This window comes from Cydia fagiglandana, chromosome 8 (genome assembly GCF_963556715.1).
Source record: "Cydia fagiglandana chromosome 8, ilCydFagi1.1, whole genome shotgun sequence".
Lineage (NCBI taxonomy): Eukaryota > Metazoa > Arthropoda > Insecta > Lepidoptera > Tortricidae > Cydia > Cydia fagiglandana.
In genome coordinates, this window is record NC_085939.1 from 7,624,848 (window position 1) to 7,769,026 (window position 144,179).

Genomic DNA, 144,179 nt, shown 5'->3' on the forward strand with positions numbered 1-144,179 from the left:
TTGTAAAATGAGCTTTGTATGCCAATCGATGATTATTTAAAGAGGTGAAAATCCCTGCCATTACGGCCACCCTAAACTTAAAACCGTACAAGTAATGAACAGTGAGCGATTTATGAATAAAAATGTCTGGCCTGCTGAAAATGATAGTTCCTACACTGACTCAATTTTGCCCATGACTTCGAGTAGATTTTAGTATTGGTTATTGTAATTTTTCATGTACATTGTGGTGCAAAAAATAACAATTGGTAATTAAATAATTGATAATACATCTATTACCTATTACCTAAAAATGAATTAATTAGGTTTCGATTTGCTAAAATATCTTTAAAAAATGCAAACATGTCTTTGAAAAATGGGGAAACATACATAAAAAATCTAACATACTTAAAACATACACTTTAAAAAAAGTACCTGCTCCATTTTGAAATCGGAAAATAATATTAAAGTAGGAATTTAAATCTTACTGATATCAATTAAAGTACTAGACACCTATTTAATAATGTATACAAATTTTTTTTCACCACACCAGCTCGGAAAGGCTTACTTTGCACTTCAAAAACTGATAGCAAAGTTGCATTTTATTCACATGTGAGACAAAGTAATCAAATGCAAATTTTGAGTTAGTTTCTTATGTTTGATGGTAGAATTGACTTTGATGAAATGATGATTTTGGATGACAAATATTTAATAACATTGATTTGGATTTGATTTGGTTTGATTTCGTTTGATATTTTACATTTAAAATTTGCTTCGGGTTGGTGTGGTGAAAAATTTTGTGTTTCACTCGGGGGCAAATTTTGTTTAACCCTCGTGCTTTGAAACCCTCGCAACGCTCAAGACTCCATTTTTCGAACCACTCGCTACGCTCGTGGTTCAATTTTGGAATCTTTCGCTTGCTCGGGTATCAATATTAGCACGAGTGGTTAAACAACAACTTTGCCCCCTTGTAAAACAAATAACTATTTTTGGCAATCAAAGCATTTATTTTTAGGCTACTAAAAAAATAAATTAGTATCTCTATTTGACATTTAATTTTCTAATAATGGTAACAAAATGTATGTTAAGGTAACATCAATGGGTCTAGCGACAGTCATTGCTTCTGTACCTAATTACTAGTTAGTTGACGAAAGCTTTGTTTTTTAAACTTCTATATTCGTTACTGGCTTACACCATACACAAGGATATTGAGAGACGGTTGGGGCGCGTCAGGGACCGTCTCATTTGCCACAGACAGGGAAGAGGCGGGACGCGCCGTCACCGCTCCAACTTCTACCTATTTACGATAATTGACGGGCCATACTTATTACCTGCTCTAAACAAACGAAATAAAAAGTATGCGAGTAAATACGACCAAAATACTCAAAGCAAAAAAAAAACTTTAATCTCTGTATACTTACTACTTGGGATCTATATAAGCTTGCCTCTGGATATACAATTTAAAGAACAACGGAGCCCCTAGGTATACTATATGTATACTAAATAAAAGCTAGTTTAGCTAGTCTAGTTTGTGATATACAATAACAAAACAAAATGAATGTATGTATGTATGTGACAAAATAAATGCCATTACCAGGATTTGAACCTGGGATCTCCTGCTTTGTAGGTAGACGTCGCGACTAGGCTTGAAGGTCGTCAAGATATCAGGATCAGCTATTCATCGGTGAAAGTCCAGGTTAGCAGAGTTGTAAAATCAATTTAAGGTGTGAAACGTTTATAGCTTGTGTCTGTCAGTCAATGACAGTCAAATTTTCTATCTACTCTTTCAAAGCGATCATTCTGGCCAAGTGCCTCGAATCTTTTGCCATTGTCACAGATGTGCGCTATTACCTACTTACTTTTCAATTCAAGCGAGAAAAAAATAAACTACTAGGCAAAGTATTCCCAAAACTCTAATGAGGCTTTTGCCATATGGTTGCGACTTTTCAAATCGTTTGCAACCAGCACCTTATAGTCCATCCGTCTGCACGTATGGACGTCCATACATAGCGCAGTCACAGATTGCGTATATTATTTATGGCCAGCACACGACCCTAGCAATTTCGATGCGGAACTTTCCCTTCCTTTTATTCCAATTTCGCAATGTTAGAAAAAATATGACGATATTATTGGACGAGTCAAGTCAAGCGGAAAGGGTGTTTTTATTTCGGTTCGCGACCGAAAAGTTTGATATACGTAATTTGATGTGAAACGACGCTTGAATTAATAATTAGTTAAAGGCTTTAAAAGTTAAGGCTAGGTTGAACAAAATATGACTTTGATTCAAATAGGTAATTTAGATTTTTTTTTTAGACACATACCACGAACTACATTGCACAGTAGGTATATTCAAATTCTATAGTGTCTATAATATAAGTAATAGGTGCTGGCACGTATATCTAAAATAAAATATGACTATTGTGTGTCATAACTATTTTAGGTACCGTAGACTGGAGATGGGCTCATTTGATATTTACCAGTTGCTTTTCGGTGTAGGAAAACATCGTGAGGAAACCGGACTAATCCCAATAAGGCCTAGTTTCCCCTCTGGGTTGGAAGGTCAGATGGCAGTCCCTTTCGTAAAAACTAGTGCCTACGTCAATTCTTGGGATTAGTTGTCAAGCGAACCCTAGACTCCCATGAGCCGTGGCAAAATGCCGGGATAACGCGAGGAAGAAGAAGAGACTGGAGATGAGCAGCTGTATGTCCCGTAGGGTTATTTTGAATTAAGAGTAGGTAAGTCTTTCACATTACCTACCTAAAGGCTAAATACATTTAATTTTGTCTTACTAATTTACGCCCTAGTAATAAAATTGCCGGTCCGTTTTCAAATTTAACACAATATAACGCTACGAATGAATGTAAGTAGCCGACAGGTTGGGAAAAACCGTATGTAGCGAACAGTGTCTACGATCAGAGAACCCGCGTAGCGGGTCGCTAGTTGTGAATGTGTTTAGTATCCATTTTTATAGTCCATATTTAATGTGCCATATGTAATCTTTATAGATTCACAACATAATTTCCAAATGAATAAATAACATATTTACCGAAAAATTTACAAACTATTTAATACATGATAAAATAACGTGCATGAGTTTATGTTATGTTAGACTATAAAGTAGGTATATAAAGGATACCGATGTAAAATTACTGTGTTTATATTAAGATTAAAGGATGACTCACGTTAGACCGGGCCGTGTCCGGGCCGGAGCTTCCGGCGCTTACTTTTCTATGACATGTCAGGCGATCACTTGATGCTTTCCATGGAAAACGATGCGCCGTAAACTCCGGCCCGAACACGGCCCGGTCTATCGTGAGTCGTCCTTAATATCGTCATTGAATAGTTTACCTGTGTTGTAAACGGTTCCGAGTGCTTATGTTTGGTTGTTGTAGAAGTTGTCTTTAAAACAAAGCCTACCTATTGGTACTTAACCCGTAAACAATACTCATATTACCTAATTGGAATCAGATTCGAATCCATAAAATGTAAAATTGGAATTGACCTGTTTATAAACGCAGAGCGGAAATTTTGCATAGCCGGCGTTTCAGCGGACTTTTACATATTTATGAGTTATGTTCCAGCGAGCCGAGCGATCGCGGGAAGAAAGTTAAACATTAATGAACGTTTAAATATTCCGTACATGTAAATAAAGAAATGAATTTTTAGGGTACCGCGGGTAACCACGGTTTTGGGTTAATTTAAGGTAAATTACTGCCTATAAGGCTTAAGATTAACTGATTGTTATGTTATGAACGAGGATGTAATTTAAATGATGGTAATTTTCATTTTATACTACATAGCTAGTAGGAAAATTAAGTATAAAATATATTTAAGGGACTCAAAGTCTACCTTACCTGACAGAATATTTAATACTAGTGAATGCGACTCTTGTAACGTTATTAAAGCCTATATGAGAGAGTAAGCAGCTTATGCACTTTGCAGCTTTGATGCGACAGTACCTGTGGGAGCTACTGCTTGCTCGAATAATTACAATTTTACCTGTGGCTTAAAATACATTTACATATATTATAGTTACTAACATCTTCACTTAACGTTTCTAAAATTGAGAATAGGTAAGTACCCAAACATTTTCTGTGGGCTTTTTTTCGACACTCGCCAGTTTGCCGGAATCCCACATTTTCTAAAATATACGTAAACGATAACTTGACTTTCATCTAGATTCTAGTGGCTAAATGCGTAATATAAGCGTGCATGGCATATAGTATACTATTATAAATACTTTATAGTATTAAGGGCTATATCGTACTAAGTATATAGTATAAATCGATCTAGCTATAGTCCGACCGCTTAAATGAGTCCTCGCCTGCGCGGTGCCCGTACCGCGCAGGCGAGACTTATTTAAGCGGTCGGTCTATAGGTCTAATCTCTGGGAAAACGAGCATTTTTGAGTTCTTAAATGTTTTCCGAGCAAAGCTCGGTCTCCCAGATATTATGATCTCTCTTCTTCGTCGTAACCTCATGACTGAGGGTCGTGACCGCCATAAGTTGCGTTTTCTTGGATTGCTCTCCAACCTGGCCGATCTTCTGCCTTCCGCATAGAGCCCTGGAACTTGACGCGTGTGACTGCCTCAATGGCATCAAACCAGCGTGTAGGTATTCTGCCTCTGCCTCTTCTGCCCTCAACCTGGCCTGGTGGCCTGGCTAGATATTATGATACTTAGACCTAAATGATCTGTCATTTTAGCTGCAGATTTTTTTTAAACATAGGTACTTGAATTAGGTATTAGACGGAACCAGCGTGCTTCGTCCAAAGCACGACTACATTTTTTGCATCATAACAGAAAACCACGCAAAGCTACAAAACTAAACCATCCATTGTAATCCTTAATGTAATGGCTCAAAGTTCATTATTGCTTGCTTTAAGCAGATCATTTCTGTGATTGCTTTGTATAGACGCGCGCATTGGAATGCAAATCGAATCAAGTCGAGAAGCGAGCTCGAAGCCTTGTTTTTTCAAAGCGAATTCTTTAACGGCTTTCTCTGAATATATGTCTCTAGGATCTAGGATAAACGTAGTTAATACATATGCATTTTATTGATAGTTTATTGTGCAAATAGAGCTTATTAATCATAATTAACTTCTCGTTTCTTCAGTCGGTGAGTGGCAAACAACTACTTACTTACTTACTTGGTTGACGCGGTGACCCAAAATGAGTCTTGGCTTCCAACACAAGAGCACACCACTTTGATCGGTCCAGAGCGGTATTCCGCCAGCTTTCGCCGACGCCGAGCTCACGGAGATCTGCCCAACGGTATTTAGGACGAACAAACAAAATGAATAAAAATCTCCAAGCCCTCAAAACCGACGAAAAAAGTGGTAGTCGTACTATCTTTTGCCCTAGACTTCGGTTTTGTAGATGTTATCCGTGATGCATAATACATCCCGATAACTCAAACTCTCTCATGCAAATTCCATCGAAATCAGTCAGAGATATTTATAATATCATAGGTAGGGACTAGCAGGAATTTGAAGGAGTTAGAAAAAAACCTAATAAATTGAATCAGCACTTAAAAATGGGTAAGAATTTTATCATTTCCCAATTTTGACCATTAGTTGAGCCCATTTTCCTAAAGTCTATTTAGGTACTGTCTCATCTCTTATTTTCGTACAGCACTCTCAATTATAATTCAACGTTATCTCTAACGAATGGTTACCGGGACCCATGCATCACGAAATAATCTCTAATCCCAAAAACCTGAAAGATTTACAGTTAGCCACCATACCTCAATGTTAGTAATGATTCATAGAGCGATTAACTCAGTGGTAGGTGGGCAGTGGGGCTAACAGGAAATACATTCGCCGGAAGTGGTCGACCATAACTCAAAGAGAGAGAACTTCCGGTGCTCATCTGATAGTGCTTTAGTGTTTGAACTTGAACATCTTTTGTCGGAACATGTGTTGTAAATTGACCGGTAAATTTTATAACCGGATGAGTGACAACGAAGACTGGGTTTTTAGGTTATGGTAAATAAAATAATGAAAAGGACGCCCACTCCAGTCTTTCGGCTCGATTCGGAAAATGAAATAGATCTCTACTAGACGTCAACAAGTTACGATATCGATAATTTAAAGATATTTGTAAGATAGATATGTCAAATTTGACGTTTCCGCGATTCTGGAGGTCCTCTTGAACGATTTCGCCAAGTTATGACTTAGATATCCAAGTCATATCTAGTTGATATCTAATGTAAATCTAGTTGATCTCTATATCGTTTCTAGATCTTGTGATTACCTCGTTTCCCGAATACGCGTGTTTATTTATTTATATTATTTAGGATCACCAACAGATTATATCTTTTAAATACATGCTCTAAAATTTACATCAGTATACTAACAATCAATGATTTTACATGTTACATTTTTATGTATTGTAAAGTTACCTTGTCTGCGGAGCTGAAGGTCCCAGGTTCCAATCTCGGTAAGGGCATTCATTTGTATGTTTATCATATTATATTAATTGTTCCTGAGTTAGGCATAAGAATTTTTGGATATTTCTATGTAATTATCTATGTAAGCAGGTATATCATCGCGTAGTAGATAGGTAGTATACAAGCTTGCCTTAGTTTGGAGCTAGATCGATTTGTGTAACATTGTCCCCACTCCCCAAGTATTTATTTATTGATTTAGCCAAAATGTCACCATTTACAAAGACATATTGTTACTTATAATTAATTTTGTATCAATTTCATTCGGATTTCTCTAATCAAGTGGCTAATACACAGCATACTCTGATCCATAAAGCTGCGTTTACATTGACTAATTGATAGTGGATTTAATAGATACGCATTTTGATGGCAAATTAAAGTAAAATTTAGTTTGACACTTTCACCATTCCATAAATTGTTGACGAGTTTTGCACAAATAGAGTAGGTTTCCTTAATGAAGACTTATGATAAAGGGGTCCACTGATTAACAGTCCGCCGGACGGTAATGGCCTGTCATTTGCTTGGAACTGTCAAAATTTTGTTCTGATAGGCCGATACCGTCCGGCGGACTGTTAATCAGTGGGCCTCTTAAGTCACCCCCTCATCGTTTGTTTTGATTTATTCTCCCTAACAAATGCGATTCAAGTTTCTTCAATACAAGTGAGAACATGCTGCAGGTTGAATCTGAGTTTTAATCGGGTTAAAGAGGTCAAATTTTATTGGCGGGACTGTTTTAATTTAAAAACCTAGTAATATTCCCAATAAGTTATTACAAATAAAAGTTCTTACTTTATTTATTTATTAAGAAAACCTTACAGCACATAATAATACAATAAGGTAAAAGTCATAGTTACACGCCAAAACAGTTTCCACTTATATACTGGGTCAAGCAAATCTTGTCAGTAGCAAACGGCGGCAAATTTGAAAAATCGCGGGTTAGCAACACTGTGTTCGAATAATTTGAAAATCGCGTGTCATCTGTGTTTTATCTGTGGAATGTGGATCGCGAATGACAGCCATCATCTTGTTTGTTTACAAATGGTTTACAATGTTTACATTCTGAATCGATTCTATTTCAAGAGATATTTCTGCTGTGTCACCATTAAATACCAATATATTAAATAAGACTGTGCTTAATTAAAGCTAAGGTGTCTACAATGCCTACAGTGCCAAATGAGAAATCTAATAAAATATGAAAATTCAGTATGACATCTACCTGCTGAAGCAATGATTTTATTCATACATTCTTCTTTAACGGCATAGTCCACTTACAATTTTATTTTGAGATCTTCAAATTAGTTAATCATTTTTATCAACATCACACACCGCTTTTAAATTGTCCGTCCATACGTATTAATAACAATTTCAAACATTTTCAATAGAGAATCCGCGAGTGACAATTTGAATTGACGTACGTGACAACGGAAAAAAAAGTTTTGGTTCGATGTACATTGTACATTGCTGCTTTTCTTAGCGCAATACTACTCTTTGAGTGTTGCCCTACTTTAGTTTGCTTTACATTGCTACTGACAAGATTTGCTTGACGCACTATAGTTCGTTTTTTTAGCATTAGAAAAGAACTTCAAAGAAGGTAAGCGATCTTGACATGTCTTTTAATTGAAAAACGCTTTTTTATAATCAATAACTATTACTTATGAAAGCAGAAGAATATAAATAATCGTATTAGATTCACAATTGTTACATATTTGCCGTAACTTATTTTTAAAATGTGTCGTTCAATTAAAAGACAAATCAAGATTGTTTATCTTGTTTCTAATGCTAAAAAAACGAACTATAAGTATAGCTAATATAGAATTCTTTTGCTCCGAAGAAAAAAAAAGGTTATCGTGGAGTATTGGTTCTAAACGATCATTTATCAAAAACGGGTTGTAAAATCCAATTTCTATAAAAACACAGCCTTAGAACCGTCCCCGTTACCTCGGAACAAGGGCTCGACAAGCCATAATTTATGTGCCAGGGCACCACAGCACATCTGGCGCCCTTCACAGGAAGGCGCTGAAACTTCCATCTATAGTACAATGTTTCGCTCGTAACATAATATAGGTAAAACAAGAACGATAATGGCGATATAAATAAAAATTGGTAAGCGCCTGCTCAAAAGTTTATAGCACAATGTCGTTCGTAAGCATCAGGCATTTGAGTGCAGGCAAATATAAAAATATATTGATTGAGAAAGATGCGTAAAATTGAAGACAACTTCGAGATGGGGCTACTCAGCTTCATACATTTTGCGGTAACTCAAATTGTCAAAAGTTGACTTTTGACATTCAGTGACCGCAAAACATATGGCACAGTACCTACAGCGCCATCTGTTATGAATGTCAAACTAAGGGACATGTTTTTTTCTTCTATTAACTCTCTATTAACTTCTTTATATTCCGTAATTTTTTCTGTCATTTCTGTTTCCATCGTTCTAATCAATTCACTGTCAGTGGTAATGTAATTTCTAGTATCATTACATTGACATAACTTCATTACTTCAATACTGAAGGAAAATATTAAAAAAAACTTAATTATTTGCCGTCATTCCTTCATGACTATCCCTACACTATCACTAAAAATATCATTCCTTCAATGTCATTATTCATGATAGTGTCGGGCGCATATTACAATCAATTATTTTTGGTGTAGGTAACTATTATCATATTAGGCAATAAATTTAGCAAGCAAATTATGTAGTTATGCATCATTGATTGTAAGAGTCTTTCTTAAACTATTTATTTTCCATTTCTACTTAAAAATTATCTAAATTTTAACAAGTATACTGTAAAATAAAGGCAATAAAAATGTTGGTGTCGACTATGTATCTGTATGTATCTGTGTATGTTGGTGTCTATTATATTTACCCCGAAATATGAAGCTGTTCTGTTTTAGTGCTTTCATGCAGAATATGTATTTCTAATTAGACTAAATGTACCCGGTTGGTAAATTTATTGTTTTTAGATACTCGCCAAACAAAAGCACTCCTATATTTCAATTTACCAACCAGATTTCGCGAAAAATTGGATTGTAGGTAACTCGTTAGTTATTATTCATGTTTCGCTACCTCGTGTATCGTCGACGTCAAAGATATGTTTACATTTTTCGCCTTATTACAAAGGAGTAAGGTGCAAAAGTGTAAACATATCTTTGACGCCGACTGTACCGTATCTCAGAGTTTGGTAATGGAAAAACTTTTTTAAGTGCCGAAATCTCGAGGACTCTCATAAATAACTGTTACTGCAAGCTGTTACGCACGGACGGTGCGTTTCTTTCTCTGATTAGCAACAGAACGAGGGTCAATGCGCACGTAGATAATTATTAAAGACGTTTCTTATTCAAACGGTTTTTGAAACAATGAAACGTAAAAGGAATTTCGAGTAGCGGATGTGTACTGTTTTAATTGTTAAAAGAATTTCTTGGATTCTTTACCTACCAGCTTCTACTTTGCAAAAATTACAAATTTTCCTTGTATGTAACTATCTTGACTTCAATAACCACCACTTTGCGTTATTCCTACAAGATAATATTTACAGATCCTATATTGTGTCCTGCGCCTTCGAGGTTCTTCTTCAAACTATTTAGCGTAATAAAACATAAAAGGGTCTTACACATTTATGATATTGTACATAAATTTTATTTTTTTGCCGTCATTTGAATTAGACAATCTAGACACCCTATTTTTCAATATTTCTACTTAGTAATCAAATTGATCGACTTTATAGCCTCCTAACAACGCCTTGTTGTGGCAAGTTTGGGCATCTAATGCCAAACTACATTAAGCATGATATCTTGAAACAACACGACAAGTTAAATTATGTGCGAGCAAAGGTTGGCTCATGGCCGCGGGTCGGAGCAACATGTAAGGCAGCTCCTGAAGGCAAGTTTCCGAACTTGGTCCCGCTACAATAAAGGACGTGGATACATCGCTTGTGGAAGAGACGTTGGGTTTTTTTGTGCTCAATTTTCTGTGCTTAAGGCACTCCGTACGACAATTATTATCTTCGATAAATTTTGAATCAAGAAGGTGATAGTAAAATATTACAAATGGGCGATGTTTTTTTTTTCATTTTATATAGTGTGACGTTCTTTGCCACTTTTGTGTTATTTCTAGTCAGGATCGCGAGCCCTTTTCATCCTTATAGGAGAAAAAGTGTCCTAAAATTTCCATACATTTTTCAAACATTCTTTTTTGAAATAACTCGAGGACATTTTTATCCCATTCGGATCAAAAGAGTAGAAATAACACAAAAGTGGCAAGAAAGGTCACAATATTATATAAAAATGGTAAAAATTAAAAGAAACGCTATTTATTTGATGGAATAATCACATAAATACAAACCTGTTTCATCCTGACAAATCCAAAATCAATAAGAATTGCATCAAAACTCATTTGTTCGCCAAAGACGCCGAGATCGAGAGTTCTAAATAGGTAGGTTCTAATTAGGTACTAACGCTCCTGGTCAAAGAAGAAAAATACCTTACTTTTTAGCCGCACTTTTATATGCGGTGTTATAAGAACAACATCTTAATTTTAAACTGTTTGCCAAATTCAATCAACGCATTCTCAAAAAGTTACACGTTCGTATTATTATTCTCCTATAACATATTTTAATTATTATTATTACATATTTTCAACACAACCATACAAATCAAAAGAATATCCGATTATAAAGCCTGACAATGTCTAATCTAGTAAAATATATATCAAGTCTGGCTCTAAAATAGGAATAACATCGTCTTGAAATTGTTGCTTGCAGTTTGCGGTTCAATTTGGTACTTAATTTGATAGTTTATCTTCAATTGCGCAGTTTACGAGCTAGGGTCAAATGAACGGCCAGACTAGCAGGCTTAATGCGTTACTGACGGCCGTTAACATAGTTGAATTAATTTACGGATGTAATGTATAAGTGGCATCTACGATTAATTAACGATTTTGAAGTTCCTTCCTAACTTACGTGGCTGTATGCTGAATAGATTTTTGATTTAAAATCGTGTAAAAATAAAAATAATAGAGGGCCTACCTTCATACTCTAATAAACCACATAACTTTTTTGAAAACCAATTCCTTGACATGTTCACAATAATTGTCATGGAAAGTTTTTTTTTCATATTTCGGTCAGGAGGTCACTATTTTGGACTTTCAGAGGCTTTGAAGTGATTGCTTCCAAAGTACTTATTAACTGTATAAATCACAAAAAAATAATTCGTCCCTGTTCATTGAGACAGTTATTCAAATAGCCCTGATTTTTAATATAGCATAGTATAGAGTAAAGCGCTTTTGAAAACAGCTTAGCTGTAACCGTAGCGAACATTGTAGAGTTGCGAAGGCTGTCTCACGGGAGTCGTAGCTGCTACGGCCCGTAGCTCGTAGCAGGCGGATAACGGTAACGAACGGTAGAGCTACAAGATTGTAGAGGAGGGATTTAAGTATAAGTAGGCGTTTTCAGAAATGATAATTAGTTCGATTTCTAAATGACTGCGTCGCGCTCGCATAATGGGGTAAACTGCCGTTTTCGAACTTCAAGATATTCACAAGAGACGACACGTACTAGATCCCTTCTAGATACGTTATGGTTTACATATCAACTGGTTCTCTTTTGCAGCGCAATTCGGGCAATCACTTTTACGTTAGATAGAGTAAGATATCTATTATATGTGAATTGGATCTCTAAGTCATATCCTGTGGAAATCGTTCAAGAGTATCTCCAGAATCGCGCAAATGTCAAATTTGACAGGTTAGATCTTAATCATATCGTTATCGTATCTTGGTAATGCCTAAAAGATATCTAATAGATGTCTATTTCAAAATCCGAATCGGGCCCAAAGAGTAGTAGTAGTAGTTTAGTAGAGTAGCAGTTTGGGTCGACCAACTGGACTAATAAAACCGTTGGGCAGATAGAGTGGAGGCAGATCTCCGTGAACTCAGTGCCGGCGAAAGCTGGCGGGATACCGCTTTGGACCGATCAAAGTGGCGTGCTCTTGTATTGGAGGCCAAGACTCATTTTGGGTCATCGCGCCAACCAAGTATTGGGTCATCGCGCCAACCAAGTAAATATATTTACCATCTAAATAAAGTACCTACTTTTATTTCGAACTAAATATAGCTTAAGTTGAGTTAGTAATAAGGCTTGCCACAAGCTACGTCACTACCAATTACTTGTTAGTTTTACCAAAGACATATGTAACTTCGTATAAGATGAATAAAGTCTAAGGAAAAAACGTGCCTTGGAAATCAAGAAAATGTTATTCCCGGACAGATGGCGCACACACCTTTAGCCTATGCTCGGCTAGATGGCGTGACGACACCGTTTCATATTTAACAATTTTAACTCATAGATATCAGTGAATGAACATGGATAAAAATGATATAAAAGTAATAAAATCATTTATCCATATCATATATATATACATTCTTTTGATAATTTTATACGTTTTCATTTTGAGTTTTAGTCGTGTGTCGATAGATGGCAGTAAATGTACTGTGACTACAAAATTTACAATGACAGGACCCCTCTTACTATCTATTCTTTTTGGTTTTACCAAAGGCTTTACCAAATATGTCTAAATGTTGCAAAGGCTGTATGCACAACCTAATCAGTATCGTTCATCGCCCCACGCAACCGGTAGTTGAATTTCTTGAACCGTGAAATTTTATCAAGAGAATTAATCTGGAACTTCCCCTCCGACTGCCTACTTTTTTAAATGAAATTGATTTCTCTTTTACGAATGGCCATGAACTTGCTTACATAGAATGATAAAATGTATATTTATTAAATCTTTTACTTACAGGCGTAGTGCATAATTGTTTTCCATCGTATTTTCTCGGAAACTTTCTTATAAATTTGTCATGCTACTTCAGTCAACCTCAGTACTTTTTGTACCGTGACTGACTGAAATAGCAAGAAACTTTCGCAGATTTGCATATTTACTGCCAGCGATCTCGACGAGGGTTCTCAGTTTGATGGCGTTTTTCGCTATAAACGGGAAAAATCGTGTTATCAGCTACGCTCGTAGCCTGTAGCTCGCCCTGGCAGTGAGTATTATGTTAATTAAAGTTAACAAATTACAAACTATCGATAATTACACAATCTGATTTACACAATTTGATTTATTGTCTTATGTGATCAGCGTTATGCATGGTAGTTTTATTACCATTCATGTAATGACAAACTGTAAAATGATATGTTTTAATGAATTACCTGCCAGGTTTTATTTTTAAATTTATGTTTTACTTGTGATGAGGACTTTGTGACCCTATTTTTTTATAATTTGGAGATACGCTAAAATCACTATAATATAAACTTCTTAACTGGAACAATCAAGTTACTTAAAAACTAATAAAAATAATTTGTTATGTAATACTAGGTAAATAAGTTGGGTTTCCATTATTACATTTTAAGTATAGAATCTGAGTTCAAATGAACTATTTAAACACTTCCTTTCGAACTAATTGCTTAAAACTCCCAGCAATTTTCATAGAAACATGCAAAAGGCGTTAGTGCATTTCCTCCTCCTCCCCACTTTTAGTTTATAAACTTTTCGTTAAAAAAAATGTAGAATGTAATGGCAGTTAAATAGCAGATAATGCCTTATATCATTAAGTCCTCCTATTGTACTGTAAGGTATTCATTTGTTTAATAAAGTTTAAATTAATAAATACAATAGATAATTACCAGCTGTATTAAAAAAAATGTTAAAACTGGATAATAGATAGCTTTCATATAATTTAGTACGGGTACGGAACCCTTCGTGCGCGAGTCCGACCCGCACTTGGCCGGTTATATATTTTGCTGTATTATTTATTAAAGCGCGAGCGGGACAATACATGATTTTGTGTAACTTCTATTTGGCTTCCCGACTATGAATTGCCATCAATGAAAATGAGGTTTAGAGGTAACCAGTATTACTTGACCTTGAGATTCGTGACAATTATTCGTTATCGGAGAGCGCCCCTCTTTTGATCTTCAAGGGATAGACTTGCCCATGCTCGGACAGCTATGGGAATAATACCCTGGGAGAGATCGGGCAACAACGTTTATCATCGTCATATTCATCAAGTACCGTAAGCGGATGAGGTGTTCAAAATTACCTTAACACGCTCTTATTCTCTTAAGAATAAAGTCGCGTCAAGATTTTGAACACCTGGCCCGCTTAGCAACTTCTGCTGCTGACTGTACTCTCCTGCTATCGGAGACAACTTATTAAAATTCACATTTAGTAAGCTACCTGACTGATAAGAGAAAATTTGAGTTGCTGTTGCCCGTGACTTCGATCGCGTGGATTTTTGTGTTGGTTGTTGTAATTTTACATTAAATTAATTATGTATTTAGCAGAAATAATCTGCAAAAGATACCACAATGCTTAAAGGAAATGAAAGAAAAGTGGGAAAATTCACTGCCTCGGGCAAAACTCGAAAGGAACGAGACTAGCCCATCGCTCACTCAAAACAATATTCGTACCCGATATAACTTTTCAACCACTTAAGGCCACTTGCAGCATTCACTAAACCGGGGTTAACCGGTTAAACCTGGACTTACCATGGTTACTAGTACAATTTGATACTGGGTTAACGGTTTAACCGATTAACCCCTGGTTAATGAAATGGTGCAAGTGGCCCTTGAAGATGAATTTTCAAAAACGCTGAAATCATTTTTTCTAATGCTGTGCTTAACTAAGAAGTTTGGAAGGGAAACAGGGGTCAATAGTGACGTGGAATTTACTACATGAATACTAGAATAATAAGATTAAGAATTGCGGTATCTAGTTAACATATAATATATTTTAAAACTAGCTGTTGTTACCTAACTTAGTCTATTACTTCAGCGACTGTAACAAACATCAATACACATTTTTATCCAAAGTATTCTAAACTATTTCCGAAGAAATAATTTTTTTCAAGACAAACGATCTCAGCTCTCAAGATGCACTTGTCGATCGATCCGTATCATTTCATAAAACATTCAAGTGACATTACTCATTCATGGCTTGGGCCGAGAAAATCCCGATCACAAAACATCCCTCGCTCACCGCTACCGGTTATTTTGGTGAGTCAGAAAATTTTATGAAGGTTCATTAGAAAAGCAGTTCATTATATACGTAATTATAATTTGATTTAGGTACTGCCCGATTCGAACTTTAAGATACGTCAATTAATAGATCTAGAAACGATATGGATTAGATGTGTCAGTGTCAAAACTGACGTTTTTGTTTGAAGAAACGTCACATTTGACTCTGACATATCTAATCCATCGTTTCTAGATCTATTAACTGACGTATCTTAAAGTTCGAATCGGGCCGTTAGTTTCGACATTTTTCACAGTAAACTCGCCAGTGTTTTTTTTTATCTGTTGATCTACTTATGTATGACAATGAAGTCAATTCTATCTGGAGCTGGCTAGATGTATCAATGGAAAACCAATAACTGACTTTTAGTTTCTAGTGCCGTTTTGTGGCTAACAAATCGGTTCAAGAAAAACGTGTTAGGTAACGATTTAAGGATGACTCACGTTAGATCGGGCCGTGTCCGAGCCGGAGCGACCGGCGCAACGTTTTCTATGGAAAGCACCACGTGATCGCCTGTCATATCATAGAAAAGTAAGCGCCGCCGGTCGCTCCGGCCCGGACACGGACCGGTCTCACGTGAGTCTTCCTTTATATTTATTATCTACTTATATAACAAGAAAATATTTTCTGTAAAATCGGTTCCTTTTTTCACAGGTACAAAGTAGGGTTAGAAAAATATATCGTAATTATAATAACATACTTATTAGATTTTAGTTTCAAAACACTACATAAAATTGTTTTAACATAAGTAAATATTAATACGCTTATTACTTTTCTTGTTATTCAATCACAACTGAATTTCATGATCAAGAATTTAATCTAAACGGCTCCAACTCTTCATTTCCGAGTCAGCAAACAACAGACGTTCCAAGAATCTGATGTTATTCCAATTCTTCAATAAATAAAATCCGTGTTAAAGCAACGCGATACAAAAATTCGAAATCGCGACAAGACGTCTCGAATTTTCATTACCAAGACGGCCCAAATCGAAAAACGTAACAAAAGGGAGGATTACCAACGCTAGAGCGGCCGCCTTATTTCAAAGATATCGAGAAATATTTTAAGGGCAGAATGTTCAATTACTTTGGCATCTGCAAGCTAATAGCCCAATGCTTTGGAATGCTGACTGCCAAACGAGATCGGCGTTCGTCTTACAGATTTAAGAATGCATAATGGATGTTTCGCGATGTTTTGCTTGATACATCCCTCCTGCTTGAATACTTTTAAGTTCATAAAAGATATTCGAATAATTTTATAATGAAGATTCGTTGTAGGATTTTGAATCCTGAGAAATATGAATTATATTAAAAATGTGAACCGGGTACGCGTAAGCAAGTAGCGCGTATTCACTTACATTTTATTTCTACGTAATTATATTTCTACGTATTATATTAAATTTCTACGCAAAGTAACGAATATTCCTAAGTTATTATTATTAGTACTTTAATTAATTAGTGCCAATTTGCGCAGAAATGGTCTTTTGTAAGTATTTATTAGCGCGTCCAAAAGGAAACTCCATTAGCAGAATGAGCGTCGGCGATGAATAGAGGTCATTCAGCAGAGATGTCGACTGTCACAAAAAACTGTAGGCAAAGGGAGGCATGCGGCAAAGAATAATATTTCCCGATGGCTCATATTGAATTTGGCTGACGCATTGTTATTACTAAATCTGAGATAAAGTACTATTTGGGTTTTTATTTTTAATAGTCAAAATTAGGAATCTGACTGTCTGTCTACCGCGAAAACCAAAACCGAAATTTGACTGACTGACTTTGTGGTGAACCCAGTGGGTGAACCAAATGCTTTTGTTTTTTTTTGTTATCGTAATTACCTATTGTTTCGTCCGATTTCTGCAAAAATGAACAATATATTAGATAGGTACTTCTCTTGTAGAAAACTTCTTAGGCGAATCCAAACTCAAAACAAATGGAATAATATATATCAAATTAAATAATAAATGTAATTTAAGTATCAATCAACGATAAAGTTCGTGTGCCTAAGCTTACTCTGCATCAATTTGGCAACGAGTGGCTCTGTAATACTTTGTCGATCAAAAGTCGTGGGAGAGTTAGCTTAAACGGAATTAATATAGCATCTTGTGCACCAAGTAGGTACATAATAAGGGTTCTTCAAATCCAAGGGCCGAAGTAACAAAATGTATGTTGAGTAAAATATGGTTGTTCCAAAATATAAATTTATATCACAGGCTGGAGCATTGGATTTGTTGTATCAATAAATAGTTATTTATTATGAAAATATAGGTATCAAACTATAACCGATTACTAATATCGCACATTGTCTCTTATTTTTTTATTTTATTGAATTCGAACTGAAAAGTAGAGTACTCCGGTGAAAGGCACCATTTCGTCCCTTGATTAACAATCTACTATTACCTTGGTACGTAATGAATACAGCCATATTTCTATGCGTGACGCTTCTGGTTGTATGACTAATCTATGAGATAAGGTAGGAGGCAAGAATGAAGGTGGAGTTTCGTTTTGCTTATTTACACACATGCACTTTACAAAAGAGTGCTCTAGCAAATTACCAACAGCGCACCAATTTATTAAATAGATTGTATTTGTACAAAATTCAAAAACTGGGCAAGTGCGAGTCGGACTCGCGCACGAAGGGTTCCGTACCATAATGCAAAAAAAAAACAAAAAAAAAGCCAAAAAAAAAAACGGTCACCCATCCAAGTACTGACCACTCCCGACGTTGCTTAACTTTGGTCAAAAATCACGTTTGTTGTATGGGAGCCCCATTTAAATCTTTGTTTTATTCTGTTTTTAGTATTTGTTGTTATAGCGGCAACAGAAATACATCATGTGTGAAAATTTCAACTGTCTAGCTATCACGGTTCGTGAGATACAGCCTGGTGACAGACGGACGGACGGACGGACGGACGGACGGACGGACGGACGGACGGACGGACGGACGGACGGACAGCGAAGTCTTAGTAATAGGGCCCCATATTACCCTTTGGGTACGGAACCCTAAAAAGTAGAATAACCTACTGATAACAAACAGTTAATATTAGTACTTAACACTGTGCTTCTTTCATTTCTGTGTGACTTGAGTCTTTGACGACCAGTCTGGCCTAGTGGGTAGTGACCCTGCCTATGGATGGTCCTGGGTTCGAATCCCGGTAAGGGCATTTATTTATGTGATATACAAAGTTATTTTTGAATAACTAAAAAATAAGTTACTTTTTAATTATACTTCAAGAATATTATAAAGATTCGAACCGCAACGTGTGACTCGTACAATAGCGGAAATCCATATACTATGTACTAACACGTAGCTACAGGTACTAACACGTAGCTACAGCGTTTTTGTACGAATGCCGATGCCGATTGTCAGCGCAGGGAAGGGATCTAACGAAGCGACTAATGCCAGACTAGCGCTATATAGGTTCCTCGTAGGTACACCACTACGAGTAGGTAGTTTATGTGATGCGGTTAGTAGTAGTTGCACCGCGGTTTTCTAACCTATGGGACACAATCTTGTTCAAGTATTTAATTATTACTCACTTTACATTATACTTAGGTACAAGTCAATTTTTAAAGAAGAGCTGGCGGCTACCTCGCACAACGTATCAGCATTGCGATACAGCGAGGAAATGCCGCCAGCATCCGTGGTACAATGCCTCAGGGGCTATTTTAGATTTAAGCTAGTTATTAATTACGTCTAAATAATTCTTTTTTTTTAAACCAGTCCGTAAATTCCGTAACAAGCTGTGCAACTGTGGAATACTTAGAAGACCTTTCTTTACATAATAGGGTTTGATACTTCCAAAGAAATCGACCGACGCATAGAAGTTAGTAATGTTAGTTAATCGAAAGTGAAAAAACTTGTTAAATGTGTAGATATATAATACCATAAAGTGAAAATGCGTTTTCCCTAGTTAAATATTTTTGGAAACCTCGGTGAAAACTAGTCTTTAAGCAAAGTGCCTTGGTGAAAACTACATAGTTTTGACTAATTAAACTGACTAGCTAAACATTGTACTCGTCCATAATAGAGTCGGTTCTGGCGCTTGCCGGCCGCCGGGGCAGGCTCGCGTATAATCCTAGATTTAAGTCCCAGAAACTCGTCTGAATACGAGTAGGTACATATATGTTGTAATAACTAAAAAAATTCTATGTAAAAATATTTAACAGAATTGAGGTCTAACGTCCATGTAATAATGGTAGCAAACCTATCCATTGGTTTAAAAGGGTGCTGATAATAAATCAATTTGACATATTTCTGTTATTCGAACGACATTTTGTTGCGAAGGCGGATGGATAGGATATTGGCCATATTGTGGATATGACCAAATTAAACATTATTTTATTATACGAGTACCTAACGCTAAAATTTGAGTTAGGTGACTGGGTTTTTGAAGATATTTCATTCACATTCCACATAAAAACATACATCGTTAAAAATTTAATAATTTACGGAACGGTTGCAACGCGAGTCCGTCTCGCACTTGACCGGTTCTTTAGCATATAAATTTGAATAAATGTTAATTATCTACATAAAGGTACGTTTTTGTTAAAATACTAGTATAATGATGTGTCTATTACAAATTTTGTATTCTAAACAAGTGAAGCTAGCTTTAAATAAATATAAATTTTAAAAGGTATTTCGCAAACTGCAAACAGGGCTCCAAACTGAAAAATCTCAGTCACAACTCTCGATAACTATCGAGTTGGTATCCCCCCCTAAGCCAGCAGGAAGAGCACAGTACCTAGAGCCGGATACGGATATGCGATAACGAATGCAATTTTCCAAGTCCTTGAACAGAGCTTAGGCGGCCGATCGCCCACTGCACCTGACAAATCCTTCAGCGTAAATATTTCCTAACATGAAACATCTGCAAACTGGGAAGTGTTAAGCTAGCTTTACAATAGTTATAGCAGGTCACAAGCTGCTATTACTTAGGATAGGTTTACAAGTTCTGATTTAACTTGCCGTGATCTAACAGCACATTGTTAGTTATGCGTGGGTCACTCTCTGATAAGTTTATATTTGTGTAAGTATGTGTATGTAGGTCAAATCTTGGTAGCTAAATTAGAACTATGATGACGTGGTTGATCTGATGATGGAAACAAAAGGAACTGTAGAAAGGTGATTAAAGTATAAAAAAACCGTATTAAATTTTGATTTGTAAGCATACACTCAATGAGTAATAAATACGTAGTTGGCTGTTGCAGTAAAGGTACAGTCGGCAATGAAGCAAATGTAAAATATTCCTAAAATTATAACTGAGGTTGGTTCCACATTAAAGTTGTTCAGCCATGCCATGCCCCATGTGCCATAACCAATACATTCGAATTTTAGATTATGTCTAAGAGTTGAAAAACACCGTGTATTATTTATATTCTTGTACATTATTTGGTATAATTGTAGAGCAGCGTGGGTGGACAGACGCATTCGACAATATAATGAATACTCAAGGGATTGCTATTTAGGGTGGATAATCCCTTTCATATAAAAACGAACAATAGCCGCACTTTTATGTAAATTAAATGAAGGGATCACATGTTCTGACGTTATCCTAGATAAGTAGCTAAGATCGATGCTTCCATTTGTAATATTGTAGTTTGAGCCACTGATAATACTGCAAAACCTACCATCTGTTGCGGTTTAAGACTAATAAATTGATTGTAATAAATTATGCCCCAGACTAGATGAACCGACGATCTGGTTAAAGTCGCGGGAAACCGTTGGTTGAGGGCAGCGAATGACTGTTCGCTGTGGAGATCCTTGGGGGAGGCCTTTGACCAGCAGTGGAAGTCTTTCGGCTGAGATCATGATGATGATGAATAAATTATACCATATAAGTATTAGAATGGACATGCAGAATGGTTCGTTCAGTTACGTCTATACTTTTTCTCTGAAAATATACCTATACTTATACAGGGTGTCCCAGAAATCGACGTCAAGCCGTAAACGGTTGATAGACCAAGTCATAACAGTTATCATAAAAATACAAAAAAAAAATCTAACTTATGTTTTTTAAAAATTATGGTCACTTTAAAAATTCACTAATAAATCCACACCCTGTAATGGTTCTTTAACTCTTGTTACTACAAATTCCATAATTTTATTCTAATTTTTTTATTATTGTGTAATCTTGAATAATTACAGGGTGTGGATTTTTTTGTGAATTTTTAAAGTGACCGTACATAATTTTTAAAGAACATGAGTTGGATTTTTTTTTATATTTTTATGATAACTGTTATGACTTGGTCTATCATCCGTTTACGGCTTGACGTCGAATTCTGGGACACCCTAGAATTATTTGCTGTAATTTTCTCTATGACACACCAGTCATTCCGGTATGACTCAGGTGCGTATTTCTTTCTAACGTTGTTCATCCGATAATGATCTCAGGTGAAGTAAACTCAACATGACATTTTTCTAGTGAGCACACGTTACCGTAGTATATTTAAGCGTTAAGCCCGAAAATCGATGCGGACGTCGCTGTACCCTCTCCAGAAACTTTCTAACGACATAACCGCGTGCAATTGATATGCCCCAAGAGTAGGCCCATTGTAAAGAAAGGAAAATCCCGAGCCGAAAATCTTGGGAGAGTTAGGAGACTCGAGGCAGCATCAGTATTCGAGTCGCGCCGTATCCCGGTGTCGTTGGCCCCGCCCCCCGCGGTAAACTCCTTCAGTAATTCGACTTTGTTCTATAACTCAGTTTTAGTTGTTTGTCGCTTGAGATTTATCAGTTTAGTGAAAATGAACTAAACGTTGAAGCGTGAAGCGGATAGTTGCGTAAACTGATTCTGCAGCGGAATTGAATATACGATAAAGTATTTTCGACTTACAAGTTAGGGAACACAATGATATTAATTTAATATACCTATATTTTAATTTTTTTTTATCACATTAAATACTATTATAAATTTTAAACTGGAATAGATGTCGTATTCTAAAGAAAATATGACAAAGACACCTAGTTGTGGAGGCTGGACTAAAACTAGGCTAGGTCTAGGACTTTTTAAAATTTTAGGGTTAAAGTATACTTATCAAAAATCTTAATAAGTTCCAAGTTGTATTCTGTAATTATTTCTAGAGTACAAAAGTTGCTTAATAGTGATTATAATAGAAAATTTAAACTCAATGGGTGTTATTAACCATATTGACTCATTTAGCAAATCGATCAAAAGGTTCGAGTGACGTGAACACACATTTCGTGGTGGTTCCATTAAACCACGGGATTGTCGTGGCCGATCCTATTGAACTCTGAATAGCGTACTACCGTACGTCGCGTTGGCATCATCAAATTGCATTGAATGGACGTTAGAGCACTCATCGAGCGTGCCCGACGTTCTGAGGGTAAAAATTTGAATGGAATATACGTACAGGGAGAATTGAAAAGCAACGGTGACGCCCACTACGCTGCATGCTTCCGACCACTCCGGCTGCGGTCACAATAGATCGGCACGGACTCAATTTGATATTGAAATTGGACCTGGAACTAACGTTGATTCTTTATTTCTACCGTGGTTTAAAACAAAAAAACAATTTTACTCCATTTTTCCCAGTATAATTTTTAAAACCCAGTCCGAAACCTATTCGTAAAGTTTTGATTAACATTCGAGTTGCGCTCGCTTTTGTTTGAGATACGTCCAAGAGGATGCTAATCTCTTGCGTCGACTTTGACTTTTGACACTTTCTAAATTGCTCTAAAGGCTTATTTATTTAGTCAAATTCGTGAAGCGTTCATGTCAAGTCTGCGATGAAGCGGAGTGTTCAATGGATTCACAGTCACGGAGGGTTTGTCCCCCGAATCATGACCCTCGTGTAAATCATTAATGATGCCATCCCTCATGCGACGGCGTAATGTAGGTTACTGTGCAAACAGATCTCGGGGTGGTTGGCCTCTGGGACTGTCGCGTGGTAAGACGCCGCTCAAAGGGCATGATATTGCCTCATCATAATTTTATTAAACTCATAAAGAAAAACACGAAATGAGTTAGTAATTAATGCAACTAACAGTTAAGTCTATGTTAGAGGTTACTAGAGTCAAACTCAAAGCATAAGCAACTTTAATTTAAACAAGTTACAATAAAAAGTGATTCTCACATTTTTCACAAAATTCTAGCCCTAGCGGAAATAGTACACGCCTTCTACTTAAATTAAAAATTATACATACTAATATAGGCAGGTACAATATAAGTAGGTATTTATATTTTAGTCGAGGTAAACAGGACTTGCTCATGGTAATACGGATATTATCAAAATTTCAAAAGATCCCCATATGAGAATACCTTTTCAGAAAGATTTATCTTTTAATTATGCCTAAGTCCTCTTACATTATACGCAGATCCCTAAATACGATATCTTAAGCCGCGGCCAAATTTATTGCTTACGACTATAAAAGCGGACTTAATTGGGTATAAAATATTAAAGATAATGTTGACAATAGCTAATCCCGCACCCTTTCTTGTGCGACAATAAATTAAATGCACTTGTGCATTTAGAAGACGGACGCATGTTGCTACTGCCCTAATGCAATAGATGTTAGCACAAATCACTTACCCTAGTCATATATTTGCAGTTTTTTTTTCGAAACAACCTACATTCAAAATGCGACCTTGTTAAGTCTTATTATGGTTGTATGTAGTCTGGCGTGTTTTGGAACTATTCAACAATCAAAATTGGGCTGTATAATTTTAGATATAAGGTTGAAATGTGGGATAAATGTTACCGACGTTGATAACGCGATGACCTACATCTCTGGAGAGAAACTAAGCAGCGTTGGGTGCATTTATAGGGAGTAATATTTATTGGGTGCACTATGCACATGACATTTTTATGTTTTCGGCGTTGTGCAGATAGTGAGATACGACCAGTGATTTTGCTTCATTAATCGCAGTACATTTTAGTTTCGAGTAACGAATGTATCTCGGATAATGGCTGACATTCTTAAATTTATTTGACAAAACCATCTAGGTACCTTCGTATTTATTTTATATTTTTGTAACCATCCACAAAAAGCAGATGTAGGTATAACACCCCTGGTATTTAATGCTTTATATATCAACAATGATGTGCGTGTTTGTCCGTTCTTCATGGTGCAGCACGCTGGCCGGCGTTCCACAGGTCCACTTATTGTATCTCATTAAGCCGAAATTTGGGTGAAATTTTCTAAAATCATCTTGACAAGTTAGATGACTGACTAAACTAATGAAGAGTGACGGTGGTGACTTATAGAATCTTGTGTCGAAAATAAATCTATATAAAACAACATTATATCTGTTTTGCAGACTTCAATACTGATAAAACGCAGCAGGGAAAATTTATCTATCAAGTTTTAAGCTGTTTCCCATAATGTTAAAATACTGTATCAACGGGACGACAAGAAATTATTGTTTAATTCTTGTCCCCTCCTCAAGTCGGGAAACGCAGCTGGCCTGCCATTGTCTGCCAAATTGCTGTTTGGATTTCACTACACTGTTATTTGCACATGCAAATCAGCATTTTGTTTTCATCTAGTCGGAACGAACTGGAAAAGAGACTAAGTTACGATAAAACGTTGACATTTGCATAAACTATTAAGAATTTACATTGGTGCTTGTTTAATTTGGACTTGAGTGGTTTATCACGTCAGAACATTTACACACTTTGGATTAATTGCTAGGTTGGATGTAGATCTGATTTTTTTTTCAGAGCCGTTTCCTTACACAAGTTTGAAAAGAGGGGTAATCGGGGATGCTTTATATATTATGATTATATCTAATGATATCATAGAATTAATTTTATTTAAATGAGTCAAAACTAAGAACAACAAAAATGTAAGTGCGAATGTTTAATTTATCTATCATTAGTACTAGTTAGTAATTATTTAATTTCACAATGAGATTACCTGGAACGTTCCTTAATAATGTCTACGATTTTAGTTATCCAATGAATCCAATCTTAAGTTAAATAACAACATTCAGTAGATACCTACCATATCATTGATATCCGTTTCATTTTGATAGTATACTCTAGATGAGCATTCGGTCTGCAGTCGGTGCCCTATATTCTCAGTACAAATTCAGCCTTAAAGTGCACTTTTAGATACTCGTGGATGCGAAGTGAATTGCTATGCAGTATGCCCTCCATGACAACTATTTTAAAATTCTAGTAGAATCCGTTTTATGGTTCATGTAGTTTTTACATTTTCCAGAATAAATCCCAACTAGATGATGTTTTGCTCTTGGTGCAGTCACATAATAAAGGTATATGAGGTTTATATTTCACTAACATTTCGAAGGGTTTGCAATATGTATAGCAATTTAAATGAAAATCATTTAAAAACTTAAAAATATAAAAAGTCAATTAAAAACTGAAGACATTTAAAAATTTAAAAAGTAAATTTTAATTTTTTTTTTTGGTTTTAGCTTTTAGAGTTTTTTAGAGGTTTTAGCTTTTAGAGTTTAGCTATTAGAGCGAATTGATTGTTAGAGCGAAAAGCTTTTATTAATTTTGTATAAAATCAATAAAAGTTGCGTCCCCTAATGCAATGATGGATCGAGCCGTACTTATCTGCCGGCGACATCGCTGACCAAACACCCATTTCCACCAGTTCTTTTGTTGACGCTACACGCGTAAGCTGTACTGAGTAGTGACAGCCATAAGTTAAAACGAACTTAGTAAACGGGAAACATGTATGCAGATACTACTTTTCGACATTAAACTTGGTTTGGAGCAAAATGAAAAGAGTTTTCATCGATCATAGTTGCTGATTAAGCGTTAAGAACATTAGCTGTTGTGTAAATAGATTATGTTTTTGTTGCGGAATAGTCGTCGATAAACGGTGGTTGAAACTTTATATTTCTTATTTAAATAGTTGAAATGATGGACTGTAGGTGGTTTAAAATTGTGCATACCTATACAGGATGACATTTAAGTCGTGAACCGTAATAAGTATATTTATCTAACTCCATAAACAACGAGCAATTTAATGCCCCTACTCTTACTAAAATCAGACAAGATTTTTTTTGTTTATTTTTTGTTTTTATTTTACTAGGTGAAAAGTTGTATGTCCCACACGCTACCAAAGTTTGCCAAACGCCTAATGTTACCAGTTGTTACTGCATCAATAGTTTTTTTGTAAACTACGGAATTATGTATCTCGTTTCTGGAATTACCCCAGTGGTTGTATTACCTTACACTTTGGGTGTTTATTTCTTCTTTTAGTCACGGAATTTTGTTCATCGCTATACACCGTGTTTTTATTGAATTCCGTTAACTTCGGGTTATGGTTAAGTACGTTTAAGAAAAGTAAATGGCATAGTTAAATAAAAAAAAAAATTTTTTGCTTTAAAAAAAATTAAGTTTAAAAAGTAATTAAATGTAGCATGTAGCGTTGTTGTAAGACGGGAATTACTCAACCAAACAATTGAAATCTGTGACATATCAATGTCATTTCGAACATCGATCGACCGAAATTGTACTTAAGTTTAGTAGCTGTATGAACTCATTCTAAACACTAATCAATATGTAAACCGGCCCTAAGACAAGTATACACGCTTGTAGAGGCCTTATAGGAAAAAAATAAAATTATGATTATCTCCGAAATGGAGTTAGTTAGAATATTGGTGTCTTTGAGAAAGTTACTTGATTTAAGCTCAGGAATGCACCCTTGAAATTAACGGAAAACAAAAAAAAACACGGTGTATAATTTACGTAACAATTACCATGACTAAAATACATCATCGAACTTTCGTATATGAATTATTTCCCTATGCATTTCCGTGTCAAGGTGCTATAGGGCCCTTGTGACGAATGCCTCCCCAACAGCTGTAGGCACGTTGGAAAGACGAAGTGTCCTGTATTTATTGGCGTCTCGCACGCAGTGTCAGCTGTGATGAAGTGCGAGCTGGTGTCGCGTGTTCTACTACCAAATTTGGGGGCCTTGGACATACAATGACAAATGTCAGTAAGCTCCGTGGGCGCTTATGACCTTATTTTGGAAACTGAGCCCTCGTTAAAATCTGATTTTGTACACAATGTGCAAAAGCGGTGTGACATAATAGGGATTAAAAAAAGAAACATTTTTGTCCTGGCGGTGAGTGAGTTGATCCCGCGTTCACAACTTCGCAAAATGTCTTTCTAGAAAAATAAAAAATACCATGAATATGTCTTCCCAGACAGTTTAGAAAAAAACTTTGAAAATGTTTTGTTAACATTGGTCGTTTATAACAGAACTTAAACAAAGGCGCGCAAAATGTTTGCTAACCATTGACATAAGTGTCAGTTTACTCCGAAAACATTAGTGCTGAATGCTTCGACTTAAACCTGTTCCACATTTTCTTATTTTTACGAGCACCTACTTGACGTTACTATCACAAATGGGTAAAACTTTTTACAAGTGCATAGTGCTGTGACTGTAAGAGGTTTTAAATTGTACACGCTATTGTCTTACACTGTCATGGTAGATAAAATTAATCAAAACGCCAGTCGAAATAATAATGAATATTAAAATTAAGTATCTATACTTAATTTAATAGGCCTATTAAAACTTATACACTTCATCCATCATAGAGCATCATTGCAAACTTTTGCGTGCTAACATTGCATAGGTATGATCATCTAAATGATATATTTTATAGTCATATACGGACTACTATGAGCGAAATGCACGTTGCACGCGCGTGTAAATGTTATCGTGTGGATCATTTTGATGTCAAATGTACGTTCGAATTGGCCTCCATATTAGTGGTGCGCGTTCCCAATCTAACCTTATTAATATGTTCTTTGCCTCGTCCCGTAACTGATTTAATCGTATGTAGCAGAGTAAATCTGCTTCCAAGTCGAAACAAGTTAAATTTTACCTCTAAGTGAATTTGTCAGCTGTCCTCATATTTCAGAGCCGTCGGAAACTTTAATGCCATCAAGTTTGTGAGTAATAGGGGCTTGTTGTCGACACCGCGGGTTTAATCTGTCGCCTGCAACAAAATCTAGCCATTTACTGTTGTGCCATAACTTTGTATTTCAACTTGGAAATTGAGGCAATTTGTTAAAAAGCTGATGGGATAGCATTGCAGCTATTAAACACGCATTCTTTGGACGTTTCAAGAAGATTTCTAGAATTGGCGATTTTTCTTCATTTTAAATGTCAACTAGGACATATAAAGTCATTTTATTCAGGTATGAAAAACATACTATCGTCAATTCACAGTTCGTGATCCCCACGCAGGCTTATTCATCATCATCATCATTAACTTAAGAGTTATTTTCTTGTCGGTGGAGTATCTTCCAGCTTTCCCTATCCTGCGCCAGCTCTTTGACTTTTTGGTCCGACTGTTCTGCAAGAGGGTCACGACAAAGAAGAATTATGCCATAGAGCATACGAGAGCTTATTTAAGTGGACATAAAAACAAACCAGCTACAGGCTTCGTCATCTACTAACAAATGATCTAGGTATTCCGCAAGAGTCTTTGTCAATCTTAACCACTAAATTAAAATAGGTTAAGGTACTCCGGACCGTAGCCGGCCCAAACGTCCCAATGATACTGGCAACATTGCCCCGTTGCATTGCCAAGTAGATCTGTTGGACCATACATATGCAAAAGTTTACAAACTGTTTCAGTTTGGATGATTGTCGCTCTATAACACAAGGTAAACAGATGATGTCGGAATCAAATATATTTGGATGACGTTTTGTTTCAAAAATAGTGTGTAATCTCGAATATCTATAGAATATTTTTGATTACGGAATTCATCCCTTGAAAGAGGGGGAGAAGGAGCTTCAAATTTTATATAAGCGACTTGTAGACGGACAAAACCGCGGGCAGAGGCCAATAACATATAAATGCACGTCATTCCATTAAGAGTTATTACGTCCCTTATAGAAAGTCCATTAGAAAACCGCAGGCCGGACAATTAAAGCCCTTACTTACACACGAGTGCATCACGCCTCACGCCTGCAGCTCGCGATAACGACCAACGTGATTCAACTTAATTCACTCAATTCAGGTCATTGTCAACTGTAACGTCCTTATAAATCGGCGACGATTGCCCAAATTTAATTAAGACAACCCTTCTAGCAAAATGGGTTCTAAACTCAGCACATGGGGCCAGAGTTTTGTAATTTTATTAATGACGTAATAACAGTTCTGTCAGACGCATGTGCACATGAGCGATAGTGGAGCCGTTACTTCGGACGGGTTAATATAAGGGGGTCGGATTGGGGATTATCTATGGGATACATGGTTGGTACGATTGTCATAATGGTCGCGGTCTTTGCAAGACGTGCGCTCCAATGGTTTGCGACGTCGTCTAGTTTATTATATTAAAGGACAATAGTGATGAATGTAAACATTTTCAGATTTTTACGTTACCGGGCTAAAAACGATTTATTATTCAGTAATTTAAGTGTGAAACACATTTAGCTAAGCTGTATTTGAACACTACAACTTAGCTCTCGTAAGAAGTCATCGTCGACCTTGGGATTTCATGCAAATATATTCACTTATACCTCTACCGCGCTCCATTCCTCATCACCTGGGGATAAAAATCCTATATTAATCCTGCTATATGTGTTAAATATAGTACCTACTTATACTAAATTCATCCCAAATAATATACCTTTCAACCATTTCTGCGTGATTGTATTGGGAACGTGCGAAGTCGGTGGCGCTGATCGTCACAAACACAGGTAATCTTATGGAACGTCCGACATTAGTACTAGTGGCAGCCGCTTGAACTAATTTTAGTCCATAAGATTTGACGTAGAAATTCCGACCAAATGAGGGCAGCACCAGTCGTGCACATAGCGAATACATACAAACATCGAAACATGATATAAGTAGTACTTATTACATTAACGTAGGATCTATCATCACGCAGAAAAAGTTATAAACATATTTCAATATATTATGCCAGAGGCGACAAGAGTGTTACGACTGTTCTGCAAGAGGGTCACGACAAAGAAGAGTTATGCCATAGAGCATAATTCAATAAATTACGGAGTGATTCTAAAACCATAATATGACAAATCAGGAATTATTCATAGAAATTGGAATGACCATCCTATGAAAGGATTAAACTATTAAAAGTAACGTAAGATATCCGATAGAAGTCGAGACGGAGGGTGCGATATTAAAAGGTTCAGAAGTGTTAGTCCTGAAAAGCCTCTGAACCTCGCCCACTTAAGCACAGTATTAAGGGCACTCGCCGTATAATATCGCTGCCTTTTACCTCTACGACGGATGTGAAGCACGTTATAACACGTCTTGCTAATTTTCTAGTTTTACCGTTGGATGAGAAGGGGATGTAAGGATTTTAAAGATAAGTGGTCTGGTAGTTACCTGCTTAGATAAGGGTATATAATATGACTATCGCACTTACTAATAACATAATGTACCTATAATATATTACTATATAAATAATTAGCACTGCGTTGCTAATAGTAATAGGTAATGTAATGAATTAATTGGTACGTCCGGTATCTAGAAACTAAAAGAACTGCCATCGCAATCCAGCGCGGGAACGCTGCCTGCGTGTTGGGCACCCTCCCGAAGGCACAAAATTTTGATAGCTATTTTTAATTTTTAGTTTTCGTTATTTTAATTGTAGTTAGTTTTAGTTTTATATTCCTGTTTATGTCTTTTAGTAATTTAAGTAAATTTTTAATATTTTGTCAGTGCTAATTGAATAAAGATAATTTCAAAAGAACTTCTGTAAATAAATAACTTTACAGTAAATTCAGTGATACCTAAAATCATCAGTAGATAAATTGATTAAATTGATGTCGTCCGATTTTAAAAATCTGACGTAAACCCGCTCACGTTTCGGCAAAACAATCATTAATTAAACGTCAAATGATCCATATTAACCGAAAGCCACTCATGCCGCATCAGCGGGGCTTAGCAAAGCTTTTATCGAAATTGACTCGAAAAACACCACACCTTTGCTGTCGAAATCATATTTGAAGCAATTATCGGGAACAAAACTCCCCGATGGCGACGCAACTTAATTTACCAATTAAGTTCTAATTGAATTATATCCGTCAAGCCGGAGTGGACAGCGGCCCTTTCAAAATATTGCCCTGAATTTTTGCACAGGAATTTTGTCATGAATTTTTGTAGAAGAGGCCTTTATTTGTTTATTTGGATTTTTCGTAAAATAGGTTTCGACACTGTTTGTTACTAAAATAACATTGCTTTGCTATTCCGCCGAATATAATAATTACGTTACTCAATTAGTTACCTAATCCTTTATTCATGCTATCAATCTCCCACCATAAAAAGAAAAGAAAGGCTTCCTCGGCCGAAAGCCTAAAACGCCGCAAATATGTCACACTAGTCACGTAGACGTCAGTCAGCTAAAGGTATCAAGAGATACTTTTAATCCAATTTTACTATTTATTGTAGGTAGTATTGTATTGTTGTACGTGCAGGTTTTTGAAACATGAAGACTAGCGCCTATTTCGCGTAGTAAATATTTACTATATCTGCAAGGTATAATGTCATTCAGTATCACTGCTTATTATAATTAAAAACACTCTAAAGTTACGTATAAATAGAGTCGGACCAAGAAAAGTCCGCAGCAGATTGGATAGCCCACGCAGTGTAGGTGTTATTTATACGTCATAATTTCATAGAAGTTTGAAGTTTAAAATAACATGTGCACTGCGTGGGCTATCAAATCCGCTGCAGACTTTTCTTGGTTTGACGTTTTTTACCGTTCAAAATGCTAGGAAAGCCATAATAATAGATGTGCTTACGATACATAACTAATTTAATAACTAATCTAACTAACTATCCAACCTAACTAATTTATTCTTAATAATCTTCACAATAGTGCTACTTGCCCGTTTTGGTATTCAACATTTTCGGAACCATGAAGGTAAAAAGAATGATACAACACAACCCAAAAATAATACTTACCCGAAATTACATAATTTGATTTAAAAAAGTGTCATTTTGTAACAGGGTGTAACTCTGAGCGGCGAGTTAATACAATTGGTCCTATCCAAATACGGGTTTGTTTTATTTGTCCCTCTCCAGGGAGCGAAAAAAATGTAATAAGCCGTAACTTCTGCGTGGCGCATAATTCCGAGAGGTCGATCAGTTAACTTTTAAAGCTCATTAAAGTAGATGGTTCATTCAGTCGGTGTAAATTTTCAGGCGGAAAATTAAAACGACACCCGGGGCGGCTCGCGTCCTTCATGCGCCTCACATTTAATACCGGTGACACAAATAACAGCAGGTTTATCTTATTAAGCTTAGAATAAATTTAAAAGTGAGAAAATTACTGTCTTGGATGAGACTTGAACTCACGACCTCTCATGCGTCACGGGTCTTGGTGGCTCAGATGGCAAAGCGCTGGAGTATCGATCCAGATGCCGTGAGTCCAAGTCTCAACCAAGATAGTAATTTTTCCACTTTTAAATTTATTCTAATCTTAATACTCGTAGAATCGTTCGCAGACGTTTCTGTTTCATCATCATCATCATCATATCAACCAGAGGACGTCCACTGCTGGACATAGGCCTCCCCCAAAAACGTTTCTACTTGATAAAAATTAAAATTAAGTTTATCTTATCTTCGTACTATAGGATGTTATACTGCAGTTTAAGATGATAGTGGTCGTCCACTACATCCATACAAACGTAGTCCTCACTTTCCTCACTGGATATTAACTTTAATATAGAAAAAAAATGTTCGCAATTGATGATGCGCTAATGTATGTATAATATATGTACGTATGTATAAAGTCAGTTGGGGCAAGTGCATCTAAACTAAAGGGCAAAACTACGCCTTTTCTGAAACACACATGCAATAAGTACATGCCTATTCTAATTTTAATTACAGGTTAAGAATTAGATCTGGATTAAATGTGGATATGGTCTCATTCTAAACCTATTATTAAAATCAGAATACACCTGACAGACGCAACTAAAGGATACGCCTAAACGAAGCAAAAAATAATTGGAACATAGAGTGGCAAGATTGCCTATAAGCTACTAATCATGGCTTGTTAAGCAAAAATAGACTATATTTCAGTTTATGGAAATAAAAAATTAAATTAGATACCATTGCATGAGGAAAATAGCGCTCTACCACATGAGTTCACTAATGGCCTGACCTACTGCAGTTTTTGCGTATGCACTCTACACCGTCCATTGAAAATATGCAGAACTAGGACGTAAGAGAAAAACTTCCCCTGCTTTTATACGTTAACTTGGTTTGAAAAAGAGTTTATCGGTTTCACGGATATGAGCTTCAAGCTTTTTTTATGCACTTTTTGGTTCAGCCAGTGCGCTGCTCGAGGCATATTTGCAAATTTCAGAAATTGTGCATGCATATTTAACTTTGCAATAAAAGTATTCTACGATAGTTGATGTGATGTAAAAAGTAGCCCCTGCGAGTTAAATGTAACTCTTATTTCAGATTTAATCTAATTTTGCACTAGTTTTGCTCCTAGTAAAAATATTAAAAATAGCGAAGTCACCTAACAACAAAGGTTTTGTTGCTCTGTAAATTATATATTTAAGTAGCTATACTTTTTTTTGTGGCGAGGTATTATAGGTACTAAGACCATAAACTAGTTCTTTGTTGTCGGCTTCTAGGCTATTTCTAGGTAAATATTTAATCAATCAATGTCAAGTGTCAATAGTCATTGAGTTAAAACTCAATCATAATAGGTATTTATTAAAAAAAGTTTATATAAAGCCATAGATTTTAAATACAGGTAAAGCCTGACAACAGTTTATTTAACCCTGAGATAGTGTCGCTGCAAACAGCTTACGTATGGCAATAATGTGCGTACGTCATGTATACTTGGGGTAGTGGGCATTGGCTTCATGTTGATACTCGTATAATGTCAGAAACATTGCTTACAGAGAATTCGGTTCTTTCAATTTGCCTATTCGTCAAAATCTGATTCTAAATATTCAATATTCATATATGCTTCGTGTTCTGACTCTGACGAAGTCTGATTTTGTGTCGCTTTCAGGACCACTAACCTCGATTATAAAACGTTCAGTCTCCAATTCGATTATAAGACCTTTATTCCTATAATTGTCTTCAATTTTTTAAACATGGTCACAGCAATTGCTCCAATTTTCTTAAGTTACTTCCTATACGATACGATAACCAGTTCAATACATCCACACTATAAAACGTCAATACCGGTCATATCAACAACCAACTTTAAAACATTGTTTATTGGAATGCTATGTAATCCTTCGTCTTTTTGAAGTTGTAAGTATTTGATTGCATTCACTACAATTTTTTTCGCATCTTTGGAATATTTTTTTGCCATTTTTGTAATAAAACCGTTTATATTTGAATATAGTCGTAGATACATATTTTCTATTTGTTTACATCGGTGACATTCGATGACATCCAACGTTCGTTGTCAAAGAGTACTTGTTGCCAGTAAAAGAAATTAGTACCATTGAAAATCCGCAAAATGGCGAGGGTCAAATAAACTGTTGTCAGGCTTTACCTATAAATTAAAACACAAAGTAGGTATACGAGCAATACAGCTCACTATCGCACTCAATAGGCTTCGAAATTAAATTCAAACGGCAAATGAGTGAGCATCGGCTTTGTTTACCCCACCCAATTTTCGAGGATGCAATTCATAAAGCGAATCTCGACTCGACAGACGACGTAAGTACGTTATTGGCGGGTATTTAGCTGGTCTGCGGTCCGGACTGCCGACAGATGATAACGTGTATTGGGCTGGTTTGAATTGAAATTCTACATAACACAGCAACATCGTGTTCAATATAGAATGGCGGCTTTTTAATGCTGCCACTTACAAGTATTACAGCATATGAAGTACTTACCTATGTTTTGTATGTAATTTCTAATTAGATACATTATATTTATTATATTGTATTCTGGCACGGGCAGGTTCTCGCAACGTCTGGCGCCTATTTTGCGTGACGGGGGTGGAGGGTAGGCTAATCCAACCAGCCCATCTCTTCAATCCTATAAAACCTGTGATGTTGAGTAGGATCTCGGGGAGATCTCTCAGATGCATACCTACGGTTTTTTAAGTATGCGGATGGAGGATAGTACTAGCTTTCCTTGCAGTGATGGCAGCCGCCGCATTGATGATGGCCGTGCATTATTATTTGATAATATGGAGTGAATTTAGCTCATAATTCTCTCAACTACATACAAACATTCAGCCCAGCAATACCCTGTATAAATTAATCACATTTTGGTGTTAATTATTAGAATCTATATTAAAAAGGACCCAACAACATACAACCGACCGAATTGATAAGTAACTCCTCCTTTTGAGATTTGGAAGTGTGTTAAAAATGGTGACAAATGAATATTATCTTTGTAAAAGGCATCAACTTTTTGTTTAGGGGCTGTCCATAAATTACGTCATCGATTTTTGACGATTTTTTACCCCCCCCCCCCCTATAATCATCCAAAAATCATGCTTCAAATGACCCCATTTCCTCCTACTTCATGCTACCGTCATCCGATGTCCAGACCCCCCCCCCCTAATTTGAAATGACGTAATTTATGAATAGCCCCTTAGGTAGTAGGTAGTTATCCATTTCAATCAATGCTTGACTGGCGAAATAATCATGTGATCAAACTTCGCAGACCAATTAGAAAATATCTTCATTTTCTTGGATGCTTATTTGACGTAATTCTGTCAGGTGAGTCAATAACTGAATAAACGAACATTGAAAGAGCAATCTTTTGAAAAGTTTGAAAAGCAAGTAAATGGGATTATTTTTGGAGTGGTTCTACCTGTTTGAATTTATTAACACGATATACCGATAGGGGAAACTATAAGATTCTTGTTCACCCTTTGGTAAAAAAACTCATTTCTTACTAGTTTTCATGAAAGTCATATCGACCAATATAATACATCATTAAGATTTTAATGCAGGTGTGCAACTAGCTGTAAACAGTAACCTAAGGAGCATGGTAAATTAAAGCCCAAGTATTATTAGTTCAAATTATTTTATTAAAATAGGTATACAAAGACTATTACAAAAATTAAAATTCATCTCAAGATAACGTGTTCGCACATCTATTTCTTAGTGATCTTTAAGCGTAAAAATAACTTACAGTTTTATTCCAGCTGACTTAAATGGTTTGAATCATGTACTAGACACCTTGCTATAAATTACAATGATAATAGTTCCTATACCTCAAACCTATTAAAATTAGGTCATGTTTGTTAAATAGATGTATGAGTTGTGAGGTATAAATATGTCTATTAGATGTCATGAAATTATAAGGCTACGTAAGATGCACAATATATGACTACATAAGATGCTTTGATTATTCATTGACAAGGAGCTTTCTACTCTATAAACAACTATTTTTAACAGTCAGGGGTCGTGAATAGATAGTAGGCGATAAAAGTAGTACTCGTATGTTAGCACAGCACATTTAGAACAGACCGGCAATGACAACCGTGAACAATTACAAATTGTAATTTACAATGTTCAATTACCTACTGTTTAATCAGAACAGCACAAGTTTTTGTGTAGGTTTTGAAGTGTGAAAATATCCAGACGTTACTCTGTGGAAAACAGTATATCTCTACAATGTGTATGGAAAACTATGGTGGAGTTGTTAATTTTAACGGCTACAAACGTATTTCTTTTTTAATAATTTTTAAAATGCCCTTTTTAAGTTTTATTACGGCCGCACTTGGTAAATTAATATTTATTTTTCATGAATTTTGAAGTATTTGTTTAAATATTTTGAATTCCTTTAACGTCGTAGTTCTTAAGTTACCGAATTACACTTTTTTACACCTATGTGACCGGTACTCGGACAATATTTCTTAATTTACCAAGTGCAGGCTTGGAGGATATAACCAATGGAGACGCCATGTCAAAAATTTTCGGTACAAAATAGTCTGCCGTTTTTTGCGGGGGAGGGGCACATCAAATGTATAGGTACGTCATGTCAGATAAACGTCAGTCCATACATATGGTTGACATGAGGTTGACCATTGGCCGCCTATTTTCGACAGAGGGGAACGCCTGTTAATGGCGGCTCCATTGTTAATTACTCCGAGAGTGCAGGCCGCATTCTAGTGCAAAAAAATCTAATAGAGATATAATTTAAAAATAATTAAGAAAAAAATAGTTATAATCGCACCAAACAAAGTCTGCAGTGAATTTGATAGCCCACGCAGTGTAAGTGTTAGGTATACGTCATAACTTCATAGAAATTTGACGTTTAAAATGGCACTTGCACTGCGTGGGCTATCAAAATCGCTGCAAACATTTTACGGTCTGACTATACAGGTATGGAGGGTGACAGATTATGTCAATAAAATTCGTACTAGGTATAGTACGATAAATTTTATCGACATACGTACTTAAAAGGTTCCATCGTAGCTGTCCAAACACATTATAAGTTTTTTATTTTATTAATGTATTACTTATGTATATGCTCTAAACTATGTTTCTCTATCCCAAATACTAAAATGACAGGTCGATAAGTCAACTAAAAATTATATCACATAGGTATCGAAATAAAATATCTCATTGATATATTTCATTCGCAAAAGACAGCTACTAAAGTGCTCTATAATAAATAGACCCAATAAAGAAATAAACTCAAATTTGGACATAGGTTAAAGATAGAATACTACCCAAGATTACAATTTAAGATACATGCAAGACACGAATTTTTTATCTAAATATTTAGTATTTGGGATACAGAGATAAAGCTTATAATTCTGTGCCTATTTAAAACGTCACTCCCAATTAACACACTTTTTACGAAAAAAAAATTACATTGACATTTATGAGAATGGAAATAGCCCTGTAACGATTTCACGCAATTCATAAAATAGGAACTAGAAATATAAATTGTATACTCGTACGTGTCAAAATTATACTTTGTTAGATTATGCTCTAGGTTTAGGTAATCGTCTGGTTTAGCTAAAAAAGCAAGGTATCGTAGTTTTAATACGTACAGTCGCCATCAGATATATCGGAGCGGCCAAGGTGTTCACATTATCTGAACGCGCACTCTAATATCTTGACAATAGAGGCGTGTTCAGATATTTGTGAACACCTTGGCTGCTCCGATATATCTGATGGCAACTGTACTAAATAACCAATGGGCTACTATATAACACATAACTAGACATTATGATTATACGTTATTTTCTTTTTCGTAATTTCGTTCTAAACAAGTAAGTAAAAAGTGAAATACCATGAAACATAGCCTAAAATGTTTCTTAAAAAAAAACGAACATATAAAATCTAATACATTTTTAAATAATTCAAAACCGTTCGTTATTGAAGCATGGTCATTCACATAAAAATAATTTTACTTAGTGCTTATTAGATCCCTTCTTATTATGCCCTTTCTTACACGTATTCCATTGGTTATTTAATTTGTTGTATTAAATAATATTTAAGTAGGTACACTTATGAATGGAGCAATAGTAACAGAGAAGAACATACAGGTATCGAGTCATAATACTTGTATCTAGGCGATATTTTTATTTATACATTTTTATTTACAAATTGAATACGTAAGGACGTTTTCACAAGTGGAAAAGTGAATTGTGCATTTGAATGAAAAAATTTAATACAGATGTAGTGCATAAGGTTTTTTTTCATAGTATTTTCGCGGAAACGTTCGTATTTGTCATGCAAGTTCAGTCAATTGTCAGTACTTTTTGTACCGAGACCGACTGAAACAGCAAGACACGTTCGTAAGTTTCCGCGAAAATTCTTCTTCTTCTTCGTCGTTATCCTCACAGCTGAGGGTCGTGACCACCATAAGTAGCTCTGTCTATAAGAAGCCTCAAGGCTGCTCTGTTCTGAGCCTGCAGAAGTGCGGACTGTGTGCCACTATTAATTGCCTCCAGGAGTGGATCCGTCCAGCGAGTTGGAGCTCTGCCTCTACTTCTTGTTCCCTCGACACGGCCAATCATTATGATTTTCTCGAGGTTGTGTGATTCTCGTCTCGCCACGTGTCCAAAGAAAGAAAGAGCTCTCCTCAAGCAGGTTACAGAGAGAGGAGTGAGGACTTTTAGTTGGCTTCGGAATTTATCCGCGAAAATACGATGGAAAATAATTATGCACTACATCTCTACCCTATAAACTTAGACCTATTTATTTTATATCAGGGCCATCTCGTTATTGTGAACACGTCCTTATTTAAGTATAACATGTTTAACAATTAGTTCAACTAAGTAATACAAATGATATGCAGATATACTACTTGTGCTAAGAACAGTTTGCAATAAAAGTAAATACCATCGCTCGGGGTCATTTTTGAGTCGGGGACTATGATAATAAATTACTTAGATAAAAATATTATATGGAATATTATATTTCAGGAGAATCACAGCTCCTGAAAAGAGTCTTTCGCAGAGTAGATAATTATGTTTACCTTTGTTGCATACTGTACTTTTACAAAATGTTTATACATATGTAATAATCATGAATATCACATAATTTACGTAGATTATCATCTTTACTTTTGTTAAAAGCTTCATTTGAATTTTATTTCACAACTCCAATGTTTCTTTAAGGTAATTTTATATTACAAAACTTTTTATGGCACAAGTTTTATAACTAATAGAGGTATTAAAATTAACTTGTTAAACTTACTGCACATTTTAAATCAAATTAATGTGTCATTTTAAATAGGCTACAACAAAATAAAACGTAGAGTTTCTAGATGTTTAGATTTTTATGGAAAGAAAATCTACATGTGTATTATATTAGCGGACTCATCATTAACAGTATATTTCCTACAATATATCAACGTTACTTCAAGTTATTGCCAAGCGATATTTTTGTATTCTGATTCTAAATAATGCTTAAACTAATGATATCGTGGGTACAAATTCGTTTATTGATATTCAAACAGACATATCAATTGAATAATATCAATTCCGATAACACAATCACTATAAAAGTTCAATAGATCGAATGCAGAATTTTCCTTCGTATTTTCACGGAAACGTACGATCGCGTCTTGCTATTTCAGTCAGTCTCGGTACAAAAATGACTGATGTTGACTGAAGTTACATGACAAATACGAACGTTTCCGAGAAAATACGAAGGAAAATAATTAAGTATGCTACATCTGTAAAATTTTATTCTCCCAGTCATCTTAGCCTAAAAGTGGGGTCCACTTCGTAATGAGAGATAATAAGCTACAAATTCGTATAGGTGTCACGTTCATTATGACGTATTCAAAGTTGCCATAAATCCATTGAATATCTCGTGTGCGCGTAGTACGCATGGCTGACCGCCGCGCGTTCTGCGCCCTCTATCTTGAGAACGCTTGAGCGCATGAAAAAATGGTCGGAAGATAAGTTGTCGTAATATTTTATGATCTACAATTCTAGCCTAGATAGCAACTTTTAACGCCGTAATGAAAGTGTATACGAGTTTTCAGCTTCTTATTTCTCATTCCGAGGTGGAACCCTTAATTTGACTGGCGGCGCGATTCGAACTTTAAGATATCGCGCCGTTAGACATTCACTAGATATGAAATAGTAAAGATATGTGACGTTCCACCGCAAAAGGTACCTTATGGCAGCTGGCGCTTACGCTTATTATTAACGCCGCTCCAATACTCAGTCGGGGTAATGGTACCTTTCGCCGTGGAACGTCATATATCTTTACTATATCTTATCTAGTGCATCTCTAATTCATTTCCCGAATCGCGCCGTGGGTTAAATATAATGCCATCAGTTGAAAACCAAAAACTTTTAGTAGTTAGTATTCATAGTGTCACTGTTCTTAGAACCCTCGTATCTTGGTACGAAATTAGTACCTACTGAGATTTGAGTCTGGTTTAAGTAGTTGTTAGTGAAATGGGTTGGTTCTCAACTGATGATGTGTAGGCTTAACGTGTTATCATCGAAGTATATTAGATCTCTCGTGCTAACTAAATACACATAGTATAATATTATATACATTATTTACAATTGTATTTATTATTTACAAACGACTAGGCGTAGTTTATAATTTATAAAATAACTACTTTAAATTAATATAAACTCTCGAAAATACGCAGCTATGGATTCTGCGTTGTAAAATTAGGCAGTCGAAATATTTAGTAGGCCAATCTCGATAGTATACGTTCATAAGTTCTTAACACTATTCGCCTTAAAACATTCATGACAAATTACCAAACACTTAGGTACAAAACATTTCAAAATGCTTTTTAAACAGTCTGTACACCATTAGGAAGAATGCGATCTCTCTTAGTGGAATCACTACACTTAATTTAAAGTCGGTCTACACGTCCGTTTGGCACAAGTCGCCGAAAACCGGCAGGGCGTGATACTACCGGGTCACGGAGTCCGCCCGCGGGTGCGGAGGCAGAGGAGGGTGCGCTGGCGCAAGCGAGTTCTGCGATATGCCGTTCGTCGAGGCTTGGCCGTGACGGAACGATGTCAGACGAGCCAGCGTCCTGGTACTCTCGTTGTCAAAATTAGGTCTCTCGTACTGATGCTGAGGTCTTTGTCTCTGAGACTGCATTGCTTGCAGCTCATCATAACCACCGTCTTCGGGATATGACTCGTCATCTGACTCATCCCCTCCAAATGCTCTGTAAGTAGTTTCAGTTTCTGAATTTTTCCTAGAGCTGACGTAGGTACGACCGATGAGTGACTGTGTAACTTCAGACTTTTGGTTTTTATCTCCCTTTCTATCATCTAAGCTCTGGTTGTAACGTAGTTGGGCTTTCTGCGTTTTATCCATTGATGGTAAATCGTAGAACTTCAATACGTTTGGATGACCTTGGAAGTATTTTTCGCTGTACACATTTCTATTATAATAACCTCCATTGCTGGCTGGATAAAGTTCTTCATCTGGCGCATATCGGTTATCGAAGTTTTCTATATTTTTGCCACCTGGCGGAAACCAGCCCTGCAGAAAAATAAAACAATTATGATAATGGTAAAATCCATTAGACTACATTATTAAATGAATATACAGGAAAGTAATAAACTTATAGTAGCGCTGAACTTTGCACCAATATCAGTTTGTTACCTACCATTACTTGATAGTGTCAAGAGTACTTTTTATCTTTTAGAATATCTTACCAATGAACTGACACACTGTCTCGTATTTGCAACAAGCGTGACTGACGCGTACGCCGCTGGGGAGGTGGCCGTCTTGCTAGTGTTCCATTCATTGCCCATGATTTTAGATGACGTCACTTCTGCGTATTCAGGTAACTGCTGCGCAACTTTATCATATTCAGAATTCATCTTTTGCTTGTTCTGATTAATTTGAGTACCCGTCATACATAATCCAGGCTGATTCTCCATCCAAAGCAATGACTCTGTTTTTGTTACAGTGTTCTTATTATAGCAACTGGTGAGCGGGTGAGACAAGGAAACTGCGGCTTTTATATTCATTTGTGTAACTAAGCTCGTTCCGTTTGAATCTAAAATGAGACAAACAAAATTAGCCTTCATTTATATTCAACTAACCATATAACTTAATTACATTTTCCGCCGTAAATCGAAAGTAAATCATCTCCTTCATTTGAGGCTCCAAAAAACATAAGCCCAACACAATACCAACAAAGCGAGGTAAATTGGCTTAGAGGTAACTGGGTGAGTCAACAAACGAATCGCCTCGAGAAAACAAAATAGAAAACATTTACATTTACTGGGTCTTTATTTCTCGGATTTGTATCATTCCTTTGTACCCGGAACGTGAATGCAAAGTGAAAGAGATCCAGTGAGCTCGCGAGAGGGCTCGTACCACCTTTCAACTCGAAAGTAATCTAGCCCCTCCCTTCGCATGGCAAAGCCTCCATCAAACAAACGCGCGGCTCGCGCCACCCTACGACACCCAAGGAATGTTTTTAATTTTGAAATTCTGATGCTGATTCCACAGAAAAAATGTAAGCGTTTTGAGTTAAGCTGAATAACTGTTTATTTTCCAGTTACCTTGTTGCCAGTCGGATATTATTGGACTGCGCATCACTTGGGATAATTCAAAAGAGAATAATGCGAAGTAATCTTTACATTCATTAATGTAATGAGAATCGTATATAACTCTGATACGCACCGTATATATTTGGAAGAGCGGACGACTTTTTGGCGAAAATGTTGTGCTTTCTGATGTAAATAATTCCGCCAATCACAATTACTTTGAACAGAACGATCGCTCCAATCAAAACGTAAAACCATGTTTCCATTACGAAGTCGCCCGCTACGATAGACACTTCTCCATTAACGGGATACCTGGAATAAAAATGTCACGTCAAAGAACAATCAAGTTAAAACAAATACATTTGGAGACATTACGAGCGCTTTCCTGATTATTTACCTTGATAAAGGATCCAATCCAATAGAACGGGAGTCGATATTCAAGTACACCTTTTGACTAAATGGGCCCATCCCCACAACGGTTTCAGCGGCAATTTGAACCGAATAACTGACTCCGGAAGTTAAGTTCGTCATTATGAGGCTCGTAGCTTGATGTACTGTCGTGTTTATGGCTACCATCGATTTGTTGGCGGGCAAGTCCAACCAATTCACCAAAACATTGTAACCAGCAATTAGCCCATTTTGTAAATGAGGTTCTGGGGGTGACCATTTCAAATGAACTGTCGTTGTATTGAAGATAAACATTTCAATATTTACTGGAGGACCCTCTGGCACTGTAAAAAAAGTAATTTTATTGATAACGCACAATAATCTAGATGCTTGATAATGAACTATATACATATGCTTCAATGCTTACCATCATCCAGCGTTTGAGCAATCCTAGAATTGGAAGGTTTTCCTTCGAATTTCTTATAAAACGGAATAAGGAAAAACTCATATTTTGTATATTTCCTTAAAAAGGTTATTTCATACCCAGATACGTCGTTTGAATGTAAGATAGTCTTCATTTGATATTCTGTTGTTGCATTATCAAGAGGTCTGTAGTATATAAATAATCCCTCTAAATAATAGAAATTTAAAATTTCCCACATTAACTTAATAGTTTTCGAGTCAATGGGCGTTGCTTCGATTAGTTCTACGATGTTATCAGTCATGATGTTATTTCTAAATCCGGTATTATTGGAGAACACTCCGTTTTCCCATAGGGCATTGCCACTTTCGCCCACTATTACAGGATCGGAGACCGGGCTCGGTCCGGATAAGCCGTGCGAGTTTTCCGCTCTCACTATAAACATGTAGGTAACGCCAGAAACCAAAGACCTAGCTACATACTGCGTTTGTTGTATTTTCTTTGCCAACACTACCCAACCCCGAGAATTCCTAGGTGTGCTATTTCCGGAAAGAGTTTCTCTCGAAAACACTTCCACTTGGTATCCGAGTATGGATGACGACCCAATTTTGTTATTTTGATTCCAAGATATTGTGACAGTATTTTCCGTTATGTTGTGTATCTGCGGTTTTGTGGGTGGGCCGGGTAGTGACGATACGTCTGCCGCCCGAAAGAAATGTATATTCGGGTTTATTGGACTATCTACTAGCAAAACGCCGCTCCATACATATTTTCCGTGATGCGAGGAGGCGACGCAAGTGTACGTGCCGCTGTCGCTTTTATCTAAATCTCTTAATATTAAAGTCCCGTCATTAGACACATTCCTTCTTTGGTTTTGTATTAGCGCTTCCCCTCCGAAATACCAGGCTATGATTGGTTCAGGTGTGCCGACGGCTGTGCAGGGGAAAACTGCCATCGATTTTATAGGTAACGTTTGGTTAGAGGGCCCGTTTGTTATGATTGGAGGTGGGCGGTCATCGTCTGACGTAACTGTTAATTTTCCTCTGACAAACGAACTGCCGGCAAAATTCACCGCCGAGCAAACTACTGTGATACCGCTGTTGTTTTTGGTTGTTTCATTTACAGTCAATGTAGTGACGCCGTCAATAACCGGCGTGGCATGGTATTTGCCCTTCGACGTGCCGGGTAGTATTATTGTCCTGTTTCCCTCTAAACTCCAGAACATTGTCGGTTCAGGGCGTCCTGAGGCCGTACAAGTAAATGTAGCGGCTGCACTATTTTCTACTGTTACGGAGTTTGGCTTAAGCGATATTGTAGGTGGATCTAAAAAAGGAAAAGAAATAATTAAAAACTCCAACATGTACCTAATTTAATAAAAACGATAAACAGATACTGTACAGAATCTACGTAGGTAATAAATAATAATAGCTTTTATACAAGGAGTTGAAACTCAAACTTTTGCTCATAATAAATTATCACTCACCGTATACAGTCAAGTACCCTGTGGCACTTACGGCGCCGACTGAGTTCTCGGCCTCGCAACTGTACTCTCCTTCGTCTTCTAAAATAACGTTATCGAGCCTAAGGCTCCTGTCGTCTAGAACTTTGACGCGGCCGAGTGGCATGTTGCCTCCTCCGGCCGTCCTCCGCCACAGCACATCCGGGAGGGGGTCGCCGCCCACTCGGCATTGGAACGTCACGCTGCCGCCGGTCTGCGCCACCACGTCCTCGGGGCCCGTTATTAAGTACGGCTTAACTGTACAGTGAGAAATGTCTCTTGAATAACATGACAAAAGAGCTTAAATCACGACTTCTAATTACTGGCTGGATTTGAGGTACAAATATGGCTTTCACAGAGAGAGATTCGAGGATTACTCACTGTGGATTCGTAGCGTAGCAACAGTCGATTCCCTTGTCCCCGCTGGATTCCGAGCTATACACTGATATCTGCCGGCATCAGTTTGCCGCGCGTCTTGTATAACTAGACTACCACCATCGACTAAATGCATTCTGGAATATAATACTCATGTTATATAAAAAGGAAGATTTATTCTGAAAAATATTTAAATCGATTTTATTACTTAAGACCGATTGCAATGAAACAAAGTCATTCAAATGTAGGGCGGAATAATTCAATGGGAAATTAACATTTAATAAGGGGTCCAGTGAGCCGGAACTATTCAGATTTTTACTTGATTGCTTGTTGAGCTCTTCAAATATCCCCTCTTTTATAACTTTGATGTACCCTCCCTACGGCTGTTAATTATTTTTATGCTCCGCCATACGTAACGACATGCGCCCTCAAGATGTAACCCAACGCCATGGCTTATAAAAATTCATAGACACCAAAGTGGAATAAATTGGCAATAAAACTTTTAAAGAAGATTCAATTTTAGTTTCACTTCTACCCATATGTTGAGTTTAGTGTGCAAATAAAAAGCAAACATTAATGGGTGAACTAGCCATCGTTACTAAGTATAGATAAAACTTTATATAAAATAACGAGGGCTATTACGCCATTTAACAAAACTATGCTTTTTAGTTTATGTTTTGGCTTCAATGCATTTTCAACAAAGAAACTAAACGTGGCGGCAAACCATTAAATGAATCTCATGCCTTTATTACTTAGGCTCTTAGAATAAAAGTGTAGGTAATTAAATTTATATGACACCGAGTATCTCATATCAAACGAGAATATATGCTCATTCACAAGACTATCACGTTGCTGCCAACCCACTCATACTGAGAGCTCTTAGTGACTACCCCTAAAATTCCCTCCTAATTTTGTTTTATCGAGCTAATACTGAACCCATTCTAGGAAAACATTATTTGCAGTTATCGTAAACTTTTTTTTGCTTTTAGGTTGAACTCTTAGTCCAGCTAGTTTATTATTCTGTTCATTAGTAAGTAGAGTTTTACTGAATTTACATTAAACTCAACTCGGTGCGCGAAGTAAAAAGTTCTCTTTCTTGTGGCGTGAAGTTAAAGAAAGCATTAATTACCTGGAATCGCCATCAAAATGCAGGGCCTGGCCGTTTTTCTTCCAGTAAATAGTCGGTTCGGGCGATCCTCGTGGCGGCGAACATTCCAATATTACAGTTTCACCTTGCGCAGTTTGTGTTGACACTGGCTCTAGTCTAAAGTCCTCACGTAGCACTGGAACACATGATGCAATTAATGAATTAAATCGACTCGAAAAAAACACGGATACACATCTAGATCACTAAACATATAAATTTACCTGCTACATGTAACGTTGCATTTCTACTCCTAGCTGTTCCGTATGAATTCGTTGCTTCACACCAATAAACCCCTGCATCTGAGTGAGCTCTACCGTGCGTCGCTCTTAAGAAGAACAGACCACCTGCAGGCAGCAGACTACGGTGGGTGTCGGAGACTACCAGCACGCCTCCTTTGTACCATTTTATGTTAGGCGGAGGTGAGCCTCCAGCACGGCAGTTGAGAGTGGCCGGCTGGTGACGAGCCACCGTGACGTCCAAAGGCTGTTCGATGACGTATGGTGCTTCTCCGCTGCTCCCATAGTCGTCACTTAGCCCACAATTTACTGGACCTGTTGACAAAACAATCCCTATTGAATTTTCTCCATTATGCAATACTTCCGTGTAAACACTCATAGTTCAAGTACTTCGCTCAGTTAGCGTGCCAGGATCCAACGGCTAATGAAAGGCGACGCTAGGTCTCGCGCGGACCCACCCACTGCAATTTCCTACACACAAGCTTTATTTTAAATTTACCTAACAAAAGACCTTTATACGCAACGGTTTATTTTAATAATAGGTTGAGTATGTCATTTGCAGCTACTCTAAAGCAGGACACAATAATAATGAGCTATAAAAACATGCCAGCCAAAACCATGGCCTTCCCCTAAGGATGCTGGGTTTCGAACCCTCCACTATTTTACTGTGTTTACAACGAAACGCGCAGATGTTAGTTTTTGACACTCGAATTGATGTATGTCTATTGTTGTACTTCGGCATTATTGAGTGAACGTAAAAATCGATCAGCAAAAAAAAATTCGATACGGTGTCCGATTTTGGCAGAATGAACCTCTGGGAGCGGGCGGTGACTCGATTCCAGAGACAAGGCTGTTTTCTGAACAAAATCAATGGGGATTACTCTTTTGTACGAAGTAATTGTGTTTATTTATTCACGTGTCCCAACATTATGGATGCGGTACGATACAAGGGCTAATCTATAATTGAATCTCTAATGCTGAATTCGATTTGCTATCCTTCAATTTTTGAACAAAAATCCCGTATTTTATTGGCTATTGGGGTTGTGTTGTCCCCTGCTATTGTCTATATAAGCCGTTACGCAATTATTATTGTTAGTAAAGAAAACGTACGTATGTTTAGGTACCTACGTACGAATACATTAAGTATATAAATATTATAGGACATTCTTACACAGATTGACTAAGTCCCACAGTAAGCTCAAGAAGGCTTGTGTTGTGGGTACTCAGAAAACGATATATATAATATACAAATACTTAAATACATATAAAACACCCATGACTCAGGAACAAATATCTGTATCATCATACAAATAAATGCCCTTACTGGGATTCGAACCCAGGACCATCGGCTACGCAGGCAGGGTTACTACCCACTAGGCCAGACCGGTCGTCAAGGTCGTCAATATGTTACATAACTTACGTGTGTAAGGTACCTGCGCCAAAGTACCAGTTCTTAAGCTTGCCTGCTTTGAATATACCTATCCTACTTTTGTAAATGTGAATGGGGTAAAATTTTGCGGTAATGTTCGCTATTATCATTGACAAAACTGAAAGTTTATAATATGTATATTAAACATAGCTATGTTATGAAAAAAAAATAAGGATGGGCCTTCTTTGGCACAGGTATACCTACATCATATAATTTACGCAGATTGTGCTTAACTAAACCGACTGTTCCCTTATAAGCATGCAATAAGTTTATTTTGGTACGAGTACATCATTACTTTACATTCATAAGACAGAGAAATTAATATGAATTTTAAACAGAATTATGATGAAAAATTACGTTTTACTTATATTCTTATGACATCAACTCGTTAACGCACTAAATGAAATCCACGCTTAAAGTCGGACATAGGCATAAGTTCCTATTAGTTTTACAAGAACGGATTGTTTGCATCTAACCTCGTACCTAATGAAGGCAGTAATGCCTGAAGCAGTGAAAGACCTGCGTGGAGTCGCGGGAAGTCACGTTCCGGCAACTGCAGTTTTCATACAAATATTCGAACCGCCACAGGCTGCCATTTATGCGGTCCGCTGAAAACGTGCTGCAGCTGCTCATCTCGAATGACCCCGTTTTTTATGTCCCTGAATTCTAGGCCACCTATTTTCAATACGGGATATTACTTTTATATGGTACGTGAACATGTACCTAATGAAAAGTTGAATTCTAGTATTGATCTGATGTCTCAAAGAAACTTTTTTGCAATTAGACATCTAACCCAGACATCTGAAATACGATAACAGATGAAATCTGTGAAAACGGCCCGTGCCTACAAGTTTACAACATATAAAAGTTAACTTAAGAAATCTTATAGCTGTTGATACTTTGGAGCCTTAAACCTTCAGTTTACTGGTTTTAAACAACAATTTCTTTAAAAACAGCTTCAAAATACTTGATCCACACTATTGAAAAAAGAAGCGCCAACATTAAACGCAAAATATGAATTAATATAAAATATTTAAAATGGAATGAATGAATCAAATCACAAAATGACCATCGCGTATGGCAGTCTGTAATAAATTAACTGTCAAACTCATAAAGTTCCCCGACAGGACAAAGTCTATAAATAGATAAGTATCAGACGAATAAAAATATGATTTCGCAGATTGCGAAGAGCATAAAATATTGTTTATGTCGATCTCAATATGTTGGTTTATCGCGCATAAAACTATGAAGCTTTATGGCTTAGTTGTATATAAGCCATTTATACGAGATATTCTTTTGGGCTGGATCTGAATCTGTCTCGGGTGTTACAAGTTTGGTAATTCTAAAAAATAAAGCAGGTATCAGGTACTTTAAAAATGACTAAGTTCGTGTTCGTTCATGGAAACTGGAAAGTTTCGTTCATAATTTTTACTATAGGTACTAACAAAACAGCTTCTATGCACCCCAAATGTCCTCCTTTATAAAACATATGGCAGAAACCATATCTCAACGTTGGACCCGTTCTCTAAGCACCATACGGGGCTGGCTGAGATGCAGGATCAGTATCGCCGTCATACGCGCCACCAGCATGTGTATCCGAGGCCACCGGTTTAAGTCCACCGCCAGGTGGCCTGGGTTCGACGACGGTGCCGCCCTTCCACACATCGACTGAAACCCCTTTTCTACCCTACCTACATATGTCTTAACCTAACCCTTTGCCTATGTATTACTTATGATTCTCGTAATAAATGCTTTTGAGATTTAGGTACTAACAAAGCCACACATACGAAACCGTAAACAAAAAAGGCTCTTTCTTTTTACCACTTGATATTACATAAGTATATTGAGAACGCAAATTTTATGAAAATTTACTAACAATGGTTTAACCGATTATATTCAAAATACTTTTCATTAAAAGCATTTATTAAGTTTTCTATTAGTATTACAGTATTACCCAGTGTAAAGTAATAATAAAACCGCCTACAAATATAGCTAAATAACAGCCGTAGATTAATGAACCAAATCCAAGTGTGAGTTGACAACATTGCCGTCGCTCGCGGGCATAAATTTTCGATTCGCACGCGAGTAGTTACGCTCTATTGTTCAAAATCTTTATAAAAAAACGACTGAGAGGGTGCTGCGTCCCCTTGCTAATTTATACTACTAGCACATGTTGACACGCGTCGCCAAGAAAAAATAAATAAAAAATAGGTTATAGACATGGGTTTCGCATTTAAAGTCGTCGGCCACGCGCTCGCTCTAATGCTGTAATGTAAGTCCGTTTGAACTCTGTCGTCGTATATTTTTTGTTGGTCTGAAATTGATAGCCCTCAGATGTCCGTGAACCGTAAACCTTTAGACGAACATTTGATTGCTCTTAGTTCGAACTAGTATATGGGTTTATAGTGTTGATAAGTCGCGAGTTCTTTGGTGTGGTAAAAGAGTCAGTTAAAAATTCCGTTTGATTTTACTCAAAATCTATTGCGACACGGCAGTTTAATCTCTGTCAACACCGTTAAAATGTAGTAACGATGCACATTATGTAAATTTCTTTGATCTATAAACCATTTATTCGTATGACCTGTTTCAGAATTAGAGTTATCGCGTTGGCGTGTTTATTAAATTAATAAAATACAGGCAAACTAATTTCTCGCTTCTGAGAAAGGCTCTAACACACCATGCCTAGAGTCAGACCAAGAAAAGTCTGCAGCGGATTTGGTAGCCCACATAGTGCAAGTGTTATTTTAAACGTCAAACTTCTCTTAAATTATGACGTACAAATAATTCTTGCACTGCGCGGGCTATCAAATCCGCTGCAGACTTATCTCAGTCCGACTCTATGTATATTCCAAAATAAAAATAAGCTCCACCGCATTTACGATAAGATCATTACGTTCAAGTTTTATGTCGCCCTAAGTAACTTGATAACCTTTTCAATCGCAAATATCTAATTCTAATCACATTGATTGACTCCCTTGGGGGGCAATCATGATTTTTCAAATTACGAGGCAAGCACGTGTTAAATTTTGGGACCCTTTTGCAACGCGACGCCGATGACGTTATTACGCGAATGCCAGCCAGTTGCGACATACTTGTTTAATTGGGCGAAGCCCTCATTTTAAAAAGAAAAATGTTTATTTGCCTACTAAAGAATACCGCCAAATATTTCACCGCTAGAAACTACAAACAACGTGAACATCGCAAACGGGACACACCTAGGAACAAACCGGCAATGAAATGTCACGGCTAATGAAATACCACTTATATTTTACGGTGCAAAAAACGAGAAGACTCCGTCGCACATGTGCCAAGAGATACTGTTCTCGACGGATGGCGGGATTAGCTCTAATGTAAAATTCGTGAGCTACAATGTTTGTCTTGTAACGGCTCCGCCTAATGTAGTAGGGACAAATTGTTGACGTAGTGTCACCTTTCATAGGGCTAGCCCGGTCTACCTGCGAATGGAAGCAGACATTAAAATGAATAATTCGGTTGCTGGAATATCACCTTTAAAATATTGGTATAAAATTCAAATTGAATTAAAGGCTCCCGGCTTTCTTGAGATAGTTAGGAGTAACTACGTAACAAAATTTCTGGTAGAATTTAAGGAAGTGTGCCAATGACAGTTGCGGTGTATCCGAATTTGTATTTGTTGTTGCAACCTTATTGATCTAAAACAGTTGAAATAGCGTACACATGTAAAAATAATCTGTTTTAATTAATTAGGCTAATTAGTAGATACATGACTGTATATTCCGGGCGTTTCTAAAACTCTATTTGGACAATGGGGACCATAAAGCAAGTTAGAACTCAGTACCTATTTTATATTAAAAAACATACTAAATATGTGTTGAGGAATTTTATGTAGGTATTGTGTTGCTGGTACATGAAGTGGATACAGCAACGTACGAGGCCGGTTTTAGAAAACATTCCTATTAATCAGACGTATCGGCAAACAGGAAGACGGTCCGCTGAATAAATAAAAGGTATAGTTAACAAGCTGAATGCTATCTGATCGTTGCTGCTTTGTGATCGTCAACACAAAAAAGGTTTTTGGCGATCGGCACATGCGATAAGTTTACTTTAGCGCAGCTTCTGACATCTATGTTTAGGATCAACAAGGGATTGCGATTGAAGTCTAATCGCTTTACGCTATGATATGCAGTACCTTGGTTAAAGAAACTGACAATGGCATTCTAACTTTTAAAATTTGCTCTTGTTTTCATACTGATTCGAATGACATTGCTAACATGAGATCATCCGTACTTTAATAAGTTAACAACATGGTAAGCACGAATACCTAGTCTAAATTCGTACTGGCCTTATTTTAAAAGTGGAACTACTTTTTTTACTTCTAAAATATCCATGCTTATGAACATCATAACGGACTTTTATTAAGCGTCACACATGCGTAAATATCCATAAGTGTCACAGTTTAGTTTATCTGCTACGTTTTGAGATATAAACCATTTTTCAATTCCCGATACAATGACGTACACTATGGATTGCCGTTGTAAGCCCGGAGCGCGACTGTTTATTTTTATTATTCGTTTTTTCACCGCATTTTACGCAGCATCCATCACGCATTAGTCACAAAAGATAGGCGTCGTTTAACATTAGCTTAACTTCTTTACGGTTTGATAGCCGCCCGGGGCGCTGGCTGTTTTTCATGCCGCCCATTGATACACAGACTAAAATAATTCAATCACGGCGACATCATTTACTGGGGGATGGAGTGTATCCAGACATGAGTTTTTAGTGGACTTTTTGGTGTTGATTGTGAAATGTGTTCTATGGGCAGATGCGGGACCGTTTATGCATGTGTGTTTTGTTATCCTAATGAGGTTTGTCACTTAGTTACGCTTTCAATTCTATCTGTCCCCGGAGGGCCGTTATTTGGCGTTTAATTTGTGAAACAATTTTACTTATACATATATGGTCGGTTTTTTATCTAGTACTTTTAGACACCAAGTAAAAGTGACTGGTACCTATGTAAATAATTATAAATACCTATATAAAAGCACGACAAGAATACACCTACTTATTGAAATTGTGTTAAATTGTGCTTACAGTCACCGAGTAATATAACATGTCATCTGTACTTTATTGAAACTATAAGGATTCCCTTTTTCTATATTCGCTATGGAACCCTTACTTCATCATCATCTCAGCCTATATACGTCCCACTGCTGGGCACAGGCCTCCTCTCGAGCGCGAGAGGGCTTGGGCTATAGTCCCCACGCTAGCCCAATGCGGATTGGGGACTTCACATACACCTTTGAATTTCTTCGCAGATGTATGCAGGTTTCCTCACGATGTTTTCCTTCACCGAAAAGCGACCCTTACTTATACTTTGTCTACAAATAAAATTACAAAATCATACTGCACTTTATTTAACCGCTGTATTTAAATCCTCACTAAACGATTCCATTCCATTAAACAATATGGCCACTTTGACGGAGTTATTCCTGGCTTAGCCGGTGGTACAAATCTAAGATGGTACGGCGAGGCACTAAATATCAAATACATAGGTGTAGGGGAATGCGCCCCCAGAGGGTGCTCGCTATTAGCGCTGGTTGAACCCTGTCTCCGCTGCATATTTGTTAGTCTTCGAAACTTTATTTGTAAATAACGGTGATTGTATTTGGTTATTGGGTACAAATTAGCTATTTTTGTTTTAAAATTTATAATATAAGCTAAATATGAATTAACGAATAGGTAAGTAGCTTGACGAATGAACACACCTTTCATACCTTTACGTCAAAAAATAAACAACATGCCGGATTTTACCGTATTTCACTTGAAAAAAAAATTCGCACGTGTGATGAAAAACATTGTGTGTAACATTGTACATGTGTTAAAATTGTTAACTCGAGTCATAAAAAATATATTGACCCTAGTCGACATTTTTGCCTATATTCCAATTTGCTTATGTATTATCTATAGATAAACTGTCTAACCTGTGTAAAAACAAAAGACGACCAGCAGGGACGTCAGAACAGCCCGGGTGTTCATATTGCTGTCTAGTGCCACGTCTTCAGACAGACGTGAGGTGCTCCTGGAGGGCTCGCTTCATTCTCTTCTACTTCGCTCATCTGGAAAAAAAGAACATTTTTTATTCCTAAGATAAGTACAATACACATACGGCAAAAATGAAGGTCATGTCAAAACATTTCGCATGTTCTACCTTACTCTATGAGGTATTACTAGATTTGTCAAAGTTTTGTGCGAGTGACATAAAATATAAATTAATTATTTCAAAAACAAAATAACTGATTTAAATATCAAAATGTCAGTGATCAATTTATGTTAAAACTTTTCAGTAGGTGTCAAAAGCAAGAATTAAAAAAATAATAAATTACAGAAACCCGCGCTAGAATCAGAAATATACCGGAAAAACAGTCATTATGCGGCTTGAAAATATAAAAGTCACATCCTAAGTATATAAAAGTAGAGGAAAGGAACACAACATATGCAAAGGAATTTAAATCGTTCCTTTATGAAAAAGAATAATATTCAGTTACAAAACTAACCCAAGTAAAACGAAATCCTGATATTGCAGGGAAAAGACCAGTAGCATAATCACATTTCTTGCGAGAAGACAAATTCATCAAATTTATTGGTTTATGGCCCTCTAATTTAACGTAGTTTCCGGTTTACATTGAATTTCATAAGGCCCTCCCTTTATCCAATAATACATTGCGAAACTCGCAGACCCATCTTGGGGCCGGAGAGTTTCCAAATTAACCTCTACCATTTGAATACGAAAGGGCGAGGAGGATGATGTTATTGGAGACTTGTATTAGCTAAAACCTAAAATTAAGAATACAAAATTACAACACAAAAGCAAAAGCCTTTATTGAGCGTAATGTGGGACTAGACCGATTTACATAAACTTGTCCCGTTAATTATATATTTATTTAAATAAAAATATCAAAATTAAAATGTCATAAATAGAACAACTTTTTATAACTCTCAATCCGCGAAATAAACTTTAACATATAAGTGCCTAATTATAAATGATAAAAACAACTTCATACTATGTTTCAAAGCCGGGAGTATAAAAAAATATTTTTGGGATTTCTTTCATTAGATCAACCTAACACACAACACTCGTCTTATGACCGATGCTAAGATCTTGGATAAGAACAATTTAGCAAAATATGTAAAGTTAACCGTTATTAATCAGACATGCCTTTTTGTTTCGTTTTTAGTAAGAAATAATCAGAATAGCATAAAACCAAAACTACGAACGCATCTGAAAATACTTATAACTAGGTACTTATATATGTACGATGATTGTAGCATACCTAACTGCATACATATATATTATGTATATCTATATAAACTCATTAGTATTAGGGATTGCGCAGCATGCCTACTCATCTGTTTCCGAATGCCGGACCTTCCTAATCAAATTATATAAACAAATAGAACAGCAGTCGACTCTTCCCGAATTCGGAACGTTAATGTAAACAACTTCACCGTATTTATTTGCGTTATTAAAGAGACCGTAAACATCTGTCACATTGAGATTTGAAACTCTTAAACTTGTCTCAGAGGAACTCTCGGAAATGCATATAAGTTTATGCTCAGGAATTCTCGACTTTATTCCATTGGCAAAGGGCAAACGTGAACTTAACCATTTTAAATTTACGCAAATCCTTTTTGAACTTGTTATGTTATGAAATGGAATTGCCCCACAAGTTCGCATTTGTTATTATTTCCAACAAATCGTATAATTTTATATCCAAACACGTGTTAATTATACAGATTTAGTACGCGAGGAATGTGTTAATGGAAATTAATTGAGCCTATAGTTTAATATTTTATTAAAATGTCTCATAAAAAAATGACAGTAACATCCTGTGCGTAGTGTCTGATTTTAAAAGGAAGCTCAAATGAAGATTGACAGCTCTTCACTTTATCCAATAACAATTGATATACCTAATTGAAAACAAATACTCGAGTTAAATGAAAGGCGCACGGGAGTTTTATTTTCGGGTTTAACATTTTCAATCTTACTACCATTGAGTTACGGCTTTTATAAATTAATGATTCATACTGGTTTTAATTACAGTTTGTATAGATGAATCAAATAAGATCTTGAACTTAATCAAATATCTACAATGGACCTATAAAAAGTACGTTATCATTTAATCATTTGATAACCTAAGGAGTTACTATTGACGGTTTTAAAACTAGATCAGATACAAATATTAAAAGATTTAAGATCCTGATTTATTATCCTCATTTATGATTTTTCCAGATGCCAAGCTTTATCACATTCTAAGGAATCACAGTAATAAAATTGCGTAAAAGAAGCACTCTGACATAAGATTATATTTTGGCTTCATAAAAAAGAAGCGGGTTACAAACAAAAACCAATAAACAAGCGAAAAAATGATAGCGGATGTGTGTGTTTTGTTGTAAAATGCAGTGTCGCAAAGGGAAATCGTTAAAAGATTATGGTTCATACGTAAATTGCGACAAAATATGATATAAATTTTCATACGACGGATGAGGTATTGTTTTAGTTTTGTCCCATATTTAATACTTACATCTATCTTTTTTTAGATATCTGCTGTAGGTGATATCCTCCTTAAAGACAAGCAATCGTCTGTGTGCGAAAACGTTTGTTTTCTTCTTTTATATTTTTGAACACACACATACATATAATCACGCCTTTTTCCCGGAGGGGTAGGCAGAGACCACGGATTTCCATTTGTCACGATCCTGACATACCTCTTTCGCTTCCTTTAATTTCATAGCATTCCTCATATACGCTCGCCGGTTTAGGGTGCTCTTGACCTGGCCTTTCTTCAGGATTTCCCCGATCTGATCAGAGAAAGTCCACCGAGGTCTACCCCTTCCAACTCCCACTTCTACTTCTTTTATATTTTTGAATGTGTTTCATAATTCGTTTGTAGTTATACTTCAGTAACATCTACCAAATTAGTTTAACTAGTCAATATGACCCCGGTTCATTAAACATCGCGTCACAACTCGCAACTGAACTTTATATCCATTCGTTTTAACATGTAATTAGTGTTGCGGTATTCTGCTGCGGTACCCGATACACAAACAAAACAACACACTCGTAATGAGACTTGCAATCTCAGTTTAATTTCCACTAATAGCTCGTTTCTATTTTAAGTAATGCTAATGAATGTTTGAACTTTAATTCAGATAACTATAAAGGGTAAATTAATAATAAGTGAAAACTCATTTAATAATGGATAGACACTTACACGTAATAACTTTCATTTAGCAATCAAAAGTGTGGCTACCACCAGTTTGGCACTGACGTTAAATGCTATCGAGAATGTAACTGAATACCATAGTACAAGAATAATTATTAGTTAAGTAAATAAATATAATACATATACCTACACATAAACATACATAAATACATAATGATAAGTAATAAATATATTAGAACTTAAGATTAGGGAATAAATATGTCCCCCTCATCCTAGTTACTAAAATCTTAAATATTAAAGATTATAACTAGGTTAAGAACGTGTGATGTTATTTTTTTGTGAAATAAACAGATTTAATTTTAATTTTAATTTTAAAAAACTTAGAAGTATATACAGTACCAAAGTATTAAGTACGTTTTCTACCTAAAACCGCTATGAGTAAATGTAACAACATCGACTTCACTTCCCACTTATTGACTTCGTTGAAAGCTGATAATTGGACACTTAAGAGTTAAAGTAATATTTGTTTACCAAGTGCTAGACGTTCGCATAACTAACCTATCCAACTTGAGATGCAGTGTTTCTCACGCGCATGTGTTTCATACAAACGGTTAACCAAAACAAACGCGGTTAAGTTTATAATTTATAGCCACTTGCACGATGACAGGGCGCCAGTTACACCGAAATTATTGTTAAGGATAAACAATGGTCGTACCTACACACTTATGTACCGTATCGAGTGCCCATAGTTATAAAGCCAACTTGTTTAAAAAGGGATCCGTAATTGAGCCAAAGGCAGGCAAAAGTGGACCGAAGTTTTTCACTCGACTCGGCCTTTATGCAACTAGTTAGGAACACGGAATGTTAATAAAATCTTTACAGCGCAATGCATACAATATTTTTAGGAAACCCCTTTCTATTTATTTACAAAAGTATTTGACGGTGTATTCATTGACCAGCCAGCAATTTAGCAACGCTCGAACATAATAATGATGACTGTTGACTTTTTAGTTTCGAGGCGCGGCTAGAGATAAGTTTAGCAAACGCACTAAGCGTTAAGCTCCAAAATGTTTATTTTTCACATATTGCTACGTCAACATTCTTTATTATCGTTTGAAGATTGTGTACAGAACTGGTTAATATTATTTCTAGGCATGTTTAGTCTGTGACCTGTTTACTGCGAAGGAATTTAGGTAGAACGTTTTTATAATAGTAACTGCTAATATGTACTTGGAATTTACGTGGAAAGCTAAACTTGTGATATGATGTAATGTTTACTGTCACCGGTTCCCTATGAGTTTTGTATAGTGGACTTGAATTATAAACTTATTCACAAGAAAGCCTACGCGGTCCGTTAAACACACACGGTAGCTTTTACAAGCGTGGGTGTTATTATAAAAATAAATGAAAACATGTTTTCTGAATAATGTTTGTTTTGACGGGGGGCTACCATATTTACGGCTCAGTCGAACCAAATGCTAAGTTAGACCCACACAAAGCGCGATTGATCGTTCGGATCTCGTAAAATATGAACGGCGCTCCACTTTCGAAATTGATTAATTGTGAGCCGCGACGTCAAAGATACGAGTGTTTCGGTAATCTAATTTAAGAATCCACTCAAACGCTTATTTGTCGACAGTTTGTTTAGTTTTTAATTGCCGCTTTCATTAATCTTCGACGTTGATTTACGTACAAGCCGATAGACTAATGGATAACTAATTGAAATAGTCGTAATATTTTTTGTTTGAGTGTATATAGTCATTTGAAAATAAAATCGTGTGAATCGTCTTCGACAATAAGGGATTACTTTTTGCCGACCGCGCAGTTGCGTCGGTGCGTGTATTGCCAAAATTGCGCAAGTTTTTAGGAAAGTTTCGGACAAAGCATTACCGTCACTTCGCCGACAATGGTATATTTTTGTTCGTGCGGTCTCGACTGACAGTTCGCGTGATGTATTGGGACCGAGCAGGGGATTATTTTTACCCATTTCACAAAGTTTGCATGCATCTATTGTGCCCGGCGGAAGTGGCTCAAAGCGGCCAGCAGATTATTTTTCATTGTGGATTTTGGAAGTTTATGAATGATGTTTAGAGAATTTGGTAATTTAATATTGAGACATTGAACTTAGAATATTGTTCAATGAGAGCTTAGCAAAGTTGAATCGATAAGAATAAATAGTAGGAAAACAAAAACTAGAATCTTTTTTTAATAATTTAATAACCGTGCGAGGCAATAAAAACTTCAGAAAAAAAGGAAGTATTCATTTAATATTGTTCTATAAACAAAGCCATAACAGATGTCACCCATGATCGACACAGCAGTTCAGACATGAATAATCCCAGATTATCGACGTGCAGAAAAATGTATTGTAACATAAAACATAAAAAACACAGATAAGCCCACAAAGGGCGGCGTCCCATTTGACACCCCCGATTTATTCAACAATAAAGATGTTCGCTTGAATTGCACTGTGGTACTAAACGTAAACAGATAAAGGTGCTAGAGCGTCTTCTACGTTAGCACCTTTGTTATATTGTTGCATAGTATTTTACTTATGTGAAATTAAACAACGAATTCTTTTTTTAGGGACAACTAATTGGCCCGTATATAATACCTTAAAACTAGCATACATATTATTACAAGTATATAAAATATATATCAAAACAAAAAAAAATACAATTAGGGCTGTGAATATTTTGCAACCCCACAGTGTCTTGGAGCCGGCCGTGGAACCAGAATTCGGTCTATTTATGTAATTTACAAAATTCGTAACACTGCAAATATATATAATGCTTAGTAGGAAAGTCTACTTTCTAAAATGTATTAGCCCTAGATCATTCCATTCCAATCTAACTACATACCTCGATAATATACAAATTTAGATGGGTTGATAAGTTGTTTATAAAACAATCAGAGCTCAAATTAGTGGTTATGCAAACAGTTCGTTATTATTTACCTATTTCAAAACGTCTTCGTGGAGTTTGAAAGTTTGTAACGCATACATGATTTATATGTGCATACGTTAATATTGTTCCAAAGGCTTGCGACGCCTATGCCTGTTTGAAGTTTGAACGCAAGTTTATAAACAAGTAAAAGGAATGCACAGTAAACATACCAAAGTGGCTGTCGGGAGCAGTTGGATTTTTTTATCGATAGTAGAACAGTTTTCTTAACCTATTTAAATACATAATGTCTGTAAGATTGGTATAACACGAAGGTCTCCAAACTTTTTTAGCTGAGGGCCATATTGCGCCTCAGAAACTTCACGCGGGCCACTGGAGCCATATATAGGATGTTTCTTATTAACAATGATCCTACAATTTCCAGTATTTTGGTGCAGCAGAGTGGTCTTAAAGGAATTGGTAGAGATAATTTCAACTGAAATGGTAAATTAAGGTTAATATGTATTAACGTAATTAACGCTAATTAATCATTAGGGTTGAAATTATTTATACCGATTCCGTTAACACCACTCCGCTGCACCAAAAATGCTGGAAAATGTACGATCATTACTTATTAAATACTTGACAAACGGACGGTGTATATAAAGTCGGCAACAGTTGTGGCATTTATCTATGACATGAATTGCTCCTTGTTATCCTCTATACCCATGTACTGTTTTAACATCGAATTCCGGAAAGCCGACTGCAGTAACATTCCAATGAGGTGACAGGGTAAACTGAAGTTATCATTGTTTAGAGGTTAGATAAGTCCCGACTGAAGATAACCTTAAACTACATATTTATTGTCAGTGTTTCGAAGTAGGTACCGTATATCGTAATTACTAGAACTAAATATTAATTTGTTCATTTAATTCACGTTTGTTTTACAGTACTCCTTAATATGATTTCGTTTAATACGATTTACCGCATAATACACCATTTTACGCCGTCCCTGCAACTTTAAGCCTGTTTTCATACAATGTTTCACGGTTAATATGTAAAATTAGTAAAAAAATATCAATCAGTACTTAACATGTAATAGTCAGAGCTAAGTGACTATTTAATATTAAAAATAAAATTTATTTTTATAGCAACTACGATATAAGGTAAACGTCCTAGTAATCTTACTTGTACTGGGTCAGTTACTGCACTCGGGCGTCTATAGTTCGTTTTTTTTAGCATTAGAAAGAAGCACAAAGAAGGTAAGCGATTTTGACATGTCTTTTAATTGAAAAACGCTTTTTAAAAATCAGTAACTATTACTTATGAAAGCAGAAGAATATAAATGATCGTATTATATTCATAATTGTTACATATTTGCCGGGACTTATTTTTAAAACGTATTTTTCAATTAAAAGACACACCAAGATTGTTTACCTTTTTTCTAATGCAAAAAAAAACGAACTATACTTTACCTGTGCATTGCCTATAGAGACTTGTGCGTAGAGCGTTGACGCCGTTGACTATAGGTCTGTTCTTCTTATAACGCATGGGTGAGTAACTAAAACTCAGTAAGTCGACCTTGTCTTTACATACAAATTCCTATAGGTGCGTGAAATAACAATGATTGTAATAAATACATCCTATTAATTTTCAATGGCTAGTAAATAGTGTTATGGTCTCAAAAAACCATACTAAACTGCAAAATTTAAGACCCCATTGTCTGGACTACCCGATTGTAAAGTTTCTTATGAATATAACCACACGCGAGTTACGTACTTACAGTGTAATGTTCAACAAAAGTATCTTTATGGATACAAGAATTGTACGAGTACATGGAAACTCTGGCTTGTATCATAAAAAATATAGCTAATTACAACTGCGCTGTATTGGGAAGGTGCGAAGTCGGTGGAGGAGGAAGTGGCGCTGATCGTCACAAACACAGGTAATCTTATGGAATGTCCGACATTAGTACTAGCGGCAGCCGCTTGAACTAATTTTACTCCATAAGATTTAACGTAGAAAGTCCGACAAAATGAGGGCAGCACCTGTCGTGCACATAGCGAATACTGACAATGGCACTAAACAGATTGTATTGTGTAATGTAATTACTATCATTAGTTATTTAATAAATGATGCAAACATTGCAAACTAAAGGAAGAACAAATGCATCTGAGGGATAATTATTATTATTTCTTAAATTTAACATATTTATGAGTTCAAGCTTCATAATAACTTTACATAAATAATATTTCAGAATTGTCCTTAAAGTGAAATTGAACATTATTTATGATAATATACTTCTCGTACGCAATATCCGCTGGCTAATGACGTGACAGCTTACAAATGTGTAAATAAATATTAACTCCGCAAAATCATGAATGTTTGCGTTTCTTAACACGGTTTTAAGACTTCAAAAGAGTTGTTAATGAATACGATTTATCGAACGCTCGAGAAACTGAGGCATCGGAGGAAACTCTCTTAATTAGAAACTGTCGGCGCATACGCAATTCTACCACAGAATAAATAATAGTACTAGGTACAGAAGATTCGATTAGGACAGATTTGACCGCTAGGTGGCGACAGCGCCACGCGCGGCTTATGGCTAGCCACCAAAATTGGTGTGGGACGGATGTACTGGTACTTGTTGCAAAGCGACGAAATCGCGGAGTGAGCCACGGCTGATTCTACTGCGGCGGTCTACATAATGTCGCTAAAAAGTTGTAACTACATTTTTTCTCCAAAATTATGTCATTCTGTAAACTACATGAAACAAGAAACAAATATTCCAAAATTGATGCCAATTCTTTAACAGTTTCTTTGCTAAATCGCTTTGCATGTTTCATTATAATAATAATATTATATGTATTGCTAATTGGGCCCTGCCCCGTCGCTCGCGGCATCCTAGGTTAGGTTTTTATAATGTGTTATATGTATGTATATAGTACATAAGTATATACATTGTGTTATTTTTTGATACGTATTTTTTTAATACTTACGTACTTTATAAAACCCTACTAAGACCCAAGATTAATAAAGGATACGTATATTGCTATAGTTCGTTTTTTAAGCATTAGAAATAAGGTAAACAATCTTGATGTGTCTTTTTATTGATAAACACGTTTCAAAAATAAGTCACAGCAAATATGTAACAATTATTAATCTAATACGATCATTTATATTCTTCCGCTTTCATAAGTAATAGTTACTGATTTTTTTAAAGCGTTTTTCAGTTGAAAGACATGTCAAGATCGCTTACCTTCTTTCAAGTTCTTTCTAATGCTAAAAAAACGAACTATAATTCAAAATAGGTATGCACACGTGATGATGAAAAAGACTACCTTGTTATTTAAAAAAAAACTAGTAGGTATCTCATACTTTTATTTTCCATCGTGATTGACAAAATTTATCGTCTAAAGATATTGAAAACCATTGAGAATGAAATTTTATAGTGCGGTTTAGACGTTTCCGAGTTGCACAGCTGTGTGCGTCGATTTCCCAATCCTCAATAAATCTGTGAATAATTTGAGTCTCCCATCGTGGGCGAAGTGTCAAATTTTCTCCGCCATTAACTTTGAAATTAGAGTATTAAAAATTGTGAACCTTTTATGGGTCGCTGCTTAATCAATCGCATTAATAATACTATGATGAAACGATGCAATGCTGTTGCAATATTGAACTCAATAACTGAATCACTATGAAATAAATAAATTTCGCTAATAAATACCTAGATGTGTTCTTTCCCATAATGTTGTCGATAATAAAAAGTGAAATAAAGTCAACTTCCGTGAAAGTATTGCCTTTGATGTTTCCAGTTAGCTGTTGATTCATCCCAGACGGCTATTTTAGGTATGGCCGCCGCGGCTCATGCATGCGCTTGCGCGTGGCGAATGCGCGGTTGTGTGTTTTGCCGATGCGCGCCCGCGCCGTTAACCCGACGAAAATTTATACCCAGGCGTTGCACAATGTTTGACCACATGTTTCTACCATCACCACGCGCACTATCAAAATATTGACTCTCTTATCCGCATCGAGGTTGCATTCTGCCACTTTAATAATACAAGTGTACTTTGGCTTACCCCATTAACTGGCACTTAAAGTGTAGGCACGTTACTTATAATAATATTTACTTAAACGGTAACGCAGCTTTGGAAATCCATAAAGTATTTTTGCTTCCAATACGCTATGGCCAATTACGACCACCTACATCTGTTTTTATAGCCTCCTGGTGTTTTTTTTATTGGAGCGTTAAAGGATCGTCCATTTTTTGTAATGCCGACTGAATTGACGTTTAAGGCTACCCTTGTGGCGATTAAGAGTCATTTAGGTTTAAAAAATGTCACCCCTTTGGACGGGTGCAGTGTCCAAAAAAGAGGGCATTTTTTATCACCTGAGTTGGAAGTCACAAAATGTTTATCGCCACTCAACGGCATGTTGATTTATGTTTCCACCCTGTCAAGGACCAGGACCCAACTGAAATGAATTAGATTGTTTAATTGGTCATTTATTCTGGAAGATAACGCCCGGTCACCGCGACAAAGTGGATCGTAAAACGAGTCATTCCCGTCGGCGTTGCGTATTTTCATCTATGGCCCGATTTTAGGCGACTTAATAAGAACTTTTAAATATAGAACTCTTTCATTGCATCACATAACAAAATAAATCGGCGCTGTTGCTCTAACATGTAATTTATTACACGTAATTGCTTTGAAAAACACCGTATCTCATGTATTATGGATTATACCGAAGAAATATGATGTGCTTTAAGACAAAAGGTATAAAAATCGATTAAAAAAGGCAGCTAATGACCGGCTTACACTTTCTTTAGCCCACCGGAGGAGTAAAAATTAAAGGCTTATCTTAAATTATGCTTAATTGAAGGGTCTAAAAAGTAAAGATTGAATTTCAAGGGATTGATTGATGGCTTTCCCCCAGAATGGTATACTCGGTAACGCTTTATGTGAAAATTCGGTTATTTATTACTGCATTAACATAAGATACGGTTAGTTAGGCGACCAATAAAGATAAATGTATGGTCAAAAAAGATTTATCGTATATATTGTAAGATTCTTATTTTTTTTTATTTAAACTTTATTGCACAAGCACAGGAAAAATGTACAAATGGCGGACTTAATGCCGAAAGGCATTCTCTACCAGTCAACCATTGGGTCAAACAGAGACAAATGTTGGTGCAGGAGATACATAATTTATAAAGAGAAATGTAACCGAGAAGTCAAATATTATATATAAACATAATAACATAAACCTACAAAATTATGATAAAATACTAATAAGTACTTATATGATGTACAAAGATAAACTAATAAATATAAATTATATATGTATAATATGAAGACGGAGAACATTATTTAAATTCTTCTGACAGAAGATGCTTGCGGAGTAGTCGTTTAAAGACAGGTTTGCTTGGGGCTTGTCGAATAGAGAGAGGGAGGGAGTTCCAGAGACGGATTGCCTCAACGGCGAAAGAGTTGGACATAAGACCAGTACGGTGAGAAGGTATCGAAAGTTTGAGAGAACGGGAGGAACGATTCGACGATTCTTTCGAAACGATTCTTATGTTTAGTATAAGTAAATAGTTCCAGGGTAATTATATAGATTTTACGCTTATACCTGCATACAGCTAGACATACAAAGTGAGTTTTATTCTAATAAACCATTATTATCTTATAGAATTTAGGTCTTTTAATAATTCGAGATTTAAGCCCTCATTTATATTGATAAAAATAAATATCCCTAATCATGTAAACAAAGAATATCATGTCTTAAATATAGCACATAATTATTAATAAATATTTTTCGTAATGATCTACTAATTTCAATTTCATCACAATGCACGAGTTTACGCCAACATATATAATTCAGCCTATGAATAATTAAATCACGACAATCGTTTTAATCCAAAATGCGTGGTATGCTTACACTGTTATGTTATTTTTCGTCTTTGTAAAGAAATAAAATATCGTCAACTGAGTGCTCACGTGGATAATTGAGACATGCATAAGCTATACTATAAATATTTGTTACTTGATTTTCTATCGAGCTAATTGTACTCATACATATGCATGTATATTCACAAATAATACATAAAAATATAGGAATAGGAGGATGTAGTTAGTTATTCCTATATTTTTATTTATTATTTGGAACTTAAGCTCGTTTTAACAATAATGAATATTCGATATTGACACAATTAGATTTTTACATTGATAACATTTTCAATGAAAGTACCCTTTCCTCCTCTAAATATTTTTTTTATATATTAAATGCATTTTTTTTATTTGTAACGCTGGTATTCAGACAGTTTTAGGCCCGAATCCTTAGTTTCGTACGTTAACTGTGATTACTTTTCTACGGCAATGTAAGCATACTGAAAATTAATTTCATACTATTATGTGTTTTCACAGAGCTTCGTGAATTAAGCTTAGATATTCTAATTTGTGTTAACGGCTCTCTATATTGTGATGATCAATTATATAACATTTGCATTTCTATTTGTATTTCTCTGTTTGTTTTAGAGAGCTGATTGGCGCTGCGGGCTGCGCTATGATATATATCAAACTGTTATTAATTATTATTTATACATGTAAATAAATTAAATTTTTCATGAATATCATTAAGTTTGATACTTTTTAGTGCCATAGTTTGTTGACCATGATTATCTCTTTCACCACAAATAACAAAAGCTTAAATATTTAAGTACTTACACAGTACTATCGATTCAGGGAAACTCTTTATCCCAAACTTAACGTAAAGAAGCCCAGGTTGAGGCAGGAACTAGTTTTTAAGGAAGCCTTCTAATGACTAGCCCGGTTTCTTTATGACTTTTTCTTTCACCGAAAATTGATTGGTAAATATCGGTTAATATTTAATACATAATAAGAATAAGAACATATGGTACCAGTGACCTGTTTAGAAGTTGTGCGTGTTACGGCTAGGCTACAAGCGAAGATCTATTTATTTATGTAATCAGTAGTAATTACCATAACAAAATTATAAAATGACGCATTAACAATTTAACTTGGTATAAGGTAAAAACAATTAAAGCACTAATTGTGTGGGTTATTTTGCTGTTAGGTATTATTCGTCTGTTACAATCTCTCGTTCCTTGTATCGAATACCTACTGGTAAAAACTCATTTTATAAATCTCACGAACAATACAGTATTGTTCCACAAAACCCTGGACAATACCGCACTGTTCGCTTATGACCCTCTAAATCCTCCTAAATAAAGAACAGACCGCATTCGTGAATTTTGTATACCAACTCAAGAAAACTAGCGTTTTAATTGTGTAAACAAAAAGCTGAAGAACGCTTAAGGCCAATAAAGGCTCCTTTCAGTGGAAACAACACATGTTTAACAAAGATGTAATAAAGCATCGCTCTATACAAATACATATTAGCTTCATTCCATTCCAGGGGCTCTCTAGCGTTGGCACTCGAGACGCGTAGCATTCTCGGTTGTTGTATACAATAGATCTAGGTACCCTGAAGAAAGTACTCTTTATCGTCTGTAGGTACTTCAAACGACAAATTAAATATATTTCAATAACCTGCAACTTAACCAATAAAATTAAGTAAGCAAAAAAGTCACAGAGATAAGATCTGTATACCTACATTTTTTTTATCAACTCACAAATATCGTAACAAAAAAATGTTCCTTAACGAGTTGCTTTACTTTTGAAATTATTCGAACCCAGTTGTCAATTGTACGCAAACGTCCTTTGACATCGTCTAAATTGAGATCAATTGTAAGTATCCCCTAACGATAAGCAAACTGATAATCTTCAAAGATACTTATAATACAAACGAGGAATAAATCCAATGAAAAGACTATAAGTTACCATTAAAGATGCGGAGGAGAAATAATTTGAGTGGCAATAGACGCGAATGGCGGCGGGACTAGGGCTGGCGAGTCTGGTGAACATCAATGGGCCGAATGGCCAGCGACGTCGACGTCGGATGTGGGCGGGAATGAGACAGTTAATTCTAATTATGGCCGTATTGTGTCGCGAAATTTTATCGCTATCTCATTGGCGCTTTCATTACTACCGAGCGTAATTGTGTTCTATTGTGAGGAGACATTTTTCTACGAAGCGTGTGAATCTGGGCCGAGGGGACATAGCAATTTGTGTGAACTTTTAGCTGACTTTTAGTGCGGTATTAATTGAGTTATGTATAAAAGATCGGATTTTACATACGAGCGCGTTTTTTTCGGTCGAGATCAGCCCCACGCAAGCGTTGAATAGATTGCCGCTGCGTATTTTATTTTTTTATTTCAGTAAAATATTAAAATAGGAAACGAGAATTCCATCAGAGCTCAACCAATTAAACGGAAATGGGCATGGAATGTTGGAATTTGAAATGAACAAGTTGTTTACACAAATAATTTTAAGGATACAAATAGTTGGGTATATAAACAGAGTTCCAGGATGTTCAGCGAATGCGGTTCATTTAACGTAACGAGCTCTTAAGGGATTTCGCTAAAAGGATAACAGAATAAAATAAGCAACGTTATTGTGCTATTTCGGGAGCTCATACGACCGCTGATGGACTCTAAAGTTTCATCGCGGCCTGTCGGAGCGATTAGCGCCCTGACAGCTAATTTATATACTCAACTTACTGTTCTATTCCCGGAGGGATACCCATAGACGTGTGTGGTTGCAGATGCGTACATATTATGAATGGAGTCGTGAGAGATTTTATGTATGTATACCTACTAATACTAAGTACAAGTTTCTTAGCATGAAAGGTTGTAGCTAAATCTACTTGAAAGTTCTGAAGTAAAAAATATTTTTAGTCTTTTATTTTATGTTTTCGGTCTAATTAATCGTTTTTGATCATACTCGTAGCTGCATGAATTTTTAGCAAAAGCATATACATAGTTAATATTTTAAAAAGAATAATTAAATTACTACACGAATAATAAACATATTTTATTATTTTCTTAGCTAACCTTTCGTTGATCTATTTAAACGACACCAAATAAGCTGATCGTACATAATAATCGCTAATAACATAAGTCGAGTAAGTAACTAGTAAAATAGTATTTTCCTGGAGAAAATTTCAAGTATTTTTGACCTTTACCCGATGGCACTAAAGTTGACATTAAAATGTCGCAAGTCAGCCTGCATCAGTATCATTATCGGCAAAAGCGGCAGCTGCGGGCACAGTGCACACCTCATTGCCTTTTCCGTGACATTGCACGATGCCATAAAAGATATTGTGTTTTGTAATAGCATAAGAGTTTCTGATTTATTTTATGCCTTGTTAATGTATTTATTTCTATACGCAATCGATACCATTGCCGATTAAAATAATTTTCGTAAATTTTGACGAGATTTTTTTAAAGACATATATTACGCACTATGTAATTTATCAAAAATCCAATGTTTATGAGTAATAATAATTGTCAGAAAGTAAATACATATTATACTATTGCATACATATTTTAATATGAATAAAAAAAGCAAACAATAGCAAAGCAATATAATGGTTTTAATTAATATGGATTTTCAATTTTACAGTTTACACAAAGTAACACCTGTATTAAGAAATTATTTAATTTATATGTTTACTTTGAACATCTATAATGTCTATTCTAAGACGTTGTTCGTTCTGTGGAAATTGTCATTGTCTAGTGCCGCATGGGAGCGTTTCGAGAAACCCCTTTGGAACTAAATGTGGAACCGATTTTCAGAATAGTTTCACTTGAAAAATAGTTTGTGAACAAATTGGTCCAACATTATCAAAGCTGTTGGGTCATTAAAATATTTGTCACTTCTTTTAGTAGTATGAATGTCGCTAGAGACTTCATAATATTGTCATTGTGGCAAAGTACAAAATGGGTAGGAAATTAAAATTATTGACTGTAACTTCTTATTTTAATTTTCATAGATTTTATTTTAATTCATTAAAATGGTAACAAAATAATGTATGTAGGTAGGGTTATTAAAAGCAATATTTATTGAAAATAAAGTTTGTATACAAATTTAGTTGCATAAATGTCTGACTCTCCTGCCAAGTCTTGTGCATGTTTAAATCACGCTAATATAAGTAATCGATGATCGTTGTCGTGCCTTACTTACTATTCCAATATAGGCCAGAGTGTGGACTACTATAAGTAGGTACATAATAGTTAAAGATCATGTTCTGTTTCTTGTAGACAATTGGCTTATATAAATCGATTTTGAAGTAGTATTTTTAATTATATTTTCTAAAGATAATAAAAAACTGAACTATCGTTAAATCTTTCATCGGATATTTATATTAGTTAGCCCGTTACGCTAAACCGCCTCGACTCCTAGCCTTCTGTACGCACGCCCATAAATTATCCTTCAACGACACACTAAAATAGCATAACTCCCCAATAGCATGGGAACGGAGTATCCCAACCCCAATCTTGCTAAATGCCTACAAATCTGCAGTTTGGAACCGAATCAAAAATACATCGAGGGGCCCATTTGAGATGGAGCTCAATAAACCATTTAGGACCGTGACAATTTTGTATGCGCGCACCGCACGACGATGCGCAATGGATGAAGTAGAAAACCGTTGATCGAGAAAGGACAATGACTAACAAAACAATTAATGTTGTAATCAAGTCCTGATATTTATTATGGTTATTAACAGCCTCTGGTAAATAAAACAAAAATTGTTCATGGTGTTATAATTAGAGATGCCACGAATATACGGCAACTATTCGGTATTCGGCTTATTCGGCCACTTTGTTGAATATTCGGTAGTCGGCCGAATGTTGACTACTATTCGGCCGAATACCGAATATCTGTTGCACCTACCTAAAAAGAAAAAGTACACAAAAATAACCAAAAACTAGGTATAATACAATATTTAAAATGTATTCTTGGAAAGTAGTAAAACTACAAAGAAATTAAAATTAATACTAAAATAAAAGAAACTTACCTATAAAATAAAAACCTAATTATAAAAAGAATACCCCCTCTAGCAGGTCCGCCTGTGGCATGGTACCCATTACGCTGGCGGCGTTTCCTCGCTGAACCGCCAGGGCGATTCGTTGCGAGAAATACGCGCCAGCTCTGGGGTCCCCTGTGGCGTCAATCAGCCGCCCCGACAGGGCCCTCACAAAGGCCTGCATGTCGGCTGACCAAGGGCCCAGTGTCTCTACCGCGAGCGCCGCAAACTCGTAGTCCTTAAGTAAGGACGAATATTTGCGGCGCTTGAGAACCTGGGCCTGGTCAGCCGCGCCGCCGGCCTGGGTGCGGGTCGCCTGGATATGGGACTGTGCGAAGGTATCTACGCACGTTGCGTCCCACACCAGGGCCCTACCTAGTTTCCACGGCACCAATGTGGCCCCGTCGGGGCGCTTGCCATCGTCCCTCGCCATGCCCGCGGGTTCGAGAAAGTAGTTAAATACGAAGGCACGTTTTTGAGCATTTGTTGATTACAAAATATATTTTTTATCATGAGTCTGATTTGATTGACTCTAATTACATTAATTAATTATGGTCAACATAAAAATATATCTTAGCAAACGTTGTGCTATGTTGGCGAACAGTTTTCATAATAATTGTGACACAAAATGTTTGCATATCATGCCGAATTTTCGGTATTCGGCCGAGAGACCGAATATTCGGTATTCGGCCAAATTCACTATTCGGGGCATCTCTAGTTATTATTACATTATTGTACCTTATTAGGTACCTTCAACTTAATGTTGCGAAGTATGTATTTGTGGCTTGGGTAAAATATAAAAATATGTAGTAGGTACAAAAGTAGTAACTAACAGTACCTACTAAACTATTATTGTAATATATAGACCCTTGGTATAGGTATTATTGGCATTTTTTTTCGTATTATGGCACAATTAAAAACTCGAGGGAATGTAGAGGAGTCTTTACACACATAATAGCTAGAATGATAAATGCATTGCTAACGCGATTAAAGAAATGCGTAAATTGGAACGACGAGGAAGAGGGACAAAGGAGCGAGCCGGAACTGCGCGTATTTTTCCCTGTTATCCCAGCAACAATGGGACGCTGCCTCAATGGCAACCTGCCGTCTTTTTGTTTATTAATTTCAAAAAGGTATGAAATAATTAAGCGTCGAGTCGAGCCGTGATTAAAGAGAATGCTCTAATATTAATTACAGTTGCATTGTTTGTTTGATGAATTCAGTTTATTTTGGAGATTACGACAAAACATGATTTAGTAGTTGGTATTTAGCAATATATTTTGCTTTAAATACAAATTTTATCAGAATTTCTAAAATTGTCATCGTCAAGGTGGATCTGCACACTTTCTACATACAAAAGTTGTTGCAGTAACGTGTTATGGCGTATTTGGGCGTTTTCAGAAATAAATATTGAAAACCTGATTTTTTCACATCTGGACGTTCTTGGGCTCATTCTACTCAGAATCAACAGCATTCTCTATCCCACCATTAAAAAAATATGTCCCAAAATGTCCATTCCATTACGTCACGTTTTAGTACGAAAAAATTTTTTACTTGTATGTGCGTGACGTAGTGGAATGTACAATTTTCATACAAATTTTTGGGACATTTTATTTTATCATCAGAATTGAATATGCTAGTGATTCTGAGTTGAAAGAACCCAAAAACACCGGGATCTGTGAAAATCGGGTTTTCAATATTTATTTCTGAAAATGCCCATTTTTGCTATTTTTTTATTGGGGACATACATATTTTATAACTATGCTTAACGACTAACTTTATACTGTGTGTAAATGTTTCTACATCTTAACATTAATTGCAAGCAACCCGATGCTTCTGTAAATAAGAAAAGTATAACTAAAAGATTTGAATTTTGACATAACGACTTTGGACTTGACTAGGCCCCAATTTCACATCGGTGACAGGTGCGACGAATTGTAAAATCACTGTTGCTGACGTCACAGGCATCCATGGGCTACGATTACCACTTACCATCGGGCGGGCCGTATTCCTGTTTGCCACCATCATTGTATTATTTAAAAAAAACTTTATTATATCGGAATAAAACAGATGTTTCTCCTGCGAAGTTTCTGACTATTGTCAAAGATTTAGAAGAATTGTAGGTAATTCTTGACAGGTAATGAGTTATATGTCGGAATTTCGTGACAATTGTAGTGTTTCTTGTGACAATTGTCATAAACTTAGCAAGAGAAATATCTGTTTTTTCCGATATCATAAAGTTTTTTTTAATAATACAATGATGGTGGCAAACAGGAATACGGCCCGCCCGATGGTAAGCGGTAACCGTAGCCCATGGATGCCTGTGACGTCAGCAACAGTGATTTTACAATTCGTCGCACCTGTCACGTTGGTGAAACAGGGGCCTGATAACCTAATCAAAACCTTAAGATATGCCAAATATAATTATATAGAAATTCTTAATTCGAACTGTAAGCATAATATATATGCCAATATATACCTACTTAATTGTCTATAAAACTTGGCGTAAGTAATAATAATGCAATTAGAAGGGCATTATTTGTTATTTGAATGCCAGTAGTTATCATGAGGCGATCGGTCATTCCTTGTCTAGACCAAGTCAATAGAGCACAGCCATAGTTTCATAGCACCAGCACCATCAATCAGAAAACATTCGCAATCCGCCTGATAATGTCTCGCCAACTACCCAACATTTAATTGGTGATGGATGGAGTTGATCCGACTGCAGATTTCATGGCCCCCCGAATATCATATTTCGCGTAAAGAATGTTTTTCATTCGATTCGGCCGTGCATAAGATTCGATACGGGATTTATTATTTTCATCTTTACGTCTTACCCTCTTTTGGCTCGGAAGCGATACGTAAAATGACGGAAGATATGAAGGGCGGTAATGGGGGAAAATTGTACTTTATTCGATTTTGATAGACTTGGCGGCACATTGTAGGTCGACTGTCACTCTCAGGCGGTAACGGGGACTTTTTAGGTGGTAAAAGGATGCAATTTCCTCCCTCGTGCGTAAATATATAACACTTGAGCCTGAGTATTATTTAAATACTTGAAACTTAAAGATGATTCCCGTTAATTATAGCGATTATTCACGTCAGTATAATTTTGCGTTTTAAGGTTGTAAAATGTAAGGAGATGACAGCTGTCACTGTACCGTACGTACCTATCCAAGCTATGTGAACAACATTAAGTAATTCCTACTATTACAATTATTAATTAAATACCACAACCGTATTTGTTTCTGTGCTACTGCAGTACTGACGTGCTTAAACTACAGAAATAAAATAATTTCAGAACTAAATAATTACATTTATTTTAAAAGCCAGTACTATTAGTATTTCATTCAACTTTTTTGTGGATCAAGTTGGGTGTTCTCTGGTTATAAAAGTTTATATCAGCTTTTAGTCGCTCTTATCTTATTCATACAAAACTTCTGAAGTAGCCTTTTGATATATATGTATGTTTAACTGATAAGCTACTTAAAATAATCTAGGTATTTAAGGGTCAGACACGTTTGATCAAAGCAAACAAAAAAATATGATTCTTATCAATAGTACCGAAGTAAGTAAGTATAAAAGCTTTCTCTAGACTTACTTCTAGCCAGCCAGACACCAGCAAATATTGTTCTAGTGATCTCCGTTATAAAAGTTAATATCTAAGACAATCTTATTCAATTACGTTCGTTGCCGCTATCCATGTGTTTGGAAGCTATAGCCCATATCACCCAATTACCTATTCGATAAGGGGCTTATTTATGACCCTTGCCGTCGGCTGCGCGCCGAATTAAAATTCATTGTTTCTCTTATCCTTCGAGGAAAGATATTGTCGAGGTCACGAGATATCTGCCTTTATCTGTAACAGGAATAGGCTTTTAAAGGGAGTGATATCGGAGGAATAATTACGTGACCTCCTCGAATGGAGTGTGCTTGGGAACGGATCCATTTTGTGAATTACGGTGTCGGTTTACTGATGGCCAGTTCTTATGGCGGATTCGATGACTATTGAGGTTGTAAAACGATTTTACACCTTTCAAATGTTTTAACGTTACAATAAAAGTTTTATTGGGAGGTTAAGGTTTTATTAAGTTAGGTGACATTTATATTGAGTAAATTTAGTAGGTATGCTGTAACTAAATGCAAGTAGGTACTAACAGAATATTGTCAATACTACGTATTTTATCATCAACATATTTTAATATTTTGACATGTTATAAGTAGGTACATAAATTATGTAATGGGATTTATAAGTGGAAGTACTTTGTTTAATGGAAATTTGTAAATGTTAATCTTTAAAAACATGCATGAATAGGTACCTACAAAACTCGATAATGTTATTTTACTTGTGTTTTCATTTTCCTTTAAAGCCATTGTTTTGAAATCGTGGGTGGCAGAAATGACTTACAATATTCAAATATTCGACATAAATATTTATGCAAAAGAAACTCGTAGTAAGTGTTTTTTTAGCCGATCATTAATTTTGCAAACAACGGAGAAGTTAAGTTTACCCAAACGGGACGCGTCTACCTCTTACTTAAATATGCGCATAACTGTATGGCACACATTGTATGGTAAGCGTGTACAGTCATATTTGATAACCGTGCACGTTTAGTGTAACTTTCTTTTAGTTTAAAAAAGAGAAATTACTAATTAAGTAGGTACATCTCAATGCGATAGGAGATATGTCAGAGTTAGGTTAATAAGATGGGCCATAATTAGTGATCGGTAACAATGGTTTAATTTCGTGGCAGCGTGGTCGAGTAAAGAAAAGAAACAATTTTGATGAAGATTGTGAAATAAAGTTGATATGAAGTTTTTAACCTTAATTAATAATTTCAGCTGAATTTAACTCAACAACGCTGTTATGAAATCAAACCATTGTTAACGAGAATTATGCGATCGACAACACAAACGCAATTCTTCCTATTCGCGATTCTACACAATATTTTTTCGACGCAACCGCAGTTTACTACATTCGTGATTCCATACAGGCGTTATTTTAACGCAATCGGGATTCTTCCTATTCGTGATTCTACACCGAGCACTAGCCATAATAGCTTGACAAAAACACCATGCACAAAACATGGTTTTGTACAAAAAAGTGGTTGAAAATGACTATTTTGAATAAAAAGATTTAGCCGCTGCTACTTTAATATAGATTTATATATTTATTTGGTACAATGCCTCAGGGGCCTATTTTAGATTTAAGCTATTAATTTCGTTTAGTTGTACCACTGTATATATTGTATGTAAATAAAAGATTTAAAAAAAAATATTTATGAAATACGCCTTGTCAAAATACCATATGACACTCAAAAAACGGCGCATATCGCCTTTCATTCCTGAAGATAAAACTTATTTGAAGTAGTTCGATAATCTAGTTACTAGAACATCGGCCAACTACCTCCTACCCCTTTTTACACTACATATATACTATACTTAGCTAGTATACGAATGGTACAGCGACCGCGAGATGAGCCGCTTCCGTTTGTAAGCGATGACCTCTCTGACACCGACGCTAACCCTTGCACCCACTACCGAAGATATATTAGCCGCATTGATATTGCTGTATTAGGTCAAACCCATTTTTCAAGAAAAAAATATTATGTTCTTAATATTTTATGAGGAAACTATATGACTAGCAAATTCCACGGTAAGTACTTCATATGACTATATGAAGCTTAAATTTAAGATGAAAATGCTTATAAAAAAACTTCTAATAAAAGTTACGATATCTTTTCTTACTTGTGCTCGGATATTCTATAGAAAATTTCCGCTAGATTTGCGGACGCTAGGTTGCGTGACAGTCGTGCACGTAGCGAATACCTTAACGTTACGTTAGATTTTTTTTTAATGCTGTTCACTTATAATATGAATGAAATTACTAGAAATTGATTTTGAAAACTTTAATTTTTATTTATTAAAGATAAGATCTCATTAATACAATTATTGTAAAAAAACCCTAAAAATAATTCAAATAAAACTTAACCTACACAAAGCTTAAAATAACCCACCCTGCATCGTACCTGGCTCAAAGGTCCCCATAATGCCTGCAGCGTTCCCCCGCTGAACTGCTATGGAGACCTGTTGAACCAAGTACGACCCAGAGCGAGGATCACCACCTCTCTCCCGCAAACGCCGGCCTAGTTCCCCAAAAAGTCGGCGAGCTAATATATTCATATTTTCAAATGAAATTCAGGCATTGAGTATGGTTATGAGCGGTGTTATTTATAGCCACGCTGCGGCATCACTTTTGGTGGGGAGTCAACCTTGTATCCAGGATCTGAGGCATTAGGCCCGTTGTTTCTCTTTGTCAAACGGAACGAAACTGATTCATATTTTATTCATGAGTTTGAAACTCGATATTCGAACAATAAGTATTTTGTATTGATAATTTATTTATCTAGTTAGAAACTTCACAAGTTAAACCTTAAGTAAATCAGGTCATGGTTGTAATAAATAATAGAACTCATCGAAATCTTACTGCAGCTACAAAATGCTTGTCAAGATTGTTTTATACAATTTTTTTTAAATAATGGTTGATCCAACGAAAAAAAAAATCATGCCATTCAAATTTTTAAGTACTTCCTTAAGCAAAATCGATCCTAATTTAGTGAAAAAAAAAACGTACATTATACTAAGTAGGTCCAAGATTGCTCTTGCATATTTATCAAATCCGAATAACTTTGCCAAGTTATTAAAATTACCATTTTTTGGACTACAGCGACAAGGATGTTATTTACAAAACAAAATTGACAGTTTTATTTCCATCTAAATTTTATGTACTAGTATTATGATTATGTAACTACATCATACCTACCAATATAGTACTCACAATCTTTAATGCCTACATACAAGGTGAGACTGCTACGTTATAGAGGGCTCTATAAAAAAAATTGCACAAACATAGTCAACCTTTCGCCAAAACAATCAAATCTTTTCTTGGCCGCTGAAGACTAAAACAATGATATGTTGATAAGTAAAGTCTAAGAAAAAAGCTTACCCTGGAAAATCAAAAATAAATTATAGATGGCGCCATACCTTTCTTAGGCCCATACTCGTGTAGATGGCGATACCGTTTGATATTTAACAATTTTAAAACATACAGTGAAAGAACAAGGACCAAAGACAAATGGCTTTCTAGAAGTTTTAATCCTGTGTCGAAAGATGGCATTAAATTTACTGCGACTACAAAATTTACTTTGACAATACGCCTCTATACTAAATTCTCGTTGCTAATGGGCCAAGCATCCCACCAGTCATATGTTACATATTAAAACACCCAATGATTTACTCCCGTCAGCTTAAAATGCATTACTTGTACATATTTTAACTTTCCCGCCGTAAATGCAACACCGACCAGAATGTATCGGGTGACATGGTAAGAAATAAATGTGTCTATTTGTACCGATGTTTCCGGCGTATGCGCAAGCAATTAACCGGAGATTTGTGATGGTACTGTTTTAAATATCACTTTTCTCGAGCAAGTTAACACGCAGTTAACCTGGTGTTTTATTGGGGATTACAGCTCGCTGAAGCACTTAAATTGTACAAAGTTAAGCTAAAGACGGTAAAAGACAACTTTACTCAACAGATGAGGCCTAAAATAAATTTAAATAATTATGTCCTTTCATAATTATCTTTAAAACATTGTACCTATCATTTTTAACACAATTCCACTGATTACAAATAAATATATCTTTGGTTTCATAATGCAGAGGTCATTTTCAGATTATGATTTTATCACAGAATTTAGAACAAATAAAGAATTATAATAACTTGTAAACTAGAGGTTGGATTATTTGTTCACATTTTTAACTTAGGTGTTTATATTTTTGTTTATTAAAAAAAAACTTTAATATAGGTTATTTGAGAAAATACAGTTTCAAAGCCTCTATAGGCTACGTTAGCAGCTGAACCACTAAATAAAAATAAACTTTTACGTAATAATAATTTAGGCGCGCAAAAAATGGCGCCCAACGTGTATTCAATCATAGACATACAGTGACTACAATGAGTATGAAATATTATCAATAATGGAAATGAATAGATACGGTGACCCAGTGCAATATCGACGGGCCTCGACCGCAGCCCTAGGGGACCGCTAAGGGCCGCCTCGGGAACTATAACGAATTTAATCAGGGAAACTTTACAACTTTCCCGACATATTTATGTATATTATGTAGTTACCTGCTGATTTATTAACAAAAGTATCGGATTTTGCTTAAAATATTAGATAATGTGAATACCTATATGATATTTATCCTATATATTATTTATCTCATTAGAGAATTTATTTGATTGAGAATGAAAATAATTACATTGCAATACTATTTTAATATAATATCTCCTATTTAAATTTAGCTTTAAATAAAATAATAATAATAAATAAATCTTTATTGTAGGTAGTACTTAAATAAAATTGGAAGGGACACCTTAATAAATTCCCAACAGGAACATAATATAACCCAACTTTGGTTAAATACGAAATATACCTACTTAATAATGTTTTAAAAATCGAATAAGCAAACGAAAGTAGGTACCTACTTCGTACTCATATCCAGTGCCTGGGGATCCGTACTGACTAAATGCACCTCCGATAACACACTGTCTGCGAAACATACTGAATTTTACACAATTAGGCATCCCATTAAAACCCCACTTACACTGAGAAACGCCGAACGGGATTTTCATTAATGCAGCATTTCTAACAGTGGTTCAACCGCGATGATAAGTGGGTACCGGCTGGCCGGAAGCCGCTTTTTTCCCTCAAACTCTTGAGAGCTTGCAAAATGTCTTCAAAAACGACTTTTGCTCCTTTAAGTACATTTTGACGTCCTTTTCGCAACAATAGCGTGCACTTAAGGCGCTCTCGTGTTGTGCTTGTGTTTGCAATTTGGGTGTTAGTAGATGACTTTGAATGGTCTGTGAGTGCATATGCTATAAGTAGGGTAGGTAGGCACTGTTCAATTTGTAGGTCATGAAATATTATAGGTATAGCTTAGTGGTCGTTTAGAACTAAGTAGTATCTAATACACTTATATACCTAGGTATATTAAGTACTAGTTGTAGGAATATATTCGGTTAAGTACCTAAATTGAATTGTTCGAAAATATTAAAATAAACTACCTACATATCTAGGACCACACATTAAGCAATAGTTGCACTTAACGCTAAATAATAAACGGAACAATAAAAAATCTATATTTTTTTTTTATTATTCGTATTGCAATAAAGATATTTTTATTATTATAATATGTATAGCTATGAATTGTTTTGTTGTCAACTGATCTAACTAAACACAATATTTAAATCAGAAATATAATTGTTTTTATACTTAAGAGCCAACAGGAGTGGTCATTTCTCCATACAAACGTACTCCTCGTTTTCCTCCGTGGTTTTTGAAGCTAGAGCAATGATTTTTTCAACACAGATTAATATTGTCAATATCTGTCTGCTTTTTTTGATATTATTGTTTTTTAAGGCGCTAGAGAAAAAATGGCCAAAATGGCCTAATTGACTATGCCGCAATGAGAGGCGTGGCATTCAAAACTGATATCAATTAGCCAAAAAAGCAAAACGGTCCGACACAGATAATCTCATAATCATTTAGATTTCCAAATTTGATTACGATTGGTTAAGTTTTGCAGGAGGAAACAGAGGAGTACGAAACCTCGATTTGTGAGATTTTTACGCAGGATTTTTCGCCTTGTCCATATCGCACTACTTTTAGGTGCCGCTTCCGTTAGCGAGACGGGTATATTTACCTAAAATAATTAAAACTCAGCTCCTGTTTCGTCTTAAGTGATGGACCAGTTTAAAACGAGAATACAGACTCGTGGTACCTTTATTCTATAGGTAAATCTGTTTTGAATTTGTTTTGTTTTCTACTGTTTACTTCTTCGACACAAATCAAAATCTCAATCAAATCTTTCATTGTAATGTAAAAAAAGTTTATACTTAGTTATCCTTATTAATCTTTTTTTTATTAATCATTGCCCAGCAGTGGCCACTCAAGTAGACTAAGAAAAAAAAATAAGGATACCTATGATTAATTCAGCACTGTCTTTTTTACTCTTCAAATATAACTTATTCTCATTGTTTTAACCCGATTTGTTCTTCACACAAGAACGTTACTATGACTGGATGGCGTTAAGAAATCAAAACAATTCCAAACTCTATTTTTATTTTAACTTAATATATATTAGACAATATTATTATACTCACGACACACAAAGATCCATCATAATACACCAAGTTCCGTCAAAGTCACTTTTACACAAATGATCTCACAATAATCCAATTTCTAAAATTGAAAGTCACGCACGTAACATTCAAAATTCGCGCCTAGCGAGCGAAGCGAGAAACAGCGATACCCTTCCCGTGCGAGCGCTGGGAGGCAACTAACGCAACGAATGGTCTGAATCCCGGTCTAGACGAGAAGGTACGGGCAGAGGGGGTGCGAGCGGAGAGTGGAGGGATGCGAGGGAGAATCAACCCCGTAGGTACACTATTACCCAATAGGTACCCACTACCCAGAAATAAACTAGACTAAACAATGGCAACTACTTAGTGTTTGATTAAACGAGACCTAACTGCCCGATTCGAAGTTTAAGATACGTCAATTAAATAGATCTAGAAACGATATGGATTAGGTGCATCTGTGTCAAAAGGGACGTTGTTGTTTGAAGAAAAGACACATTTGACTGACATATTTAATCCATATCGTTTCTAGATCTATTAACTGTCGTATCTAAAAGTTAGACTCGGGCCGTAAGTGTTAGAAGCATGGTACTGTTCGTACTAAGAGCACGTAAGGTAGAAGTACTAGTGCTCGACGCTGCACTAGTATTCGACATGGGCACTTTATGTCAAAGTAATATAGGTTAAATTTGAACGGCGTAGATTTTTCTGTATTCAAATTTAATCCTTGTCACTTTGACATAAAGTGCCCATGTCGAATACTAGTGCAGCGTCGAGCACTAGTACTTCTACCTTATCATCCGACTTCATTCTATTGATACTATTTTACAAGCTATACTTAGCCTAAATCCTGAAATGACAAAAATAATAGATAATATTGAAATATTCTAAGTTTTCCTCAGTTCTAAGGCACGTAGATTTCAGTGATATGATTATCAGAGCATCTCGCACGGCACGCGCCAATACTTAAGTAGCACATCAGTAACAAAAGTCAAGTTGCGATTTTAGAATCTGAATAGGGCTTTGTGCACTTAATGAAACCTTAGGATACGTTGGTATCCTTTTATAGCAAGAAAAGATTTAGCATGCTAGATTACTAAGATAAGCATATTAATAGGTACCACTTACTTCTCTATCCCCCAATTACCCTGTAACGGGCTTTCCCCTTCACAGGTGCGTTATTACGTAATCAGGCTGCGTTTATTGGGTTATTAGGGTTAGATTTTTATGTAAACCATCCACAGTTAACTCTGTCGCATAAAAAATGCATAGACAACCGATTTATTCGTTGATTGTACCTACAGGTCCATACAAATTAAATAGTGTACAAAAGGTAGGTCACCACCACAGATTATAGATCAAACGAATTGTTGCAAACACGCTATTAAATTAAAAGTATAAAAACTAACAATTTACGAATAGTAGGTATTAAACTATTTTTTTTCCGAATGTTTGTTAGAGTATAAATATCCACGTATATCTATACTGAGTATTAAATATAGGTCAATGAGGTATATTTTATTATACGTAAAAACATATATCCTCCAGTAAGAACAACACGCAAGCGATCGAGTAGTTAATAAACAGTGCAGTACTATAAACACGCGAGTGTCTATTCAATTTGCTGCATCTACCTAACGTAGTGGTCTGTACTACAGACTCTGTAGTCACCATGTTAAATTACTCACCATGTAGTCACCATGTTAAAGCTGCGATTAAGCTGCAGGATGTACTGACAATTGCGATGCTGTACACTATTTTTAAAACTTTTAGTCGTTTATAAAAAAAAAAAAAAAAATCATTTATTTCAGACCTTGATTCAAACCGTGGACACTTACACCAAAAAACTAACTAACTACAAACTAAATTTAACGTAAAACAAAGTTTTGTATGGAACACTAATAATATGACCTAAGTAATAAAATAAATAAATGTGTGAATAGTGTTTGACAGTAGCCAGGCACATACACCGGTAATAACTACATAGACCTATTAAATAAACCTACATCCGATATTACAATCGGCAGTTTTTGCCCAACCATTTTTAAGCCTGACTATTGTTTAACTGTTATTTGTTTTATTTCTGCGATGCTACATTCGTAAGTGTGTTGTGATGTTATGTTAACATTCTGCCGTTTGTACGACGCTTTATCATTTAAAAAAATGTTTACTGACGAAATATCAAAAAGTAGCTACTTATTATCTCGGAGATTAGGCGAGGTAGGTAACTTATGTATACTAATAAAGTGAGCTTTTAAAGGCTCGACAATGTAAACTAGTGTTACGCTATGGTTATATATAAGCTGAGCTTATCTTGTTGTTTGATTATCTTGGTCAGCACTGCCATAAAATTGTTAACTAACACCTTGATTAAATATTGTATGTACGATGGAAAATAACTTGAATGAAGTTGGCCATTTTTGGCCAGGTTATAACCTATGAATCCGTAATTTTCTTACATGACTTTGTACATATTGTACATAATAATTAAATTATGATGAATAACATCTCTATCTTGAGTAAGTATACCTATTTCTTTTTCAATCGCGCAAAACCGTCGTAACGACACTTTTAACGAGATATACCTATATGTAACTTTATAATCAGGAGCATGAAGCTTATGTTTTGTTTACCTAACGGGGAACCTATCGAAAGCATTACTAGTGATAAATAAAGATATCCAATATACAATCTGCTTCTAACCCTATTTTCAGCCCTTTTTTCGTTATCTCGCAACAAATATTTCATTTCAACCTTAATCTGCTGCTACAAATAACTCTATAATTAGAAATCCCAGTTAACTGAACGGATACCAAATATCGGGCTGGCTGCAACGAATGCTCGCGTATCGATCTAGGCTAAATTTAGCACTCAGATAATACCGGATTGGGATGGTTGACCGTCTCGCCAGCAATTTGAAAGATCACTCATTACGCTAATTACCTTTATTGCCTATCCAATAAATGAATGCATTTGGCGGACCAACGCGAGCTCCTGATGACACTTCTCGGTTCAGAGTGAAACATGTCAAACGATTTTCGACTTAATACTTAAGTGACCAGTTTTAGTTACATTGAAATATACGAGTACATATCCATAAAACTTTAAAAATATGCGGGAGAAAAGAGAAATAGATATGATTATTCATGTAATGAGCCATCTTTTTAGAACGTGTTAGCAGACACTGAATTAAACTAAAATGACCAGTACTTTAGTACAAAAATGTTTTTTTTAATACCTAATAATCAAGATAGAGCTATAGTTATATTTTACTGTACTATTAATGAACGTTCTCTTACATAAGTAACAAAAATACATCGTATATTTAATTACCACTATTTTCCACGCAGAATATTCCGCCTTGCGCCAATGGCAATACATGGTTGGTATGGTTTTCCCGGTTTCCGGGAATCATATTTTTTATAAAGTTTCCTTTATAAATCGAAATTGATTTACTATAAAAATTAAGTAAACTTTGGACTCTTTTAAAACCCTTTATCTTGTTGCAATGTTTAGAATTCGTGTGTTTACTTGCTTCTTTTTTCACAATCTTATCCATTCGTATTTTACGAATAAGTAGTAGGTATGGCCGCGCCGATTGCTTAATCTTATTACAGTTTAATAAACTTCAAAATTATTTAAACAAGCGAACTAAACTCGTCAGCGTTGTACAAAATGACTACATACATAGGATAAAGTTTCTAACTTTAAATGGCTATAGATCCTAAACGTTCATTCAAAATAAAATAAAAAATAACATAATTGTCGCCATATTATTTAGTTTTTATTGTCATGTGAGACTTTGACAATGAATCGGCCCACGCGTCTATTGCCTAGATTTTTTTTAAATCTAATTGGTATTTGGTGAGGGTCAGCGGTCCTCGCTAGGAGTACGAGCAGCCGATAGCCTTTAAGTTTATATTTGGTAATATGTATTTGCCTAGGTTGCCATAAAGGAACAAACACACATACATACATCTAATTATAGACTGTTAAAAACTATATAATTATACCCTCCTTTGCATCGCACTGTCGGGTAAAAAGTAAAAACAGTAGTGTATTAATAAAGTACATAATTGTAACGTTTCCGGGTTTTCGTCTAGAGTCTTGTCGGATGCGACAGTGTAATGTTTTACAGGAAACAACAGTGAGACAATAGATAATTATCAAAAGGAACTTTAAGACGGGAAGGGTTTCCTTATGCAAATATATTAATCACTTTGCACACAAACACTACTTCTTGATATTTTGTGTAAATAAATACTTATTAAATATTTATGCGGATAACAGTTCAACTAGAAAAAATTACTTTGTGGTTAAAATTTGCAGTTTTTCATTGTTATTAGAAAAATGGTTGAAGATACAACAAAACTATCAATTAACAAAACATTTATTAGTCATTTAAATTCTCTAGAATAGTTGTCTTTAAAATATGTTGCTAGGAGTTGTTTTCAAATTGTCTTGCAATTTCACGTAAAAAACTATAAGTAGGTAGGTACTGGATAAATACGTAAGTGTACATGAAATCGATCAAAAACACCAACATATCCCTTCTTTAAAATAAAAATCCTTACATTGTTTGAGTACGAGTATGTGCGTACTTCTCGTTAAGAATAAAATAATACATGTTGACTTTGTCACCACTTCTTAATTAAATGTTTCGTTTCAAATTTCCTTTAATCCTTACATCGTCACAAACTTTCCACGTTTCCTCGAAAACAAGATATTTACGTTTACATAGTTGACACATGACATATCAAAAAGACGCGTTAATCGTAAAAGCAGCATGTAGAGCTTAGTTTGGAGAGCTTAATCCCTCAAAGCTCACAGAATCTTCCAACGTGATATAGCTTTCGAGCTGTTTGCCGGCCCGAAGCGCCACGGCTTTGTACAGTGTACGAGTACAATATCTAAATACTCTTCAACCATCCAAAATCACGCAAGCCCTAAAATAATTCATTATTACAGGTGTGAGCTGTTTTGTTTGACAACCAAAGCAAATTACAGCATACGTAGCAAATGTAGAAATTGGTGGCGTATAGTTTAACTCACGTTTCTCGCTTCGCTAGCATGAATATGTTTCTGTTTGATGACACGTATTTACATTGTATTTTACGCTCAGTTTTACACACTTAACTTTGTAGTAAATACAGATATACTAAATACATGACACATCATTTCTGACATCAAGTATACGTAACAAATTCAAATACCTCCATCATCAATTAAGATTTAATAGGTAAGCCAGTACGAGTAACTGATACATATTACAAAAAGTTTAAAACCTAGATTTTATTAAGGCCGCTGGAAGCAAATGAAATTTCTGAAACAGTTTGCGCAACAGAAAAAAACTCAAGAACAGCGTAATTGCAATATTTTTCATGCAAATACACTTTCGATTTGCGAGCGTCAAACGGCCCTAAGCGGCACGATCCGCGAACGTGCCTGAATTTATTAAGCTTAAAACCGTGCTCGAAGTCGAGCACTCGAGCATCCGAGCTCAGCTCGAGCCAAGCTGTAATTTACCGTGTGTGTTGTTAATTCGGCTCAAGCGTAGGGAATTTCACACAATCTATACGTTCGTATGCCGTTGGAAATTCAAAGTGAGACTGGTGATGCCGGTAGTGCGGATTCAATTTAGAATTTGCTTGACGCTAACAGGCATGAATAAATTGAATTTAAATATAATTAGTGAATGACTTTACAGTACTTCTGATTATATTTATAAATTACATAGAATATGCTACGGTAGCATGCTTAAGTTTTATATAGACTTCAGTTATTTAATGTCATAAAGATCTTTATAGTACATATTTCCTGTTGATTTTATTTTCTATTATAGGTTGATACATACGTATATTTTTTTAATAAATGAAAAACTTTTTACATACTACTTAGGTATTTATTTGCACGGAAATAGTAATAGGAATATTAATATAGTATTATTTGTTGTACGGACGTTAAACACCATTCGAAACTAAGCTTGCTATCTTTAATTTTATTTAAACTTTTGTTGCCTGGCACTATTATTCTCCCCGTATTTTTAATAAACATAAACTTGACCTTAGACCACCACACCACAACCGTTTTGCTGTAAAAGCCGAGTAGGTATTTGAGCTTCACCTATTAATGGAAGTAATATTTCTTACTAATAACTTAACGAACTATCTACACGAGTAAGTACTAAAGTTAAACAGTTGTCATCATACTAACACTCAACTAGTAAAAGGGTTCAAAAGCCAACAACATAAGTGCCGCGAAGAAAGTGCTTTATTTCAAAGTACATTATCCGGGTAGGCCTCGAATGTTTACAAGGTATTCTGGAACCGCTCCAAAGTTTCACTACCTCATTAACGCAGTAGTGTTAATGCCGAATGCCCGTGAAATCTTTTACGAGGGCACTTCAGCCGGTACGTTTTAATTATTCTATCTCTGGCCGGTCCTTCGTTAAATTTTTGGGTTTTTACCTCTGAAGTTAGGGTCTTTAGTGGTCATTACGAGTTCGTTTGTAGCCGTAGGCCTCGCAGTTGTTATTTTTATGAGAGCGTTGTTGTTTTGTTCATTATTTGATATGTGCTTAAGTTACACATGCTCTTGTCTGAATAACTCACTTTTAAGTATCCTGAAGGTTTATTGTCATTCTTGCCTTCTTAGGTAAAAAAAGTATCTAAAAGTATTTATAAAATCATTGGTGCACGTCGATAGCTGTTTATAAAAATATTCAGCTGCGACATCGCTGAGCCTATTCTTTGGTCAGTTTATTGTTCAACATGGAGGGAGTACAATAGCCAACATCACAGATCACCCGTCCTGACACAATACGACTCCAGCTTTATTATAAGCACCGATCACAACTGAGTGTTTTGAACAATGAACTTTTTTCAAATCACCAAAAATGCACTTTAAAGGGACATAGACAGAAATCGTTTCATAGTAACCAGTTCAGAGATGCCTTGCGCTTGTTTGAACAGTACTTTTGGACATTTTTTTTTCAACTTGTGTGGGTGATCGTTACACCCCGTGTTTCGCTTAGCTTTATGGCGTTTTATTTTGTCAAATACCATATATCAATGGTTGTTGAATAGAACACGTTTTTTAAAATAAAAAATGCGCTCTGATCAATAAAGGTAAAAAATACATGCTACAACCTACAACATTCGGTGTTTCGAAAGCGCACATATATCAACTTATTTCGAAAATTAATTGAAATTCGACGTGCAACATGGACTACCGTTCTCTTAGTAGCACATCCGTCCATGATAAGTGGAATTATTATGCATACGCATCGAATTTACATAAAAAAAACTTGTCTAGTGATCGAAACAATTATTTCAATGGGTTCTAGCAATACATGAGCAGTCAAAGATTTATCATGTCACCAATAGAATTTCAATGCGTACGGCCACCCGCCAACTTACTAACGATGTCGTTGTTAGACAATACGAGTGGCACAATGCAAGAATAACGACCTTCCGACCGTGTGCCATTGATACTCTTGCTGGCTAAACACCCAAAAACAAAAGACGAATATAAATCACTAACCCCGTACCCCACGCGTCCGTCTGCAAACATTAACTTATGCAACTTACAAATTCATCATCCAGTCCATAATGCACTTTACGCCGTTGAAATATGGCGTCGCTATTCATAACTCACAATGTGCCGACTGCATTTACTACAATGGTCGTCCTATTACACTAACCACTTCCACGTAAACAATAGTCTCTTAGAATAATAGGGACATTATTACTTTACAGTCACTAACATAATCATTGGTCCATTGTTGAGCTTGTATTCCCGAAATCGCCTCGAACATGTTAAAAGGCCCTTACAATTTAAAAAATGCGGGCGGACACTGGCTAGAACTGGACAAAATATTGTTACCGCGAAGCATGACAAATTAATTGTTAAGTAGTTTTTCGCAAACAATTGTTCATGTACAGTCGCCATCAGATACATCGGAGCGGCCAAGGTGCTCACAAATATCTGAACACGCCTCTATTGTCAAGGCGTTAAGAGTGCGTGTTCAGATATTGTTTACACCTTGGCCGCTCCGATGTATCTGATGGCGACTGTACCTAAAGATTTTTTGTTTCGATTTTGGTGAAGATTTATGGTAGCAGAATACTGAGTATAAAGGGCAGGTAAATGCTTAAAGCGTTCAAAATGACAAAGTGAATAAAGAGCTGACCGCAACTTGATTTATAGCTTCATTTTAAAAGCTTCTACAATACGCGACACATCCAACTAGTTTGTAAAGCATCCCTTATGCTTATAAAAATAAGAACCACACTCAATTATCTCTGATTTTTCCCCACCTGAACCTAGGGCAATTTTCTCAAAGCAAACTATTACGATTATCGGAAGAAAAACGGTAATGAAAGCCTCATCAGTTGCGTGCGCCCCCTGATACGAAAATAACCGTTTACTCATCGCATGACAGGGCGAATTAACACGTGATCTAATAGGACTCATCCGAACACAAAAGTAAGAATGGGCATGATGTGATCATTAGGCAACACGCAAAAGTTTACGTGAACAGAAATAAGTTTTAGAAGTTGAAACAATGCTTGCTATTGAACACTAAGTAAGTACCTACATATTACAATCGTATAAATTACTTACATTCAAAACGTAAGTATGATTTCCGTGATACCCTACCAACCTATACTTTTTTATGCAGGTAATAGACTATGCAGAGAATAGAGGCATACGAGTAGACGATCGCCTGATAGTAAGCGAATTACCGTCGCTCAAGGACACCTGCAACACTAGAAAAGATTTAAATGCATTAACGGCCTTTAAGATAGGTATGCTCTTTTCTTGAAGGTCGTATTGGTCCGGAAATACCGTATGCAACAGTTCATTACAGAGTGTAGCTGTGCGAGGTAGGAAGTTCCTGAAGAAACGCATAGTCTAGGAGCCTCGTTATAATTGCTTCATGATGCGTATGGCGCAAAAGTGCTTTCCAAATACGAATACAGAGTTTGGTCACTCTACACACACTGGTTTGCCTAATAAATATACTTGCCTGCGCTCACGCTACCAATAAGAATCCCGCCAAGTAACCCAAATTTTCACGTTTCCGAACCTTAAATCAACTCGAGCTTCGTGAGACATTGCAAAAGTAATTGGTTCGACGTAATCTGCGAGCTAAACGCACCTTACTTCCTCATTCGCGTATCTTTCTCAAAAAAACATGACAAAAAAAGCACCTTATACTCATAAAATAAAGTTCAATATAGAAACTAATGAGATAAAGGGAAAATGTGGTTAGAAAAGTAAGAAGGATATTAGAAAATTTAGGTATCGCGTGCGAAGGGCGGGCACCGACAGACACGGGCGCGCACGCGAGCGCGGTGGAAACCTGAGAAAATCAAGCTGTTAATTTACTATACAAGGAGACTGTCAACCAAGTGTTTGTATTTTGCAACGATTTGATTGAATTATGTTCGTTAAATTTGAATTATGTATGTTCTAAAACATATTTCATTGTTATTTAAATGACTGAATGCGTTTTTCAACCAAAAACGTCACTTTTGACACTGACAGTTTGGTATCGTATCGCTGTGACATCCTAAAAGCATAGTTCGAATAGCGCCGTTATTAATAGGACCCTTTCAAGGTCTATTGTAACGGACTGGTAACTACGGAAGCCTACACTGAGTATGGCCCGACATGCTCTTGGCCGGTTGTTTGATTGGTTATCTATTGAGATATTAAATATTGAGATAGTAAATACTACTTACTATTGAGATATAAATAGTGTAAGTAGTAATTGAGTATAAATACTATTTACTATTGAGATAGTAAATAATAAATGAGTCAGATATAAAAAGTGGTAATTTTCTCAAGTTACCTGTAATTAATTATAGTACAGCGTCAAAAACTGATTTCCAGTCAATCTTAACAAAATAGTATTGATCGTCTCCGCAAAGTAATATTCAACCTCCAGTCAATTTAATAAAAGACTCGCTTTTATCATGCCATCCATGCCATTACATTTTCTTTATATTACTTATTTCTTCGCAAAACATTTGACCACCAAAAATAAACTTTATTTCGAGCGACGCAAAACGTGTTTTAGGATAATATCACTGGAAAGTGATAGTATCGTTTAAACTCAAGTATGTCCATTTCTTTCGCCGCCCAAAATAATGCTCAGCTATTTATCAAATTGCAATTTCGTAATAGATATGCCTTGATGGGCAAGAAGTTTGGCAGAATGGTATTTATTTTTCCAAAACGGAGAGAGCAATCAGTCTTACAAGTAAAGCTCCGCTGTGCCTTAAGATTTATATCCTATCGATCGTTAGGTTCGAAGTGGATTTGTGGGAACCTGAGTAAGTGCTTTTCTCCAAGAAGTAGGTATCTAGTAATTCGACGTTCAGAGTAAGTATTGGTAAGTATATCAGACAGTGCAGTTAGGTTTTATTTCATTTTACGTTATTATCTAAGGTACCTAATTTAAAAACTTAGATAGGTAAGTATTTTATTTATCTATAATACCGGTTACGCGATTAACTACATGACAAAAACAGAACATTTCAATAAAGCTGGACATATAAATGATAAAGGATCTAATTAATATTCTATGTTTCGGATTTACTCACATAAATATAATTAGAGTTAGCTTAGTTTTTTTAAATAACTTTCGGGGATCCTTCCTTAAGCTGACTTTTATTCTTTGCAATTTCAAAATTACATTCCAAATACAGTATTCCTTTATCGGACTGGGATCGTGTGAACCCGATATGAGGCGCACGACTCCGTGAATGGCCGGTTTAACGTGGGCCGCCATGTTTATATGTAATGATACCTTTTGTTACGACTCTTTTGTAACGCCTGCTGTTATCTGCTTTATCGCAACTTCTTTATCTAAAACAACCCAACAAAAACCGAGACCCGCTTATTTTCTTAACCTTAAAGCTTATTTTTCATTAAAAAAGAAAGTGTTACATGTATTTTATCTTGTTTTCTTAGCGTAGTCCACATTGATAACCCAAAATATGACAATGGATTTAAATGACTTTATTCCTGACATCTCTGTCATGTATTGTTGTATCCAAAGAGCGTTGGAGTAATTTATGTTGTTTTTTACAAAGTTAGTGTTTGTTGATACAAGTGCGTCAGATAGCGAGGAGGGTCGAAAATTATTTGAATAATAATCGGAACTCTTGTTAAAATTCTGTTTGAAGATGACCTCCGTTGTTTGTGAAGTCGTTTTATTGGGAGCGTTACTTGTTTTATAGATCCTTTTCAAAATATTCGAGAGCCATTAGAATTCCAAAGGAATTTTTGTTTTGTTTAATAATAAAAACGGAATAGGTAAATAATTACGCGAAGCTTTGTATTGTGAGAAGTATTAAAGTCAACTGAAAGTAAAAGTTCATTATAATGATATAATTTTAGTTAGCCCCAATTTTTATTGTTTATTTCACAATAGCCGAGTTTTAATTATTTTGTTGTATATTAAATATAGTGAATAGAATCAGGCGTTACTTTGCGGGAATCCATATTAATTAAAACCAAAATATTACTTTGCTAATCCGCGTAAAAGATAACGTGCTAGTCAATCAGTAGTAGTAGTAGTGTTTATAGGTATTTTTGAATTTGAGGGTTTAATAGGGTAATTCGTCAATTACTGGCCACTGTTTAATAACCGGCCACCTTAAACTAAAATGAATTATAGGGTAATTTCTCCAGTAACTGGCCACCTGTTAGTAACTGGCTTCCCTAAACTAAAAATGAATTCTATTCACCTATAAACATAATTTATTTTAGTATAAGGTGGCTAGTTATTGAAGGCTAGCCAGTTATTGAAACTAAATTGAATTATGTTTATAGGTGAATAGAATTCATTTTTAGTTTAGGGTGGCTAGTTATTTACCGGTGGCCAATTACCCGAGAATTACCCTATTCACCTAGGTAAAAACTAAATTAATTTTAGTGTAAGGTGGCCAGTTATTGAAGTGCAGCCAGTTATTGAAACCTTAGTGTCAGTTTTTTTTAACAGTATAAACACATTTATTAAGATTAAAAATAGGTACATAATGTCTACTAGTCCAAAAATACAATAACTAAAACAATGCTTAATCTAACCTCCATCACTTAACATAAAACTAATACACAACAAAACCATACATACACATTACATACAAATAGGCATAAAATACAAAAACACAAGCAATCATTAAACTAAGTGTCAGTTGGGGTAAATAATTATAAGACACGGGCAAAATGGTTTTGAGTGTGAAAAACTTAGTCTCATTTTACCCCACCTGACCCTATACTATACTAAAATGAATTCTAGTGTAAAAAATCAAATTGGAAACAGTATTTGTTTTAAGTTAAGGAAAGGGAAGGGATAAGTTTAGGTCAGTAAGTATAATTGTTATGTTAAATAGCACATTATTTATTGCTGTATGTTTTTTCATCATTATCTGCTCACTACTTTTTAGACAGGTAAAAATAGGTCGATTTCCTTTTTTGGGTGATAAAAACAGCAAAATATTATGATTGATTAGTCATAATTTTTAAGAAAAAAAAACCGGCTTCCATGGGGGCCGATGAAAGATTATTGTAGATGGTACACTATGTAGAAAAGGAGGTAAAACCACCCACTTTTTTACTAGCATTTCGCTTGTGTATAATGGCTCCTCTACAGGATGGGCCAACGCCGGCCACTCCAAGGGACGCAGCCATGCACTATCACTTGCTCCCTCTAACGCATAAATGCGTCCCTTGGAGTGGCCGGCGTTGGCCCATCGTGAAGAGGAGCCATGAGGGTCGTAGTTCTAGCCTAACCTAACCCACTCCTCAGATAGCAGTTCGGTTCTGTGCGGATCGCAGTTCGAACCTAATCAAACCCACTTTTCAAGTAGCATTTCGTTTCTGTAAGGCTCTCAGTTCTAACCTAACCTAATCCTTGTTCGGTTCTGTGAGGATCGCAGTTCAAACCTAACCTAACCCACTTAATGGCGCATGTCGTGCGGTGTACGGGGGTTTAAGCGGGAGGGGCTAGTAAGATTGGCATCATCGTACTTTATACCTACATTAATTTTATGGTAGGTAATCATAGTTGTTTATTTAGTTAAGGTATCATAGTGGTTTTCTGGGTCAAGGTCCGGGTCAGAGTCCGGGTCCGAGTCCGGGTCAGAGTCCGGGTCCGTGTCCGGGTCCGAGACCGGGTCCGAGTCCGGATCCGAGTTCGGGTCCGAGTCCGGTTCCGAGTCCGGGTCCGAATCCGGATCCGAGTCCAGGTCCGGGTCCGAACCGGATCCGGGTCCGAACCGGATCCGGGTATGAGTCCGAGTCCGGGTCCCAGTCCAAGTCAAAATCGAAATTCGTAATCACCAAACGTGTACCATGCGTCATTGAAGAGTTCTCTTCTGGTCATCATCAGCAGTTCCACTTCATCAAATGCGACAGTTTTTAATGTATTGCTTGATTTTATGATGAAAATACAAAAAAATCTATACGTATGCCTTTAATATTTGAGGACTCGATTCCTTATGGATCCCACCATCAGAACTCGAGCTTGACAAAAATGTGGCTTAAAAACTTAACTTGCTTAACGAACATAACGAAAAGGAAAAATCGCCAAACGTGAACTATGCGTCGTTTAAGAGGTCTGTTCTGATCATCATCAGCAGTTCCACTTCATCAAATGCAACAGTGTTTAATGAAAATGCTTGATTTTCTGATATAAATACAAAAATCTCTATACGCATGCCTTTAAGATTTGAGGAGTTCCCTTGATTCCTCATGGATCCCATCATCAGAACTCGAGCTTGACAAAAATGTGGCTTAAAAACTTAACTTGCTTAACAAACATAACGACGAGGACAAATCGCCAACCGTGAACTATGCGTCGTTGAAGAGTTCTGTTCTGATCATCATCAGCAGTTCCAGTTCATCAAATGCAACAGTTTTTAATGAAAATGCTTGATTTTCTAATGTAAATACAAAAATCTCTATACGCATGCCTTTAAGATTTGAGGAGTTCCCTTGATTCCTCATGGATCCCATCATCAGAACTCGAGCTTGACAAAAATGTGGCTTAAAAATTTAACTTGCTTAACAACCATAACGAAGAGGACAAATCGCCAACCGTGAACTATGCGTCGTTGAAGAGTTCCGTTCTGATCATCATCAGCAGTTCCACTTCATCAAATGCAACAGTTTTTAATGAAAATGCTTGATTTTCTGATATAAATACAAAAATCTCTATACGCATGCCTTTAAGATTTGAGGAGTTCCCTCGATTCCTCATGGATCCCATCATCAGAACTGGATTTTGACAAAAACGGGACCAATCTGTATGTATATACATTCAATCAAAAAAAGAATTTTCAAAATCGGTCCAGTAATTACAGAGTTATGGAGTAACAAACATAAAAAAAAATAAAAAAAAAATAAAAAAATAAAAAAAAACATACAACCAAATTGATAACCTCCTTCTTTGAGATTTGGAAGTCGGTTAAAAAATATTGCTTGTAATTCAAAGCGTGCGGGCCTAATTTTCAAATATCAGTAAGAGTAAATATTAAAACTCCAATCATACCAATTTACCATATCATTCTCAAAATCAAACAATGCACTTGAAAAAGTCTCATGTAACTTATTCAATATCTGGAATAACATTAAACTAACATACCTACACCTTACATAATTAGTTTTTTTTTTTGTTTTCCACTTTCCATTATAACTACTTATTCAACTAACACCACGATGCATTTTTATAAACTTTTAAACTTCTAAATTTTCTTAGCGGTTGAAATTACAGTTTATTAGAATAGGATTATGCTACCTTTTACTATATCATCAGAGTTATTAACTTTTCCAAGCTACACGATACCTATTAATTAGTTATTATTTTTATTTATGCATCCAATAAGGCAATAACATTCCAATTAGAAACTTCTTTATTTCTTTTCTTATTCGATTCATACTTTTTCATAAACCATAGCATTAAAAAGTTCACAATACCTTATGAAACCATAACGAACAACCAAAGTCCGACGACAACAAGTCAATTATCACTGCACAACACTGAAAACAATTCGCGTCTAGTCCAAAAGCCGGCTGAAATTCAGGAGCCGTACACCCTTCGCCACAGTCAAACCGGTACTGAGGGGGACTTTAGCTGTACACAGCTCATAGAGACGCGCGCATCTACCCTACTGCCGTATTCGAAATTCAAGATATTCACAAGAGACGACACGTACTAGATCCATTCTAGATACGTTATAGTTTAGATACTTATCAAATAGTTCTCTTTTGCAGCGCAATTCGGGCAACCAATGTAACTTTTACGTTAGATAGCGTAAGACATCTATTAGATGTGAATGAGATCTCTAAGTCATATCCTGAGGAAATCGTTAAAGAGTATCTCCAGAATCGCGCAAATGTCAAATTTGACAGGTTAGATCTTAAACATATCGTTATCGTATCTTTGTGATATCTAAAAGATATCTAATAGATGTCTATTTCAAAATCCGAATCGGGCCCCTAAGCACTCCATACATGCGTAAGCAGCAAGGGTCACATCTTCATATGTTAGACACTGCAATATTGCTGGCAGGTAAGAAATGTTTCGCATCGTTTGGAGGTACTCGTAAGGGGTGCGAAATAAATACATTTCAGCAGTTTTAAAAACGTGTTGAGGCTTTATCTTCTACAGGATCTAACCGAGAACATGTCGAGCCATGTTTATTTTAGGTTTTCGTAATCACTGTCAAGTCGTCACTCAAATTATATATGGTCGTATGAGACGCGACAGAAACCGGTGGAGCTACTCCCTCTAGGTGCAACCTTGATACTGATAACGAGCCTTAAATATAAGGGACCGACCAGAGAGAAAGTGAATCAATAGGCAATAAGTAAATAGCGAGAATAAGGATTTTTCATCAATATTATTATTTCATTAACAACAATTTAATTAAAACCTCCTGAATCCAAAAAGCACTTTATAAAAGCCATATTCCAAAATATAATTTTAACTTTAATTAAATAAGGCGAGACAGCAATATAATTATGCGGCTGCGCGTGCGATAAAGATAGGAATAGGCGGGTCAATGTACGAAATTTTTCGTGCAAAGCTCCTTGCTTTACATAGAACGTTTAAGGGATCAAGACACGCGTAACCTTTAAGGGACCAAGACACGCGTGGAACTTACGGGCGCCCCATCCATAGTATATTTCTGGTAATAGCGTATTGGTATAATATGTAGTTACAGGGATTTGAACAGAACCTGAGCATCAAATAAATACTGTACTTATAAAACCTAAACGTCTTCGTATTACTTTTAATCCTTTTAAATATTCAAGTTGAACAGAAAGTATAAAAAGAAAGTGAAAACCAAATGTAATAATGTGTGCGCCTAAACCTTTCAAAGCCTACTTTTTATCTGCTTCTATGAAAAGATAAATGCGATCATTCTGTCACATGTCTGCGAGGAAAATATATATTGTGGGTAAGGAAAAATTACGTACAATAAAAACTTGAGGTCCCTGCTAAATTAACGATGTACCGGTTGACAGGGCTGTCAAGGCTTATCTCAGACTTAATGGGAGGGAAATTATAACTGTGGCTGTTCTACTTTTAAATGGAATGTTTTTCTTTTGGAAATGTTTCTGCCTGCCAGTAAGTTCCCTACGCGTATCTTGATGAAAACGCGTTTTACAAATCCTATGACGCGCGTGCAAAAGTGTATGTGAGTATGTAAGTACCTAACCGTAATATTATTAGTATATTATCGCTTATTTGTTGTTAAATAATGAAAAGTAAAAAATATAGAAATACTCGTAATACAAATAATAAGGATACTTAAACAAATGACACGTTTTTATGTATTTAATTGTTATTCTCCTAGGATCCGGTCTAAAGACTGCCCAATAAATCTTGTGATCATGTGAAGCCGAATAATTTAATGAACATGTTTGAATTACTAAAATTATAAAATAAATAATGCGTATTGTCAAAAACATTGGTATTGATGTAGAATAAATTAACTAACTATTGGTCCAGATTTTATTTTCTGTCTCCGAAAAAGCACCCTGTGAAATGTGTTGAAAAGAAATAAGTACTTAGCTTTTAAATTAGTCATAAGTAAAAAGATGAAGGGACAGCCTTTTCATAAAGTTTTCAGAAGCACATTCGGCTAAACGCACTTTCCGAAACACACTTCGTGTCCAATATATCATGACCCGCGTCTCTTTTACGCGCTGTACCAGGCCATGGAGCAAATTATATTGGGCTTGTACACAAATAGAGGAAATATGTGCCCTCGTCGGACTATTAATCAATGTCCCCTAAAAGCCTTCGTAGTACACAAAAAATTAACACCGCACGATTTTCTATAGTAGCACTTACGTATTCAGTGGCAGATTTATGTGTCTCGTGGATGCTTATTATAAAAAAAGGTTGTTATTGTTGCGTTTTTTATGGTAAAATTGTTTTTATTTAGAATGTCTTAAAGCTTTAGAAGATACAAGCAAAAATAATGATATCAAAACCATGAATACTTGCTGTATAGATTTTCATATATGGGTGTATAAATAAAATAAAATAATTGATTCAACAAACTGCTGAGGCTACTTTCATCGGTAGCGATTTTATCCTTTTTTATTATCTTCTTCGTTACACTCTTGACAGAGTGGTCGTGGCCATTATGAAGACTTTTGAGCGACTTGTTTAACGACATATCGCCATTCCTCCCGTAGAGCTGCTTTCCGTGAGCATTCGCTTACTATGGCCGACACACTGGCTTTGATTTGGTGGGTCCATCTCATTGGCGATCTTCCTCTAGCCCTGTCACATCCCACTCTTCCTTATACAACTAGGCGTTCTATGGATGTTCCATCTCGCCGAGATACGTGTCCAAAGAAATTGAGGATCCGAGTTTTGACCGTAGAAAGCAACCGGTCTTTAATGCTATGCTTTTTATTATAGCATGGCTTATTCACATAGGTATAATGGAATTTGAAAATACTATTTATGAGGCCGCAAGTACTCTAACATCAAAATGATAATTATCTAAATGATGTCTCATGAATTGGCCTTTAAATCGGTTACACTGCTTATTTTACAATAGGTACATAGGTACTTACATAGATAACTACTCGAAAGTGTTAATATTACACGGGGATGGTTTAGCGATTTTACACAAAGAACATGGATTTATGAAGCAGCAGACGCCGTAAAAAAGTAACACAAAATTCGAACGAAATTTGATACAAACCAGTAGTATACTGGTTCAGATCATAGCTAAAATGGCGGCGGTCGAGTGTCTGCCTACCCTTATTATGATCTCCGACGTAAGCGTATAGCTTAAGTTAAAAAATTGAAGCGGTTTCACGACGACGAGAGGTTCAGTTTATTTATTTATTTTAATACGAATAAATGTTTTTTTTATATACCGAGGGTTAGCTAAGGTCTCCGTTTTAGCTTGGACAAAAATGCTTTCGGACGAGTATGTCCTGATGCTCTCCTCTTCTTTTCTGCATTTTTCAACCGATTCTGGTGCTGTTATGTAAGGACGTTCGGAATTTTAAAAAACCTGACGTTTTTTTAAACCCCTACGTTTAAAAGAAACACGAAAAATTTGTAAAAGCCAAAATCATAAACATTATATCTTCTCGCATGATCGTACGAATCGGACAATAGCGATCCTTCATTTTACCTCAATTTTATTTTTTTCTTATAACTGTGAAAAAAAAAGAACACAAGAACGGGTTCCCATTTTCATTGAACTCTATTACTTTCGTTACCTACATAATATTTTTTTATATTCTGCTCGAGTTTTGTATTAAAATTAAACTTAAAAATATAATTAAGTTGCATGGGTATATCTCACGAGAAACTTACGAGTACCTATACTATAATTCAATTTTAGGTATATTGCTGTTTTTCCTGAGATAGGTAGAGTAAGTAGGTAGCACTCCGTTCGCTCATAGCTTAAGTTAAGGCATTACACATCTCGACGAGAAAACAACGAGACGGGCGTTACTGCCATCGTTTTTATTTTCCCTGACTCCGTTTCACGTACAATGTTCTGAATCAGAAAAGGTTTTTCAAATGTTCTTATGTTTGCTCAGATATTTGAAATTTCAATGCAACGTTTCCAATTCCGGTTGAAACATTGAATTTTTCGCTTAATAACCAAAAAGCAACTTTTGCTCTTGTTATCAAATTAAGGAACGAAAAATAGGAAGGGACGAAAGATAGCAGCAATTATAATGTACAACGGTGTTTTACGTACAAAGAAGAAGAAGAGTAGAGTTAGATTCTACTTTGTAGTTACCTACCTGTTTTTATTAACATAGAAAATAGTGATTCACACGTAATACCGATAGGAAACTACATATATACTTTCTGCACATGCTATCACATGATCAATAGTAATACAAAACAAACAAAAAAAGTGTATTAAGTGCGGTTATTTTATAATGAAACAAACTTATCGATTTAGTTATTTATCCCAAAAAATAGAATAAACGGAACATTTTTCTGAATGGTATTGGTCAACATTAATAAATTTATATAAATACTGAGGACTTAAAATAATCTTATGGAACATTAAAGTGCCCGTGGACCCTGTGGTTTAACGAATAAAGCAACCATTATTTCATTCGGCACTCTGTCATCGCACGCTTCATTAAAAATCGATTCAATTTCAATCCGTGTTAACATAGATTTACCGGTGATGCTCGGATATTCCTGTCATGGGATTACTAGCATAATCCAAATTTTCATAGGCCACTTTTTAGGGTTCCGTTCTTGATCAGTAACTTAACCCTTCGTTTGCTATATAAAATTTTAGCTCTTTCAAACATGAACTTATTATTGACATGATTAAGCTGAATGTGCTGAGGCATACCAAAGGTTACAAAGTATACCCCGTGATTATGAATTCCTTAAACGTTCAAATTAAATTAGGGTTTATATATAAAGGTCCCTAAGAATATTATAATGTAATCAAAATGATGTCAGTTTGTCGTCATTCGCACGTGCATTGTGACATGTATTAGCGCGAGAGACACGCACGGGCGAATGATAATAAAAATACGTCAGTTTGACATAAAAGTGTAAGTAAGTTTGTTGCCCTCTGGTTCAACTGTAACTTATAAGGAAAATAAGTAAGTTCTAACGTTTCAATCTACTTCTAGTTTAGAACATATCGCTCAGTTCAATGTGCTAGACAAAAACCTCCGTCAAGCAGATTTTTTTTATAAAAATCTATATCTACTGGGCTACTTTTTTTCAGCGTGGACCCGCTGTTAGTCCGAGATTATCTTCCCATTATCCTCTAGCCACCCAGAGACCTATAAAAAGGTCTAATGTTTCATTCTAATTTGAACTTTGTGTTGATAAAATAAAATTTAATTTTGCTTGGCAAGGTTTGACGTATGGGCGGACTAGAGGTTAAACTATAGCCCCATGATTTTTTTTATTTTACTATTGTGATGTATTTATTTTATAACATTTTTAAAACATAATATAAACACTAAAAATAAAAACTTATTTGTTTTAAGTTAAATATATATGATATAAAAAATACGTGGATTAAAAATATGTTATGGTACGGAACTCTCGCCGCGTTAGTCGGACTCGCACTTCACTTAGGGTTGCAATTCAGGCTCCGATGGGTTTCGATGGGATTAAAATGTTACAACTTTGCTTTCAAGCCTTTTTGTACTCCATTTTAAGTGCATGACTTATTAATTAATTAGTGCTTCAATTTTATAATCTTGAGTTCAAAGTTACTTCTTAATTCGACGTGTTTTAATGAGTGATTTGGCTTTAATTTGAAAGTTAAGAAGAAGTTTGGAGGTAAGACATTCCAGAGGAGCAACTTGCTTATTTAAAAAAAAAACAAGTACCTACCTATACCGAGTGTGCCCTGTAACACGAGCAAATAATTAAAACATAGATTGTACTTCTGGGTCAATTTCTGAACACGATTTTTTTTCTGTCCGTGATGAAAATCGCGGGTTAGCATCAAATAATACTTACCATTTTTTTTTTACATAAAGAAGCCACACTTTCACACCGGGTTCCATATGAATTCACTGATTAATTGGTTTTTAGAGTACACTTAAAAATACCTAAAGGCTCAAATTACTACTCCCGTGCCCTGTCCGGAATCTACTTTTGAGCATAATGAAAAATCCTACGAAAAATTCTACATTAGTATCACTAATTTAGTGTCAAATACTTAAACTAGATGATATTTACTATCACTGAGCACATACACTATTAACTTCATTGTGGTAAATAACTCGTGATCGAAGTTTAAATTTTGTCCGAGCGCGCGAGTAAAATTTCGTCGGCAAAACTCAAAGGGCTCTCACAGCCGACGTCTGTATCTGAACCGCCTCGTGTCCCGCCTCACCTGTACTGGCAGTATTCGGCTGATTCTCAAAGCAAGCGGATGTACGTCAAGCCGCGGCGTGTTCGAGCAAATCGCATAAGTATTTCGGAATCCGGGTGGGCGACAATTTTTTTCTAATTTCGATGCCAATTATAAATTTTATTTCCCACATAGCTTTTCAAAAACAATTGTCATATTTAGGAGCCCTTTATGTATCTTTATGTAAGCGATAACATAACAGTTTGGTTAAACACGATTTAAATTTTTGGCGAATATTTTTATTACGAATTCTAATTTCCGTGCCCTAATTCCCATAGAATATTTACCTAAAACAGCTGATTAAGTGGCACGGGAATTAGAAAGTATTACATTTATTGTCAACAAATTTTTAATTGGGGGCACTGTAAGTTAATTGGCAATGTTTACGTCATATTATTATTACATATATATATATATTGGCATTGAATATATATTATATGTAATAATAATATGACGTATATCTTTCTATTTTACATTTAAGGAAATCTCAGAGAATGCACAAAAATCTATGAACGGTTTTTTAGTATAAGTACTATAGTACATACTTACAGGGTGGACCCGAATAACCCGGGCAATTTTAATACGTAAGGTAAGGTGGGGTAAGACGACACTGGGGTAAGACTATCACTTTTATGGAATCCTCGTACTGTTAGTCTTGCGCCACCTTACCTTATTCATTTATCATATTATAATATTAAAATATTATATTATGATATAATACACTGCAACATTATGCTGAGGCAAGCTCCTATTTAACACTCATGAATATTTCTCCCTTAGATGTGCAACTCAATTTCTTAGTTTTTAAGTGTAAATTTAAGATTTATCTGTAAAATGTGTTACACTATTTGTTAACTCTGTCATTTCATGTGATGTTGAATAAAATTGTTCTATGTCTATGTCTATGTCTATAATACATATTTGGCATGGAGATAGTTTGAAGCCTGAAGAAGGACAAAGGATCTGGGGGCACGGCAGTGCCGCCGCCAAGTCGAGCAAAACAAAGTGGCATGGCCGTACCATCAAATCTCAATAACATTCTATCTAAATAACATTTAATTTGAGCATGTAGTCTAAGAATTAATACACTTTAAAATCCCTTAGTTTTGTCACTGGCACAATCACTCTCAATCAATATTATTTTAAGGTACTTCTAGCATACCCACAAGTTCCAAATTTGAAACGTAATTAGGTTTTAGCTTTTTAAGCCAATAAAATCTAATAATACTGCAATATTAGTCACGTTCTAAAGATAACTGCATAATTAAGTTTGTAATCCTATAGAAATATATGCGATAACAACGTTACCTTTTAGTTCTTACAATTAGTAGGGAAAGTAAAGGTACACTACGATGGACGATGTGAGTATGAATAAAGATGTTTTATGATATGTATATACATAGTATCAGTATGGTATGGGTATGTTTACCCGAAAAGAAGGACAGCCTACAAAAAGAGATGGGATCATTTCAATTCATGTAAAAAGATGCAAATCTCGCAACGCAGTTCTTCTACTCTACTACAAAAAAGTTTTGGGATGTAATGTGAAACCAAGTCGGTTATTTTAGTCAGTGCCAGGGGGTATTTTGTAAGCAAGTTTTTTTTAGGAAGATTATGATATTTTTGAGAAATTACTTAACCAACCAAAGTGTAAAGTAAGGCGGGGTAAGACTAACTTAGTTTATTTTGATCGGGGCAAGACTAACAGTATGAGGATTCCATACAAGTGATAGTCTTACCCCACCTTACCTCATATGTGTTCAAACAATTTTTTGGGTTATTAATTTATGAAGGCAGCATATTCGATTTCTTCAGATTAACTTACACAATAACTTCTTCTCACTGTGCCCCTATTTATTTCTTAGTATCATTTCCTATAAGACCATATACCAGATCATACACCTTGTACCTATCTACATGCAGATACATAATGACACTTTTTAATGAATAGTTTTGTATGTAAAGGCGGACCAGTTTACGAAACTACTCAAAGTATTGTTTTGAAATATGTACATTTTACTAAGGAAGAGAGATTAGTTGCCATTAAAATAAAGGAAAGGATTAGTCAAATACGTAGTTTTTAGTGTAACATACTTTCGTAGATTTGTCGTTCGAAACTAAAATTAAAGAAGGTAAATATGTCCGATGCCACTTCAGTATGGTTGCAGTATATTATTGTAGATTAAAATATACATAAATAATAGTTTTAAGTACCAAAATAAGTAAAGAAAACAATTCCCGTGCCGTGTTTTAATTTCCGTCCTAGTAAAATCTAATTTCCATGGACACACTAATTCCCGTGCCCTGACCAAAATTTTAAATTTAAATAACTTTTATAGTTTTATGAATATTTTTATCCCATAAGAAAATTAATATGTATTATATTTTTTATCAAATTCTCAGCATATTTTTTTTTGTGTAATGTTGGTATTTCAAAATTCCATGGAAATTAGACAAAAATGCTCGTTTGGTGAAATTGACCCTTCTCAAACGGTGACACATTTGTTCCACAACTTTGAAAAATTATGAAATATTTAGACTCCCTATTTTTCATACAAAATAAATATTATCTTCAATGGACGCCATCGCCACGCCATATCATTGAGATTAACGTTGCTTGTCACGGCTTAATTATAACAAAATTCGCAATACATTGCGTCTTAGAATAAACTTTAAAGTGTATTAAAAATCAAACCACAAGTTTTTATCAAAAGTCGCTGAATAAATGTTGATCAGTATGAGGAGTACAGCCTACAGTTTAATTTTTTGCTCATATTACAGGCCACACCCGGTATAGGTATATTATAGGTCTACGTAAACACAGTTTTTTTGTTTAAAGGGGACTAACCCATCAATAATAACAGGAACATTTTTTACACATAATCATAAACCCCACATAAAACAACATTAACTCCATTACTGTTAATCGTATCCACTCAAAGCACGACAGTCGTTCTCATTTCGCCTGTTTGGACCCCATAAATCTCGTGTTATCTTTCAGCGGTTTTCCATTACCATTCCGTTGGACGTACATGCTCGTAGGTACGTTGAATTTACTTTGACGGTACGTTTTGTATTCGCTTCGTACGAGTAGGTATCTGATGTATATCGTATGCTATGCTTTGCGTGAATGGAATATTTTAGTTTCTTGTTAACGGTCATTTATTTGTATTCTAATTAATTAATCTAAAAATGCTAGCTCAACTAAACCATGTCAAAATAAGTCAAACAGTATGATTGACCGAACATTAGCGAATGTATACGTTTTAGCTTGGACAAAAAGCTATCGTAAGTCCAAATATCTTCAAGTCACGTTTCTCAACCGATTCTGGTTTAATTTTGTGAGCAGGTTCGGTGGGTTAATAGAATATTTATGTCAAAATCGTTTATTTGAAAAAGTTCAAAATGGCGGAAACAGTTTCCGCCATTTTGAACTTTTGAAAAATTAAAAAGCGAACTTACAATGGTTTTAAAAGCCATAGACCCCACTAGTCACAGGAGTAGGATTGTGAGTTTCCTTTTTAATTTTTAATGTTTTTAACTGATTGCGAGATCTACACCTAACAGAGACTCTTGTAATGTATAAGATGAACAAAATCAAATAAAGACGGTTATCGTTTTTCTGTCATGAACACCCAACAAACTGGTCTTAACCCCCCGTTAAAATTATAAATTCCCCTCACTCACCAATCTCAAGTACCACCTACGAAATGAAGGAAGGTGCAAAACTCGAAACAAATTGTGTTAAATTGTAATAGAAACTCGTTTCCCGTGAAAGTTTCAACGAGATTACGACGCAAATTCAATATTTAAGATTGATTTGGGCAGATGCTTGAAGGGCAGCCGACGTCTCGGGAAAAGGGCAACGTTGTGTATATATATGTACCTAGATGTATATGTGCATGTTCTTATAAACGTTAGCAATGTTAGCATGTTACTTGTACTAATTGCAGCATTCAATAACTAATTTTCATTTATTTCAAAGTATGTATTGACTAATTTGTAATTTATTTCTTGTTTATAATTAACTAGGTAATTATAATTACAATTTAGTTTCCTTTATTATTATTCATGAAAAAAATAGTAATATAATATTATGTGTATTGACTAATTTCAATTTATTTTTATCACGGACATACGAACTCAATGCAGCAGAACGGAATACATTGATAATTGCGGCCTATAGTTTAATAATATTCCAAGTTTCATATTTTATAAAAAAAACTTATCTCTGAAACCGAGACAAACGCAAAAGCTTTTTACGACATGACCCTTAACTTGAAGAAAGGGAAAGAGAAAATGAAATTCATACTTAAACCGCAGGAAATTTGCATGATATTACGGCTCATCCGGCCCTCACGGGGCTGTGTACAATACCGAACTTGGAGGATATAACCAACGGAGACGCCATGTCTAAAATTTTCGGTACAAAATAGTCTGCCGTTTTTTGCGGGGGAGGGGCACATCAAATGTATAGGTACGTCATGTCAGATAAACGTCAGTCCATACATATGGTTGACATGTAGTTGACCATTGGCCGCCTTTTTTCGACAGAGGGGAACACCTGTTAATGGCGGCTCCATTGTTAATTACTCCGAGATACCGAACGAGGCACAACAAAAATTTGAATTTTTCTTTTAAATTGCAGGGATTGCTAATCACAACAACAAACTGAACTAAACCAGTCAACGAAAATTTAAAAGGGAAATTAAAAAATAAATTTGCTGATAATAGAAATTGGGGCTGCCCTGCCCCCAGCAAATGAAGTGTGTAATCACTATGTAAAATTGAGACATAGATGTATGTGTATCTGTGTGAGTGATCACGGTTCTTTTTGTGACTCAACGCCCCGAGGCGTTCAATTTGCAGAAAAAGAATCCCACAAACACAGTGTTACCCGCTCGAGATCACACCGCGCACTATTTGAATTTTCTCCGAGGGTGGAATCAATTTAAATTTTAACTCACACTTAATACACTCCCTTGTTTGGTGTCTAAGTGGTGTGTTCGAGGCACCCTCTGTTTGGAACGAATATTAGGTTTGGAAGACAACACAGACCGGCAATTCGGAACAAACATTGGGATCTTTTGATCGTCTGTAGATATTTTAAAGCTGTATATATTATTAGAAGAATTTTAACTTCACAGCCACCAGCAAAAAAGAACTGTATCTTAATACGATACAATCAACTACCTAACTATTCTTTCATAAACCATTTTTGTATGAGATATCAGACAGTGAGTTGTATCAATACAGCCAAATAAATTATATTAATTACTAGTAATTGTCTTTGTTTCTAGATAAACTTCTGAATCGTGTTTTGTTTATAGTACTTATAATGTGCCTTTAACTTCACATAAATGTCCCGCGACAACAGCTACATTCAAGCTGTTTAAAACAAGACAAGTCTTACTTAAATTGTTATGCATTACATTCGCAGTCCATATAAGATCTTGGCATCGTCCAAATGGATATAGTAAATTTAGCGAACATACTTGGCTTGGCTCATGCCCATTCTCATTTTCCTAGATGACCCTGGAGTAAATAAATCTGGTCTGGCTGTAATGAAAATGCCGAGCTAGAATACTATAAACAGAACTTGATACTAAAATGCGTGGGTTTGGCTCAAGTGACCCATTAGCATTTAATAAATAACATTTTTGTATAAATATAATATAATATGTTTTGTTGTAAATGTAATATGTTTTGTGTTGTTTTTGTACAAATAAATAGTTCAAGTGTAAATGAATTTGTAGGTAAGTACCTATTTTTATTTGTTTAGTTTGTGAAATGATCATTACGATAGGTACCTTCTTTGGCTGAAAAGATAATTTCAATGCACCCTTTCGTATTATGTAATTACAATTTACTGACAATCGGTCTATTACTCTATTCTTACAAACAAATTAATAATATTTTCTTTTTAGTGCTTTCCTTAATATTTTAAATACGTATGTATATTTAAAGCAAATAATCAAAACAGAAAATGAAATAAAAGTAAAGGCCAAGTATTCTTAAAATATGCATTTTACGAAAAAGTGTCAAAAACGTATGTAGGTGTATACAATCGCCTGCGGTCGCGGTGTTCCACCCTTAGAGCGTTTCTCGTTTGAACGCCTTACAGGTAGCAGGTAGTAAGGTGCAAGGGAAATTTTCTTAACTGGAACACAGCGATTGTGCAACTAAAATTAGAATTTCATACCACTAACCTGTGTAACAGATTTATTTTTTCTTTTGAAACTGAAACACTTAAGTAGTAAAACATAAATCCTTAGTTTGAAATCTTAAATAACAGAGATAGAAACGTCTGTCATGATCATTTTATCATATACGAGTATAAGTAAGGAGTCTACTCAATGCAAACGAGTTAATTCTCATATTGAATTGGCAATAGCTACGCCTGCATTCGGCCTGAAGGCCTGGCCTGAATGCAGCCTGCAATTGCCTCGGTTGTTTAGCATAATACGGTGATACCATTACGGCACAAAAGACATCCGACCTAAAGTCAGGAGCTTGCTATAAATAAACGCTATAGAAGAAAAAAGTCGGAAATGAAAGCATTTTTATTCGTATTACAGCATTTTATCAGGTGTATATAAGACATAAAAATTCAATGGCATTCAGTCATAATTTTCATTAATAATTATATAATGTTTTAGCTATTAAGTTTTTGTTATTAATAGCCTCATAGTCCTATTTGAATAGGAAACAATGATGCTATTCAATTCACGGCATTTGATGATGATGAGATTGGGATTGCATAGTCATCACTATGCAATCCATCCTTAAGCTCATTGGATAATTTTATTGAGAGTTTTATTACCTTGATTTGAAAAATAATAATTTTACTATGTGGCCACATAGAGACAAATTTTCAGCTTTACCCTTATCCGTGTAGTCACACAGTCTAAAGTATGCTTTCAAAATTCGGTCCACTGTATTGCATGCACAGAATTTTTTATTTAATTTTCCCGGGAAGCAGGGAATGCATTATGTGAAAATTTATTAACGCATATTTTTAGAAAATTGCGAATGAATTTAATGTTTTGCTTGAAATCCTAACATATCGAGTTTTATTGTGGTTTTCTATTTGCCGATTTGATCTTTTATTTATTGTTTTTATTTATTTATAATGTGTTTAGTAATCGATTAACATCTAACTCAAGGTTGTTAACTAAATATCGAAATTAGATAAGTTTACCTAGTTATAATAAAATCAATAAAAGTGCTTACTAAGTACTAAGATATCCTGAACAGATTATCTGTTCAGGTACTTAACTGTACCTGTGCAGAAATAGTACATTACTACAGAGGCCGGGACGAAAAGGGTTGCCGGCCGAAGACGGATAGGTCTGAGCGCGGGCAACCCCATTTCCCGCCGAGGTATGTATAGTGCTTTTCTCAAACATGCAATGAAATAAATAAAATAAAAAATCCACGAAACCCAAGTTTTATATAGAAAAAACTAAAAGTAAACTACACCCAAAATATAACCAACACGTACCTATAATCATTATCACGCGTATGTTTTACACGAGTCGTGTATTTTTACTACCCGTATATTTTCATGTATCTTTGATTTTTTCGCCTTGTATCCGTCTGACTGTCGTTTTCGTCACATAAGTTTACATAGTCTCTCATGTTGATATCATGTTTCACATAAATCGTTGCTTTATGCATCGAGTAAATAAGTATAATTTCCACAGTGTTCACCAATTTGTAGTTACATTCATTTAAAATATGCCACAAAACTGTTTCTAATAAACTGTAAGCCATTTTTCTTAGTTACTCAAATAATAAAATTGCCATAAGCAACCATATACATACTTCGTCTTTGACTTGCGGCAGAGGCAGCAAGTTATTTAAAATCAATTCTGGTTACGCTGCCAATTCCAACTCCTACGATTACAATTAAAATTAATTTCATTATTTTGTCGGGACTCATATTAAAGTAAAAAAATCAACAACGCACCATAAATCCAATAAAACAGAAATACAGAATGAAAATTTTTCAACTTTGCCTCCATAACAATTTAAAAAAATATTTAACTACGCGTGTTTGAGTAGACCTTTTTACCGCTAACGTTTAGAAGAAATATTTTAAATGTATTTATTTGTGTAGTTAAATTGATAATTTAAAATGACAGAATTTGGTTAATAATGTATTATTTATTAAGTTCATGTTGATTTTATACAAATAAAACTGCAAATTGTAGCAAACATTGTTTTTGTTTTTTTTTATAGGCGTAGTGGCAGAGTGTCATTACGAACCATAAAGCAAATACTGCCTCTAGTTTTTTTTAATGGCTGAATGCCACGATGCTGTGTCACAAATATCTGTGAAATGGAAATTAAAAAAGAGGACTTTGCCGGCCTAGGCCTGCAAGATTTGTATGAAATTCCATTAAATACCTCTTGTCCTAGCCGAACCTGAAACGTCATACTTCGCAGCCTATTATAAGGATCATAACATCAATATTTCATTGCATGTTTGAGAAAAAATATTTAAGCGTAAAGTGTGAAATGGTATTTCCAACAAAAAAAAACAATATTTTTAAGATTCATAAAATAAACAAACAACATCACAAGTTAAAATATAATTATTATTTAATCCTAAAGTGTATTTCTCGGAAGTTAATGGATACTTACCTGCCGTGTACAGGTGCTCAAGTATTTATTTAGATTCGGGCACAGATGGAATTAATGTCGTGGGTGTACTGCTGTACCGGCTATCATTTTTTCATTATGATAATAAAGTCTGAGTTTTTAAGCACACAAAACACTTAAGAGACTGTGAACTGTTGTAAAATAAAATGTGGTTAGTCACTAGTCAATAAAAGAGATGATTATAATTTAAATAAATAGATTGAAAATTCGCCTAGACATTGGCAATGGCAATTGGATTGTAGATAAAATATTTTATTTAAATTCTAACATTACAACAGTTTTACTACGTGGTCAGATATAGAGACGTAATGTGCCTTAAGGTAAAGATCGAAACACTTTATTTAAATGTTGAAAATAGCTACATTTGCCAGAGGATGTAGCGCCGTGCTCGTTTTCTGTCTGATCATTCCATTTATCTGCGAGATCTAGCGACATGGAACACTACTTCGCAGGTGCTCGTGTGAATCGCCCAAGGATACATTAACGGAGTGTTTTAGTAGTTGACAAGATAGTACATACAGTCAGCAATAAAAGTACCTACCAAGGATACATGTTTTGGCCTCGTCAGGCCTAATGTATTTTTTAGGACGAAACAAATACATAAGTTATATACTTATAAGTTAATACTTTCTGACTGAGTTATGTCAGAAAATTCTTATTAACTATCTGTGATTCTGTTTGTAGTAAGTTAAGTAATTGTGTTTTTGATTTTATGATAGAACGTACATTGTCTGAAAGAAGGTAATTTTTTTTATAATTAGTGCACACGCGGTACATATTATCTCGATTTTAAAATTAACTATCCACACAGACCAACGGCGCGATTTGGGAAATGAATTAGAGATTCACTAGATATGAAATAGTAAAGATATGTGACATTCCACGGCAAAAGGTACCTTATGGTGCCTTTTGCCGTGGAACGTCACATATCTTTACTATTTCATGTCTGGTGAATATCCATTTCATTTCCCGAATCGCGCCGCAAGTCCCGTGTCCAGATTAAACCCAAACGAACCTAAAAGTAAAACCCAGGGTAAAACGTTTCTTTTATTGCATGCAAAAAATTTAGTGCTGTGGCAGCGAGACAAAAAGAGTTTCATTGGCGGTCGGGAGAAATCTGTTTCTATCTACTTAGAAGCAGAAGAGATTAATGAACCTTTTGAGTTTTGTCTATAAGTCACTTAAATTAATAGAGACGAAAGCCGTAGTAGTTCGGCTTGGTAAGAGTTTTTATTTATTCTTTGTTTTTAGGGTTCCGTAGTAAACTATTATTTAGATAAAAATGCCCCTAGATTTGATTCGGTCATAGTTTACCATTGAAACTTTTATACAGTGTGAAATTTAATCACCATCTATACTCTGTGTTAACCTTAAATAGGTCATACTGAACAACTTTTATTATGGGACCAATGCCGAATCCGCGAAAAAAATATGGCTGTTTCAACATTCCAGCTGATGAGAAGCTGATTTCTATGGGATGCCTTCGTTTTTCTTATTATTATAAGAGTCAGGAGCACTTAAAAATATGTATGGAATTTGGTTTTCGGTCATATTTTATATAATAATAGAAAAATGAAAAAAAAAAACAACGGAGGAATACTTAGCTATGCTATGGTTAATATAACCAAATTTCATGTCATCGATATAGGTACAGAGAAGAAAATTCGTATAAATTTAATTGCCACAATTTCAAATATAGGTTAAACAACATAAAGTAATTTTTCTTGTTATTTTATTCGTTTTACTTGATTTAGCCAAATCAATTTAAAAACGTAGCCATTTTGCGTAATTGAGTCTTCTATGGAGTTCAATCGGGAGGTAGATTACAAATCTTAATGAACTCCGAGAACTCACCTTAACTGATGCAATAAATTTAAAGGGTTCTTTGTAATGAATGAAACATTGGTAAAACTGATTTATGCTCGAAGATTTTTTTGCTGATGTTACATATTGATTAAAAGATGACTAAGTGCTTAAAACGGGAAAGTTTTTTAAAGTAAAAAAATGTATAAAATTGCTCATGAAATAATTCAAATAAAATGGACAGTACCTATACATTTGCGAGTTTAATGTGATTATTTTTGTTTGTCTTTATCTGTCATTTTGACTTATGTATTTGTAAGAAGGGGATAAAACATAGTTTAACTAAATCAGGCACGTAAAAAATTATGAATAACCGATAGAGACTGATCCGGCGTGTCTTTGACAGAGTCCGGCCAATCACTTTGAAAGGCACCTAGATCGGTCCGTCATCTCAATTGCTAAGTCGAAATGATTGGGCTGAACGCTGTCTGGTGCATGCCAAACAGCTTGTTGGCCTAGATACCCTGCTGATAGCTCTTGATGCAATAGCGATCGAAATCACTCAGGCCCCAAAGTATAGGTAGGAAAATACAGATATCTTCTTGTGATTATTAATTTTATTATTTTTAGATTCTCTTTATTCATTTCTACTCCTAGTTTTACACATTTTTTTTATTTATGTATATATCTTAATTTTCGGGTTTGCATACATATAGATAGGCAACCCTAATACACCTAATACACCGGTGTCGCGTTCAATATGGATCAAATGAAAGCCTATAAGAAAGGTCCACAGCGAAAATGTATGCTTTCAAAGAAAACCATCTATTTTGTATTAGTGAATCATGCCACAAGCTTGGCACTTTTAATTTCAACTTAATTATTTCAAAAAGTACATAATCACTGTTAGCTCCGTAACTATTAATTTTCGCGGAATATTATGTTCGTATGTAAAACGATAATTTAACTATTTGGAAGGACGGGACTTGCTTTTAAAGTTATTTCATTAGTTTTCGTTTGATTCGTACTGAACGTGACACCCAGATATAAATGTGTAAATGACGAATAACAATGATGTTAAGTCACTCACAATCATTTATTTAGGGAAAAATGGCTTTTCATTTATCCTGAACTGTACTTACAGTTAACGTTTCGACCCGCCTCAAAAGTCAAACAAATCAAGCGAAGCACTTAAGAAGCTGGGACCAGCTTCTTTCCCCAAGACTACAAACTTTAAATTGTTCCAAACTTGTAACAATTTCGATTTTTTTGTAACTTTTCCCGCTAATGCAATTGTGTTCGATGGAACTAAGCCATTTCGATTGGGGTGGATTGGGTTTTATTTTTCTAACAATGGGTTATTTACCTACTGCCTACTTTACTCGTAGATACTTTTATCAAACTTAGGTTTTGCTTTTTACTTTGAACAAGTTTAACAAAATCCTAAACTTTAATGAGGTATGCTTATTTATTCCCGCTAGGAGGAATCCAGTTACGTAACACTATTCTAGGGCATTATGTTTATATTTTTGCATACCATTTCTTTAACATTTTATATATGTATTTTGAAATACTATCAGACGCCGATCACACTAAGTTTGCGCCGACTTGGCAGCGACAAAAAATACAAACCTATTTCTAAACTATACACGCATTACCAATAAAAGAAATATCATGCCCTGCTCTAAAACTAGAACGTATTTAACAACATTACGTAAGTAAAATTAATTTTAGCAGTGTTTAAACAACTTTACGCAGATTAAGCTTTTGTCTTTTTTATGACGTTACGCATTTGATTCAACCCATTATGAATCATCCGCTTTATTTCATTTTCAGATTTGGTCCTGAAGGCATAATTCACCCCTAGTCAGTTCAGGCCAGAAGGCCGCAAGCCACATCCACAGCGGGATGTTTCAATTTAACTTTTTGCGGCGACCGCTCGCAGAAGTTGTCGGCTCAAAAAGCATTGTTATTACATTCAAGTGACAAAGGCTAAAGGAGATTTTTTGTCAGAGTGCGGCAAAACCAACGGGGTTATTGTTAAGGTTTGCCTAGACTTATGAAACTATTAATATGATTATGTATTTTGTTGTAATGCCACAGGGTATGCAATATACATTGTCAGCAACCTCCTTCCAACAAAATCTCGTATAAATAATATCTCAATTTAACAAAATATCTTAATTTAACAAATGTATATAGGTAGTTAGATAGAATACTCTTTATTGGCACACCTCAGTAAAAACGAAAACAATGACGAGTAGTTCAATGAAACGGATCTGTAAATAAAATACTTATATCACTATCACTCTCAAAATTACACTTGAACACCTCTAAACGTAATTTTCGGCATTCCAACTCTATAATAAGGTTGTTTTCATAGTAAATACCTAATATATTTTTAAGTCCCATGGACATGGAACTTTAAATTCTCGCTTTCATTGACACCCCTTTTAATTGAGATCGCAGTTCGATTAGCTTCGTTAAGCCCCAACCCAGTTCAAATCAAGTTAGCATCGTTATCTGCTTGCCTAGACTGATGTAAGGCAAGGTTAAAAAAATGCCTAGGTACCCAATAAGTATTTGTTACAAAATGTATTTTTTTTTAACCTACACTTAGTCTACGTGGTGCTGCTAAAGCGAATTTGCATTTTGAATTTGAAAAATTGTTAGCCATGGCCGCCATTGCCGCGCGAGTCTCGTCTGATTTTAGTGGATCGCAGAATATAGGTAATACAAACGTAGGGACTTCGCTTTAAAATCAAACGTACGAAATTTCTGTAATATCCGAACACCCGGACGCCATTTACACTTTAGTTGCAACAAAGCAATTTAACAGAATGTTTAGTTAAACAATACTCTGGTTAACACAATTTGCTCTAATGTAGCGAGCGAAAACAACAACAGAACCGAACTGGTTTAGCAATCGTCGCCGCAAAGCAATCTAAACTTTTGAAGCAATATGGCGAAATGTGTTAAATTCTACATTATCTAGAGCAATCATACCTGACTTTAATTTTCTCACACAGAGAGTCTGCAAAAAGAAATAGTTGTAGGTTGGTTTGGTTGTATTAATACAGTAGTGAGTGAATGCTGGGCTGTAACCGTGAAAATTGAAGTTCGCAAATTGCGGGGATTTTCTCTGTCACTCTAATTACGTCTTCGTTGGAGTAAAAGAGAAAGATCCCCGCATTTTGCGAATTTCGGTTTTCGCGGTAGCCGCTCAGCATTGTAGTCCGTATATGTTACGTCCGCACGCCAAATGCTACGTCAATTATAGACTGGCAAAAAGGCTTTAATGAATACGGCTGCTAGTACTACTGTTGCTAATAATAATATAGCAGCACGCTTCAGAATGCTTGTAGAGTATGTTCGGCTTGAAGATGTCAAAAAACTCTTCATTTCGCCTCTTGTCACAATTCACTATCTCCACAAATATCTTCGATTCGATTCACCATAAGTAAGGTCCTAGTCTAGAGTGTTATGTCTGTTCGTCATACGAGTATCTTCAAATCGATTCAACAAAAGTACCTGGTAGCTGGTCTAGAGTGTGTTATGTTATGTCTGTTCGTCATACGATTATTATGTTATTAAACAGTATGTATATTTTATTGTATTAGAATTATGTTTAAAATATCGTTTCATTTATTGACGTAGGTACCTATGCAACCTTTGTGAACGTTGATTTTGACAACTCATCAAAACGTTCACAAATCATGGAATCGTCATCGTCAAAATACGAATCACGTTTCTCTTTAACGAACAAATGACCTGACATCAATCACTGCGACGTAGGCTGTGTTTTAACTATATTATTCCCTAATTCTGGGCACAATTTCCGCACTAACTGTATTAGTACGCGTTGGGGAAATTTTCGATCAAACTCGCGGCAGATTAAGGCAATGTTAAGCTGTAGCGGAATTATAGCGAGACAGGTGAAATCTTGAAGGTATTTGCTTCGCTAGCAAAGCTGTATTAGACATATAGAGAGATCATGGAAGTGAAATGTGAATATTAACACTTTATTCTTAGGTAGTCGAATATTTAGGTACCCACAAACATGTATGTACTATTTATGCACACCGCATTCACCGCTGCCGCAATTAAATAACCAGTAAGTACACGGCGGACGGGCAACGTAATCCGGGCTCAGCACTATCAGTGTTTGATAATGAACACTTAGGCTCTCCGAGAAATGTCGCACAAGTAACTAGATAACACGGAGTTAAACCATTTAATTAGCTTAAGTTTTGACTTAGTCATTCGTAGAAAAAGCCTAGTCTCAATAAGTCAGCATGTTGTACAAAAAAAACAAGGGCAAATACGTAATAAAAAGCTTTATTCAACAATTAAATACCTACTAAACTACAGAAATGTGTGTGTTTTAATATTATATTTTATTAAGACCCGTATAATTATCGGATTTGTGAATATTGATTGATATTTCATTTCATTTATTTCAGCATATATAAGCATTACAGTGTTATACCAAAGCGCTTACATACTAGTCACATCAATTTAAAAATAAAAACATTTAATACACATTTATACACTCAGCAAATTAATTCCATAGCAATTCCATAATAAATTCAATAATAATAATGTCTTTTAATAAATATAAATAAAAAATCTAGCATTAATTAACATCATTTGCACAATTTTAAAAAGTCCTTACGATATCTATTGTCAATTTCCTACTTACTTAAATGTTTGTAAGTGACCTCTGTGAACTCAGTAAGAGAACAGTTAAACAGATCTATATCCGTCGAGATCATGTTCAAGATATTAATTGCTGTGACCAACGGTGCTCTAGCTAGTAAGTTTGTGCGCGCAGTCGGGCGCGCCAGCAGGCGCGGCGCGCGGCGGCACGGCCCGCGCGCGCGCGGCACCACCAGCCCCAAGGCCCCCAGCACTTCCGGTGCGTGCACGACGCCCCGCCATATTTTAAAGATATAAGTTGCTAACGCCAAGTTTCGTCTTACTTCTAATTTTGTGTATCCTACCATGCCGAGAACGAAGAGCGTCGGATACATGAGTGGGTAAAAAGGATATACCCCATACTCCTTGAAATACAAATATCTGGCGAATTTATTTTGTATTTTTGTATTATATATGTGTAGCTGTAGTGCATAATTCGTTACCATCATATTTTCACGTAAACGCACGAACGTTTTATGCTGTTTCAGCATTACACGTTCAAGCAAGGAGCATGACAAATACGAACGTTTCCGAGAAAATACTATGATATCTGTACATTCGTCACAAGTGCTGTAGTAAGTCATAACATTCAAAGAGGTTTAATTTTTAGGCATTGTACGGAGACAATTATTGAAAATAATTAATACATTACTTAACAAATATATTTAAAAAAAAAAAGAAACTAAAAAGGGTGTGGTTGTTTCACTTAGGATGGTAACCGAAGCATCAAGATTTACTGAGTGTGTATGTAGAGTTGCTCCTACTCACGAATCATGAATCACCCTATATCAAATATTGTATTTCTTACCTAAATGTATAAAGTCGGACTTGATTACAAGCGTATTTTCTTTGGCAAAACAAACGAAAGCCAATTATACTTCAGACCCTAATAGCGTGTACTCGTAAGTTCTCGACGTCTTTATTTCATTAGAAAGCTTACCAGACTTTTACCTCACAATGGCTAAACGGAGTGCTGAGCAAAACAAATTAACTAACAATTAATCAGTTAATAGGATTATTTGCCTTGCTACGCCTATTTGCGCTTGACTTTATGTTATTTGGTAACTGATTTCAATTTTTGGAAAGGAAATCACTATCAAATAATAATTATGATTTTCACTAAAAATTCAATGGCCTGCAAAAGCTCCCGTATTTGCAGCGGTCTAAATGAAAATTTAAGAAAAGCCAAATCATATAAATAATCGCCAGAAATCCAATATATATAGAATTAGATAGAAAAAAAAAATAGGTACTTAGTTTAAGTTTCAGAGTCGCTAGTTTTACTTTTAAGAATAGATGTTCGCAGGTTAAATATCTTAACACCAATTCAAAGATTCCAAAAACCCTTTACCTTTAACAAGCAAAAGCATAAAAGTTAATGTTGCGTTCAGGAAACCTTTTTTTAGATAAACAATGTAAGTTTTTCTTACTCTTAAGCTAACATTAGACGAAGAAAACACATCAGTCACTTCAGCCTTTATACCCTTTCAGCAATATTAAACAGGTTTGAAATAGATTGGATACTCGTAAGTACTTTGAATATGAAAAGGGCCGATTTTATTGTATTTTACAGTACATACGGTGCTACGTTACCGCCCTAGTGCGGTAACTAGCACAATACGTGCTTATGTTAATAATTTAAAAGCCCATATGTAATGTAAAAAACTGTACATTACAATTGCGAAAAGATAATTCGCAACTCTTGTCGATTTAAAACACACTCGATGCGAATTTCCTACTTTTCGCACATTACGGTAGGTACTATTTTGTCAGATTTTGTTTAAAGAGTTCCCTACTCTTTACAACATAAGTACGCGCAATTTCACCGTAAGTCCCGCAAAATTTTCCACTGAGTTACGAAACTGATGGAATTCTCGTAACTCAATCGAAATTACATAGGTCAGGTACATTTTTTTTTCTCAAATGGGGATTGCGTGTTTTTCCGACGCGGTGGCTAAAAAGCGATACAGTCAAGATACTTATTATAGTTATTATTTTATAACGTAGATAAAGCCACCCACATTATGTAGAGGTAAGTAAATAGCTAACCTAATACATATATAATCAGATAATAGAGGGAAATAAACGTTAAACTTTCACAAACCTAAGGGTATTTAACACCTGAAATATTATACTCAATGTCAATTTAATTTAAAGCGTGGTAATTATTTCGATTCTCGTGCTAAAATTTACAAAGTAACTTAGAGGTCTCAAGTTTAATTGAAAAACTTATTGCTAAGTAATTACAAATTATAACGGTTGGAATTGTAGATGTTATAATCATTCTCATTTATACTAATTTATAGGTATTTGTCTTTTCAATTAAGTTTTATAGCATGCATATTTTCGGATACTTACCTTACCTAGTAAATGAACTTAGGTATTTGCAGTATTCTTATCTACAGTAATTCTGTATTACTAGATTTAGATTTTTTTATAGATTTTTGACGTGATAACGTCTTTTAAATCGATGAACACCGGTAGCATGCACGAAAAAGTGTCACGTTGTGGACAGATCTCCATGTTAACGTTGTGGACAGATCTCCATGGTAACGTTGTGGACAGATCTCCATGGTAACTTTGTGGACAGATCTCCATGGTAACGTATGCTTAAAGTGTGGAATTTTTCATCATTGTTTTCTTATGACGTTATCATGCAAAATTATCGTCCATAAACTGACTTTACAGACAACCCTATTTTCTACCCCAATTAAGTATATTTTCGTTTTAGCCTTCGTGAAATTCGTATGGAAATCATACTTTTGGTAGCAGTGTTATTTTTTAAGTCATGCCACAAATACAGCGCCTAAGAAAACATCGTTTGGTGCGCTATTAGACACAAATGAGGGCTTGTCGTAATCGGTAATATGATAAAATGCTCCCCTCGTGCTCGGTTGACTCCGGAACATTTTCCCCAAAAATTTGAATTAATTTGTGGCAAACATTCGATCTGGTATCAATATTAATGGCTGTACAATGCGAGATTTACAAAACAATTATTTTTGGTGGTGAGATTTGTGATTGAATTACATCAAAATACTCGAATGAAATATATTAGGTAATATTACTCACGACTGTTTAAAATCTTTCTCCTATAATTTAAAAATATATTTAGTTTTTGCAGCAAAATAGGTTTAGCGATCTAGAAAATACTAGGTTTACTTTTTTCGGTAACATATTTCGCTAAGCGCTTACACCTACTTAATCAGTGGATTTTTCGTAGTAAGGCAGATGTAGAGAATATAATCCATAAGGTAAGATCGTCTACTAGCTCTTTCGTCGTTTCTAATACTTTCGCTTGTAAATATTACACTCGTATGTACTCCACTCCACTCAGGTACAGAAGTTATGTAGGGCAGAAGGAGCGAACCTCTTCTTTCTAACCGTGTCTGAGTGACGTACGTATACGACAGTATTTTCCCTACGCCTACGACGATCTTCCCAACCAAACATTTACCAAGCATCAAGAAGAAGGAAGCAGCAGGAAGAAGGAACTTGCGGACGGAAGTGTCTAGTAAAAACAAATAACATAATAGATTCTTTTTGCTGCCGTAAGCTGGCGTCAAATAATGGCGACTATATTCGTAATACATATTACTATAAAGTTAATTGAAATAAATATTCTTTGAGAAAGTAAAGTCAAATCATTGCTCCTCATAATTGTTTTTATTATTTTGCACCATCAATATTATAGATGTAACACTACACGAATTAATAAATCATTTTTTTTATTTATCTTCAATTAATTTCGCCAAATCGAACTCTCAAAACAGATGAAATAGCAAACCCATCAAGTTTCTAATCCCCTTTAATATGTGGGTAATCTTCCTATCTTCAGTTGGCGATCCATTTGGTATTACGAGAATAAAGAATTGTAATCAATCCCTAGGGCGCCCATCGTTTAGTAACTCAAATCTTATCTCTGCCACGTGGCGAGTCATGATACTCGCTATGTATTGGAAATGCTTGCCAAGTACAGACCAGAACTCATCTCAACGAAACCAGTATACTATAGAAATTTCACGACCGGTAAAAATCATAACTAAGCGACTGAGAATTAAACTTAAGGGGCCTACAGATACTTAATACCAGTTCGACGGCCGATATCAGCATGTCAGTTGATCGGAGCTGTCAAATTTTGCGTTTAACTGACAGGCTGATATCGTCCGGCGAACTCATAATCAGTGGGCCCCTTTACACTAGTTTGCCTGAGGCAAAAACTCGCCTCCGATCAATGAACAATGAGAATAATAAGCCCTGAATTGTGAGTACACCCGCCCCCGAACACACAACATTTTAAAGGACACAAATCCATCGTTTTCCTATTTATCATACGACTTTTTGTTTGTAAAGTAGTTTTTTGATGTCATATTAGCGGGGTACTGATTGTAAGTTTCCAACTGAGACTTGATATCGTCATTCGTTGAAGATATCTTAGACATCTGTGCTTATCTTAATATTTCAAATTTGATCATATTAGGGAAAGCAGGGGAAAGCAGGGGAAACCAGTCACCGGGAAATGGCGCTCAAATAAAACTAGCGCCTATAGGTAATTGCTGCGTCCGGGTTGGAGGGAGTGGGAGTGACCAGAATGGTGGAAGATATGTATTAATGTTTAAATAATTTATATTTTAATATAAAGGTTTTTATATTAAAGATGATTTCTCCCGGAATTCTCTAATGATCTACAATAAGGGTTAAAAATGAGTGCGAAAGTAGAAAGAGGACGGAACAGAGAGGGCTTTTAATGACTAGTTGACTCATAAAACGTAGAAAATTCAAAAGATATCAGGATATAACCGGCACATAAAACGTTTAACTTGTGTAGGAGTCGTTAGAAAAATGTTAAATCTAAGTTCCATGAAATGTATTTGACAATATACACTTGACTGTATTCTTGCTAATTTGTATAATTTGTATTTGATAATAATTTGATATTTGTTATCACCCCTTAGGCCCACTTGCACCATTCCACTAACCCGGGGTTAAGCGGTTAGACTGTTAACCTAGTATCAAATTGTATGGCTAACCATGGCAACTCCTGGTTTAACCGGTTAACCCCGGGTTAGTGGAATGGTGCAAGTGGGCCTTAGGGGATGAATTTCAAATAAACCATTCACAGTGTAGCTCTACAAAATTTTCAATATTTTGTTCTAATGGCATCTCTAGTCTTTAAAACAAAATATACTTACGTAATGAAATAAGTGCTTTGTCAAGTACCTTTTACGGTACGTATTGTTCACTTATTTGACAACGCTTTACCCCTCGTTTCTGCAAGTTTAGACAACGGAAATACTAACAAAATAATGCTTTTATTTTGTCTTATAGGGGTGTATGCGGGGTGTCGAACTAGTGTCACTTATTTGACCGTCACGTCCTTTATTAGGGTCAAGAAATGTCAATATTTTTAGTAATAGACACCGAGATAGACGTTTATAGGAATATTTGCTTATCGTAACTTAATTGTGCTTTTAGTGGTAGGCTTTGAGTGAAATATGATGCTTTGTTGGCGCATACTCAGCCGTTAAAAAGATGTTAATATAACGTCGTTGGAACCATTTCTTACTGAACAAAATGCAATCCACAAAACTTTATCTTAGTGCGAGAAGAAAAATATAACCTAGGTACCTACTAGTGTTAGAATTGGAAAATAAAATGATAGATGAAAAATTGTTTATTTCCCTAATTAAGCTTAATCTACTAAAGAATTTAGTCGGATTAATTAACCTTTTCAGTAAGCTCCACTAATGCGTATTTCACTTACGATCTGAATAAAAAAACGTAATGGAGTTAACTTCATTTCGAACCTCTACCAAACGCGATTCCATAGAGTATTCAAACCGTTGAAACGTAAGAGCAAAAGCAGTAAAGCATTCGGCCTGGTTAAAAAAAAGAGGACGGCCGCTTCTCCATACAAGCGTAGTCTCCATTTTCCTCTCTGGATATAGACATTTATGGAAAATATTTTTACATAATTTGATGTATATAAACCATAGCCATGCCCCCTACGTTTGACTTTTTTCAATTATTAGATTATTGTAAAAATTTGGCGCGAATAACCGATTTCATAAAAAAATTTAGATGCTCCTAACTCAGCCCAGACCGTAAAATGTCCGCAGTGATTTTGATAGCCCACGCAGTGCAAGTGTCATTTTAAACGGCAAACATCTATGAAATTATGACTTATAAATAACACTTACGGTGCGTGGGCTATCAAATCCGCTGCAGACTTTTATTGGTGCGACTATAATACTTATTAATTCCCCCTAATAAATAATAATGTCCCTATAATATTTATTAATTCGAAAAAAGTCAAACGTAAAGGCATAGCTGTGATTGATATACAACGAATTGTGTCAAAATATCTTCAATTACAGTGTAAACTCCATATAACGCTTCACTCCCTATAACGTCGACAATTATTGGCTACACATGTTTTCACATATTAATTTCTCTCTGTATAAGGAAAACTCTCTATAGCGTCAAAAAATGTCCGGTCCCTTGAGTGTCGCTATATGTATAGAGTTTACACTGTATGTTAATATCCAGAGAGGAAAATGAGGACTACGTTTCTATGAAAAGGCGATTTCGCACGGGTCCTCCACTTTAGTCTTTTAAGGAGGCGAGTCACGTGGCAACGCTCAGTTTGACTCGCCTCGGTTTACTCAGTTCTGCATACTAGGAGACTATGCTAAAGGAATAAGAAGTTGAGTAATTTTCGTTTTCATTCCTAACAGTTCCTTACACAAGTAGAAATATATTTTAAGGTCATTGCTGGAGTTAAGCAACCGGGATTCATAAGTTATCTTAGGTATAGGTATATTGTATTCATATTTTAGGGGTAATAAATGTAATAATATTATTTTTCAAATATCAAATATCAAATATCAACATTTATTCAGCAAATAGGCCACAAGAGCACTTTTACACGTCAACATTGAATTTACATAAAAGCAAAAATAATAACATCAACAATTTTATAAATTAAAACTAACAATTCAATCTAACGTATTACAATTACTAAGAGATGTATATGGTCTCTTAATGTCGAATTACATACAAAATACAGATAAAAAAAACACACACAAAAAAAATCTATAATATTTAGAGGTGTAAATGTCTCTAGGTGTCAGAACTATAAGATTATATAGTTTATCAAGTTATCCTTAGAGATGTATAGGGTCTCCAAGAGTCAATATCCTGTATAATTAATACATTCATTAAAAGAAAAGAAACATACGAGAACAGAATGAGGCGTCTCACTGTAATTAATTAATAAAAGTTACTAAGTATAATAGCTCGTGTTAGCTTAACAGACCAGTCTCCACAAACAGCACCCGTTCACGAGTATGACGCGTATCTCAGCCATCGCCTCCCTCAACCTTCATTCGGGAAAGTGGCGACCCGATCAACAACGCCACCGTAAGCAAAGACTTTTAAGCCAGCATGACATGTTCAAGCTACCGGCCTATATTAATATTAAAATAGTAATAACATGTTTCCAAAAGTATACATTTATTATGCATGTATTAGCATTTATGCATGTAAAAAAAAAACTAATATAAAAATGTACGCAAACAAGGGCGCGGGTTACAGCTATAATATAGTAGTAAAATGCTGTTATTATACCTAAGGTTCCCAATATTCTAACAGTAAATACTCGAAAAATTTTAATATTTTGAATCATCAAGGTCGTCATCTTGTCAATAAAACTCTTTTGATCTTAAAGATAGTAACATTTTTGAGGCTTTTACTTTCATCTACAAACGTCGAATCAAACAAAATTAATGAGCAATCATGAAGGTCAACCCTCAATCAATAAGGGTAATTAAAAGCAAATATCCCGGGGCATCCCGAAGGCTAAGGCTCTAAAGACTTTAAGCCTCTGCCAATAATTTTTAACTAAACGCGGGTCGAGGGCGCGCTTAAGTAAGATTAACAGCTGAAAGCAGAGAGACAGTAATTACGGCATTATTGCCAATAGATGGCTCTGGTAGATTTAGTACTTAAAGTTGTACAGAATTGTATGGATGAGTATTATAATAATTATACGCTGAACAGAGACCTACAGACTCCTACTTACAGACATACGTTGCTTAGAAAACCATTATCCTGATGAAGTCAAGTGCTAAGTACCTAAATCATCTTCTTTATGCTAAGTGCATTACTCTTTTGGTGGTTAAGAGGATAGTGGATGACCGCTTCTTCGTACAAACCGTTACTATTATTGAGATCACTAAGCGCCACTTGTACCATTCCACTAACCCGTGGTTAACCTGTTAAACCTGGAGTTACAATGGTTACCATAACAAATTGACACTGGGTTAACGAGTTAACCGCTTAACCCCGGATAAGTGGGATGGTGTAAGTGGCCCTAATATTATAATTAGGCGTATCTCGATGAAAATGTAATTAAATTCATTATACTGACTGAAAAAAAAATAGGTACTCAGGCGTAGGTAATTTAAACGATAACGCGGTAATTTCCCTTTATAACACCAGTATGAGTATCCAGATACAAGTGATCATTTTTGCCTGTGTCTCCATATAAACACCTTTCAAAAACCTTTCAAAATGTTGGCGTTTAAATAATTACTTCTTAAAGACTCATTGCCATTAGGTTTCCCGCAGGCGCTAGCGACCCCGTACATTATTCTGCCCGCATCTCGACGACAACCTTCGGATAAGTGGGCTCAACCGGACTGGCACTATATGAGGAGATTAGCCTAGGCCCGTGCGTAAGCCCAACGATTTGGGGGTGGCATTGCCCTTATAGGCTTTCGACGGAATTGTACATATGTTTATGTATCCCTAGGACCTATTTTGCATAAAGATGGTGTGTGCTTCGCATGCAAAAAGCTTTGCTAGAGACACGTTGGAAATGCGGGATTAAAGCTTAGTTGTAGTTTAATTGTCAAATGTGAACTTTTAGGAGCTTAATAAAAATGGTGGCCATAAAATAGCCACCACGTGTAAAAATCACAGTTTTTTTTTTAACAAATAAGTAGGTAGCTACCTAATTAACCTAATTAAGTTAAAAACTAGCACACCCAACACAGCGTAAAGAAGACTAGGAATTCTCGCCAACTCATAATTAACGAGAGCCAGTCTAGAGATTGTTGTAGATAGTAGTGCCAAATGCAAAAAAATATTGTTTACTTAACTAAAGTCATTGCGTAAGTAATTAATTGCCTTGAGCTATAAGGTATTCTTTAGTCATTGAGGATAAATGTATGGCAGAGTATAATTTCCCGTCCTTAGCAATACTATCTTGTTTGTGTGGGGAAACCTGCTCAAACGAGAATGTTCCTGTTCCTCATACAAGGAAAAATAATAGCGTTCATCAGCACAACATATTCTTGAAACCTAGCTAATACAACTATGACTGCAGCGCACAATGTCGATAAGTAAGAATCTACTTAGTGTATTGTTCTAATTTAATTATAGCACGACATTATTAAATAACGTATCAATTCATTGGTATTAAATGACTGAAAAACAGAGTTTTTTAAGGGTAAAACCTTAGCAGGTTTATGGGTTTTTATTATAAACCTTGACTCCACTAATATAAATACTTAATTAACTGAACCTCCAAAAAAAGAAGATCATCTAAATTATCTAGATTACCACCATGACAGAAATATCAATTCAGCCATATTTAATACAGGTTTTCCTAGCATATCAAAAAAACACAGCCTTGCAGTACGTAATGCTTAGGTATAGCAATATTTAAGTAAACGACATCCCGTTGTCTGACACTTCAATAACCTTAACAGAATCTATATTCACTTCATAGCCCAATCGATACAACCCTCAACCCAAGGGTTAAAACTCAACGACATGTCAGGTGTCAAAGATGATTTCAGTCACCGTATAAAAACCGGAGGAAACCGTTATCAGGCGGCTTTTCCGGACCATTGGCGGTGAGACGATGACGCGTAAAAAACGCGTGACAGCGTTGCACTTATTACTTTTTCAAACGACTGAGAGGGCTTAGACTATGTTTGAGTGATGTTTTTGCCATCAATCAAGGAATAAAAAAAGTGTTGTGTATTATTTTCTAATTAATACCTACACCATACCATTTATATTCCAGTAAAAACTATGCAACGTAAGTAATTTTCTACCATATAATCTGTAAGTTACCACAATTTCGCATCCCACATTTCACAAATGAAGCCATTTGCGCATACCAGTAAAATAATAACAGATGATTGCGTTTAATTTCGTTGTTCATTTGTCGACGTGCCCCGTTGCAATTATAGTAGGTGCAATATGCACTAAAGGTTATATTTTGTGAGGATTGCTTGGTCGGTTACGTCATTTTGTACATGCTAAGCAAAATTTACAAGCCGCCCGGCTAAGGCGGACTAATGAACATAATTGATATGAAGGCTCGATAGCTCTCTGATACGCTGAGGACCAGTGTCGGTAGTTTCCATAACAATCGCGCTGCCAATTGGCAGAATTTCAATTAGTTTAAAGTTCAACGACTGTATGAGCGATGCAAAGTTGTAACGTTGGAAAACTCTAAGACAAACAGACTGCAACTCGGCTGTCACTTTCATAATCTTCATTGCCAAATTGTTTTATGGACTGTGGTATGGCGCTGGATTGTAGAAATAATTCTATTCTACTAATTGAAAATCACTTAGTAAGTAATTAGAATTCTTCGTTACTAGAAAATTTCAGTTATAATATTTAAAAATATTTATAGCTTCTTAGTTTTCTTAGATGTCTTATACTGTCTTTCATGTGACAGACTTACGCATGGATAGGAGTGTCATTAAACTTCAAGAAACTGTTTTTTCTTTACAGTTACATGTACTAAATATACTAGAATGTCACAAGTTCTTACCAAATAAGATTTGTAATTTTCCCCTTATTCATATTATGTCATTTATGTCACATCTTAAGTACACAAATAGGCAGGTGGTGGGCTCACAACTGTTTTCCATTAGTGTTCCATTTGGGAACATGGCGGTAATTTGCTTGGCACATGGCTCAGTGTCGACTCTATCAGTTTCCCGCAGAAGATTTTCGAAGCTGCTGAAATTGCTCGTATCAGAATAAAATTTCAAGAACAGTACATTACAATTTTAGTTTTTATCAAAGTACTCGGAATATGCCTAGTATCCTAGAAATACATAGGTACTTACCTAGGTATTATTATGTTTTATTAATTTTTAAGTGTCACCAGAGTAATACTAATCGATCAATAAAAATAGAGACTTCCTTTGTAGTGAATATTCCTATAGGTATTTAGGTATACCTACTCAGAAACAACTCACAGCCGTTGAAGTTCTCGAAATTACATAATACAGATCACAAACACAATAAAATATAGAATATATTTTTATATTTAAATATATGTACATACATATATACCTATGGCATATTATTTGTTAAGATATGTAGGGTAATGAAGTTATGACATAAATAAGTCTAAAGAAAAACAGTTTTTGTACTAGAGGTTATAGCAATTACATCAAAAAAACACGCAATCATTGAAAAACATAAGCGTACCATAATAATATTCATCTTTATTCCTACTTCAAGTTTAAACTCAATTCTCTGTAACTTCGAGCGAAACGGCTTTCGCGTATCCTGACATTTCATTACAACTATTTGATTTATCGACTGCTTCTAAAATATACACCGCACGTACCACTGGGAGCATAAATTTAAAACCACATAGCCTAGCTCTGAACGGCTACGGTAATTAATCGCCGCGTGATTGGAGAAACGAGACAAGTTAGGGAGGGAAATTAGGATTTAACTGACTATATTTACTTATAGGAGTTATAGGTGCCGTGAATGACGGCTACAAGTGCCACTCCAACGGAAGAAACTTACCTGGGCCATACTGAAAGTTTTTGGATTCTGATATATGAGACGACTTATTTTTTCTAAGTGGCCAGTTCCAGGAATTTTCGGTATGCCATACGTAATATTCAAATAAATATGATTTAAAAACTATAAACAACATTATAAATGTTTTTACAGTTATGTTACGATTCGATACTTCAGAATATCATTTTTTTTACTATCCTCTAGTCGTCCACAACCCCCGATTTAGTGCCTAATAATTTAATTTAATTTTTTAGTAGTAGTTCGAGTTATCAGGAAACAACCTTAGTAAGTATATTAAGAACGGGTCACTCACGTATTTTAAGTCGAAAAACGCTCGACATGTGACCCGACCCCATGGTCATGTGGGTCATGTGAGTGACCCGTTCTTAATATATTTAATATGTCTGTGTCTCACGGAAGTTTTGTTATTAAAACAACCTTAGTACTTACTTACCTAAAATGTTACTAACTAAAGTACCTACATATCTGAAGTTTTATAGACTACAATTTATTCGATGGCGAGCAAAACAAGGCGAAATTAAAAGAGCTCTGTAATAAATTGAAACAAATTATTAACAACCAATAAATAACGTTTCGAAAAGCTTTCAGAGTAACTGGCCCGTCTCCAGAACATTTTAGATTCGAATCTCTTGTTCAGACACAGGATATTCTGCTGCTTATTCTACAAGCTTACCTATTATTCGAATTTATTTCTACGTGCACCATATGTGGCGTCCTGCTATGATGATGTAACACTTTAAAAAACTCTCGCGTTTTATACCTACACATATGTAGTTAACTACACAAACGGGTCTACCGCGGTATGCGTGGGCTATACTGAAAGTTTCTGGATTCTGATATATGAGACGACTTATTTTTTTAAGTGGCCAGTCCAGGAATTTTCAGTATGACCAAAGTATAATTTCATTGTTTTTTACGTTTTTAATTCCGACGTTTCACTGAGTTGCACCAGCTGTGGCCACGGAAAAACTGACGTCCTAGCAAATGTCAACTGCTTTGATTACTTTAACAAACCATATATATAGTACATTATTGCAGAGGCCGGGAAAGGACAATTCGTGGATGAGCTTCGATTTTGTCGGACGACGCGAAGCGGAGTACGACAAAGAAGACGAATCCACGAATTGCTATTCCTGCCGAGGCATATATAGTGCTTTTCTCCAAACATGCGAGGAAATAGGTTAAATTATAATTATTTAAGCATCAAATCAAACCTTCACATCCAAAATGTCAAAAACAATTTCCCTCTTTAATTAATTTTTAAAAGTTAAAGGCACAAACTTATTCTGCCATCCAGCACCATTCAATATTCGTTCATTCAATATAATTATGCAATATAGTTGGTCAAACCAATTTTTCAGTCAGTAAGAACCAGGAAAACTATACCCATCCTTTTCTTTTGGGTGCTAGTACTAGTGTAAGACAAAGTATTATGATTCTTTCTGTCTATGTTTGAAATGAGAAAGTCCTTTGACAAACTATATAAGCTTTATGAACACGGATGAGATTTAAAAAAAATATATAAATATATTTAATTAAAAAATATATAAACTTTGATTTTATTAAGCAGTATTCGCACGATCATACACGTGAAATGATAGCTGATCGGGTCGTGTAGAAGCGGCTCGCGGCAATAATAATTGGCTGTTTGCGTTTTTTATTATTAAAAAGTAAAAAACACTACAGTAATAAGTTATTACTGTAGTGTTTTTTTACTTCCCGTCCGCTAGAACAGGGCAGCGATAGTTTGATTTTTTTAAATTAGAGTTTGACATTAACGAAGAACTTCCCGTACTATTTTTGCTACAATAAGGTGAACATTTCCGAGCATATTGGAGAAAAAATGTATTAATATACATTATTATATTTTTACAATAATATACATATACAGGGTGTTTGGTACACGTTTGCCAAATTAAAACGGCAGATAGGTTGAGTCATTGCTATCTACTCATGTCTTGAAAAAAAAATTGGCCATGTTTTTTTTACTATTGCGCAAGTAAAATTTTGAAATTTACGAAAAACTGGCATAGAGCTGAAAAAAAAAACATGCGTAAAATTCAAAATTTCTAGTCCTGGGAAGATAGCAAAAGACTCAACCTATCTGCCGTTTTAATTTGGCAAACGATGTACCAAACACCCTGTATAAAATGTAGATAATTTTGATGTAGTGGTAGTGGCATCACTGAACATAATTATACGACGTCATCAATGGTACCGGCCATTTTATTGTTCGGAATTTAAACTGTCACTTTATCCTCCCAAATCAAATGAAAATAAAACTATGTATATTGCCAGTTCCCTATTGTAAATCATGTGAACAGTGTAGGTAAGTAGAATTTTCGATATCGGACTAATGGTTACATTGGTTACCTGCGATTACATCAGTAATTTACTTTGATGGAAAAAGGTGAGTCTCGTTTTCATTTGTTTTATTTATACCATGTTTGCTGAAAATATTAAAGTAGATAAATTACCTATAATTACCTACTTATAAGGATAATACAATACTTTTTTTGCTTGCGATCAGGCTGGCTGTAGCTGATAATGTGATTTCTAAATTGCCATCTTTTCCCGAAGATATTAATTACATACGTCATTTGATACACGTATGCGTCATTTTGACATGTCCCAGGGTTTTTCACTGTTAAGTATATCTTATCCACTTGCATACAAATGTAATTGCAATTACTTTTGCAGCTTGTTATCCAATCTTTTCCAAATTTTCTCCATTTCAGTGAGCTTTACACCGGTGTCAACTATTAGAGCTAGGTAACTTCACGGAGCTTTCAGGGAATTCCGTCATGCCAACGTCGATCGATGCCTCCGTTCATACTCGCTTCAGTCGCGACGCCTCGTTAAGGCTACGTGATCGCAATCGCTATTGCCTATTTATACACATTGTCCGCCACGGCAATCCCAACTTCCACGACATCATAACCACCCTCTTCAGACCTTCCAACAAACTGCAAGACGGCTGAATCCAACGAGACTACTCGAGGCTCTTAACAAATTGGGCAAAAAAACAGCAATAACGTACACCTTTTTGCCGATTCGATCGCAGTCAAAAGCTTAGTTGGACGTTAGCTAGTGAATGAATGGGAACTTTTAATCAGTTCGATAGTGAATACTCAGCTTTTTATCTTTTTTTACATTGAATTCAATTTGAATGAATCTAAATTGGAGGGCAGGTCATTTGTTCGCTTATTTAAATGGCCAGCAAACGTAGCTATGATTGGGTTTCGGATAATTGCAACTGAAGGCATTTAATTTCAAAATTGCACAGCATGCATTCTGTCGAATTTGGGGAAAACGTACATGTGGGAATAAAAAAGTGGATATGCAAATGAGTTCGACCCATAGTGATTTGAGAGCGGCCGGTACAAAACGCACGTAGGATTAATATAATCGGGCGGTCAGACTGATACAGAGAGAGGTGGGCTCGGGTACCTGAGCCAAATACTAATTGTGACGAGGGCTGTATTCTGAAAGGATGCTTTGACAACAATTTTAATTACAAACGATAAGTTGGTAGATAAGTAGGTATGTTGTACAAGTTCGAGCTCGAAGGAATCTAAGCTTTTACTAGAAAACTTGCAATAGGTATCTAAAAAAATAAAGGAAGAACTGTAACAATAAATAGGGGGATTCATTAATATAAATTACTAAAAGACATAAACAGGAATATAAAACTAAACCTAACCATAACAAACAAAGGTGACCTGGGGAGCATTTTTTACCTATAGTTAATTTAAGATATGTTAAATTTTAGTTTTATTTTAATGTTGTTTTTATTATCATTTTGTTGATATAAAATAAACCACCTACATTTAAAAAAAACTGGTCAAGTGCGAGTCGGACTCGCGTTTCAAGGGTTCCGTACATCACACAATTTTCAACAATTTTTTTTTGTACGTGTAACGTGACGTGAGTGAAACGTCTTGAAATACCCGAATGAGTCAATCAAGTTTTCAACACATGTAATATGAAGTTTTCTGGCGTGGTGGCTTATATCTCTGCAAATATGCAAAGTAGCTTAGATAGGAAATTAAATGCCGAACAATAGTACAAGTGTCTAAATGCGAAGACTGAAGACCGAGCTCCGCCAGGCGTGTCTCACTCCGCGATTTCGTCGCTTTGCTACAGGTAGCTAAAAGTACATCCGTTCGACCCCAATTTTGGGGTTTGCCATAAGCCGCGCGTGGCGCTGTCGCCACCTAGCGGCCATATCTGTGCTGATCGTGACAGACGCGTTTTGTTAGAGAGTGAGTCTTCTGTACCTAGTACTATTATTTATTCTGTGGCGCCGCGTAGAGCTCAGGGTTGCCAACTCCACCCCTTTTACCCCTTTTACCCCTTTTACCCCTGAGCTCAACTTAAAAACCCCTAAAACTGTACTATTATTTTGCAAAACCCACTAAATAAAAAATAAAAGAAATTATTATAGATTTTCCAAATTTAGAACATTATTATGATTTTCAACCGGTTCGACATTTTAATGATCATACAAATGAACGTTATACATAAATGGTCAAGAAAATCTTGTCGGTAGAAAAGGGCGCGAAGTTCAGATTTTGTATGGGACGATATCCCTTCGCGCCTAAATTTTTTCAAATTTGCCGCACTTTTCTTCTCCAAAAAAAACCCCTAAAAATACCCCTAGCTGATTTATTTCCCCCTAAATTTAGTGGTAAAACCACTAAGTTGGCATCCCTGGTAGAGCTTAAAACTCGGAGCGTCCGACGGGTCGCGCTTCCTACAACTTCCGCAAGTGTTTTAAAAGCGAAGGCCGAAGAGAGATAATACCTACAAGGTGGCCAAAAAATACGCACATTCCCGTAGCCAGGGAGGTTTTGGGATTATACCTACTGAGCAACATATACTATGGGACCCGAAATCGCGAAAAAAAATGTATCCTCCCATAGAAAACGGACCAGCCAAAACGTATGAAACAGCCAAATTTTTCTTCGCGATTTCGGGGTTGCACGTCGGCAACGGGAATACACTTAGTTTATTTTTTGGCCACCCTGTATAGTGCTTTTTAAAACACGTGACAATACCTAGTAACCTAATCAATCAGTACTACAAGTACCATTGCGGCTGTGTGCCAGATACAGCCTAGTCGCATTTTTTTATCTACAGTCCAACTCACGCTTGAAGCTAAAGGCACGCCTCTTCGGGACGCTTCGGGTCTTCGGCCTTATGCGGATATCGGCCTAGGGCCTTCGCAATAGCTGTCTACATCATGTTTCACTTAAAGTATTGCGGCTGTGTCCCTAAAAAAACCTAAACCGCATTTTTGTTTTTAAATCCGACTCACGCTTGACTCTAGATTTCTAATAAGTTTTCCTGTCATCTTTAGGTAAAGGACTATTTTGTGTATATTTTTCAGAATTTTAGACTTAGTAGTTTCGGAGATAGAGGGGGGGGAATGGTCATTTTTTGTCTATTTTCTTGAATAACTTCTAAAATTTTTATCGTAAATTTATAAAAAAAATATATTTGAGATTCTCACAATGACCTCTTTCGTTTGATATGTAACACGACATAGTTTGCAAAACTTTGATTTTTAATTTTATGGTTTACCCCCCAAAAGTAGCCCCTATGTTTAAAATTCATTTGTTGACGTTACATATCCGTTTTTGGGTCACAGACTTACATATGTGTACGAAATTTCAACTTAATTGGTCCAGTAGTTTCGGAGCAAATTGGCTGTGACAGACGGACGGACAGACAGACGCACGAGTGATCCTATAAGGGTTCCGTTTTTTCCTTTTGAGGTACGGAACCCTAAAAAACAACCTAACCACGATTAAAATAACTAAAACTAAATAAATAAGTAAAAATATGTATATAGGTAGGTACTCGTAATACTACAATCATAGAACATTTATTTATTTATTATAATTATGAATATAACAGTAAAATATAAAATCCCCGACCCGATAATTCAATAGGTAGTTACTGATTTTTCTATTCAAGCTAACTTTTTTATGAGTTATTCTTAGGTGTGCCCTGAAAAAACCTTTTAATAACCCTCCTAACCGAAGCCTTTCACTTGCGTGTCTCTGCCCCGTTATCTGGGGTCCGACCTCTTGGGAGGTGACCTCTTTGGCTCCATATCCCTAAGTGCTTACGCATCTAGGTTATTGTACTATAACAGTAGTGTAATCGATAGTCGATAAACGATATCGAATATCGTTCGCTTTCACCGCAAATTGCGCAAATGGAAATCTGGTCGCGAAAACGGAAAAAGGTTGCGGCACAATCTAAATGAGCGTAACTTGATCACGTTTTGGGAACGTAAATTTTACTAAGTGAATTGACAAAGAGGAAATAATGACTGCCGAGGAATTTTTTTTCCTGGGGTTATTTTATGGCCCTGACTAATCCAATATTAAATTAAATAATAATAAGTCTCCGCGAGCTGTTCTTCAAGATATGCTAAAATGGAGTTTTTACTCTTTTATAGTAGGTAACACAAAAATCACTAGTTAATTAATTACTCGTAGCTAAATTAACTTCCAAAACCTGAATAATAAAGCGCAATGTCAAAGAGCAGTCTCGTGAATCTCTAGAGAGCAGATTGCAGATTGCATCCAGGTACAAAGTAATCAGACCGAGGCACTACTAATGCTTCAGGAGCTCAACGGGATTACAAAAATGCGAATTCGTATGACTTTGCAGTGCCTTATCTCCTTAAATGGTCGCTTGTGTGTCCCTATTATAGCAAATCCCATGATAGTTAAGATGCACTGCCAACTTTACCAACCACCAACTACCCAACTAATGTCTGCCGTTTACCATTTAAAATATAATCAAATTTCGACTATAATGACTGGAGATTAGAGACATTTTTTTTTTGCGTGGATAAAATTTTATGTTGGTAAAATTGGTACTGTAATGCACGCACGTGACATAGGGCTGTAATCTTGGTCCCTAGCTTTGATGTAGCCCCGTGTTTGCGTAAACGCGTCGGTTTAATTATGGGCTCATTAATTTTGGATTATTTAACCAGTCTGGTTGGCGGCAGTATTACAACTCGCTGCACTTAGAAAAGTTAGCTAGGGTTGATTTAAAAGTTAGTAAATGTGTATATAAATAGTTTTCTGCAAATATTACTAGACTACATAACAAAACTATACTAGAGTTAGACCAAGAAAAGTCTGCAACCATTTTAATTGCATACAAAGTGTAAGTGTTAATTAAACGTCACACACTTGCACTGCGTATGCTGTCAAAATCGTTGCAGATTTTTCTTGGTCTAACTCTAGTATAGTTTTGGAGTCTAGTAATATTTTCAGAAAACTATTATATTACACATTTACTAACTTGTAAGTCAAGACATACATTGTGAGTTACTGCATGCATTCGAAATACCAATTTAGCAGACAGTAAGTAAACATCTGAGTAAGTTTTGAGTTTTGTTTGTTGCGTTGCGAATAATAAAAAGAAAACTACGAAACAAGAAAGACCTAGAGTGTATTGAGACAGACACCAGACGTTTATACTCCGAAATATGACCATTCCGATTCCCGTCCTGTCCCGTCGCGCAAAAAGCGGAAGGAAGCAAACGCCTGTTTAATAGGCACCGACGCAATAATCCCTGTAATTGCTTACCAGCCTCCTGCATACAGAGCAGATGCTGGAATTAGCATTGTTTAGTCTCCGAGGAACAAATTTGAAATAATTACGGCAATTTGTCACAGTTTGCTTCTTTTGGACGGTTCCAGTGTAATGGTTGTTGTTGAAGATTCTGTGATACGCAGCTGTGATTATAATTTTAATGTGTGAGGTAAAAGTTAGATTAAGGAAGACAACGGATGTTGAAAACTTTTCATTTTAGTCGAATGGATGACAGGTACAGTCGACATCAAAAGTAACATATGAAGTGCCAAAAGTATCTGCCACAATTTAATTGTTCTACATGTGTAACACTTAATAAAACTCTCGCGTTTTGTAGGTACACATATTTAACGGGTAGCAGCAATATCGTTGTCTACCCCGAACATTTTTATAAACTAATTTCGGGTAGTTTAGTGGTGTTTTATTTATATCTCCATTGACATTTGCTGGGACGTCAGTCTTTCCGTGAGCACAGCTGTTGCAACTCAGTTGAAACGTCGGAATTTAAGGTAAAAACAATGAAATTTTATCGCGGTACGGGTCGTTTGTGTAGTTAAATATGTTCTACATGTAGTTTAAAATCTTGCTCGTCAGATCCCTCGGCTATATCACTTAGGTACTAGTTATTTTATAGTACAATTTTACTTCTATGGTATTCAGGGTAACGATTACACCGACAGATGAAAATAAATAAAACTTATACATGTTTTCGTGATTTCTTTTCTATTAAGTCAAGATTAACCTTGCAAGGTTTTGGTTAAAGAGTTCTCCCTTGCAAATATAGTCTAGTTCCTGTCTGATTTTATTCATGACATAAGCCGTTGATTGAAATGTGTAAAAGTTCAACGTAAAAACTACAATTTTATTATCCCCTTCTTAAATTTAAAACTTCCTTCCATTTCCCAATGCAAACATCTCAAAATTTCAAAAACTAGAACACGGAGTTGATTTTCTCAAAGAGAATTCAGCTCGCGCGCTCAAACTAAGCGTTATCTCGAGCAAGCAGGTGACAAAGTAAGAAAATAAACTCGCACACTTGGACATTGGACGACATTATTCATGTTTATCGCCCGCCGGCCGTACGACACCGCAATTAGAGATTTTCTCTTCCATTCTCTTTAAGCTAAGCTTTTTAAGCGCTTGAGCGTTTTTTTTTTTGCGAAGCAAAGTAGGTACAACAATGAGAGCATTATTGCGTATTATGTGTTAATTCGTTAATGGCCATTATGATGCACGCATTTTGATGATTTTTACGTGGCGTTATTGTGGTAGGTATTATAAGTTATTTTTGTTATGGCTTAAAAAAGGGTTAAACGTTACTAAATTTACCAATCACGTTAATTATGTTATATTACATTAATCATGAAGATAACATGCATCCACTGAAGTTTTTCACGACATAAGCACAACTAAAACAATGTATTTCCTGCGTCTAATTGATGTACTGCACTCGCGTTCTCGTTGTATTTACTTCTGAAGTGTTGTGAAGCAAAATACGGTCACATCGACAAAGTAAAATTGTATCAATTCAAAAAGCCTTCACCAACGAAATCACAAACAACCGACACCGACTGAAAACAAAACACGTTCGACAAAGATAGAATATTAATGTGCTATCCCGTATCCCTTGCCCTATTCCACTGCTATCTTTCTAATCCTCGTATGTATTTTACCTACTAATGCAATATGCAGTTTATTCTTTGTATGCTAAGGTTATATTTAGAAACATTTGGTCGAGATACGATTTAGAGTAGATAAGTGGTTGTAATGCTACCCCACTAGTGCTGAGCGGATAAGCCCGCAGACAAAAGTACAAGTACATCTAACAGGATTATGCGACTTTGTTTTGCGTTTGATGAATTAATTTTGCACGATCGACTGTTGGATTAATACTAAGTTTGTGTTGTGTTGAAACATTTCCCTGCATATGTGTCCTGAAATGGATATTTGGCAATGGTGTGTACCTTCCTTCTACTACTTATGTTTAAGGATAATATCTGTTTTACTAGACACAAAAGGAAGTAAGCATGTGAACTGTCTGTGCAGAGTGTTACTTTCGAAGTCGAATGTGTTTTCTAATCGTAGCCATAGAAGTAGTTGTAAACGTGTTTTTTTTTCTGCAAAGGTAGGTTTAACCCTGTGTAACGACATAATAATTTTATTAAAAAAAAACATGAAGAATATCGCTACTAGTTTATCATGAACATAGTTACTCAGTGTATTGCATATACTGGTAAACAGGGCCAGTTACTCTTGAAACTAAGCTTATGAAAAAAATGTTAATAAACTGCTAGTTCGAATCCTGCTACGATGTATCATGTAACATATAGCACCTTGTCTGAGCTTTATCCTCGCACGTTCGACCGGCGCTGTGAAAAGAATATTATCGTTAATTCAGTGAAGTCCAGGCTCCAGTATAATACTGTATTGCAAGTTCTAGGTATTTTAGAAGATAGCGTATCAGATTTTTTAAATTGTGTATAATAACTACATGAAATTATAAATATTGGTGGCACCCGGAATATCATTTTAAGCCTCCGACAGATATTAGTTCCTAAATGGGTTGTTATGTTATTGACGCTTTCCTGTTGCGATTAGAATTTACAATCCATGTTAAAAAATAACAGTGTCGTTTGGCACTTCTGCAACGCTGCAGCAGTAAAAGTATCATTCAGATTCAGGCTGCATCAGCGTTGCTACTGCAGTATTGTGGCGTGACTTTACTGCCAACTACATTTCTTCTGCAAATGTTACAAATCCCGGTCAAAAAGATTTAACGCTGATGTTAATATTGACGCCGTACGCCTGTTGGCCTAGCACATGTTTGGCGCGACAGTATCTCGCAGCGAATTAGACTGCCCGTCTTTTTCCAAATATGTTAATTAAAGAGGGACGGGTAGTCTATCTCGCCTCAAGATACTGTCTGTGTTCGCATGGCTGAGACCAAACTGCGTATCTATGACCAAAACTTTTACCAAAAACGTATTGAAGCAGCCACCCTTGACAGCCGCAGCCCTCACTTTTACATAGATTAACACGCCAGGTACCTTAGGGTAGGATAATATAATTACTGACAATCGATGGCTGCTCCCTCAAGGTATTGAGGGCAGAGACGTCTTGCTGTGATATTTATTGGAACATTTTTTCAAATTTCGAAGGTTCGTGCACCGTGCACGTGATTATTTTTAATTTGTTTATTTTATGGCTGCTTGGCATGCGTTTATTTTCAGCTAGTTTAAAAAGACTAATAAAATTATACGTCATTACCTGCTGTAGTAGATACTTTTTTTAAGCACAAATTGGTATAATAATATACAAAATATTACAATATTCGTGATTAACATGAAAATAAATAGAGCTTGCGGCAAATTATTCAATCAATTATGTATTAAAACAAACTCCGACAACCTGAATATTAAACAGTATTTCGAAACAGATCATCACTGTTCGTACATTTCAACAAAAATAGCAACGAAAAACCTTTTACTTAATATTAACAGCGAGTTTCTCTAAATATTACGATCCCATGAATACTTTCGAGAAAAAACACCATTTATCATAGGCGACGGCTCAACGGATTCTCGGGCCGCCCTATTCAGGATGGAACCAAATCTTTTCACGCGTCCAGTGCTTGGCTCCCTTCATCATTGTGCTTTTCTTACTGAAGAATGTGACTTGAATGACTAGCGGTAGGCTGAATTTGGTATCTTTAAATAAATAACAATGTAAATAACAACAACAATAACAATTTTATAATATGTAGGTATGGTAGTTTTCAAAGATTAATTACCATAAATTCAAAGGTGTATGTGAAGGCCCCAATCCGCATTGGGCTACCGTGGGGACTATAGCCCAAACCCTCTGGTCCTTGAGAGGAAGCCTGTGCCTAGCAGTGGGACGTATATAGGCTAAATTTTTATTATTATATTTATGGTAGTTTTAAGGTATTTAAGTATGGCCCACTAGTTGCCTGAAATAAAAAAATCCATTCATTTAATTCATTCAATGGAGGTACAGTCACCTGCAATAACATGTTACTCTTCGAAGGCCGCAAAAATATGTGACACGCTCTTATGGCTCTACAAATAAGACAGTGTCAGATATTTTTGCGGCCTCCGAAGAGTAACATATTATTGCAGGTGACTGTACCTATTTGGTTATTACGTCTCCATTTTTTTATGTTCATGTCTCAGTGTATTTAACTGCTCTGTATCATGTCAGGTGTAAAAAAGTATAAGTATTTTTTTATATTTTTTACTAGGCAAACCTTTAATGGAATACAAATATATATCTAAAGATTTGTGCTACTTTTGTTTTGATTTTCAATTAACCTAAATAACTTTCTTTACCAAAACTTTGCAACTATTTATTTACCTTAATTATGGTTATTATTAATTATGGGTTACATGAAGTTTAATAATGGAATAAAACTTTTCTAAATGGTCTAAATACACCTCGTAATAAGAGTAATCTTAACAGTCGAAAAGCTAAAAACAAATGGTTTCTTAAAGACAATAATTGTGTAGGTACTAAAACGGATAACGATTCCAATAAGTGTTTCATGAAACGCATAAAAGCCAAATTTAAAACTTTAAAAGCATTAACTTGATAGAAGTAATTTAATTCGCTCTAGCACATAAAAGGTTCTCGCGTTTAAAATTTTAATGCACTAAAAGCGGTGCGAAAATAAAGCGTCCTGCCATTTTAAAACGAATGTAATACGGAAGATATTTTTGAACGGATCGGGCAAAATGTTTCAATAAATAGCCATGCCGGTGTCACTGCTCCTACCATAATTCACAGCTCTTAATTTATCGGTTGAACTGTACCGAAAATACCGCGTTATAAACAGTAAACCAATCAGCGCAGTTGATTCCAAAATTAAAAATATTCTCAACTAGTCTTTGCCCGAGATTTAGTCCGCTTGGAAACTGGCATCCTCTTTACTTTTGTATTCCCCTTTTTAGAATCATTACCTACTTACGGGAGGAAATAAAACCGGCCAAGTGCAAGCGGTGGTGGCCGAGTGGATATGACGCCTTTCAATCCGGAGGTCGCGGGTTCAAATCCTGGCTCGTACCAAAGAGTTTCTCGGAACTTATGTACGAAATATCATTTGATATTTACCACTAGCTTTTCGGTGAAGGAAAACATCGTGAGGAAACCTGCATACATCTGCGAAGAAATTCAAAGGTGTATGTGAAGTCCCCAATCCGCATTGGGCTAGCGTGGGGACTATAGCCCAAGCCCTCTCGCGCATCAGAGGAGGCCTGTGCCCAGCGGTGGGACGTATATAGGCCGATTTATTTATTTATTAAGTGCGAGTTGGACTCGCGTTCCAAGGGTTTCGTACACTGACTGCACATTTCTAATAGGTTTTCCTGTCATCTATAGGTAAAGAACTATTTTGTGATTCTAAATTTTAGACCCAGTAGTTTCGGAGATAAAGGGGGGGGGGGGATTTTGGACAGACGGACAGACAGAAAGACGCACGAGAGATCCGTTTTTTTTTCCTTTTGAGTTACGGAACCTTAAACATTATCTAAAATATCTTATTTAAGGTTTTAATTTATCGGAGTACCAATTAGCATGTACATAATATATATTATATATTTCCCTAAAGCCGTATTTACGTGATTGATGAGCAATAAAGTAGGTACTACTCGAAGTAGGTACTAATGACTCACATATTTTACAATATTTTTTTATTACTTAAGCTCAAAGTTTGATCAAGTCAAAGTTAATTAAATTACAAAACTTCCCGCCAGAACAAACTCAATTGTACCTACTGATAAACTTAACCACGTTTAGTACAAGTTAACGCGGCGTGACCCCTCATAATGGAACTGCCTAGTCATTTCCTTCGCCGACCCTCAAAAGGTCAGTCACCTTGACATTCACTCAATACACTTTCTACTATTTAACCCGAATGTTTAATCAGCCGTATTTCATAACGCTACCGAGATATTACGCCTACGACACAGAAAGTCTGC

At 35.7% G+C, this 144,179-nt stretch overlaps 1 protein-coding gene across 2 annotated transcripts; it reads right to left on the reverse strand.

Annotated features, from left to right (window-relative positions):
• Positions 1-38,473: 38,473 nt before the first annotated feature.
• LOC134666589 (roundabout homolog 2-like) lies at positions 38,474-97,278 on the reverse strand. Of its 2 annotated transcripts, none has more exons than XM_063523794.1 (11): positions 97,094-97,278; positions 54,822-54,956; positions 47,418-47,747; positions 47,179-47,332; positions 46,056-46,186; positions 45,660-45,932; positions 44,183-45,499; positions 43,766-44,099; positions 43,505-43,680; positions 42,526-42,872; positions 38,474-42,349 (listed from the first exon to the last, which is right to left on the reverse strand). In XM_063523794.1, exons 2-11 carry the CDS (start codon positions 54,874-54,876, stop codon positions 41,765-41,767), a joined length of 3,702 nt encoding a protein of 1,233 aa, XP_063379864.1. In that variant the 5' UTR covers positions 54,877-54,956; positions 97,094-97,278; the 3' UTR covers positions 38,474-41,764. The 2 variants fall into 2 exon arrangements, with proteins under 2 accessions (XP_063379864.1, XP_063379865.1); XM_063523795.1 differs by lacking the exon at positions 97,094-97,278 and adding an exon at positions 82,127-82,397.
• Between the last annotated feature and the right edge of the window lie 46,901 nt (positions 97,279-144,179).

Coding starts and splice junctions, on each gene's coding strand:
- LOC134666589 (XM_063523794.1), bottom strand. CDS start 54,876: ATGAACACCCGGGCTGTTCTGACGTCCCTGCTGGTCGTCTTTTGTTTT. Junction 47,748..54,821: donor CGTCTTTTGTTTTTACACAG/GTTAGACAGTTT, acceptor TTTTGTCAACAG/GTCCAGTAAATTGTGGGCTA. Junction 42,350..42,525: donor GACAGTGTGTCAGTTCATTG/GTAAGATATTCT, acceptor ATTTTTCTGCAG/GGCTGGTTTCCGCCAGGTGG.